The 140,948-nt window shown below is 53.9% G+C and overlaps 2 protein-coding genes, 2 long non-coding RNA genes and 1 other non-coding gene across 8 annotated transcripts in view; 3 read left to right on the top strand and 2 right to left on the bottom strand.

The window, feature by feature from the left end:
* The first annotated feature begins 2,472 nt into the window (after positions 1-2,472).
* On the top strand, positions 2,473-8,654 carry LOC124090386 (uncharacterized). The gene is made up of 2 exons (XR_006851082.2): positions 2,473-3,115; positions 7,706-8,654. It is a non-coding gene; the product is annotated as an uncharacterized LOC124090386 (long non-coding RNA).
* A 25,451-nt stretch (positions 8,655-34,105) lies between these two features.
* Syne3 (spectrin repeat containing nuclear envelope family member 3) lies at positions 34,106-123,610 on the bottom strand. 4 transcript variants are annotated; one of them, XM_058577866.1, is made up of 18 exons: positions 100,844-101,105; positions 88,937-89,094; positions 83,528-83,700; positions 81,980-82,289; positions 75,420-75,581; positions 74,130-74,480; positions 71,892-72,025; positions 70,139-70,313; positions 66,179-66,361; positions 64,981-65,124; positions 63,940-64,074; positions 61,369-61,530; positions 61,072-61,244; positions 60,483-60,612; positions 58,932-59,093; positions 55,851-56,000; positions 55,193-55,231; positions 34,106-35,493 (listed from the first exon to the last, which is right to left on the bottom strand). In XM_058577866.1, exons 2-18 carry the CDS (start codon positions 89,078-89,080, stop codon positions 35,422-35,424), a joined length of 2,799 nt encoding a protein of 932 aa, XP_058433849.1. In that variant the 5' UTR covers positions 89,081-89,094; positions 100,844-101,105; the 3' UTR covers positions 34,106-35,421. The 4 variants fall into 4 exon arrangements, with proteins under 4 accessions (XP_058433849.1, XP_046296488.1, XP_046296486.1 ...); XM_046440532.2 differs by lacking the exons at positions 34,106-35,493; positions 100,844-101,105 and adding exons at positions 36,361-43,553; positions 123,499-123,610; XM_046440530.2 differs by lacking the exon at positions 34,106-35,493 and adding an exon at positions 36,361-43,553 and having other exon boundaries at positions 100,844-101,106.
* Positions 90,961-94,145, top strand: LOC124090150 (uncharacterized). Its single transcript, XR_006850982.2, has 3 exons — positions 90,961-91,063; positions 91,365-91,496; positions 92,003-94,145. It is a non-coding gene; the product is annotated as an uncharacterized LOC124090150 (long non-coding RNA).
* Positions 123,611-138,372: 14,762 nt separating the features above from the next.
* On the bottom strand, positions 138,373-138,645 carry LOC124090489 (small Cajal body-specific RNA 13). The gene has a single exon (XR_006851100.1). It is a non-coding gene; the product is annotated as a small Cajal body-specific RNA 13 (non-coding RNA).
* Positions 138,646-139,846: 1,201 nt separating this feature from the next.
* The window catches only part of Glrx5 (glutaredoxin 5), a 10,712-nt gene continuing 9,610 nt past the window's right edge, over positions 139,847-140,948 (top strand). Inside the window, exon 1 of the mRNA XM_046440529.2 lies at positions 139,847-140,188. Coding sequence (XP_046296485.1) covers positions 139,900-140,188 — 289 coding nt within the window. The 5' untranslated portion in view covers positions 139,847-139,899. The remainder of the gene's footprint in view (positions 140,189-140,948) is intronic.

Raw genomic sequence — 140,948 nt, 5'->3', positions numbered from 1 at the left:
TCCTTTCCATGCAGCTTTGGGAAGATGGGTGGTGGGTCCCCTGCCATGGGGTAAGTGTGGCCACCAGCAAACCCAGCCATGTCCGGCTGCCATCCGCTGACCAGCTGGGACACGCAGCCAGGGAGCCACAGACCTCCAGCTCTGCCCAGAGCTGACTCTCCTGCCCCCGTCCCTCCCCCAGGCCTCCCCTGAAAACGTCCTAGAGAGTCAAGCAGGACCCAGGACCTGCTCCTGGATGGTTTCTGTTTGGCTTAAAACTGGTGTTGGTTCTGTTGCATTGACCCCAGGACCTTGGTGTGCTCTCCAGGCTCCAGGAGCCCTTGGCCCAGTGGGACAGACGGTAAACAAAGAATTGGGGTTCAGGGGCTCTGGTAGTGATCCTATGGGGATCTGGGAGCCCAGAGGAGGGGACTCAGTTAATTTCTTACACTTAGTTCTCTTTAACCAAAGAGCCTTGAAAGCCAGCCCAGGTGACCCCTCCCCACAGCTTTGAGCTTAAATTATTTTGGGGTGGGGGGTGGGTACTGGGGATTTAACTTGGGACAGTCAACTACTGAGCCATATCCTCAGCCCTATTTTTGTATTTTATTTAGAAATAGGGTTTCACTGAGTTACTGAGCACCTCATTGCTGAGGCTGGCTTTGAACTTGTGATCCTCCCTCCTCAGCCTCCTAAACCACTGGAATTATAAGGTGTGCGCCACCGCGCCCAGCAAGGCTTAAATGATTGAGACACCATTACCCCTTGTGGTTCTGTGACTTCCCTGGGCTCTGCCTTAGGTCTTACTTAGGGTCTCATGCTGTTGACAGTCAGATTTCAGTTGGGCTTGGAGGTATCCGAAGGCCTGACCACGCAGGGTGTCCCAGATGGCTCACTCGGTCCTGGGGCATCAATGGAGAACAGCCCAGGCCATCAGAGGGACAGCTCCTGATGCCTCCGCGTGGGACTTCTCACGGCACAGCGTCTGAGTTCAGAGTAGAACACTGTCATGTTCTGCAGGTGAAACCGGTCATCCGAGGCCAGCCCAGACTCCAGGGTGTGTGTGGAATTCGATTCCACATCCTGAAGGAGCATGAAGCAGGCATGCCACAGAAGAGCAGGTGGGACTGGAGACCCTGTGTGCTATATCTGTCTACCCAGGATTCCTCCTAGAACATTCCCTGGGCCACTAGCACGCCCCACATAGGTGGCAGATGACTAGTGTCGGATCCCACGTCTCTCCTAGATGTCAGTCGTGACTCATTACTTGGGAAATGCCAGTCCCCGGACTCTGCTGGCATCAGCAGGAAGCTCGGTCACCATGTCAGGCCAGAGCACCAAGCTTTAGTTCCCAGCCCCACTTTCCATCTTAGTTCTTCTAGTCTGGAAGAGCTGTGTGCCCTTGGTACATTACTTGGCTTCTCTGAACTTCAATTTCCTCTTCTATAAAATGACGGTGAGTTACAGCTACTCTGCTGAACTTCTGGGGTCAGTGTGAAAACCTAAGAAAACACTCAAGGGGGGTAGCTTCGTAAACGGGAAAGCCCAGGGCACATAGAACCCATGTGGGGATGACAGCTCCCTCTATGAAGGTGTCTCTGTGCCAGGCACCTTCTGTGCGTTACTTCCCCAGTGTCTCCGCTCGCAGGTGGCAGCAGGAGGGCGGGGAGGGGGGACAAATTCCAAAAAAAAAAAAAAATGCGATCCAACTTCTTATTCAAGTCACTTGCCATGAGATCTGAAGCCAGGTGGGCCCCTGAGCCAGCCTCCCTGGGGGATGCTTTCTGTTGCTATGGAAACTGGAAGTTCCCGGTGAGATCCACAGATTCCAGTTTAGGGCAAGGACTCCCCGAGGTTGGTGGAATGAAGGGGGTCAGATGAGTGAAGGGTCCCTTGATGACAAACCCCGCATTGCACTCGGGGACCATGCAGACCCTGGGAAACCCAAACCTCGCGTTACTTAATTTCCTTCAGCTCAAAACCAGGCAGTTGGGGCAGAGGAAATTCAGGTTCGTTTCAGATCTCGATTCCAGGGGAGGCAGCTGGCCTCCCTCTGTTTCTATACCACCGGCCACACTTCTTCCAGGGCAGTCCCCTGTCCCCAGGCCCTGTCCTGTCTCCTCCAGGGAATTCCCCCTGTGCGGACTGCACCAGGCCCACCGGCTCCAGGCGCTGCGTGCAGGTGGCCACCCCACCCCCGGGGTGACTCCCAGGCTGCCCCCACTTCTTTCTCCCCAGGACCCCCAGCGCCTTGAGCTGCGCCAGGCCCACGGGACGCTGGGCAGTGAGGGCTTACGGGTGAATAAACAAACCCACAAATGTTCCGAGTGAAGGGTTCTGGAAAACACCCAAGCCCTGTTCCATCCAGTTCAGTGACCAGCGAGCTTTTGGCTTCAGCTGGGACTTCATTCCCGGGGCTTCCGGGGGACCCAGTCCAGGGCCCTGCAGAGGAACGCGGGGCTCTGCTGAGCTGGGGGCCGCTCCCCCCCCCCCCCCCCCCCGAGAGCGCAGCCAGGGTGCCTGGTTCTTCTGCGAGTGCTCAGCATCGGGCACTGGGACAAGTGTCGCCCAGGCTGCGGCCGAGGCCCTCAGTGTGTCCTGCATGTGCCCCAACCTCAAGGGTGACCTTGATCCTAGACCTTGGCCCCGCCTTGGCCTGCAACCAGGCACAGCACTGGGCCCAGACGCTTTGACTGCGCAGGAGGCGGGGCTCAGCCAGGCTCTGAGGCCTCTTTGTTCAGGGGCTCCCCAGGGCCCAGCTCAGCCGCCCACACAAGCATGCAGGGGCCTCCCTGACCCTGGCCCTGGAAAAGGACCTGCCTCACCACCAACCAGCAGCCAGACCTGGGCTGCCAGGCCAGGAGGCCAGGCCTCTGATGGTGCCCCCCCAGGGCACCTGCCGGATCCCACTGCAAGTCTGCAGCCCTGCCCTGCAGTCCTCGAAGGGCCTATTTTCCGGTGAAGAGATGGAGACTCCGGGAGACCACAGGCTTGCAAGGGACGGCAAACCCGAGAACTGGAAGGCCCCCAATTCCCAGGAGCTCAAATGATACGCCTGAGAAAACCACGGGGATTATGGAAGGATACTTCCGTTTGTTTTGGAAGGCAAGGCTGCACGCTGGGAACTCTGCAGGAGGTGAGCCAGAATAATGGAAAGAATGTGGGTGTTGGAGCCCCACAGTTCCCAGCTCAAATTCTGGTTCTGTCTGGTATAGCTGTGTGACCTTGGGCAGGCTGTCTGACCTCTCTGTGCCTCTTCACGTAGCAGCACCCACTTCAGCTGTGAGAGAACACAGTCCAGCCCATACCCAGAGCCTGGCCCATATCAGGTATCAACAGAGGGTACCCACTGGCTTTCTCATTGTCCTCTCCCAGATCACACCAGGGCCCTCACCTAGGGGCCCTCAGAGCTGTGACACCAGTGGGCCTCAACACACTCAGGTCAGGATCTCTCACTCTGGACTCCTGGTCCCCTCTTGGTGAAGTGGCAGGAGGTGCCCAGTCAGGCCAGGTGGTTTTGCCGTGCAGGGCTGGGGGTGGACTTCCTGGGCTGGTAGGGTGTTCAGCAACCTGCAAGTCACCTGATGCAGCTGTCCCTCCCTGCCTGCTTGTGACCCTCAACACTGTGTCCAGACATTGCCAAATGTCCCCTGAGCAGGTGAGAAGTAGCACCTACTGTGTGCCTGGTGTGCTGTGGGCTCTGTGGGCGGCAGGACCCTGCCCACCAGGCCTCATCTCCCCCTCAGGGACATCTGACCAGCCTCCACACGGAAGCGACCAAGTTTAACGGGCACGCACACACCTGTCCCACACGCCAGACCCACGGGGTCTCTGCTGGGGCATCATCTGACCCTCCACGGAGAGGCGTTTGGTCTCCCAACAGCCTTGGGGATGAGTTTTAGGGACAGAGGCCCAGAGATGGTGAATGACCTGCCTGAGGTCAGGCTGCAACTTAGAACCAAGTACCTTCCCACTGGGGCAATTGAGAGGCGCCGTTTATAATGTTAGCTACACTAGCTAGCCAAGGCCACCCTGGATCCCAGGGGACAGGCAGCCTCTGGAAGGACAGGCTCTGAGGCTATGTGTGAGTGGAAGGATCCCCACGGACCTTAAGCTCTGATTCTTATCGACTGGCGGCCTCTGAGCCTTGCCTCGCATACCTGTAAAATGGGAATAACTGCAACTAACCCAGAGCGTGCCTGTGGAGTTTTGGTGAGTTCCTGACACATAGTAGGTGCTCAGTAAATGGCAGCCATAATGCTTGTTGCTGCTGTTATCTTGAAGAATACAGGAAGCCACCCCTCTGCCAGGTGGGCTGACCCCGAAGCCTGCCAATAGCCAGGCTCCCTAGGGCTGCTGTGGGGGCTCCACGGGGAGCCCCTGTGTAGCCCCACAAGGAGCAGGGGATGTCTGAGACTTGGGGGCAACAGTGCCCCCTACTGGACAGTTTGCAGAGGCGTGGGGGTGGGGGTGCTGGCCATGGGACTCACTGAGCTGGCTGGGCCTGGCTGGCACCTCCACCAGCCAGAGTGAGAGCCTGCTGGCCAAGGAGCAGCTCCCGAGGACCGTCCCGGGGCTGGCCCCCTTCCAGGTGTCCTTTTGTGGCACCCTCCCCACATCCTCCAGGGACGGCCTTTCTCGATTCGGCTGCTGGGTTCGTTCTCCCATTTCTCCGAGACTCAGCTGTGGCATCATCCCGGGGGGAACAGGCGCGGACGACCCTGCACAGACTAGCGGGTGGTTAGCGGGCACACGCCACTGCCCGTCTGGCTGGGGGAGCACAGGTGGCCCTTTGTTGCAGGTGACCCTCGGCCTCCGCGGCAACCTGCCTTCCCGGGGCGTGCAGAGGGGTCGGTGGTGTGAGCGGCTGCTCAGCTAATGCCCCGCCCCGGAAGTGGAGAAGCCTCCTCTCTGTCTGTCTCTCCAAGTTGCCAGAACCTTCTTCTCAGCCAGTACTTAGTAAGCTTGCCAGGGAGCAGAGGGCAGCCCCGTGCCAGAGCAGCCTGGAGAAGCCAGCTCTCAGGCGGGATCCCTGGGCTCATGGGAGGAGAGTCCCCTGGCACTTCTGCAGCAGGTGGGGGCAGAACCCCCTCCGGTGTGGGAGTGGCCAGCCGGGGGCTACCCGAATCCTCGTGCTTTTTAGTGACAAGCAACGTCCTTGCGCCAGGAGCTGGATTTTCCTCACCGGGAAGGGATAAAAATGCTGTAGATGGGCTTTCCCGATGCCAGTGTGTGAGGCTCATCTGTGAGATGCTGTCCTCGTCTGCTGTGAGGCCGAGGAGGTGGAGGGCAGGAGAGAGGGATCCAGGGGTCTCAGGTGACCTCTGCCCGGCCCGCGGTGTCTGCCATTGGGGCCTGTCGCTGGCATCTGGAGATCTCCCTCGGAGTCTCTCGGCACCCTCTGGCTCCCGTCTGTGCTTAATGAGAGGGGCTATCTGGTAGACCTGCGTGTAGGGCAGAGGGACAAGGGGCAGCTGGGTGACAGATTCCTACCTGTGCCTCCTGGCCATCGGCCTGTTGACAGACTGGGTTCCAGTTTCCATCAGCTGGTGACCTCAGGGGGTCCCCGTCACTGCTCTGGGCTCTGAGAGGGCGAGATAGTGGAGGCTCCAGACCCCCAGGGCCTGTGCTTGCTCCCTGCCCTCCCTTCCTGCTCCCCCGCCCACGGCCCTTGAGGGATTCCCCCGAGAGTCGGAGGAGGCCGGCTCCTGTCAAGGTGCGGCAGCGCGGTGCTCCTGGTCCACTCCTCCCTTCTCCCCTTGGGTCCTCTGTGTTGGCTTTCAGCTGGCCTCAGAGACCAAACTAAAATTGAATTCGATTTTCCCAGGGTTTTATCAGTCTTGAGCAGGTTACTTTCAGGCAGCAAGAATAATGACATAGGTTTCTCATCCTTCCTCTAAAAGAGTTCTTTTTTTTTAATAGAGTCTTCCCCCCCCCAAATTAGAGTCTTCCCCCAGAGACTAAGAACCATGCTCATTCAATCAAAAGCAGAGTGTTCTTGAACACTCCGGGGGACACTGCCCCCAGAAGACACTTGTGTTTGTCACAGCTGGGACACTGTGCTCTCCTCTAGCGAGTAGGTGACACCCTCAAGGCAGAGGACGGCCTTCCACAAATGGTTATCTGGCACCGATGCCAGTAGCTACAAACTGGTCTTAAACAGCAGACAGAGCAGAATGGCCATTACCGAGAATACAGGCACCAGTCCATGTTGGCGAGGCCGTGGGGAAGGCTCACTCGCACACGGCTGGTGGGACTGCAGCCACTCTGGAAAGAGGAAGGGAGATTCCTCAGAAATCTGGGAATGGAACCACCATTCAACCCAGTTATCCCTGTACCCAAGGGACTTAAAATCAGTATATTACAGTGACACAGCCACATGGATGTTTATAGCAGCTCAACTCACAGTAGCTAAGCTATGGAACCAACCCAGGTGCCCTTTGACAGACGAATGGATAAAGAAAATGTGGTACATATACACAATGGAGTATCACCCCGCCTTAAAGAAGAATGAGATTATGGCATTTGCTGGTAAATGGATGGAGGGGAGAATATCAGGCTAAGTGAAATAAGTCAATTCCAGAAAAACTAAAGGCCGGATGTTCTCTCTGATATGCGGATGCTCACACACAAGGGCTGAGAGGGAAGTGCAGAAGTTCACTGGATTAGACAAGAGGAATGAAGGGAAGGGAGAGGGAATGTTCTGGAATAGGTAGGACAATGGAATGAATCAGACAGAACTTTCCCATGTTCATATATGAATACACGACCAGTGAAACCCCACATCATGCACAACCACAAGGACGGGATCCTATTAGAATAAGCCATACTCCATGTGTGCGTAATACGTCAAAATGCACTCCACTGCCGTCGTACCTGAGAAGAACAAATTAAGAAAAATAGACAGGGCTGTGAGCATCTCCCCTGCAGGAGAGACAAGCACCCAGGCTTCAAACTGACCTTTTGCTAGAACAATCTGTGAGGAAAAAGTTTTAGGTGTATGGAGCCCAGGAAAAGGATCGGTGATGTGAGCCCTTTGTCTGTTAAACTGAATAATAGCTTTCAAATTCCAGAAGAATGTAACAGTCACAGAGGCAACACATTTTTTTATATCTATTTTTTGGTGTAGTTGGACACAACACAATGCATTTTATTTTTATGTGGTGCTGAGGATCAAACCCAGGTCCCGCCCGTGATAGGGGAGCGCTCCACCGCTGAGCCGCAATCACAGCCCCTGCAACACATTTTTAAACTTAGTTTTCTGGGAAAAATTGTGGAAGATTTTGAAATAGATAAAAGATTGCCAGAGATTCTACTAACAGAACCCCCCAATATCTTGCCTGGGTGTGTGTGCCCCTGACTTTGTATTTAATGTTTCTGCAAAGATGTCCACTCATGGAAAATGGGAGGTGATGCAATACTTGATGTCCCTGGTGATGCAAACCGTGCCCATCCAGTACCATGCAAATGAGTTTTGTCAGATAGAAAAGATAAACCTCTACAAGACAAATCCTCATTCGACCCCTTCAAGGGGATGTCAAACTCATTATAATTAATGCTATGATTAATGTTTCCAACTCATCATAATTAATGTTAGAGGAAACATTTGACTTGCATTCCCTTTATCTCTGCATAAGAGTTGTGGTTTTTTTCCTTCTTTTGTCTTTTTTTGAAAATTATCCTCTAACAATCTTCATTATTAACATTTTCTCCCTCGTTTCCTTAGGTCTCGACAATATCAACAACATGATAAACCAAGTTCTCATCTGTAGCATCTGCCAAAGTGCATAAGAGAAAAACTCTGAGAGATCCTGATTTAATTCAAGGGCTGGAGGAGGAGGTGGGGAGATGAGGACAGCTCCCGCATCCTGAACGTGACCCGAGGCTGGACGCAAATCCCAGGCGCTGAGTCCCCCCAGAGCTGAGGCCCCCCGGCACTGAGTCCCCCCAATACCGAGTCCCCCCAGCACCACGGCGTCCTGCTTACAGCACCAAGCAACCCAGAGGCGGCAAGAACGTCTTCTGGCCCTGCTCCTGTCCTGTGGGTCTCCGGCTCCACCTGCTCTGCCCTCTTCCTGGTTCTGTGTGCACGACTTACACGTTCCTGACCCACGTTTCCCTGGAAGGATGCTCCTGACTTATGGGCTGATTTCCAGCTACAATCTAGTCCTGCCGCTGCTAGTCTGGGGGACCGTCCCTTTTCTGACTGTCAGATGAGACCCTTCCTGTATGGGAAGGGCCCAGACTGGGCCACACACTCTCTACTCACCATCAGGCCTGGGCCTTCCCTTCTCCTGTGCTCCTGCCCCTCATGTCCACACCCAGGACCAGGCTAAGGAAGGGCCAGGAGAAGCGGCTGTTGTGGGGTGCTATGGTTTGATGTGGTCTGTTCTCACCGACTCATGGGCTCAGTTGCCCAATGTAACGCATTAAGAGCTCATAGAACCTTGAAGAGGAGGGGCCGAGTGAGACACAATTAGGTCACTGGGATCCATGCCCATTTTGGGTGTTCAGATTAGGGCTCCAGGAACTAGTTCAGTTCTCACCACTCTTCTGCTGTGTAGTACCATCTGCCATGTTATGATGCAGCACAAGGCCCTTGTCACATGTGGCCATACCATCTTAGAATTTTCACCTCCGGAACTCTGAGCTAAATAAAACTCTTCTCTTTATAAGCCTCGAATGTTTTGTTATAGTAACACAAAGTGGTGGGTATTTAATGATACCCATTAAGTGATCCTTGGGGGACCCTTGGTGTTTGGGAATTTTGCGAGCTCAGAGCATTTTAAAAGGGAAAACAGTCTCTGGGTCAAATATGCAGTTCCTTGGAGCCCAGAAGGTACAAATTGATTGTTTCCATCCCCTTCAGACAAATTTCTGTATCTGTGGGAAGCCCTAAATGAAGGAGCTGCCTTACATTTCAGAGTGACAGGGTAGGAGAGAAATGCATCTCTGCAAGCCCTAGGGAGGCCTGCAGCCAGTGTTCCCTTTGGTGGGTATCTGGGCCTGAGATGGCGGAGGGGGCACAGGCTCACTAGGTGAAGGGGAGGAGCTACCTCACACCACTCACAGGGGACCCTTCTCTGTGGAAGAATTTGCAAGTTAAATGCATTTAAGTTCACACAGAAGGCAAACAGTGTCCTCTCACAGACAGCAACTGGTCACTGTTAGGAGAACTTTTGAAACCATCACAGTGACACTTTATATATATATATTCATGTGAGGAAGCAAAGTGTGTGTGTGTGTGTGTGTGTATGTGCGCGCGCGCATGCGGGTGTGCTCTGCCTCCTTAGGAATTCTTTGTGACCTCAAATGCCACGTGCACTGTGCACTCCGCATTTTGGGGAGCCAAACACAGGACACCCACTTCCATTGGAATTTCAGATAAACAATGAATACTTCTGGGCAAAAGTACTTTCCATACGATATTTGGGACTATTTCTATGCTTTTTTGTCTAAATTCAAATTTAACTGGACATCCTATTTTTTTATTCTGATTTGTTATACATGATGGCAGAATGCAATTCATTTCATAACACACATGTAGAGCACAATTTTTGAAGTCACTGATTATACACAAAGTATTTTCACACCATTCAAGTCTTCATACATGAACTTAAGGTGATGATGTCCATCTCATTCCACCGTCATTCCTACCCCCGGCCCCCTCCCTGGCCCTCCCTCCCCTTTGCCCTATCTAGAGTTTCTCCATTCCTCCCAGGCTCCCCTCACCATCGCCATTATGGGTCAGCAGACATCCTATATTTTGATTGGCTGACCCGGGAACTGTGTGTACACACAAGCACATGTGTTTGTGCACGTGTCTCCATAAATCCATACTCACATATCTACAGTTTTCCTCTGGTGCCCCAGGAGGGTTGTTTCTAAACCCCCCCCTCCCCAGGTACCAAACCCCACAGATGCTCAGGTCTTTTACATAAAATGACACAATATTTGCATATCACCTATGCACACCTGCCATCTGCTTTAAATTCTATCTAGAGTCCCTGTAATAACGAGTACCATGTAAATGCCATGTAAATAGTTGTTCTACTGAACTGTTCATGGAATAATGGCATGAAAAAGAGTCCATACGTGTGCAACGCAACCCTCGTGGGCCTGACTACATATTTTTCCAAATATTTTTGATCTGTGGCTGAATCCACAGATGTGCAACCCACAGAACCCAAAGAGAATCACCTGCATGTGCAAACTTGGGCATGTGTCCACGTATGTTGGGGGCCCGGGGGTCAGAAGCAAACACAACCATGCACCAGACATTCCATCCTCCTCTGGGACCCAGCACAGTGGGTCCCCAAGGTGCCCGAGTGGCGCTCACAGCCCAGGGTCTGCGCTTGCTTCCTGAGTCTGGTTCCTCCCAGACTTCCTCAGGGCCCTGCTGTGGCTGGACGGTCATTACTCTTTCTTGAAGTTCCTGTGGATTTAACAGCTCGGGGCCTGGTTTTGGAGCGGGCCCTGCCTTTCCCTAATGGCGTCTCCGTTACCTTCTGGCCTGTGGGCTGCTGGCTGGTGGGGTTCTGGGGAGCAGGCCTCTTCCCAGGGCTCCCCAGCTGCTCGTAGCCCAGTTTACAGCCCGGGGCAGCGCCTACAGCCCTGCAGCCTGGATGCTCGGAGGTTTTTATTGGCAGCTCCATCAAGACGAGGGCCATGGGGGTCCTTGGGGCCTTCCGGAGCCACTTTATAGGGACTGGCCTTCCAGGCGCGGCGGGAACAGCCATTTCCAAGGGAATCTGGTTTCTCTGCTGGGCCTGCTCGCTGCCTCTGTGTTTGGCTTGGCAGCCCCGCGGCCTGGCCTGTTTGATCCTCACCTCGTGTCTGGGCGTTTGTGGCCTGTCAGTGGATGAGGTGGCGCAGGGTAGCCATTTCCCTGCAGCCGCAGGGACACAGACGGAGCTTTGTGTCAGGCCGAGAGCAGGTGGAATGGAAAGAGTTCAGGCCCCTCCAGGGCTCAGGGGAAACGCTCTGGAGTTTGAAGACGTTAAAATGCAAATAAAAACCACCCCAAGTCATCTACACCTTGGGAACCCAAGCTGGCTTGCGAGGGCTGAATGGCTGGGTCTCCATTAACGCCACCTCCCTTGGGATCCAGAAGAGGGCAGAGGCAGGAGGGGCTGGTGTTCTGCAAGGAGATTCAAATTTTAGAACCCCAGTGGGAGTGGGGTTCACGTCAGCTCTGAGCAGCCGATGGCCAGGGTGTCCTTGGCGGTGGAGGCAAGGAGAGACCTGCGTGGGGAGACGGTGCCTGACCCTCCTAGCCACAGAGGTCACTCTTTCTCCATTGGGTTGGTCCCCCAAATAAAATGACTAGCCCACCTATTTTAAATAAAAGACAAGGTTAGTGCTATGAACCATTGTGTCCCCCAATTCACATACTGAAGTCTCGACCCCAAACCTTGGAATATGGCTGTGTCGAGAGACGGTCTTCCAAGGTGTGATTAAGTTAAAAATGAGGTCATTAGGATGGCCCTAATGTACTACGGCAGGGTCCTTGTCCAAGGCCATGTGGACACAGGCAGGCACAGGGGAAGGCCTTGTGAAGACCCCAGGTGAAGACGCAGTCTCCAAGCCAGGAGAAAGGTCCGAGAAACCAGCCCTTGAGCTCAGGTCTCATTAAGGACATTACAGAGGGTACCAAGGGACAGCCAGTCAAAAGGATGTGCAGGGAGGTGGGGGAAGGGGTGTGGAGCTTCTGCACCCTCAGTGGGTGGGCCACCCTGCAGGACCTCCAGGTGTTCAGCTGTCCCGAAGCTCACCCGACTTTGGGGTGCAAGGGGCTCCATTGCACAGGCACAATCTGATGGCATCATCGACCACTGGTGATCAACTCAGCCTCCAGCCCCTCTCCCCTCGCCAGAGGTGGGGATTTGGGCTAAGTGCCCAGCCCTCTAATCCTGCCTAGGTCTTTCTGGTGACCAGCCCCCACCGTGAAGCTATCTAGTGGCCCCAGACAACAGTCATCTCACTAGCATCCAAATATGCTCGCAGCCTCCAGAGACCTCAGGGGTTGAAAGAGGTGTGTGACAGGAACGAATTACAGAGACCAAAGGGCAATTTTTTTTGGGGGATGGGTACCGGGGATTGAACTCAGAGGAACTCAACCCCTGAGCCACATCCCCAGCCCTATTTTTGCATTTCATTTTGAGACAGGATCTCACTGAGTTGCTTAGCACCTTGCCGATGCTGAGGCTGGCTTTGAACTTGAGATCCTCCTGCCTCCGTCTCCCAAGCCAAGCGAGCTGCTGGGAATTACAGGCATGTGTCACCACACCCCAGTGTTATTGTGTCACATCCTCATTAACCATTGGATCTGTTGACAGATCATTTCTCTAGAACTCCCCCTGTGCTCCCTGCTTGGACAGTAGTCTCTTTCATGCTGCCTCTGGGCCACCTTCACCTCACCCTCACTAGCTCTACCTGACCCCTGGTGTCTGCACTGGGGCTGTGAAGCTGTCCCAAGACTGGCTCCCCACTCCCTTCCCTCCTTCCCCTCCCTCCCTCCCTCCTAGCCACCTGCTCCTGCCAAGCTGCATGAGGAATGTGAGTGTCGCCCTTGAGGAGTTTGGGGTCTGAAGGTGAGAGCCAGCGGAGACCCATTTCCTTTGCAAACACACACATCTCAGCCAATCCTCTGTGCCCTCTGAATTTAAAGCCACAGGGTCCTTCCAGTGCCACTGGTCACCAGTGGTGCAGGGAGCCGGTGGAGCAGCATTCTGGCTTTCTTCCTTCAGTCAAAGCGAGGGCGTACAGATGTCCCAGGCACCTGATGTCCTGCCCAGAGCAGAAACCTAGACAGTGCTCCCTTGCTCCCTCCTCCCCATCCCTCTCCCTCCCGCCTCTCCAGGCAACTGCCTGCACCCAAACCCTTGCCTCCGGCTCTGCTGTGGGAGAATCCAAATTAAGAGCCTGATTCGTGCCCGGTGCTGGGGTGTGACAGGTGTGTGGCACAATCTGACTGCCTCTGCTTTGTCGGGGTTGGAGGGAAGAGTTAGGAAGCCCAGCTGTGATCACATGTTCTTTAATCCAGAAATTTCAGGTAAAAAAATAAAAATAAAAGAAAATCTCCATCTGCTTGATTGCTGGATCTACTTCTCAACTGTTTCTAAACACAGAAGAGGTGTGACTAATTAGGATTTCCTCAAACTCCAGTGTTTATACAAATGTATGCAGGACTATCTGGGTACTTGGCTATTTTGAATCAATTTTATTCAGTTATATTTTATGTATAGTAATGCACAGTTTGACGCATGTTGACAGATTATATACCTGAGTGACAACCACCTTGACCAACATAGAAAACAAGCTCCAAAAAGTTCCTCCGCACCTGCCTGCCCTGGGCTCTTAGAGGCGTGAGGCTTGTGGCTTTGATTTCTTACAGGGGTCACAGCTGGGACTTTGCCTCGAGTCTCAGGAAAGACTTGACTTGGAGTGGGAGCAATGTTGGAGCAGTGGACCGGGGAACTGCTGGAGACGGACTGGGTGAGTTCTGCATTGTGAGATGGACAGCAGCCTCTGGGGCCAGGGTGGAGAGCTGTAGTTTAGATCTTAAGAGTTCCTCACAGGCCCTGGTGTTGAAGACTTCTGCTCCAGGGTGGGATCACTAGGGGTGCTGGAAACGTTAAGAGATGGGGTGTGGGGGAGGGGATGGAGGGGGGATCGGGGATGGGGGAGATGGGGAGATGGGGGAGATGGGGGATGGGGGATATGGGGAGATGGGGGATGGGGGATGGGGAGATGGAGGATGGGGAGATGGAGGATGGGGGGATGGGGTGGGGGATGGAGGGATGGAGGGGCATCTTAGGTGGTTGGGAGTGGACCCTCCAAGGGGATTGTGGATCACTGGCCCCTTCCTCTGTCTTTCTTTGTTCTTGCTTCCCAGCCACCAGGAGATGGTGAGACAGCTCCCCCACACTTCCCGCCATGAGTGCTGTCCTGCCATAGCCCAACACCAATGGGCTAACCAACCATGACTGAAACGTCCAAAGCCGTGAATTCAAATAAGCCTCTGGCCCTTTCTCTCTCCCTCTTTACTTATTTATTTTTGCTTTTATTTATTTATCTATTTATTCATTCATTTTTTTTTTTTGCGGTACTGGGCAATAAATCCAGAGCCATCTACCACTGAAATACACCCCCAACCCTTTTTTTTTTTTTGGAGACAGATTCTATTTAACTTGCCCAAGCTGGCCTTGAACTTGGGATCTTCCTGCCTCAGCCTCCTCGGTAGCAGGGATTGTAAGCATATGCCACATGCCCAGCTGCCCTTTTTTCTTTTTCTTTTTCTGCCTTTTTTACCTCAGGTTTTTTGTTATAGTTATAGGAAGCTGACTCATATGCTCATCTTCCATTATTTGTGTGAGGCTCCACCTTTTTATTTCTCTTGGGCAAATACCTAGGAGTGGAACTGTGGAGGCACATGGTAGGTGTATGTTTATAAGAAATTTCTGGACTGTTTCCTAAAGGGGGCTGTCCTGTTACACATCTCCACCAGCAATCTAGGAGAGGCCCTGTCGCTCCACAGCCTTGTTTGTACTTCATATTTTCAGGATTTTTTCATTTTAGCTGTTTTAGTGGGTGTGCTGTGGTAGCTGATCTCTGTTGGTCCTTCATGTATCTTCCTTTGTGAAGGGTTTTCTCAGGTCCCTTGGCCCATTTTTAAAATTTTTGAAATTTATTTTAATTAGTTACACATGACAGTAGAATGCATTTATGCCCTTTGATATATCATACATAGACGGGATATAATTTCTCATTTTTCTGAGTGCACGTGTTATAGAATCACGTTGGTCATGCAGTCACATATATACATACAGTAATAATGTCTGTTTTGTTCTACTGTCCTTCCTGTCCCCACATCCCCTCTCCTGCCGTCCCCTCCCTCCACTTCCCTCCACCTGATCTAAGGTAACACTGTTCTTCTCTGGTGCCCCCTGCATTATCATGAACTAGCATCTGCATATTAGAGGTGGCCCATTCTTTTTAAAAATTTCTGGGTTTTAAATTATTCAGGGGTAGAACTTCTTTCCGTGTCTTGAGTAAGAGTGCTTTACCAGATTCCTAGGTTGGGAATGCCAGTCTGGGCCTTGGATTCTCAGTTCTTTACATTTCTTCAATTTAAAAAAAATTTCTAAACAATTTTAAAAACCCTTTTTTCTGGTATCTCTTTGTTCTTGTTTTAGAACTTTAGAAGTTTTATTGAGGCCTAATATACATTCCATAAAATTCACTTGTTCTAACTGCACATTAGTGGCACTTTTATTTTTAAACAGAATGTTGTTTTAATTTAATGAATTCCCATTGAACTTTTTTTCTTTGATGTCTGGTATCTTTTGTATCCTAAGACAGATTTTTTCTATTCCCCAAGGTTGCAATTTTTTTTTTTCTGCCTATGTTTTCTTCTGGAAGTTTCCTAGTGTTAGCTCTTCCATTGAAGCCTGTTGAGGGCCGCGAATCAAGTCAAGATGGCGCCTGGCAGTTTGCCAGGAGGAGAGGTTTGTGAGGCAATGCCACCGAGCCGTTAAGATGGTGGGGATTCCTTATTGCTGACTGCTGTATCTGGATGATGCTGATTGAGTCAAGCTGTGTGTAGTCAGTTAGGTATACACACCGCTGTTGTTCCACAATAAAGCAGTTCCCACTTCAACCTTCAAGTTGCTTGTCACCCATCCTCTTGCCCTGCCCTCAGGGGCAAGCAGTTTACCTTGTCACTGACCCCCGAGCTTCCTGGAGTTCCCCATAAGGGCCACCATTTGCCACAGTCTGGCTGGGCAAATAACCGGGAGGTGACAAGCAACGTGAAGGTTGAAGTGGGAACTGCTTTATTGTGGAACAACCTAACTGACTACACACAGCTTGACTCAATCAGCATCATCTAGATACAGTAGTCAGCAATAAGGAATCTCCACCATCTTAACGGCTCGGTGGCATTGCCTCACAAACTCTCCTCCTGGCAAACTGCCAGGCGCCATCTTGCCTTGGTTCATGGCCCTCAACAGAAGCCTGTCACTTGATGTTTGCATGGGTTTCTGGGTCTTTTCCATGGACAGAGTTAAGAGACCTATAACATGCAAAATAATTCCTCACTAGTGCATATCGATGTTTCTAATTCAAACCGGGACTGCAGATTTCTCCATCTTTTTTTGTTTTTAACTTAACCTTAGTCTTTTACATCGGTATCTACTCTCTTCTATACCAAGTGTCCTGATGTTCAAGGACACAGGAATGTCAGAATGGAGTCTTCCATAGTCACCTTTGGCCCCATCTCACCTGGCACTCACAGCAGTCATGGGAACATCAAAACCAGCCCACCCACCCACTGACCCCTGCCAGGCAGGCTCTTCCCTGGGGCCGTACTGCCCCCGAGGGCCGGCTCAGCTCCGCTTCCCAAGCGCCCCCTGTCCTCGGTTCCACACAGAAGGGCACAGTCCGTGTTAACACAGCCCATCTCTTGATGTGGCTTCATCCCTGTGGCCATGAGAGAGACCAAGCTGTGACCTACTATTAAAAAATCCTACAGTCAGTAAGGACGATGTAAAACACAAAGGAAAAAAACCATAAGTTAGAATTTCAAATGCTAAGAAAAAAGAAGAGAGAACTCAAGAATTAGAAGTAGAGGAAGAAAGTCATTTTAGAAATATAGACAAACCTAGAAGAAACACTGCAGCCCACGACACGACTGGAGATGCCTTGTAGGAAATCGATAATGAAAGGCAGAGAGGTGTTGTGTTGTTGTTGTTGTTGTTAATAAAAGAGAGGGACGCCTGGAAAGGATATTTTCCAGTTCCTTCCTGTGGATGACATATACCCTATACCCTCTAAAAACTGGTTTTCTTGGGTATAAATTCCTTGGCTTGCATTTTTCCGTCTGGTGTATCTTAACTAAGGCCTTCCAGTATCTGGTATAAATTGTTGCTCTTAAAAAAAAAATCTGACAGCAATACAATTTTCATTACCTTATAAACCACATGTTCTTTGTTCCCAAGCTCTCAAAAATCATTCCTTGAAGTCCACGGTCTCCATAGACTGCATTTTGGTGTTGGTTGGTTTGGGTCAGTGATCTCAGACATACAGGGAAAATTTTCAACAGATAGTTTTTAATGTTTTTTTTTTTTCAGAAAAGTATTCTCAAATGACTGTTTTGGTCTATATTTTCTGTTCTCTTGCTTTTGTTTTAGTTTTCAAGGTCTTCCATTATCCACAGGTTGGATCTTCTTTGCCTGTTTCCAATGCTTATGAAATCTTCTCAAGTCTTCGTCTCTTTGATTCATTCTTTTATTTTAAAAGTCTCTCTGATTCCTGGGAAAGCTGGGAATGGAACCACCATTTGACCCAGCTATTGCCCTTCTCGGACTATTCCCTAAAGACCTTAAAAGAGCGTACTGCAGGGATACTGCCACATCGATGTTCATAGCAGCACAATTCACAATAGCTAGACTGTGGAACCAACCCAGATGCCCTTCAATAGACGAATGGATAAAAAAATATGTGGCATTTATACACAGTGGAGTATTACGCAGCACTAAAAAATGACAAAATCATGGAATTTGCAGGGAAATGGATGGCATTAGAGCAGATTATGCTAAGTGAAGCTAGCCAATCCCTAAAAAAACAAATGCCAAATGTCTTCTTTGATATAATGAGAGCAACTAAGAACAGAGCAGGGAGGAAGAGCAGGAGGAAAAGATTAACATTAAACAGAGACATGAGGTGGGAGGGAAAGGGAGAGAGAAGGGAAATTGCATGGAAATGGAAGGAGACCCTCATTGTTATACAAAATTACATATAAGAGGTTGTGAGGGGAATGGGAAAAAAACAAGGAGAGAAATGAATTACAGTAGATGGGGTAGAGAGAGAAGATGGGAGGGGAGGGGAGGGGGGATAGTAGGGGATAGGAAAGGTAGCAGAATACAACAGACACTAGTATGGCAGTATGTAAAAATGTGGATGTGTAACCGATGTGATTCTGCAATCTGTATTTGGGGTAAAATTGGGAGTTCATAACCCACTTGAATCGAATGTATGAAAGATGATATGTCAAGAGCTCTGTAATGTTTTGAACAACCAATAAAAAAATAAAATAAAATAAAATAAAAGTCTCTCTTCTTCTCATCCTCTGTTTTCCTGAAAGCATTTTCAGCTCTATTATTTGGTATTGAGTTTCTCCTAGTTTTTTTTTCTTTATTTCTAAAGTGACTTTCTTCTTCTGATTCTTGAGTTCTGTCTTCCTTTCCTTTCTTGGCTCTTGGAACTCTGACTAACGCTTCCCGGGTGTCTTGTACTGTCCCCCTGACTGCAGGTCTTTTCGTTCTCTAGCAGGTCTCAGTTGGATCTCTTCCATGACAAGGCTCTCCGGTGGCTGACCTTGTCGGTTCGGCTGTGTTCTGTTCTTAGTCTCTTTTTCCTTATAGTAACTTGATGTAGGATTTCCTGGATGATTCCCTTTTGCTCATTTTCATGCTTAGTTTTCCTGAACTTTTCCAGGGAGTCCTGATTCATATGACTTCTCCAACTCTGGCTCCTTCCTCTGTGGTTTTCACGTGAGGTCACGAGTGTGGTGACCAGCAGTCCCCCCTTCCTGGCTTTGGTCTCCTCCCCACTTTCCCCTGGCCTTTCTCTTTCCTCTCTTGTTCCTTATCACTCAGCTGAGACTGCCTCCCAGCGGTTTTTCCCAGTGTGGGGCCCAGGCCTGGGCTCTTTTTAAAACACCACACTAGGCAGCTGGAGGTGTAGGAACATGGATTTGGATCCTTCCAAGGAATTCCACAGACATTTCTGTAGGTGAGAGGCCTGTGTGTGACTGACACAGAATAGACCAAAGACACTCCTCAAATCAGAAATGAGAAGAAGACCACTAACCCACAGTGGGGCAAGCATTCAGCTTAGTTATGAGGCTGGTCAGAGTTTGGTTTGGGATCTGATTGGAAATTGAGATGTCCAAGTATTTTCCTATCTGTTCTGAAACCTGGATTTATCAGACTGAAACCTTCAAGGCATATGATGTATTCTGTCTCTCTCCCCCACCCACAAATCCATAGGTTGGATTCCCCACTCCTAAGTGGATGGTATTAGAAACTTGTGTTAGTAAGTTTTCCATTATTGTAACAAACAGCTGAGATAAGTCAACTTATAAAGAGAAAAATTTTACTTTGGCTCACAGATTTGGAGGTTTCAGTACATGACAGTCGCCTGTTGCTTTGGGCCCATAGTTGCACACTGTGGGGGGAGTGCATGGTGGAAGAGGCCTATTGCCTCACAGCTGGGTGTGCAAGAAAGAAAGAAGAGGAGCTGGGGTCCTAATGCCCCCTTTAAGGGCACACTCCCAATGACTGGAAGACTCCTACTAGGCCCCATTTAAAGTTTCCACTGCCTTCCAATAGCGTCCAGCTGGGGATCAAGCCTTTGACACATGGCCTTTTGGGGGACATTTCAGATCCAAACGGTCCCAGAGGTGGAGTCTGTGGGAGGTGACCAGGCCATGGGGACCGAGTCCTCTTGACCTGGTGACTGCATTCTTCTTTTCTGCCACTGGAGGCGAGAGTGAGCAGACAGCTGTCTAGGAGAAAGCAGGCCCCTGGGACCTGAATCTGCTGCCCCTTGAACTTGGACTTCCAGCTTTCAGAACAAGAGAAGTAGATTTCTGCTTTTTATAAGCCACTGTCTGTGGTATTTTGTCATCATAGTAGCACCACTGGACTAGAACAGGGTGGGGTGCATTGTGACTCCAAAGTGTTTGCCAAACTGCTTATGGGGCTGTGATTCTGTTTGGGGTCATGGTTCCATCTGTTTATTAGACACATATTGGGTGATCATCTTTGGGGGGCCAGGCTTTGTGCTAGGGACAGGAACACAGTGGTGGTGAACAAGACAGATAGTCTCTGCTTCTAGAAATGCCGGTCTTCTTCTGTTCATAAAAACAGAAGCTTGATGCCCATCGGTAAAATATCCTCGACTCTGTGAGGTGACCACATCGCCACTGGGAACAATGGCTCGGTGAGAAGTTTCACCTTGCTAAAAGCAGAATCCTCACAGACAGCATCCACACCTCTTGCTTTTAAAATGCTCCCACACGTTAAAAAAAAGAAAACCAAACAAAATATGGTATTCGTGTCTCCATTTCTGGTTTTGATTTTCTCCTTTGGGGCCCAAATCAGATTTGCGTTTCTAAGGCGGTTTATCGGTGGCAGAGATGGAGGTGGGATTCTGTGCCATGGACTGTCCCCTTTGAAGCCCTCTCTGGAATGGGCATTATCTTCTGTCTTTAGGCAGATGTTTCTGTGATCTCCTGACTGGCCGTCACTGAGACCCAACTTTATCATGAAATGTGATAAGGGGGCCTTTATTGTTCAAGAGAGCTGCTAAAACTTCACAAGAGAAGCATTTATTACCTGATAACTCGTTGGCAGGATTTATAACCCCTGCGGTTCATCAAAGTTCAGAGTCATGATTTCTCTGCAATGAGGGAAGCAGAGTCTCCAAAATGGGATTAGTTTATCAGCCTCTGCTCTCTGGGTGGTTTGTGCACCAAGCATTCGTGGGCTACATCTGGGTGCCAGGCATCTATGGAGCCAGGAACCATCAGCTGATAAAAGCAGGCTGGGGGAGTGGGGGGGGGCCCTTCACATCCAGGTGTCACGTAGTCTTCCCGCAACCCCAGGGGATCACATGTGAGGGGCCCAAAGTGCAGCAGAGCTGGCCGAGGTCCAAGGAGAGAAGGCAGGACTTAGGCCTGGGTCTGCCCCGCCCACAGCTTCCGCCCAGGAGAGGTCCAGGCAGGTGGCGCAGAAGCCTCATCTCAAGCCTTGGCTGTCCACAAAAGCGCTCCAGACTTAAGATCTCAGAGAGATTGTTCGTCTCTGCCCTGGGGGAGTCTGAACAGGCTACTGTTTTTCATATGATTAAAATACATGCCTGTGCACTCACCTGTGTTCACAGATACACATACGTGTACAGAGGCACACATATGTTTCTTGATATTGCTATGTACGTTCTAGTATTTCCCACTGAGTGACTCAACCACCTGTGGGTCTCTGGAGTTGGCTAGAAGCACTGAGGCCACCAGCAAATACGACTTGTCCCCATTCTACTGTCTGTTCCATAAGCCATCAGGCACAGTGACATGAGCAAATACATAAGAAATTAACAATATGTAAATTAACAAATACATAAGAAGTCTCTTGGGTCAAGATGACGCATATCCAGTGGGTTCAGCTCTGGGGCCACCTCCTCTAAGAAGCCTGTTCTGACCTCCCACTCTCCAGACTGGGATGTGGCCAGCATGGGACTGGCTCAGCCCTGGGTCCCCTGTCACAGCCCTAGCATCCAACTCTTGGTCCCAGCCCCCTGGAGCCAGGAGGGAAATAGAAAGCAAAAAATAAGGATCTTGAGAACTTTGAAAAGGCAAAGCGCACTGTAATCGTCATTGCTTACAAGGGCAATGGCCAAGTCCTGGAGGGGCCATGGACAATGGGCAGTCTGTGGAGGGAGGGCCCATGGGGGGCTACTTTGTAGAGATGCTGGCCTGGGGAGGCTCCGGGCTTGGAGTCTGGGAGGGATGGGGCCCAGCGTGGCCCTGCCTAATGGTATGATGCTTAGGTGGTCTCCAGGGCTGTCATTCTTTTCCTGGAAGAGTGACCACCCTGTGGCACAACTCCTGAACACGGGTGGCTGTGGGGGGGAGGCGGCAGGAGGACTGGGAGCTCCTGCTCCGGTTTCCACCGTGAACTTGAAGGTCCTGGGGTCGAGCGAGGCCCAGTCAGGTTAGTAATCGTCCTCTGTCTCACACTGGCTGCGTGCGGGGCCCTGATTCGATTCTAGGCAGTCCAGTTCTGCACTCTTGACCACCCCGCCACTCAAATTTGAGGATATTCAACAAGAGCAGGGAGGACAGGGAAGAAATTGTCATTTGGTACCAAGCATCGCCTGCTCTTGACAGAAGGCAGAGGGAGCGCCTGTGCTTTCAAAGTACACAGGAAGGGGACCCGGCGTCCCTCCTGCTGAATGATGGTCGCTCCCTCCACCCGCCACCGGCCCCCAGTGGGCTCTCCAGAGCAGGGCTTCCTTTCCCCACCCTGTGCCTTGCACGGTTTCCTGGGTGCCGGCTCACCTGCCCTCCTCCCACAGTGGCCTGGGGACAGGAGTCTGCCCGCTGCCTTCTCCCCCTGCCCCTGGATGGAGCGCTGACTGCTGACCGGAGCTGCAGGCCCCTCTCGCTCACCCTGAGGGCAGCTGTTGCGCAGTCGAGGTCTGAGTCCATCTACAGACTTCTTACAGGGACCTCTTACCTCTTACCTGGTAGGCTCCCCTTCCTGCCCCTGCAAACCACACCCCCTAGCTACCAGAGGGGCCCTGTACAAGCACAAACCTGGTCACTCCACACCGTCCCTCCAAAGGCCCGGGCCCCGAGTGTGGAATAAATCTAATGCCTCTCTGTGACCAACGAGGCCTCGCGGCTTCTCCCCTGAGCCTCCTCCGGAGCAAACCCTGGAGGCCTGCTGTGTGCTCTGTGCTGTGGGAGGCCCTAGAACCTAGGAATCTTCCCAGTGCAGAGCTTGCAGTTTTCCTGGGGGCTTGCAATCCAGTGGGAAGGCAGTCAGCAGCCACTCACAAAGCCACCAGAGCACTCGAGCGCCCTTGGCCACATCCCCCTTCTCACTACCATACAGGAGCAAAAGGCTGACACGTGGCTTGGGGTAGACCAGTTGGCCCTGCTCCCCTGCGTTCCCCAAGTCTCCAGCGGCACCTGTGACTCAAGAACAGGAACCTTCTTGGAGTCCCTCTCTCCAGCGTCCCCACAGGCTGATGAGCAGTTGGTGCTCCCCACACCCTGTGGAATGACGAGGAGTTGCTAGCCCAAGCCAGAGAGCTCAGCTGCCCAGGCCTTCCAGCACACCCCGCCACCCCACCTGGCTCGTGTCAGCAGAGCCAGGAGCCCACACACCCCGCAGAGGAGGAAGAAGTATTGCCTGGTGTCGCCGTGGCAAGGAACACCAACCTCACCCACCTGGCTCAGGTGAGAGTGTCACTGAAGGACACACGTGAGGCAGGTTGCTGAGTCCCAGGGGAAAAGGAAAGGCAGCAACACACTTGTCCTCTGAGGCCACATGTGGCTCATCTGCCCCTCCCCGGTGGCTACATCCACCCTGCAACCCACCTGCCCCCGTCCCCTCCCAGATTCTGCCCCTGCCTGGGCTCCCCCTTGTCCAGGGCTGGCTCTGACCAGCTCCGTGTGTCTGCAGTCTCTCTGTCACTTGTTGAGATTCTCAAGGGAGGGAAAGATTCCCAAGGGGTCTAATAGGCGTTGGGTCACATGGTCCCTTTGGGGACCTAGGGAAGAAGATTCTAGATGGAATCCTCCGTGGCTGCTGAGTCACAGGCCAAGCTGGGTATGAGAGACAAATCGACATTTCTACTAAACATTAACTAAAGTGGTGAGTCGATGAGAGCGAGCCCAGGACGGGGCAGGTGACAGTCTGGGGCCTGATGTGTAGAATGCAAGTTGAAGTTCCCCTCGCTGGTGCCCTAACAGGCTTTTCTGGAGAGACCCCACCTTGGCAGCTACCGTAACCCCTCCAGGCTGGACAGTCCCTGGGCTGCCCTGGGGCTCAGAGTCCTTCTTTCTTTGCGCTCTCTTGGTCCCCAAGGCTTGTCTCTCCAGCCTTCACTCTGGTCCCCCACATCTGCCAACCGTCCTGGGTTAAACGGGACCTTCTCACTGTGGATGAGCACATCTTAACTGCAACCGGCCACAGCAAAAGAATGACTGACTCCTGCAGCTGGGGAGGCCACCCACGGAGCTGGCCTGGGGACCCTAATGATGCCATCAGGTCCCCTCCTCTCTCTTGTTCATGTGCACACACCCTCCTTCTGCTTCCCTGCGTGTGTGGCCCTCGTGTTTTGTACCACAGATGAGTTCCTCCGGGCTGTAGGGACACAGGGTCAGGACAGCAGAGACCAGGTGTATGTCACCCAGCTCAGCCACCTGGGAGTTGAGAGGTCTTTCTCCAGCCTCCATGGGTAGAGCCCCAGCTGGGGATGGTCAAATTGGGTCCCCTGTGTTTCTGTCACATCTCTGTTACCATGGCAACGGGAAACTCTGGTTGCCTGGCTCTGGGTCTTTGCCCACTCGTGTGGCCAGGGCTGACTGGCAGGTGCACTAGCCCACACTCATGGAGGAAGGGCCAGGCAAGGGGCGATCCGGTTTAAAGATGATGTGGGGAGGGACGCTGGACACATAAAGCCACCACTGGCCTCCGCGCTCCTCGCCCCATGTTGGCTGGCGGGACGCCTGTGCTGCTCAGAGGTGTCGGCTTCTCAGCCTCATCGTTTTATTGGGTGTCCACCTTCTTGGGCTGGCTCTCCTTCTGCGTCCTTGCCTGCTGAGTGTTCTAGAGCCTTGTCGTCTGCAGAAGCATCAAAGCAGACGTTGCTGATTGGATTTCTCACTTGGGATCTCAGGTGCCTCCGTAGGCTGAGCTGGGGATGGAGGGATCCCCTCCTCTGCGTTCCTTTTCCAGAAGGTGGCTGAGTTTCAGATCCATTACGGTTGATTCTCCTAGGGGCTGAATTAACCACTTTCACATCTATTATCTCCACGGTCCCCAGCCTGCAGTTGAAGAGCCCAAGGCAGGAACAGGGACGCACCCATCGTCTTAGTTTGCTGAGGCTGCTGTAACAAATCGCTGTGAAATTGAGTGGCTTACAGCACCAGGCAGGATTCCCCACAGGCCTGGAGGCTAGAAGTCCAAGCGGAGGTGTCATCAGAGCTGCATTTATCCAGGGCCTCGCATGAGAATCCATTCTGTGTCCCTTTCCAAGCTTCAGGTAGTGGCTGTCGATCCTTGGTCTTCCTTGGCTTGTGATGCAGGACTCAGAGTGTCACATGTTGCCTCCAGAGTCACATGTCACCTTCTCGTGAATCTTCATAGTGTCTGCTTATGTGACCATCAGGCACATTGGATCCAGAACCCAGATTATTCCAGGGAGATCCCATCTTTACTAATCACATCTGCAATGATCCTGTATCCAAATAAGGCCACATTCCAGGGAGCAGGGAGCAGGACTTCAGTATATATGTTGGGGTCAAAGTGCAACCCCTAAATCCATTAAGCAGAGAAGTCAGGCTTCCAATCCAGGTCTAACGTCAGAGGCCACCTTCTTTTTGCCTAAAGCTGAGGACAGCTGTCATTTCCAGGGAGCTATGGTGTACAGGTAATTCCCTGCAACACTGACATTTTAAAATCACAACAGCTCTACAAATAGACATGGAGGCCATTTCATAGATGAGAAAGTTAAGGCAGCGGGGGGGTGGGGGGAGCTAAATGCTCAAGGCCACAGAGTAACCCAGAAGCAGCGTTGGGATTTGAGCTGGTTCATCTGACTTCTCATCCCATGTCCTGTGACCCCACCTTGCTGAGTGCAAGGCACAATATAAGGCGGATGAAGTGCCCTCGGAGCCCTGGGCGGACAGCTGGCCGCTGCCTGCGATGGCTGGTTTAGGGTTGGAAGAGAGAGGAAGCCTGGGAATCCTGCTGCAGGAAGAGACATTTTAGTTGGGTCTAAAAGGACGGGTTAGATGGAGAGGACGGAAGCCAGACCTAAAGCCAGGAAGGAACTTGGGGGAACCAAGAAGATGCTGGGTCCCGCTAGTCCGTGGCCCTCATTTCATGTGCATGAAAAAGGGAGACGCTTGCTTTAACTGGGAACCCAAACCAAGAGTGGGCATCGACTTGCCCGCCCAGCAGAAACCCACTCACTCCAGAGCTGCCTTCTGTTTAGAGAGGACATCCCAGAAGCAGTGGAGTCCCAAACAACGAGGCCAGCCATTGCCCCTTTCCTTCCCACACACCCAGAGCCAACCCCGGCCCCAGCCCAGAAACCAGCGAGCTCAGCTGGGAAGCCCTTGGTCTCTGGAGGCGGCCAAATCCATTCTAAGCCACCCTGAAAGGCTTCCAGTGTTTACCCCGTTGCCATGGGCCCGCTTCCTGCGCCAGGCACTCCGTCTGTCAGACCCTGACAATTGAATAATATTTTTATTTTTAGGCCTGGGTCACAGAGCCTTTTTTCCCTACTGCCAGTTCCGCCCCCACACTGGGACTCCAGGGAATTGGGCCTCTGGATGCCTGGGAAGTGCACAGCTTCGGCAGGAAGTGGTGGGTGGTGCTCTGCCAGGGCAGGACGCGGTGTCCTGGAGTGAGGTGACCTCGTCCTACTGGGGGTCTCTTTTGCATCTTGGCAGAGCATCGTGAGTGCAGTTGGTGTCGGGAGGGCACTGCTGCAGGAGGTGGGAGGTTGTCCACCTGGCTGGTGGCATGTGATGATGGGGACAGGAAGCTGGTGACCACCCAGGCAAGTTGTCAGGATCAATAGGAGCCACGAGCTGCTGCCATCACACAGAGGCAGAAGTGAGCCCAGAAGGTTCAGATAAAAGGATTCAGAATCAGGGGCCAGCAAGGACAAGGCTGGACCCCAGCTCAGAGAGGAGTCCTTGACCACGGCGCTCCTGGCACTCAGGGCTGGAGAGCTCTTAGTCCTGGTGACCGTCCTGTGCCTTGGGGAACGTTTATCAGCATCTCCACCCACTAGAGGCCAGCAGAACCCGCTCCCTGGTCGTGACAACTAAATATGTCTCTGACCTTGGCCAAAGATGCCAAGACAGGGAAGCAAAACTGTCCCCTGATGAAGAAAGATCCCAAACTAACAGGCATTGCATTGAGGGAAGACTCAAGTGGCAGAGAGGAAACAATGGTCAATTAGTGAAAAGGGTGACCACTCCTTACTTACCCCTCCTCGCTTGGGTGGGCCTCGGTGGCCAGCAGAGGTCAGGTCTGGTGAAACTTCCAGAAGGACAGGAAGGACGTGGCAGGGACAAGGGGACAGTTTTCTAACAAGGGGCCGGAGGATCCAGCTTAGAAATGGCAGGAACGGAGAAGCCTCAGCTCTTCCGTCTGTGTAATGGGAGTAACAACAGTGCCGCCTCACGGGGCATCGTGGGCACCGAATGAGATCATTCTTGCCTGACCTGCAGCAAGCAGGATGTAAGAGGGAACTGGGTAGCTGTGACGGTCACTCCTCCGCTACTTCCCTGTCCTGATCTGGCGGTCCCTTTCCATCTCCGTGCCTCGTCACCGTCCCCCTGGTCACCCCCACAACCATCCTTACCGCCGCTGCGGCCTCTCCAAGGCTGAGCCAGTTCACATCGCGCCACCCACTCGAGACACTTCCTGGCATTTGTTTCAAGGTTCCGTTGATGTTGTCTTTAGAATATTTGGACAGAGCCTGTCACCTCCAAGTGGCAGGTCCCAGGAGTATTTCTCAGGGACGTGATGAAGTGTTAAACGCCCCAGGGCTTGTCCAAGGAGCCATTGGCTGCCTCCGGCCATTTGATGGGCAAGGGACCAGCTCACAGAGAAGAGGGTGAGGCTGGACCCCAGGTCAGTGACAGCATCACAGGGTGGGCAGCATGCAGTCCCCACATGGCATGCAGAAACGGGCGTGACACCACGGGGGCTGTTCCTGTCCTGCTTTGAGCTCAGAAGTGGGAGAAATCAAGGCAAAGGGGCTTGAAATGGGCAGAGGAGGTCGAGGGTCCCCGCAGCTTGCTGTTTATGGAGCAATGAGGCACAGCCGATGGCGAGAGGAAACGGTGCCACCATCACGCCTCTGAGACGCAGAGAGGTGCGACGCCACAGGCTGGGGCACCAGAGGTGCTACGGACTGGCACCGGCTGTCACCCCTGGAAGCCGAACCTCGGCCCAGCCGTCCTAGAGGGAGGGACAGGAGCGGCCAAGAAAGCAGGGCACCTGAGCCCAGGGGTGTTTACTTCATGGCGGCTTCTACTGGAGCTGGACTTGACGTTGCTATGCAGAGTAGTCTCCTCACCTGGGCAATTAAATATCCATCCTCTTATTTAACAGCAAGTTCCATTTTGGTAGAGAAAGCAAACCTCATTATCCCTGCCCCCTCTCACCTCTGCCTGGAGCACCCCAGCCTCAGGTGAGCCCAGGACAACACCCATGCTGGTCACCAGGGACAGCCCCTAGAACGTGAGGCAGAGTGACGGCAGTGGGAGCCAGCCCTTAACCACAGTGTGGCCAGTGACAGGGGGAGAAGCTCTTGTGTTTAAGTTCTGCCTCTGCCTCAGGCTAGTAAACTTCATTTCTCTGAGCCTGACCTTCCTTGTCTGTGAAATGGGCCTGAGGACCTCTGCCTTGTGGACGTGTTGTGCAGCTGAAATGAGCAAGCACTCCTGGCTGCCAGTCACATGGTGCCCAGGAACCAAGGGAGAGATTGCCAAAATGCCACTCCTCTGATTTTCCTGATTCAGTGTGACTAAGTGGGGGCTCTGGGATATTCTTACAAGCTTCTAGGTGATTCCCATCCGTGCATATCAGTAAGATACTCAGATGTTTTCAATGTTTATAGCAGCTCAATTCACAATAGCAAAGCTATGGAACCAACTTCAGTGCTCTTCAACAAGTGAATGCATAAAGAAAATGTGGTATGTATACACAATGGAATATTACTCAGCCACAAAGAAGAACGAAATTATGGCATTTACCAGTAAATGGATGGAACTATCATTCTAAGTGAAATAAGCCAATCCTAAAAAAAAACAAAGGATGAATGTTCTCTCTGAGGTGCAGATGCTAACATACAATAAGGGGTTAGGGAGGGAAGAATAGGAGTCCCTTGGATTAGACAAAGGGGGATGTAGGGAAAGGAGAGGGATGGGAATAAGAAAGACAGCAGATGAATCAGACTTGATTTTCCCATGCTCATATATGAATACACGACCCAAGAAACTCCACATCATGTACAACCACAAAAATGGGAAGTTATACTCCATGTATGTATTTTAAAAGTGAAATAAATTTCAACCTTTTTAAAAAAAGAAACAAAGATTTTTAAAGGGGTTTAGTGCCAAGCCCAGCACATCATAAGTCACTAGTCCATGTCACTGGTGGTTGTTATAATTATCATTCTAAAGACCACAATGAAATGGTATATGGCAAACTCGATGACTTAAGACAAAGAGTGTGTATTTTAGCTTATGACGTTCACTCAGTGATTTAGGCTGGTGAGTCTGGGCATGAGGTCATGGGGCAACCAGGGACAAGAGTTTTCAAGCCTCTGCTGGCTACTGCTGGGTTATGAGCATTGACCACGTACCAAGCACCATGCAAAATGCTTTTCATATTGTAGCTTATTCAATGGTCACTGTGAACCTATGTGGAGACAGGTTAGTTCCCTATCCCTGCTAGAGCACGTTACCACATGCTTTGTGGGTTAAATGACATGAATTTATTCATACAGTTCTGGAGAAGTCTGAAGATGGGGCTAACGTCAAGGCTGTCACTGTGGCATGTTCCTTGTGGAGGATCTAGGGGACAACCCACTCCTTGACTTCTTTAGCCTCTAAAGGCCATTTGCATCCCTTGGCTTCTGGCCCCCTTGCAGCAAAGGGATAAATGGATGGATGGATGGATGGATGGTTAGATGAATGGATGGATGGATGGATGGATGGATGGATGGTTGGATGGATGGATGGGTGGATGGATGGTTGGATGGATCAATGGATGGTTGGATGGATGGGTGGATGGGTGGATGGATGGTTGGTTGGTTGGATAGATGGGTGGATGGATGGTTGGTTGGTTGGATAGATGGATGGATGGATGGATGGTTAGATGAATGGATGGATGGATGGATGGATGGATGGTTAGATGAATGGATGGATGGATGGATGGATGGATGGATGGTTGGATGGATGGATGGGTGGATGGATGGATGGGTGGATGGATGGTTGGATGGATCAATGGATGGTTGGATGGATGGGTGGATGGGTGGATGGATGGTTGGTTGGTTGGATAAATGGATGGATGGATGGATGGATGGTTGGATGGATGAATGGATACATGAATGGGTGGATGGGTAGATATAATAAAGGGATAAATGGATGCACGGACACTCAGATAGTCTTCTGCCTTCTCTAGGTTCTCATCTCCATGGCTGAGACAACTGTGGTCGTCCTCTCTCCCACTCCAGCCCCAGAGCTATCATTTTTTCTACCTCCATCGCATGAAATGCTTCCCACTGGGCTCTGTGGGGGAGTCTCTTCTCTTTCCCAACCTCCCCACAGCGCCAGTCTGCTCCAGTTATGAGAAAACAGTATGCCACTTAATCACCAGTGATGTCAGTCAGGGAACCTTAAACAAAGAGATTAGTTCTGCTTTTCTTTGTTGGTACAATGGAGAGCATGAAGTATTCAACAGCACCCTGATGTGGAACAGATGGGAAAGATCCTGGCTTTCAGGGCCTCCCGTCTCTCCCACCTCCTACCAACAGCCCAAACCAGGCAGCCCTTTAGGACAATTTATGGGCTGGACAGCTGCCAAGGGACTGCTCACCCAGGGGCTGCAGGTACAGGCCCAGCCCCAAAGCCTGCTGGTCATTCATTGAAGAGGACTGAGTGGGCCCCTTTGGGAACACTGGAGATGCCGTGGGGGATCTTGACATAACGTTGGGGTCAAGTCCTCAAAAGTTTTGTGCATTTATTTTTGTTTTTTCTACTGAGGGATGATTATGTCATGGAATTTCTACCCACAAAACTGAAAACACTTTGAAAAAATCTCCCAGGATCAAATTTCAACTCGGGTATGTGCTGTGCAACCTTGCACAAGTCAATCATCTCTCTGAGCCTGTATTTTCAACTGCCAAAAAAAAAAAAAACCAACAACAAGCGGCAGAAAATCTGCTGTAAAGCTGAGTGAGATCACCGAGATCATGTACCTAAAAGCCTGATACACCCACGTCAGGTGCTCAGACCAACTCATGCTGTACGGGTCAGTGACCAAGTCCAGCACTGTGAGTCCACCGAGGAATGTCTCACACACACGAGGCCTATGGGTCTGCAACCCCACCGAATTTAGGAATTCTTAAACCAAAGCTTGTAAAGCAGTAGCCTCTGAGCCAGTGCGCACACACACACAGTTCACAGGCATGCTTTAAAAAAAAAAAGAAAAAAAAAACTATTTGAGTTTGTTGCTACTTTAAAAATGGGTGTTCTTTTTTTCTTTACTTTAAAATCTGAAATATTGAGTGATTGAAGAACAGTCACTCAGTCACCCAAAGCTCACCACCCAGCGGGCGGAGACCGGGCAGGCCCCACCTCCCGAGGGACGTTTCTTATGCTCTGACCAGAGGGCTCCTTTGGGCCTGCTGCTGGTTCTGTAAGCACTTGCGTTCGTGGGCTCAGACTGGGACAATCCTTCTGCTCAGAGACAAGGAAACGAAGACTAAACGAAGCTTCCCCCGTGGCCTGGGGACAGCTCTGTTCTCTGTCACAACCTCAGTGTCCCTCTTAACCCAGTGCTCCTGGCGGTCATTCAGGTAACTCCCAGGTCCTCGGGGCTAAGAGGTTCTGCCCAGGGTCCCCAGCTCTGTTCTCACCCTACCTTGCTGTTCCCTTGGCAACCAGTAGTTTGGGGTTGCAGATGGAAGGGGCCCACAGTGGGTTGGCTTCGTTGCCCGTGGCAGGATCTCGGTCTCACGGGGGTTGCAGGAGAGCAGGGCTGGGGGGCTGCCGGGCCTCTTTCTGGCTGCGACCTTGGGGTCTTGCTCCCACCGGTCTCAGCCCTGTTTTCCTCTCCAGTGGAACAGACAACTACCTCCTGCCTTCTGGAGTGGCTAGAGCTGGGGGGTAATTGGGTGGAGGCCCCCCCAGGCTGCACTCATCAGGTTTCTATTTACTAGGCCCAGTTGGCCTCACCCCTGAAGTGATCGGCAGTCCCACCGACAATGTGTAATAAATAAATTACTTATTATGGCCACATCTTCACCAGCATTTATTATCGTTTCCAATCTTGAGGGTTACCGTCCTAACTGGGGTGAGGTGAAAACTCCTGTAGTTTTGGTTTACATTTCCCCGATTGCTAAGGACATTGGACAGTGCTTCATCTACTCGTTGGCCAACCAGTCTGATTTACGGAACCCCAGACAGATAGACACGGATGGTCAGAGCTGGCAGAGGAGGGAGCTGAACAGGGAGCAAACACAGAGCCCTGGAGGGCCTTGGTGAGAAGGTGCGAGACCCGGGTCGCACTGGCCCTCAGAGATCGGGGGTCAGAGCCCCAGCTGTGTGAAGCTCAGTCACAGAGAGAGGGTGTGAGACCCCTCCCCGGGGGCACCAGGGTGAGTCAGTGGAGAGAAACCCCTGCGAGCAACGCTCAGGGGCAGGAGCCCTGAGGGTGCATACTCCCTCACCCTCCTCACGCTTGGTCACCCCACAGCCTCCCTGGAGGCCCCCGGTCAGCCTTTAGGAGTAAAGACGTGGAGCCCAGTGCACATGGCCCTGCAGGACCCCGTGGAACCAGCAGGAAGCACGTGCTCTGAGGCCTGGGGTGAAACACAGTGAGAAGGGACGTCCCCAGGGGCCAGCTCTGAGCTGCAATGCAGCAGTGTGTTCTCCCTGGAAAGAGGACCCCAGGGGCACAGCTTGGCCTGGGTCAGGGGCACAGCTTGGCCTGGGTCAGAGGCAGTGGCCAGCCCTGGGGTAGACTCCTTGGCGCAGGGTGCTTAGGGCTGTGCGCTGCTCACCTCTGTGTCCATCCCTGACACAGTAGGAGCTCTAATAGTCTTTTCTCCTTCGTCTTCTGCCGTGCTGGGGATGGAACCCAGGGCCTCACGTGGGCTAGGCAAGCGCTCTACCGCGGAGCCACATCCACAGCCTCTTCACTGAATTCTTTATTTTACTTGAGGATGGTCAGGGCTTGGAGAGGACAAGATGGGGGTGATAACAAGGAGGTTGGGGGAAAAGACACGTGGACAGCGAGGGCCTCGGGTGTGCAGTGTGTGTGCGCTGTGAAGGCGCACAGCCGTCCAGCCCTGGAGGGGGGGCTCTCGAGGAACAGGTGGACGAGACAGTTCATCCTGGACACGTCACTCAGTCTCTCTCCAGTGCCCCGGTGCTTGCTCATGAACAAAGCAGGGTGCCAGGGACAGTGGCTGGTAACCTCACAATTCAGCTTACAGACTTCAGGATGTCACTGAAGATCATGAATGACCCAGAGGGAAATGAACAGAGCACAGAAATGGATGTCGTGATGGAAGAGCTCGCCCCGCACACCCTCCCAGGGCTGTTCCTACTGCTGTTTCTGCGGAAGTTGGGACCTGGAAACAGGGATGTGCCTGGAATTTTAAAATCCAGACGTGTGGACCCACCGTGAGGGACGCCCTGGATTTGCTCACTCGCCACCCATGAAGCTCCATGCGAGGTGCTGCGTGTGAGGCAGAGAGAGGCAATGAAGTAGACGTTCCCTGACGGCCCTGCTGCCGGGGTCTGGATGCATCTCTCCAACATCCCTGCATGATGCTCGCACAGAGGAGAAGCACAGGAGGAGACAGCCGTGAGAGGCATCCTTTGCCCGCCGTGGCACAATGGAGAGAAGAGGAATCTCATCTAGCAGTTTCCTGCTAGACCATCATGTGCTCCCAGGGCTGGAGTCCTCCTGAAATTTTAGAGGTACCTACTCCCTCAAAGCTTTGTGAGCCACTTACTGCCCCATGATAAATCCTTTAAGCTAGTTAGAGTGGACTCTGTTGTCTGCAACCGAATCCTGACTGATTCTAGAAATTCCCTGCAACAACCACCCCGGGACACTCTCAAGCACACAAGGCAGATCCCAGACTCCTAGCATAAATGCAGGGCAGAACTTCAGGGTCCGACTGATGTAGAGAACTCCGGGCCCAGATGCCCGCCACACGGTGCTGCTTTAGAATCTGCTGGGTGCGGCTGAGGAGAAAGTTGGGATGGGGGTTGAACAGGAGGCTCCCAGTTCCTGGGCAAGCCTTCCCCAGGCTATCTGATGTAATCCTCACAACCACATCGCTCCGAGGTGAGTTTGCAGGAGGTTGGAATGACTTCCTCAAGGTCAAGTGCCTCGAAGACGTGGTTAATTGAGCCAAGTGCCAGGCTGACTCCAAACCTGTTCCTCGAACAGATCCACTGCCATTTTGAAGAGTGCAAGTGGGGAGCAAAAGAGAAGCCTTACATTTTTCTGAGGCCATAAACTCATACCAGGAGGCACTTGTCAAAAGCAAGGCAACAGTTACACCAGAACAGCCATATTAACTACCAACTCTGCACGTCACTGCATTTTACTTTAATATCCTTTACTGTTCCAAAATGCAACCCAAGATACAACATTACAATTTTTTTTTTTAACTTTTCTCCTTGAATCCTCATTCCAACAGAAAAGGGCTTGGATTATTTGCACATGCTCAAGGCCGGGAAATACACTTGCAATATGAGGCAGCCTATGTTGCAGGACGATTTAGAGCAATTTCCCCTCATGTCCATGTGGAGGAAACTGGCAGCAGAAGGCCACAGTGAAGAGCAAGTTGGAGCAGCATGCGGAGGGCAGGCCAGAGAGCAACTGCCACATGACACCCAGCCCCAGGTGCCCCAGGCAAGTGGGGGTCTCTCCCCTGAAAGCCTAATCGGGGGAAGCAGGCTGCCAAAGGTCACTGCTGTGGGAGACAGAGCTGGTGAGACGGTGACAGGACAGGCTGAGGCCAAATAGCTGGGTACAGTTCTCAGCAAGGGGCTTCCACTAGAAGATGATGAATCTCCCCAATTAAACATGCCACCTCTGGGTTTGGAAGGCCCAGGTGAAAACAGAGGCAGCATAATCGATTCCATGAGATTCCTGGTTGTGGGAAAAAAAAATCTCACAGTCATAAAAATGACTCAGCCCGCCAGGAATAGGAGAGGCTCCACAAAGATTGAGACGACATTTGTGTGTGTTTAGTGTGATTTCACAGCCAGCCGAGGGCCCGAGAGGTGCTAAATTAAAACGAGAGATGCTGAATCCAGTTTTCTAATGAAACAGTGTTTTAACACTGAAGTTCCTGCCCCAACTTCCGATTTTTCCACTGTAGGAAAACAAACACGTACACTGTTATGTCGTATATGAACAGACGCTGCTTAAATCAGCGTGGCAATGCCCTAACCAATTCTGTACAGGCCTAGAGGCAGGGGGCCCTGTGGGCAAAGCTGCATCTTTCTTCATAGAATGTTTTAATGTTTTGAACAAGTAATTAGAAGGTAAGGGGCCTCCTCTTCCAGGGCCATAAGACTCACAGAGGTTTCCGGAGGGTATTTGGTGCTACTCTAAGACTTCAGAGAGGGGAATCTGCAAACTCTGGGTGGAATCCCTTCTTTCACCTGCCGTATGAGCTGCAGTACAGATGACTTCACCACGTCACCTGCCCTTGCCCATGGCCGGCCTCGGAAAACCAGGCCCCTCCCCATCCTCTGCTGTCCCTCTGCAAGAACGTTGCACTGAGATGAGTGCTCAGGATGGACGTGTGTGGGTCTGACTCCAGGGTGCACACCACTTCAGCTCCTGTTGGATCTGGAAGGTTCAGTCTTCATCGCCTGCAGTTCAGGACCACGTGGATCAATGTGGAGATGAAATCTTGGCCTCTGCCTTTACCAGCCACCTAAGTGGAAGAGGTGACAGATGCCATGCTTTGCCCAGGGGACCCTTCTCTCTTTCTTCTCATGGGGCAAGAAGGGTTTTGAAGATAACAGATACCACAGGGAGAACCTTGGGGAAAGTATCATGTGCACCATTAAAATAATGGCAAATTAAAAAAGAAATCTCATGCTGGGGAACAAATGATACAAGTGGTAAAATTTTATTTTAATTCCTCACCCCTGAGCTTTTGTAAGCAGAAGATTCTGAGCACACGCCCTGTTTTCCTTGCTGGGCCAGGGCTGTCAGCCGTGGCCATCATCAGGAGACTTCATTAACGTGTGGCAGGGCCTGGGTTCACGGCCGGTCTCTCCATGAACTTGAGGACAGTGCCTCCCACCCTCCCGTCCTCTGACAATGTCCTTCCTCCTCTTATTTGCAGTTTATACTGCACTGTGGGCTGGGAAAACAAATTGTCAGACTGTTTGTTAAACAAATTGTCATGGTGGACATTGACCCCTGGGGTTGGGTGTGAAGCTGCTGGACAGGACCCGGCTTCCCCTCCCTAGTGACCGGGTCTATTCAGGGTCTTTCTACTCAGTGTGCATTTTGGAATTTTCCAAGTTCCCGGGGCCCACCCCTGGGGACCTTGACTGAGGAGGTCTAGGAGACACTGGGAATGTTTCTGAAGATACTCCCAGGGACTGGCGATGCTTATGTTGGCTAGAGGACCGCGGTCACCTTGAGTTCAGCCCTGCGCAGTGAGGCACTAATCCTGTCTGGAGGTGAGCGTGTCAAGATAAGCCACACACCCCCTTTCTCCTCATAGCCCTTGAGATAAACCCCTTTACTGCAGGACAAAAAAAAAAAAGAGTCTCCAAACCACACAATATTTCATAGAACAAAATAGAGATTTTTATTTCCAAACATAAAGCAGATATGTTTAAAAAAAAAAACATAAAACAATGGAAACGTCAAACTGTCTTTTAGAACACTGCACTTTCAAGCAGAGTACAGGAACTTCAGGGTGACCTTAAAATGCAGCTCTGAGAAGGAGCAAGAAGAGTTCCTGTGTCCCTCCCCACAAAGCCAGGAGGGTAGGGAAGGTCTCAGTTGGCTTTGGACTTGATGTGACCTGAGATAACACTCACGTTCCAAGACATTCATTTGGCTCCAATACTGCTTGCCGGTGTTCCCAGAGAGCTTAATTTATTGCAAATGCATGTTTTATAATCACAGATAACATGACAAGGGGATATGGTCCCTGTGCACACTATTTATATAATAAAACATTTAAACAATGAAATTCATTTGCTTTTGACACCAACACGACTCAGGCAGCATCTACACACACAGACACACACACATCTCCTCCTGGTTCACGCGGCATGACCCACACCATTCCAGCCACACAAGCTAGTCAGTATCAGGCTAGTGTGGCCAGGTCCCCAGGAGCAAAAAACTGGGGCAAGCCTGCTTATGCAGACTCAGCTCAGGGTAGAGTGAGCATGAAATTCTTTGCTGCCTTTGAGCTGGGTTCTGAGAGGCCCAGGGACACCCAGTTCTGCACCCTTCCTTGGGTGGGCCAAAGAAACTCACAAATCAGGTGGGAGGCTCTGGAGGGAGAGGGCTGGCCTTTTAGACTTGGAATGGAGGCCAAAAGTACTCATTGCCCCAAAGCTGGTGTTGGAGACTTGTGAGAGAGAGAGAGAGAGAGAGAGAGAGAGAGAGAGAGAAAGGGAGAGAGAGAGAGAGAGAGAGAGAGAGAGAGAGAGAGAAAGGGAGAGAGAGAGAGAGAAAGGGGGAGAGAGAGAGAGAGAAAGGGAGAGAGAGAGAGAGAGAGAGAGAGAAAGGGAGAGAGAGAGAGAGAGAGAGAGAGAGAAAGGGAGAGAGAGAGAGAGAGAGAGAGAAGGGAGAGAGAGAAAGAGAGAGGAGAGAAAGAGAAAGAGAGAGAGAGAAAGAGAGAAGAGAGAGAGAGAGAGAGAGAGAGAGGGAGAGAGAGAGAGAGAGAGAGAGAGGGAGAGAGAGAGAGACAGAGAGAGAAAGGGAGAGAGAGAGAGAGAGAAAGGGGGAGAGAGAGAGAGAGAAAGGGAGAGAGAGAGAGAGAGAGAGAGATAGAAAGGGAGAGAGAGAGAGAGAGAAAGGGGGAGAGAGAGAGAGAGAAAGGGAGAGAGAGAGAGAGAGAGAGATAGAAAGGGAGAGAGAGAGAGAGAGAGAGAGAAAGGGGGAGAGAGAGAGAGAGAAAGGGGGAGAGAGAGAGAGAGAGAGAGAAAGGGAGAGAGAGAGAGAGAGAGAGAGAGAAAGGGAGAGAGAGAGAGAGAGAGAGAGAGAAAGGGGGAGAGAGGGAGAGAGAAAGGGAGAGAGAGAGAGAGAGAGAGAGAAGGGAGAGAGAGAAAGAGAGAGGAGAGAAAGAGAGGGGAGAGAAAGAGAAAGAGAGAGAGAGAGAGAGAGAGAGAGAGAGAGAGAGAGAGAGAGAGAGAGAGAGAGAGAGAGAGAGAAGTAATCCCTCATTTACAAGCAAGTGTTTGCTTCCTGAGAAAAAGACAGCAGCCTCATTTCTAAGCCAGTCTGAGGAAACCTCTGGATAAGAGACCTAAGGGTCGGCCGCCTCGCCCTGGGGTGGACAATGTCAGGGAGGAGCACAGTTGCTTCCCGAAGAGCCACCAAGTGCTGGACCTCAGGGAACTGTCCTGGCCCAGTGCACTCTCCCTGGGATCCCACAGACCACGCTCCAGGGCTGTCCGTTGTCCTGAAGCCCTGGGCTGGGAGCTGGTCACCCAGCGGTGCCTCTGCGTGGGGAGAGAGTCACCAAACCTGAGTGCTGTCACCCTTGAGCTGAGGAGACGGCCAGCGACTGCCTCAGGTTTTTAGTGGCAGTGCTGGAGGTTCTGGGGCCAAGTTCCCTTTTTTCCCAAAAGGTGGGGGAGGTGGCGGGAACTGACCCAAGGCCACACAGCTTTTTCATAGCAGAGCCCCAACTCGACTCTGCCTGGCACTGGGCAGGGTCCCCCTAGGGGCAGAGGTCACCTCCACCTCCAGGACTAACTCCCTGAGCTCCTGGGGCAGCAGAAGCTGCTGGGTCTCTGTGCTCCACCCTGTCAAACGGGCACAGGGTTGTAACAGTCTATAAGGATCTCCCCTCTGACAGAACGAGGAACCCCAGGATGTTCTTCAACTGAGAATTTAGTGTTATCCACTGACCTTTGCCCAGAGGTAGCAAGACACCCTCACGCCATCCCTGGATTTCCCAGGCTCCTCCGCAGCTCCGCCAGCTGCTGCCAGGGAGGACTGGCCACCTCCAGGACGGCGTCAGGGGCAGCAGCCGGGGCCTGGTCTAGACAGACCCTGTCCTGGGTCTGTGAGATCCTTGAGGACAGGCCTAGACTTGGCTCATCCCGACTCTTCCCACTCAAAGCCTGGCACAGAGACAGATGCACATGGATGCCTGTCGCGTTGGGTAAGAATGAAGAGGCACAGAGACTTCTGCCCACCACAGCGGGGAGAGCCACAGACACAGGCGAGCGCAAAACTGGCCAGCGGAATGTGAGCCAGCGGGTGTCTGCTTCTTTCTCTGAAGCCTCAGGTGGAGGGCTCCCGGCTCTCCCTGCCCAGTGCCCCGACTCTGACCCCCACCTTGTCCTCCCCGCTTCTCTCCCCTCTGTCTGGGGGTCCTGCATGAGGCCTTGCTCCCCTCCTGCCATCTCTAGCAGGCTTCCCTACACTCAAGCACTGTGTATTCTTCCAGAAAGAACGTGGCACTGGGGAGACCAACACGGGGTGGGACACTTTCTACACACTGTCCACTCTGGACTCAGAAGACAGAAGATAAACCACAAAATAAGACACAGCAATCTCCGCTCATCCCTCATCTCCTAAAGGCCACCAAACATGACCTGCTTTAGGCAGGACACAATCTCAGGATGGAGGAGTGTCTCTGAGATGAAATCAAATCCTATGTAAAAAAAATTCAAGGCATCTGTCCTTAATTTTTTCATTTTGCTTTTGGTTAGTGAAACCTTTGCCACTGGTCCTTGTCCTTGGGTGAAAACTGGGAACTAGGAAGGTACAGTCTGACATTTTCTCTACTTTCCTTTCCTCCTCCTCCTCCTCCTCCTCCTCCTCCTCCTCCTCCTCCTTCTTCTTCTTCTCTCTCTCTCTCTCTCTCTCTCTCTCTCTCTCTCTCCTCAGCATCTTCACCACTTTGGGGCACAGTCAGCAGCACCAAACCCAACATCATTCCACGGCTGACTCCCTCTCTCCTACTTCTCGGTCGGTCTTCTCCAGCCAGACCAGCCAACTGCAGCCCCTCGAAGCCTCTGCCAAGCTTCTTTGCCTCCCCATCAGGCCCCAGCTCCAATCAAATGAGCAGAGGACCATCTGTGCCACCTCTCAGCAGGCAAGGGCTGCGATGCCCTCAGCATCTTCTGCTAGCGGCCCTACATCAGGGCCCTGTCATCGGCTCCCAGCTGCAGAGGACCCCAGCTTCCTTCTCCTGGAGCTATCCAGGGACAACTGTCTCCTAACACGCCCCCCCCCCGGCCCTCCTGGGGAGTCTGAGGCAAATAGGGGCTGAGAGAGAGAGCTGGGTCACTTCATCCAGCACCCACTTCCTCTGCACCCAGGAGACACACCGGCCTCTGGATTTTAATGTAGCTCATCAAACACGAGCTCTAGTTTCTTCCCCTGTCACTGGGGCTGCAGGGTTGGGTCACTCAGGACTGGGCCTCCTGGTAGGCTGAAGAGGGGCTCCCTGACCAGCTGGGTGGAAAGTCCCACCTCTCAAAGGGATGTGAAGATGATCGCAGGTGACCTGTGGGAGCAAAGGGCCAGTCTTCAGAAAACTGGCACAGAGGCCCGCTCTGGCCCATCCCAGCTGAGCTGGTAACAGAGGGCCACTCCCCGAGGCTGCAGCGCTGCACCTGGCAGGACCCGCCAGGGGCCCTCTCCCCCCAGCACGGGCTTCAGGATCAGACAGCCTGGTTCAAATCCCACTGCGGCATGCGCAAAAGTTTATCTTCACACTCTGCTTTCTCATCTCAAACCTAGAGGTAGAGTACTGTGGAACCTCTGGAGGGTGACAGAGCACAGTTGACAAGTGCCTACCAAGGGGCCAGGTGCCAAACCAAAGGTCACCTCCAGGTTACCTCCGGCCTCCCTGGCTGTCCTTGCCTGCCTGCCCACCCACTCACAGCCTTGCTTTAGAAACATCTGGATCCTGAACTTGCTGGATGAAGAAAAGAGCAGGGTTGGGGACAGATGAGGGGAGGAGCTAAGGGCATCGGCCTTGCCCACTTGTTACACACACACACACACACACACACACTCGCCTCCGGGCTGGGCCGTGATAGTCACATGTTACCATCCACTCTAGGAGCTCTCTCTTTGGGACAGAGGGACAAGACGCACACAGGTTCCATGCAACATTCTTCTCAAATGGCACCTGAGACTCCTGGTAGCTGTTGTTAAAGAGGCTAGAAAGTAACAGGAACATAACCACTGTCCACACCCCCTCTAAGCACAAGAGACGACATGTTAAAGCACCTGTATACATGGGCCGTTATATCATGCCTGTGTTTATATGAAAGTAAGGAAAATATCAATTCTCTCTTTAAAAATAAGAGTTGTGCAAACAAGTAAATTTTTATGGCATCGTTATCAAAGTTTAAAAATATAGGGAGACATTCCCGCCAGCCAGGCCTCATATTGCACTCCCTGTCCCCACCCCCAACATGGGGCACCTGAGACAAAATTATATTCACGGTAAACATTTTTTCTTTCCGGCAGTGCTGGGAATTGAAACAGGGCTCACATGTGCCAGGCAAATGCTCTACCCCTGAGCTGCAACCCAGCCTGGCTCTTTCTTTTTGAAGGTACCAATGTGGGGGGATTGTGTTATACTGAGCAGGGCACTGCCTGAGGACCATGGTGACTGGTTCAGCTTTGGCCCAGCCTCTTGCTGTGTGGCCATGGGTGAGTTACTTTCCCTCTCCAGGCCTCAGATTTCTTGCCTGTGAAGTGGGAGAGTTCAGACGGGAGCACTCAGGTCTTCTGCCACAGCTGTGGCCTAGGGCTGGACCAATTAACTGGTGAGCATCTGGGGCTGGAGCAGATGACTAGGGAGCACGTGTGCTTGGCTGCCAGGCCTGAGCCCTGAGTTCACCCAGCCCCTGACTTTCCAGAAAAGTGGCCGCCTACTGAGAGCAGCCTTTGTGACTCGTTCCCAAACATCTGGAGGGGAGTCAGTGCCTGCAGTGTCCCCAGCACAGTTTGCCTGCCCTGCAGATGCCCAGCTCCTCCTAGCCAGGGTCCCATGAGGACTGCTGCACCACGGCCAGGCCAATGCTGGGGGGAGGGGGCCAGCCTGTGTGCGACAGCAGTGGTCTGGGGCTCAGGGCTCTCTTGGGCCTCGGTTTCCCCTCTGCTTAAAGTTCCCCCGTGTCTACAATACTTCATGATTCCAAGTCTGATACCACTCCTGAAGAACCCCCGCTGGCCTCCTGCTAGCACTTGAGCAAATAGATAAAAATATTTATAAATAGATAAAATCTGTTTGTAAAGAGTGAACACTAAATATGTCCTTTAAAAAAGAAAATTTAGTGTCCATTTATGGAAATGTGATCTACTTTGAAGGCACTTAGGAACCATCCCAGAATCCCCCTGGGAGGAAGAGATATTTCTGACTCTGGGACCCAACATGGAGTCACCTTGGCCACATCCCAGGTAGTGCATGGAGCCCACGTGCCTAGACCTGATCTAAAGGCCAGGCTGGTGGCCTGGGCCCTGGGACCCCAGGGGGTGCAGGTGAGACATTCATGGTCCAGTGACCTGGCTGCCTCCAGTGCCCCTGTGGGAAGGGGAAGGAGCACCCTTCGGACAGGCTGCGCTCCGAGGCTGAGTCTTGTCTGCGTTGGACCCTCCGTCCCTACCTCAGTGTGGCCAGAGCTCCCCTTCAGCTCAGCTTCTAGGTGACAACACTCAGTCCCACGGCTGCAGACGTCACACAACTCTCCCTGCAGCTGCCGGGGCTGCTACCTGGGAGCATTTCACCCTCATGTCGAAATAAAAAGTAAAGCCTATCTCCTTCCCTTCTTCCTGAACAAGACACAGACAAAATCTAAGCCCATCCGGAACGCGCCGGGGACACCCGCTGTGGGTCTGTGCTCTCAGAACGCCGGCGCTTGGTGCCACCCTTGCTCAGTGCCCCCTTACGCTGTGCTCTCCTAGTTCTGTGTCTGCTCTTCAGGGTTCGTCCCCGCCTCCCTGAATGTCACTGCCTCTTCCACCTCCCACTACCCCCACGGTGCCCTCTCGCACCCTCACTCTCTCTACCTCTCTTCCAAGCTTTAAGACGAAGTCAGCGTGTTTGTTCTCACCCTGCGTAAAGCAAGAGCTCCTGAGCTCCCAGCGAGCGAGGGTCTGTTCTGCTCTCCTGTGCTCACAGCTCTGACACCTGGGTTGGGGACTGGCTTCTGGGTGAGAGTTTGTCATAACGTTGTGTGCAGCTATTCCTGCTTGTCAGGGCCGATGGCAGGCCAAGGCACAAATGCCGCAAAGTCCCCCTGGAGAAGGACACTGATAGGAACCTTGCTAACTAGAGAGACATCACATAGGAAGTTGGACATACTGAGCGTTTACATAGGTGTATATAAAAGTCCTAGACGTTGTCCCGAGTCATACACATACACATTTAGGTATAAACGGACGATGACCACTGTATAAAAAGCGAGTTTGTTCTGGAAACCCTGGCGCGGGATTTATGCCCAGGCAGCTCTGTGGTCTCTGGCCTGCCCGGTTCCAGTTTCCCCAGCAGGCAACCTCAGGAGGGGCCCTGGGACTGCTGGCGGTTGGGAAAGGACGTCACCTGCGTGCCCCAGTGGGCTAGGTGGGCGGAGGGCCACTATAGCGCAGCATGAGCGCGAAAGAGCGGGCGAAGTTGTTGGCCTGGGTGCAGCTGCGGTCCTCTTCCCCCACCGGGAGCAGGAGGAGGAAGAGCAGGAAGAGCAGGAATAGCATCTGCAGCGGGAGCGCCACGCAGCACGCCTTCCAGAGGAGCCCGCAACGCTGCCGCCGCCACCACCGCCGCGTCTGCAGACACCAGACAGAAGCACAAGGGACGTGAGCATCTGGGGACAGGGTGCGGGGTCGGGGGACGCCCAGGGTGGGGAGGACGCACTGGCTGACCTGTGACCCCTGGCATCTCAGTTGCTCACCTGTGATAAGGGACTGACACGGTGTGGACGTGAGGTGTCCCCCAAAAGCTCACACGTGAGACAACGCAAGGTTCAGAGGGGAAATGACTGGACTGTGAGAGTCAGTGAATGAATCCCTGGTGGGACTGACTGAGTGGTATCTAGAGGCGGTGGGGCGTGGCTGGAGGATGTGGTCATTTGGGGCCGTGGCTATGGGTTCCTATTTTGTATCTGGAGCTGGAGACCCTCTGCTTCCTGATCAGGGTGATGTCGCTGCCTCCCTCCACTACCCTCTCCCACCGTGATGTTCAGCCTCACCTCAGCCCTTCTATGGACTAAGACCTCTGAAACTGTCAGCCCTTGAACAAACCTTTCCTCCTCTACAACTGGTGCATTTCACCAGGGACAAAGATCTCAAACCATTCGCGGAGGGAAAGGAAGAAATGCAGTGTAACTACAGGCTTCACCGTGGTGGCATAAGCCCTGGCTTGGTGCACGGGTCCCCACCAGACAACAGTTTGACTTTTCAACGATTTTTCAACTTTGCAATGGTATGAAAGCAATGTCTGTTCAGCAGGAGCCACAGCTCGGTTTCTGGATTCGGCTCTGTTCCCAGGCTGGAGCACACAGCTCCACACTCCTGGGCAGCACAGCCGGTTAGCTGCAGCTCAGATGGCTGACACTCCTCAGTGTCAATACAGTTGCTTCAATGATTGAATGAGACAGAGCCTGGCGTGTGGAGGTCCTCCAAAGCCATAGCTGTCATTGTATATGTGGCTCCGACTGTTGGCATCTAAATACCGCCATCACCACCATCACCACTGTGACCACCATGGGCAGCCTCTCCCTCAGCCACAGGCTCCCCTTTCCCTTTCTTCTTCTTCTCTCTTTCTTCCTCTTCACCATCATTTCACCGTCAGTGTCACCTGAAGGTCAGTCTCACAAGTTCCAGTGCCTGAGGGATTTCTCTGTTAGATGTCCATGTCCATGAAAGGACCCACAGGACATTTCCTAAATCTACAGGGCCTGGCTGGGTTGTAGATTTGTGGATGTTTTCATGGCCTAGGAGTGTGGGGACGAGACTTGGTCACTCAAGACCATGAAGGCCCTCATGGTCAAGGTGTAGTATGGCACAGGGTCCAGCTCTGAGGGGCCTGGCAGAGTGGGTCCCAGTGTAGGCTCCACCACACCCTAGATATGTGATGTGGGCGGGTCAGTAACCTCTCTGGGTCTCTGTGTCCTTCTCTGTAAATCAGGGATAAAATGCCTCCCCCTTCTGCTGGGTTGTGGTGCAGACTCAAAGCCAAGCACATGGCTACGACTATTAAGAACTGAGCCAACTCACAAGAGCCGACTATAGAACCAACCCAGGTGCCCATCAACAGGACAAAGAAAATGTGGTATATGTGCACAATGAGGATTGCTCAGTCACGAAGAATGAAAGTGTGGAATTTGCTGGTAAATGGATAGAACTGGAGAATATCACGCTAAGTGAAATTAGCCAAACTCAGAGTCAAAGGTCGTATGTGTTCTCTGATAGGTGGAAGCTATTGTGAAATATGGGGTAGAATGGAGGGGGGAGGAGGGACGGGATAAGGGAAGAACAGTGGGATGGATCTGACCCAACTTCCCTGTGCACCAGGGAATATATGAATGCACCACAGTGAATCTCAGCCTCATGCACATCCCAAGACACTAACAAAAAACACAAACCTGTTAACTAAATAGCAGAAAGACCAGAGGAGCAGAAGGAAGGGAACAGGGAAGGGAGGAGGGGAGGGGAAGCGGAAGTAGTGGGGATTGGATTAGAGCAAATTATATCCCATGCTTTAATAATTATGTCAAATGAATCCTAATGTTATATATAACTAAAAAGAACTACTAAAAAGAAAAAAAAACAGTACCAGCTATTATTACTAGCACTGTTAGTACTGAGTTCTAGTACTATTAGTACTAGGACTTGTGCTTCTAGTTACTATTAATATTATTAGTAATAGCAGCCCTAGTCCTATTTTGTAGAATGTATCTGCTGGCTTCCTGAAGAATCAAGGGCCTGTCCTGTAGAGCACCAAGTCACTGCTGATCCCAGCAACCAGGGCGTGGTGGTGCTGGGGATAATGCTTACTGGTGATGATGATGATGATGGTAGTGATGGAGCCAGTGTTGGTGGGGTTGATGGTAGTGAGAGTAAGAGTGATGGAGGTGAGGATGGTAGTGGTAGTGATAATGACGATGATAGTGATGGTGGTGGTGGTGGTGATGGTAATGGTGATGATGGTGGTGGTGGAGGTGATGATGGTGATGATAGTGGTGGTGGCGGTGATGATGATAATGATGATGATGGTGATGGTGGTGGTGGTGGTGATAAAGATTATGATTGTGATGATGACAACAATGTTAGTGATGGTGATGATTGTGATGTTGTTGGCAATGGTGGTGATGGTGATAGTAATGGTAGTGGTGGTGGTGGTGATGGTGATCGTGATGATGATAACAGTGATGTTATGATGGTAATGGTGATGGTGGTGGTGATAAAGATGGTAATGGTAATGATGATAGTAATGTCAGTAGTGATGGTGATGGTAGTGATGGTGATGGTGGCAATGGTGGTGATGGTGATGATTGATGGTGATGATGGTGATGGTGATGGTGATGATGATAGCAATGTCAGTGGTGATGGTGATGGTGGTGGTAATGATGGTGATGGTGATGATGATGATGGTGGTGATGGATGGTGATGGTGATGGTGATGGTGATGGTGATGATGATAGCAATGTTAGTGGTGATGGTGATGGTGGTGATGGTGATGGTGGTGATGGTGGTGATGGTGATGACAGTGATGAAGACACATTGCTAAATGCAGATATTTCTGGCAGCTTCTGACCTGGACTCTTCTGTCTCTTTACCTCTCACATCTGAGCCGTCTCTCCCACTGTCCTGCTCCAGCTGTCTCTTCCAAATGATAGCACCCCACCCTTTTCCTCCAGCCTCAAATGTTTTCACTCACCAAAGCCCACAGACACTGATTCTGTGCAAACAGACTGCTTGTAGCCCACATGATGAGTAAGCCCTCGTGGCTGTGTTGATTCAGCAGTGACTTTGGGGGTGGCAGAGGGGGAGGCGTCACGCTGTGTAGCAGCTGAGCAAGCAGGAGTTCACAGAGGAGGCCTCCCCTCCAGCAGTGGGGCTGGGTGGGACCTGCAGGCACACGCCCTGCTTCCTCCTGGGGTCCGGCTGGGCGGCCTCAGCCTGGGGAGGCCCTGACTGGACTCCTGCACATTTCATGACGACTTTGCCTGATTCAAAACTCTGACCCATCTGGGGGGAGACCACAGTCTGCAGGCTGCCCGCCTGGTGGACGCCACCCCCTGAAACCTGCCATCAGTGGTTCCCAAAGGGAGGTCTGATTAGTTTTCCTTTCCTGTTTGCTCCTCATGCAGACCGACCCTTTGCCTATTCAGGTGGGCAGCGGTGCTCAGCTGTGCTCTATGGGGGATGCCTTTGAGGTCCAGAGTGGGTCTGTATTTATAGGTGCTGGCCGGGGTGGTCTGCTCCAAGGCTGCCTGCTGCCTGCCAGCCCTGTTCACCTCGAGCTCATCTCTTCCCTCCAACAGCCCCAGATTCCAAAATGCTCTTTAAGATAAAAATTTTAAATGATCTTTAAAATGAAAGACACATTTTAATGATTCTCAAATGCTTCGAAGGAACACACACACACATGCGTGCGCATGCGCTCCCAAACTACCTTCCAAGAAGCCAACAAGGAAATGGACAGTCTCAGCTCTTCCCAGCTCAAAGAGCTTCTCTGTGCCTCAGTTTCCCCACAGAAAGCCCTACCTGTCCTCTCCTTGGAACTCCCTGAAGAGAGGAGGGGAGAAGTGATGAGCTCCCACCTTTCAGGGCATGGACGCAGTGTGGCGGGGCGAGGCGCAGGGAACCAGATGTGTCAGAGCAGCTCTGACCAAGAGTCCCCCCCACCTCCCCGGCCTCACATGTGCCTGGACTCCACAATGCTGAGGAGCTCAGGCAGGATGAGACTCACAGTGCACGTGACCTCATCTGCCACCCATGACACAGGACGGGGGACGGAAGAAAAGGCCAGGTCCTGGCTCTTCTTAGCCGTCTGACCTCCACCAGGCCACTTGGCTACTCGGCCTCAGTTTCCTCATTTGTCGAGGAAAGGAAGAATGACACCCGTCCATCGAACACGCACGGATGTGGGAGGCAAGGCCTGCGGAGCTCAGCACGCACAGCTGGGCTCAGCAAAGTTTCTGCTCTTTTCCCCCCTGACTCGGGGGCTGGACACATGGGCCCACAGGCTTCCGCCACAACAGGGGTGCAGGATCGGGCACCGTGGACCTCCCCAGTCCATCGGAGGGGGAATCAGTGTCCTCCTTAAATGCCACCTCTTGGCTCCTTGGAGGCCCTCTTGTCCCCGGGCCGGGTGCCTTTTCTGGCCGGACCCTTCCGTCTGGTGCACATGCCAACCTCCTCCTCTGATCCACTGACCACTCTGATCTCAGCTTGAGTCCCCTCCTCAAGGGGCTCTCCTCTGGCCTCTGGTCCATCAAGCAGCCTCGTGGCACGCTGGCTTTCCTTTGGGCCACTGCTGGAGGCCCGTGCTGCCTGGACTCCCGGAGGCGCAGTCCACTCTGGTTTGCTCCCAGCGGTGCCTCAGTAGCACTCGACGAGTATTTGGTGAGTGACTGGGACAGAGAACATGAGGCCCTCCCTCCTGTGCTCCGGCCATCTGCTCCTCCCTCAGTGCCCTGGGTGCCACAGACTCTCGCTGACCACTGTCCGAGAACCGTTCTCACTGTAGCAATGGTTCACCCAGAAATCCGGACTCCATCAAGGCCCTCCAAAGTGTTAGTCAGGCTCCCTTCAACTGCTCTGTGAGGCTGGCCTTCCTGTGCCCACTTTACAGGGAGGACATTGAGGCTGCAGGAGAGTAGCCAGCCGAGGCCACAGGGACAGGCTCGACTACCCGGCACCACTGCAAAGCCCAGGGTCACTCCGCCATCCCATGGGGCGTCTCTCATGAGACACAGCCACTAAAGCCTTAGCACAAGTCACCTCGGCTCAGTGGTTCAACCTGCATCGGGAGGTGGGTCCCATGCTGACCAGAGCCTGGAGTGTGTGAGTCGAGCCACGTCCCCAACAAGGCTCTGGGTCCTTCCCAGCACCTGGTTGGGCCTCACTGTCTACCACTGAGATGCTTCCAGGCCAGCAGCAGGAGCCTGGGGTGAAGGGCCGGCCTGGCAGAGCCAGTGGGTCCCCGCCAATCCAGCTGGCCCCGCCCCCACCCCCTCTAACCTCTCAGCGCTGGTTTGTCCCTGAAGGTCCCCTGAAGGCTGCAGAGCTATGTGCCACCTGCTTCCTCTCCTGGCCATTCCTCAGCAGGCCCAGGCAGGGGATGCGCCAGGCCTGCTCTGTTCCCAGGCTACGCGAGCAAGTCTTAGGGTGCCCTTAGGCACCCAGGTGGGGCCCTGCCCCTTCCGACTTGGACACTCTTCATCACATTCTGGTACTGGACGCACTGAACTGCAGCCACAGTCACTTCAGAGGGCCTAGAGGCTGCGCCCCTGCCCCATGCGGACAGGCCGGCAGTGGCCGGATGGGGCGGGGTTCACGCTCTCTCCTCGGGGGCTCTGCACAGGGCAGTCGGGCCGCAGGCTGTGTTTTTCCCGTCCTGTGTTGGTCTGGGGGTCGGGGAATGAGCCTATCTGAGCTGGCCTTTCCAAGGCGGTTTACCTCACTGGGGGGCGGTGCCCGTGGTTGATCCAACGAGGGGTGCTGGCCACACCACGCAGGGACAGGGCCCTGGGAGATGCGCGGGCACACGGCCCTCCTTCCTCTGCCTCGCCCCTTCCTTCTCTCATCTCTTCTCATCTGAGATCCGTCCCCGACCAGGCCCTGAGCCCAGGACTGGAACCAAGACCAGCGAGGGTCTGGGGTGGCCCAGGGCCCCCCAGCTTGGAAACCGGATGGTCAAGACACTTTGGGGATGAATTTGGTTGGGCACAGGAACACGATGAGCTTTGCTTTAGCTGTGCTGAGTCCGAGGGTCCAGCAGGCCCCTGGGCTTGGGACTGACGCCTGAGGAGGGACCTGGCTGAAGGAGCTGCCAGGGAGAGGGGCCCCCAGGGGTAGAGAGCCCCAGGGGACCGAGGATGCCCCCAGAGAAGAACGTGCCTCCAGCGCCTGACAGGTGACCATTACAAAAGAAGTGATAACTTCATGGGAGTCCACCACCTGAGCCAAGTGATCCAGCTGCATGGCCAAGGCTGGGCATGCGGCCATCTCACGTCCCCTGATAAGACACCTGAGGAAGACCTCAGCATGGCTCCTGAGACACTCCTGCCAAGAACGCATAACCAGACCCACCACGGGCAACAAGGGAAAGCCAAACAGAGGACCTTCCAGCCTATCTGGCCCCGGCCTGAAAAGGTCAAGGTCAAGGTCAATGAAAATTAAGAAAACCAGGGAACATCTCCAGACCAGAGGAGACCCATGAGACGAGACAATCGAAGGCAGTGTGCGGTTCTGGACTGGATCCCGGACTGAGTAGGACAGCCATGAAAGACCAAGAGGTGGGTTCAGACGAGGGCAAGCCAATGTGCAAACCGTGGGCGTTAGCTAATCAAGGGCATTGATACGGCTTCAATCATAACAGTGGTTCACGCTCATCGCGACATTACTAAATGGGGGGAGAGGGAGGGGGGCTGGGATGAGAGGAAGCAAACGGGAAGCCCGTGCCTTCTACTGGATTTCCTATGAACCTGAAACTGCCAAGACAGTCTAATGATTCAAAAAAGACTACTGAGGCAGCTTAAGAATTTTTAAAATGGGCAATGAGATGATGGTTCAATGAGATGACAGTTCATCAACATTGAGTTCATCAACACGTTTGGGTGAATTTAAAAAGTTAAAACAGAGAGAGGGGCCAGGGTAGAGCCAAGAGGAGCAGGTGGAGGGATGTGCTGTCACCTAGTGCTGCCCAGAGGCCAGGGGAGTTGGGGACAGAGATACATCCACTGGGTTGAGTGATGAGGTAGCTCCTGTCACCTTGCTGGGGTGAAATTCAGAGGAGGGGAGGGGCAGAAGGCAGATGGGGCAATGGAAGGAGGAAGGAACAGGAAGAACAAGTGAAGATGATACCCTGGGTCTCAGTGGTCAAAGACAAGTTTCTGCACCAATTCGTTCCCAAATCAGAGAAGCCCCGTTGCTTCCGGGCTCTGAAGGTAGATGGAGAGATGGCCCTGGGATAACACAGTGTGTGGTTTTAGGCCTGTCCCTGGCTCTCCTCTTTTGAAGGACAGAAATAGCATGGCCTAGTACAGCCCAGCACTTTGGCTGTGACCAGGGAAAAACCAGATTTGAGCTGTCTGCAGAGTTACAAGGTGAATCTCTGAGGCCCAAAGTCAGACTGTCTTGCTGTTGCCCAGCCCCGACCTGGCCCTGTGCAAGCCACACATGAGAAGAGGCCAAGAGGCCACTTCCTCCCCCTGAAGAAGGCGGTCATGATCGTTATGGACCAGGTATGTGAGTGTCTATCACAGTGCCCAGCACATAGTAGGGACTTTAAAAATCACAGTTGTGAGAAAAAGCTTATCTATCACAGAAAGCTCACTAATGCTTCGTGAGATTTGATATCACAGAATTAGAATTTCATCCCTCTAAGACACCAAGGGAAAGGTGTCACAAGGTAAGAAAATAAAAACCTCCACCAAGACGGAGCATTTGACCGAAAAGCCTGTGTCCAGCAGGGGCACTAGGGGCTGCACCTTCGCTGTCCGGGGAGAGAGAATAAACAAAGACAAGGACATCCAGTGTCTCATCTTGGCAGAGATTAAAGGAGGGGGACAAAAACTCATTTCTAAGAGTCCAGACAGCAAGCTTGCGCTCCCCAAAACTGATGGTCTCACTTTGCACAATCAGTGTGACCCGAAGAGAAGCACACACGGCCCACAAACAGGTGTCACAGCCATGGCAGGAGGGAGGTTGGCCTGGGTGGAGGAGGGAAGCAAACCCCACACCTCCCTGGAAGAACTAGATTCCAACACGGCACCCAGACCCTAGAGCTGTGAAAAATGAAGTCTCAAAAATCTATGAAATATGGTCGAGTAAATGAACTGTGGCTCTCTGGGGCCTGAGTCATTGGTTTATGGCGAGAGCCCGTGCTGGGCTCCAGGTGGGAGGTGGCAGCTCTCTGCTCCTGCAATCCTGGTTTGCCCTGGTGAATGGCATGTGCGCCAGTCTGTTCCTCAGGTAAGAGTGTGTCTGGGAGGGCGACAGCACCTCCCCAGGACAAGGCAGGACTTCGGTTAACTCACAGCCCACTGCAACCCTAAACGCCATTACGCTTTGTGGCTCTGAGGGCTGCGGGCAGACATCCAGTGGCACTGAGCTGGCCAGGGCAGAGGCGGCTGCAGATTAATACATCTTAATTATTCTGTTTATACAAACAAGCAGGATGAAGGCCCCACCGTAGCTGGAACTTTCAATGACTTGGGGCCCAGAGAGAGAAAAAAGTGTAGAGAACCAACTGCTTGATAATTAGCTTGGGAGCAGACTTTTGGTTTTTCTTCCCTTTGGACTAAAAATAACATATGGGATGTTTTTACATTGGCAAGATTACAACCTCTGCAGATGGTGCTTATTTTCTACCTGTCAGGCCTGTGTGTGCGAGTGTGTGCAGAGTCACACACAGGCTGTGCAACCCAGCACAAACCACAAGGATGCTATAGTTGGGATGGGGAGTGTCCCCAAGAGCCCAGGTCCTGAAGGCTTGGTCCTCAGGGTGGCGCTGGGAGATGGTGGTACCTTTAAGAGGTGGGGCCTGGGGAGAGGTCCTGTTGTTGGGGGCGTGTCCTAGGAGACTGGGGAGCCCTGCTCCCTTCCTGGACAGGCAGATGGTGGTTCTGCTGTGCCTCATGCTCTCTGCTGGGATGTGCCACCTTGTCACAGGTCCGAAGCAACAAAGCCAGCCGACCATTGACTAGAAACTCCAAAACTGAGCCAAAGTAAGCCTTTCTCTTTATAAATTAATGATCTTGAGTATTTTGTTATAAATTATATAAGCTAACACAGGAAGACCAGAAGGAAAAAAAAAGATCAAACCCCACGGAGGATTTCCCCTTTTGAAAGCCACCACTCCTGCTCGCTCTGTCCTCAGGCACAGAAGCAGGGCCCTGTCTGCAGAGGTCTCAGGTCCTCGTTTCCACAGCAACCCAGAGCCCACTACGCGCCAGTTGTTGCTGAGGACTTTGCCTTCCACTAGCTCAGCGGAATCCCTTGTATTCACAGGAAGACCACGGGTGGGGGACTAGCAAAAGGTCACACGTGCTAATGGTGGGGTCAGGATTCGAATCCAGAACATAAAGCAGTGGTTCTCCAAGTGCTTCTCAGGCCCACAGGATCAGCACTGCCCTGTTAGAAACGCAGATTCCTGGGCCACTCCAGTCCTAATGGCTCAGAAACCCTAGGACTGGGCACAGCAATCTGTGACATGGCTGCTATATATCAGCCCATAGGTTGCTTACTTCCTCCCAGGAGACTGAGGTCTCATCTCAAAAGCTGGCCAGCACCAAAGTAAAAAATGTATACCTCCACTTATTAAACACAGCCCCGCTCCGCCTTCCTGCTTGCCTACCCCGAGTTTTATACAAAATGGCACCCAACATCTGCTAGGAGGAAATGAGATAAACCTCGGGATGCAAAGACCCCTGTGGCTGCTGCCCTGCAGAGCTCTCTGCCCCAGAGACGCCCCCTGTGCTGCCAGCAATCCCAGCCGGATGTGAAGCACCCTCCGCCCGCTCCTTCCGCCCGCCAGGTGTAGGAGGGCAGCGGCTCTTTCCTTCGCTGACGTGGTCTCAGTGCTCAACAGAGCTCAGCCCAGTCGGCCCTCAGGGAACACGGGAGAAGGAAGGGGTGAGTGAAGGAGGAGCGGCAGGGCCACCACGGTGGGGAGGACCCACACTGACACATTAAGCACAGGCCACAGGGAACCTGAGCCTGCACTGGAGGGCTGGGGTCAGCCAACCAAGTGGCACGTACCCAAAAGCCTTCAGCAAGCAATTCCTATGTGCTGGGCACCATGGCCAGGCCCCTGGGGACCCACACATGACTCCTGCAGGGACCTGCCCTGGAGGCTGCATAGATGGGGCTTAAAGTGCAGGAGTTAGAGGCAGCCAGGACACCTGGCCCCGTGTCCCCGTATCCCACCAGAAGCCACTAGGTGGGGCTGTGTGGGTCACCTGCCCTTTTCGGATGTTCTTTCCTGTTTCATGAGGAGGCTGGTGTGGTTCTGAACTTGGGGAAACCAGGGCTTAGGCACTAAGAAGCCTATCTTCCACACATAACAGCTCACACGACCGTCAACACTGATTCATTAAGTAAGTAAAGTTGGCATTAACGTTATAGAGATGGGCAAAGTGCACCCCAAACCAAAGCGACTTGCTGAAGGCCCCAGAGCTGCTTGGTGCTGGGCCCAGAGCACACCTTGGTCTCATAACAGCCCTGCCCAGCCCAGGGTCACCCGCACCCTGCAGATGCTGGAGCCCAGCTGGAGCCCAGGAAGGAGTCCTGGTGTGCCGGGCACCTGGACAATGTGTGTTCCAGGGAGGGAGAGGTCCCAAGTGCCTTGGGGCTCTGTGAGCCCGGCCTGCTGGGGCCTGTGTCACCCCAGGCCCTTGCTTGGCCAGAAAACAAGAGTATGCCTCTGGAAACGGCAGCCCTGGGGACAACAGTTACACTTGGCTTTTCCAGGAGTGGAGAGACCCTCCAGAGCCCAGCGAGACGTCCCCCTCAGGCATCACACAGAAGGTCGAACCTGGGTGTTGGAGCCAGAGACCAGTCAGGAGTGTGGTGCCTCCTGAGCAAGGCAGCTCATTCACCCGTTCTGATTCCCCAGGCTTAAAGCAGAGGCAAGGAACCACTTGGGGGTCAACAGAGGGTGAAATGAGATGCCCTGGCTAAGTGGGTACAGGTCCAGGCCCCACAGTGGATGGCCAGTGGGCACCATGTAGGGCAGTAAGACTGCTGCTTCCTCCCGTTAGAACCCCGTTCTGCCATCGCCTGGGCCCGGAAACACCATGGGAGTGACTCTGAGCACGTCTCAGTGGGCCCCAGAGGAGAACCTGCCTGGTGGAGCTGGAAGGCCCCGCTGTCCCTTCCTCCTGAGTCCTCCTGAGCCCCACCCGCCCCTCTACCACCAAGGTGGGCACCCGGGCCAGGTTCCTGGGACTACCCCGGTTTACACCTGCGATCACAGTCATCATTAGGAGCACCCTTGTCACCCCCCAGTGTGCCCTGGTCCTGGATGGCAAGCTCCAGGGTCCCTTCTCCACCAGGTGTCTGTCATGGCAAAGTGCCCTTCACACCCTTGCCAGCCACTCCCCGGGCCTGGAGCTTCTGGAAAGCAGAGACCCCACAGAGCCTTCCAGAAAGCCCAGGGGTCCTGCCCCATCCGCCCAGGCCCCCAGCCCCCCAGATGCCTGCTCTGCAGCCCCAGAGCAGATGGCAGACACGTACCTTTTGGAATCCGGTGGGGTCCCCGGGAGAACTCAGCGTCTGTTGTTTTAGGAAGGAGAGGAGAGGGGGAATCAGGTGAGGTGAGCGAAACACAAGTCCCAACAGGGCTGTGCTCGGCTATCTGGGGGGGGGGAGATTGGGGGTAGTGGGGGGCTTCCCTAAGGCGCTGGTCGCCTGCTCGGCCCTGCCACGGGGGATTCTGTTTAATGAGCTTTTTACACACTTGGGCCTGGCCTGCGGGCATGGTCTGGGGAGGCCCTGCCTGGCTGGCCGGGACACTGGCACGTGGCTGGGGCTGGGCTGACACCTAGTGGCAGAAACACCTGCAGAGCAAGGTTTTAGCTTCTAGGGGCCTCAGCTCCCCTCTGGATGCGGACAGGGTCACTCTGGCAGCCATGGCTGTTGCTGAATGGGGTGACGCAGACAAAGCTCCCAGCATGGTAGGCAACCATGAGGCCATTGCCATGGTTACTGGGAGGCCAGCCTCATGGCAAAGGAGGATGGCCAAATGAGATGACCTAAGTCAAGTGTCCCTCCCCGACCCCAGCTGGGACGAGGATGTGCAGGACAGAACACATGCAGGCTATTGGCCCAGTGAGGCTGGGCCCAGCTGCGGTCCCTCCCTGGGTCCCGTCACCTGAGCATCCTCAGCACCTACCAGCAGGTGGCTGGAGTCCTTGAGCTTGGACTTGTACAGCATCCAGCGGTAACGCAGATCCTCCAGCTCGTCCGAGGTGCCCCTTGCTGGCCCAAGACGAAGAAGATTCTCAAATAGATGCTGACCTGTCGGCACTCGAGCCTCTAGCTCCTAGGGGAGAGGGCAGCATCACGGTGAGGCTTCTAATGGCCCAGACAGCCCACCCCCCTGGTAAGGGCAGGCTGATTGAGTTGCCCTCGACAGAGTGGCCCCCGGGGAGGGGAGCACAGAACCAGTAACGTGGGACCCTCACGTGCAAGTGCAAGTCCAGGCCCGGCAACTGCTCTCTGGAATGTTACAGAAAGACCTCCTGTGTGGAAGGGCAGCTGGACTGCCAGCCACTGTGGTCACTTGGCCTGCCATCCTAGGACCAGGTCCTAAAAGGGCTTGTCAGAGGAGTCGCCATCGTTACAAAGGTCACCCCGTCAAACGTGCCTTCCCATCGGCATGATTTCGTTTGGCAGTTGGTGATGGAGGGAGCCAGTTTTTCTATCAAAATTGAGTGCCGAGGACAAACCTCTTCACTCTCAGGACTCCTGAGAGGCCGTGTGATGTGGGGGAGAGACTGGGGCAGGAGCCTGGGTTTAAATCCTGGTTCTGGACCCCGATTGTGCCCCATCTTGTTAGCTATGTATGCGACCATTTGCATCGTTGCTCAGAGCCTGCTAGAATGTGAGTTAGACAAGAGCAAAAGGGTCTCGGGGTGGAACTAAGAGCCATTTCTGATATGGTTGGAGTTGGGGGCGGGGGTGGGAAGTGAGGAGTGGCCAAATCTGAGGTAGGAGGGAAGGGCTTCCTGGTGATGGTCAACTGGATAATTGGGAACAAACCTGCACCGAGGACATGATATTAAAGACATTTTTTTAAACCATCAAAGGCTTAACGAAAGAGTGAGGCACATCAGGTCAAAACTCAGGCAAGGAGGACTGGGGGTGCAGCTCAGGGGTAGAGCCCTGACCCAGCACATTCGAGGCCCCGGGATCAATCCCTAGCACCGCAAGAAACCAGAAACCCAAAACAACACGAAAGAAACTTCAGAGAAGCAAGCCTGTGTGAGGCCTGTGTTCACCCTTAGGATATCCTCCAATCTGGAAGAAACGGCTGTGAAGCAGGTCTGTGGTGTGGCAACCTCCTCACGGGGTAGGGAGGCGGAGGTCAGACTCTGGGCTGCGTGGAGGTGGACAGAACAACTCCCCCTCTAGCTGAGACGCCTACGGGCTTCACCCTCAGGGCAAAGGTGAGCCAGCAGTAAATCTGGGCCTGGTGTAGACTGGACGCCCAGCTCCAGGTCATCTTGTAATCCAGGGACCTGCAAGCCTTGGACTTGGGTTCAGTGGTCCCAGAATGACTCAGCCTCCTTCTCAGCAGGAACGACCACAGAAAAGCCCTCTCTGGAGGAAGAGGGTATCCTAAATCTCAAATTACTCTATCACATATTTTGTCCACCACGACATTCAGCACAGAATACACACAGCCTCACACAGATACAAGGCACTAAGGAGAAGAAGCAGCAGAAGTAAGACACATCAGAACCATTCCTAAGATGCCTTGGGATATTGATGTTATTAGACATATTATAAAACAGCTATGTTTACTGTGTTCAAAGAATTAAAAGACTAGTGTAAACAATTGAGCAAGGATCTGGAAGCTAGCTAGGAAATATGACCCAGCAAATTGTTGAAAGAACCAAAGAGAAGTTCTAGAGTTGATCATTAAAATAACAAAAGTTACACTCAATGGACATGTGTAATAGCTAAAGAGAGAATTAGTAAACTGGAAGACAGGTCAGAAAAAAATATTCAGAATGCAACATGAAGAGACAAAAAGACGGAAAATACACAAGAGAAGCCAAGAGACATGAAGCACAGAGTGAGAAGAAATAATATACGTGTAAATGACATAAGAGAAGGAGAGAAAAAACGCTCCCAAGCAGAGACAATGTTTTAAGAGACAGTGTCAGAGAATATTCCAGAAAGATCTTAAATCATAGAGTCAGGTGTTCAGGTGAATCCTATAAAGGATTAGAAAATAACAAACGTCAGACTCCGGCATGTCATAGTGAGATTTCATAAAAACAAGGAAGAGAAGAGGCAAGCTGGGGTCTGGTGAGAAAGGCCCAGCATGATGACCTTGGGGTCTGAACTTGTTCTGAAATGTTTCCATTAAGTGGACAAGGTCACTCTTGTCCCTGTGGTTCTGGAGGGTCATTCTGGCTGCAGAATGAGCCTTGACCTGGGTAGGGTCCCAACAGGGAGAAGGGAGACCATCTGGGAAGTTAGTTCTACAATCAAGGTGAAAATTACTGCCTAAACCGAGGCACTCGCAGTGGAAACAGAGCCTTCCAAGGAGGCAGACCAAAGAGGATTTGGTAACTGCTAGGGTCTGAATTCTTGTCCCTCCCCAAATTCATGTTGAAACTTAACTGCCAAAGTATCAAGAGAACTGAGAGGTGACTAGGCCATGAGGGGGAGTTAACATCACCCCACTTCCTAGCCTAGGCCTCCGAGGGCATGGCCTGCTCCCACTGTCCCCTCCGACCTGCCTCTGCCATGGGAAGCCCGGGCTGCCCCACGGGAGGATAAGATGTGTGGTCCATGTCACTCTCTTCCCCACCAGCCTGCTGACCTCCAGAATTAGAGGCACTTGGTTGACCTTCATCTGACAGCAGACAGGCAAGGGAGCCCAGCCCTTGGCCTTCTGAATGGGCAGGAGCCAGGCTGAGCTCAGGGTCCGGATATGAGTTAAATACACAGCTGCTGTTTTCAACTGCAAACTGTTGGGGTTGTATGTTACACAGCAGTTACTAACTGATACAGGCGCCTAGAGACAAGGCTGATATTTCCCAAGTAAGGAATAAGAAAAGGAGGCTGAGTGAATGAAAGCAAGGAAAAGCTCTAAAATATTTGAATCCAAAAAGTTTAAGAAGCGTTAGTTCTACACAAGTGAGAACAGCTCACAAATGACTGTCAGTGCTCCCTGTTAGAGCAAACACATCTATGGGAGCAAAGCCCGCGGGCAAGGGGTGGCTTCTTGGGCACAAACCTGCAGCTTCGTCTCTCTGGTCTTCAAGTCCTTGGCGGTGCTGGTTCTCATTGCAATGGTTCGTATGAGCTTGGCGTTTTCTACCTGTAGCCACTGCTCAAAGTTCCTCAGGAGCTGGGGGAAATCTTCATGGCTGCCTCCTTCTTCCTCCAGCAGATGGGCCTGCAGGAACACACAGGGCCAGAGCTGTCGGGGTGAAAGAGGCCCACTGGCCACATGTCCTGGACGCGACTGAGGCAGCGGTGGGGGATGAGGACAGGGAGAGGCCTGAGGGGAGGATCTCTACCCAACATGGCCACATCTAGGTCAGGAGCATGCCTCAGTGTCACCTCTTCGTTCCTAGTGCAAGTCACCGTCACCTCTTACCAGGACAGCTATCCAGCAGTCACCCTTCTACCACTCGTGTACCCTGTGGCTGTGACCTGAGTGATCTGTCTAAAGCACGAGACACTTTCCATATGTGGTGTCGCCTCGTGGCCTGATGTGGCCTGAGAGCCTCGGGCTCTGGCTATTGTGGCCTCCGAAGGTCAAGCTGCTGCTCCTCTCTGAGCCGGAGCCTGCAGGCATGTCTTAGCCCCTGAACCTGGGCTGCCTCCTCTGGGTCTGCGCATGCACGGTGCCCCCTGCCTGGGGTGCCTCTCTCCCTCCTCTCTCACTCCCACTCAGCCTCCAGGGCCCATGCACCCAGGAGGGCTCTCCTGCCCCAGGTCTGGGTCAGGTCCACTCCACCACAAACTCATGGCCCCTCTGCCCATGTCTGCACAGTTTTGTAAGCTCATTTAACTGCCCATGGACCCGTCTTGCTCCTCAAACTGCACTAGAAAGCAGCATGGAGCCTGCTAGAGATGCAGACCGTGGGCCCCAACCAGGCTGCTGGATTAGACCTGCATTATAATCAGGTGCACGTCACAGTCACAAAAACTCTGAGTTGCTTTCTAAGCCAATCCTCGGAACACGGTGGCACTCAATAAATGTGTTTTGGGAGGATGAAGGAAGGAGTGGGAGAACGAATAATTGGATTTTCTTTTTCTTTTTTGGATGGGGTCTCACTGTGTCGGTCTTGCACTCCTGGGCTCAGGGAGTCCCCTACTTCCGCCTCTACCTAGCTGGAGCAGGTGTGATCACTGCACTGGGCTTTGACGGATTGTTCTTGAAAAACAAGGAATAACGTTCTTTTCCACATGGCTCAGTTGTGTAAAGGCAGAAAGAGAAAGTGCTGGTGATACCATGTTACTTCTTTTCAAAAATATACAGCCAGGGCACAAAGATACCCCCTTCTCCTGTGATCTCAGGTCTAAATCCAAGGCCAGAAGGAAGTCTGTGACCTTGTCACTGTCCTCTCTGCCGGGGAACCATCTAGGGATTCAGAGAGGGAAGGACCAGTCCGGCCCAGGGTTGCCCGCCACCTACCTGAGGCCCTCTCTACAGTGGGCACCCCTGCTCTTGGGGCCACACAGGGACAAGTGAGATGGGGCATGACCAAGGCCTGGGAGCTGGGACCAAAGCCACCCCACCCAGCACTTGGCCCTTCTCCCTGCTAGACACACTCACCCCACGACGATGCCTGGGAACAGGGTCCGTGGGGTTGATGAGATACCCAGACTTCGGGATGTTGTTGCTGAAGACCAGCTTCTTCCCAGTGTCCACCTCTGTACTCTGCAGCTGCTGGCTTCTGATGAGGCTGGGAAGACAAACAACCCCTCAAGGTGGTGACGTGATGGGGACCCATCGGGGCACTGGAGAAGTAACAGCCCTGGGCCTCAAGGGTGGCAGGACACTTCTGGGTTTCCCATCAACGATGAGCCAGCAGCCATCCTTCAGGTGTGGCAGATGCTCCTGAGTCTCCCACGTGTCCCGTCTCTTAGTTGCAACCCCCCCTCCCCGGTCACACAGGTGCACATGCTCAGGACACAGATAGGAAACTGAGGCTCACACCAGAGCGGGCTGGAGGCCGACCCCCAGCCAGGGACATCTCAGCTCCCCTGCCCCTGCCAGAATCACCAGGGGTCCCAGGTGTGGGGGGGTGGGCAGGTCCCTGGCATGATGCCTGGCTCAGAGCCCAGGCATCTGCTCGGAGCTCTTCCTGGTGGCAAGGGGGCACTGTCCCAGACAAGGCTCAGAGCCAGCGAGGGCCTCTCACCTCAGTAGGTGCTCCTCCAGCAGCCTCAGGGCCCGCCAAGCCTCCGCCAGCTCCCGCAGCTCCACCTGGACCAAGGCCGCCCCCTCAGGAGAAGACTTCTCCATCACCAGCTGGCCGTGCGCCTCCACCAGGGGCAGCTGGGCCTCCTTCTCAGGAAGGTCAGCCAGCAGCCTCTGGAGGACACGGGGGACACACACACAGTGAGGTCCTTCTTGGGGAGGTCTCTGCTTCCCACTGTGGGGGCTTCAGCCAGAGAGGCTGCCTTTGGGGACGCAGGTGAGGAAGTCACCCCCTTACCTCCACCTCGGCCTCTCGGGACGCAGCATCCCACGGGCCCACGTCCCGCTGATGTGACTCCAGCAGCTGTGTGACCACAGTGACCCACTGCCGCAGCTCCTGCAGCTGGTGGCTGAAGGTGCAGTGCTCCCGCACGCTCTGCCGACACCTGTCCACAAGGTCCTGCAGCACAGCCGGAGGCCAGGGCACTGAGCGCTGGGCCAGGCAGAGACCAGGCACACCCCAACCCTGCAGGACCCCAGACCGCCTGGGCCCTGGCTCCTCCCACAGCCAGACAGACACCACAGGCTGGTCCTCCCTCGGCACAGCACAAGGACCCCCAAAGATCAAGTCTGGTTCAAAACGCCTCCCGGCCTGTCTCCTATAGAAACAGCCAAGGGCAGGTGGGGCTGGTGTGAATGGGCACAAGCACTTTTGCTCAAAGGAGTGTTCTGGAGCAGCAAGAATGGGCACGCTGCACCAGGGCAACCTTACGGATGAACCTACAACCACGCTGTCGGGGGGCTAGCACACACACAGTATGAGCATCTGTGTGGTTCCGTCAGGCAAGCCTAACTGACGCTGGGTCCAGTCTGAGGTCAGGAGCTGGCAGTGACTGGCGGGCGTGAGGGAGGCTGGCGTTGCTCTGGGTTCTTTCTGGGTGCTGCTGAATCAGGTCCGTTTAATTTAAGATTCCGCCGAGGTGCCCCGTAAGACATTCACTTTTCTGGATAGGACTGAACTTCAACAACAGGTTTTCAAACAGTCTTGCTTTTTTCTCCTTCCTGAGGCCTGTTTCCTGGGAAACTCAGGCCTCGGTGGCTGGAACCTTGTTCTTCTCTGTCTCCAGGAAAGATGGCACTGAACACAGAAGGATGGCCATTTTCCATGCTCCTGGTCACCCTGCCTGGGACCCTTTGAGCACCTTCTTCATCTCACTATGAGCCAGTCAGACTCCGGGGCCTACTGTCCCCTTTCCTGCTGTGTCTCCCAGCTTAGGGTCTCATTACGTTGGGCCACCAAAGGCCCTGCCTTCCTGCGTTCCACAAACGCGGGCTGGCCCTGCAGGGTTCCAGGACCATGCCAGGGGATGGGGACCCAGAGAGGGGCTGGGCATTCCGTGGGCCTCCAGGGGGTGTGGAGCCTCTGTCCTTGAGGTCCATCAGCAAGGGCGAAATGTTACCTAAAACCCCACTTCTCCTAGTTCTCACCACCAAATGCCTTCAATGGCTCCCTACTGCATAGAGCTGGGACCTACCCCTGGGAGACGGGAAGATCACTGTCTGTGGGGGGAGGCCACTTTAAAACTCACTAGACTTAACAAGCACTGAACATCCAAATAACAGGAGGGGCGGTTTCCCCTTAAATGACTATGTAAACTGTAAATAAAGAAACTCGGTGGAATTGGACTGTCGCAGTCTGCAGTCCCTAGCTCCTGACTTCTGATCAACCTCGCTCACCGACTGGATGTGGGTACCGGAGCTGACTTCGGCTGCGGGATGGTTTCCTGTCTCTCGACGCCCCCTCCCTTGACCTTGAGACCACAAGCTGCTCCTGGGTTAGGCAGATTCCATGCGTCACCTGCACCGTGGGTCTCTATAGGTGGTGCTGTGCTCCCTGGAGACCCCTGGAGTGTCTGGCTCAATGCAGATGCCGACCTCTCCAGGGACATGTCCCTGGTGTAAAAGGATGGGACACTGCACTTTGGCTTGACCACGTTTTATCACATTCCAGAAAACCGCATCACAGGAGGCCGAGCAGGCACCACCACGGATGGGGCACCTGTGGCCGTGACCTGGAGGGAGCGTTTACGGACCATCTCCCCGTGTCTTGATGTAGCCACCTGGGAGCATTTAAGCATCAAAGGACACTATTTGATTATAACTATATTAAAAAAGATCTCTCTTATATTCTAGAAAGTTCTAAATTGTCTGTGAGGGGAACTCACATTATCTATGGGCTGGAGGTTGTAAAGAGGGCATTGAGCAGGGTGGGGTGGACAGGAGAACCTGCCTCACACTGTTTTCTTGAGATGTGGCTGTCGGACACCAGCTCGCGGCCTTGGGACTCGACACAAAGGCAGACCCAGGCCTCCACCTGAAGGAATCAGCGCCCAAGTGGGGCTGGAGTCTGAGTTTCCACTTGTCCATTGGGGCCAGTTTGGAAGGAGTCTCGCCTGCGCCACACACGCAAGTGTCCAGGCGGCCACTAGAGGGCACTGCAGACAAGGTTCTGCGGCCCCCCGGGCTCAGGGCTCCCTTTGCAAAGGCCTCTGCGCGCAGGCTGCTGGGGTCGCAGCAGCTCTTCCCCCTCGTGGCCCTTGGCTCAATACCGAGTGGAGCCTTTACTTGCTTCTTGCTGATTCATCTGCATCTACCCAATTAGAACGACTAGAACGTCATCCCCAAGGGAGACGATGCCTTGGCCCTCTCCTTCGGGCTGCTGCATTCGCAGGCCTAGTGCAGCGCCCCCGTGCGGAGGCCTCAGTACTCACCTGTCCCAGGAAGCAGGGAGGACGGAAGGAAAGAGGGAGAAAGGCCCCCAAGAGCCCAGGATTCTTGGTTGCCACTCAGCCTCCTCTGACGGCCTTACCTCCAGGGGCCTCTGCAGGGCCTGGTGGTCAGAAGTAAGCTGGTCCATCTTGTGCTGGTGGTTGGGATTCCCCTGGACAAGAGGCTGCATGGCTTCCATCTGCAGGCCTAGCTCCAGCCCCTCTTCCTGCAGCCCCTGCCGTGGAGAAGCCGGGGCTGAGCCTCCTCCCTGCCCCTCACTGTTGAGGCTGATCAGGGCGGAGGTGGGGGTCAGCTCGGAGGGAGGGAGGGCCTGGGGTGGGGGCTGTCCAGGATACAGGGCTCCCCACACCAGCAGATGCACCACGTCAGGTCTGGTCTCATAGGCCCAGCTCAGGGCTGATGAAAGATTTAAATGACCAAAACATTCTGGGACATCATGAAAATAAACTCAGTAAAAGACCAGAGGACATCATGGGGGACAAGATCACTTGGACTTTCACTTGATGGCCACCTCTCCTTACGAAGAACCACACCCCGATTTCAGGTTTCGAGACTCAAACGCACCGTGCGTAATATCTTGCAGAGAACTCTCACTCTATATATGAGCTGTCCTTGGGTTCTAAAGATGATCTTTGGATCACATGCATTTTCAAAACCAGCAAGCTCCTTATCCAGCCAACCAACCGTTATCAACGATCAGCGTGTGGGTTAGAATGCATACTCTCAATCTCAGGATTGTGTTAGTTAACTGAAGGCCTCTGGACCCATTAGGGATAGTTAGCAATGCAAATTTAAAAACAAATACCAATGTTAGGCTTTGGAACTGAGAGATAAATAATTATGATTTTGTTAGGCTTCAGAATCTGCAGTTTGAAGGTGCTAAAGGCCCTGCTGAGGCCAGGAACCATCAGATAAATAAAAGGCCCTATTGAGGCCAGGAACCATCAGATAAAGAAGCAGAAATTAATTCCATTAAGACAAAAAGTCAGATCTCAAGTAAGGTGTAAATCTCTGGCTCAAGCTGGCTCTGGCTTTGCTGGTTACTAGAAGAGGAGGAACTGCTTTTATGCACAAAAAAGTCAACCCTGTGAGGGTTGACTTGGCCCTACAGACCCCTTACCTGCAACCTCAAGAGCTGGGCCTGTTTTCCAGGAAGGTCCCGTTGAAGCCCTTTCTCGGCTTGGATTCTAACTTGGAGGTCTAAGAGCTTCCTCTGTAGGGGTTCAAAAGCAGCCCCAAAGTCCTTGTGCTGATCAAGCAAACTCTGCAGAGACAGAATGGGCAGCTGCGAATTAAGAGCTTTCCTCAGGGGCACCTTGTTATAGACCTGGCACCCAAAGAAGGCCTGGCTCCTCCTCAGCACATTCTTGCTCCAGAAAACCTTCTTGGAGCCTTGCTGGGGTTGGGTGCCTCTTCTTAGGGTCCCCGTGATGTCCTTGCATAACACTTTGGCCACGTCCCTCTAGAACAGGGGCTGGGAAACCCCTCCCCAAATCCCACCAGAGGCTGTTTACGTCGGCAAAGTGCTGCTGGACACAGCCGCATCCCTTTATTTACCACTGAGGCCCCGGGAAGCCCACCCTGCATATGCTGACCAGGTCGCCACTGGCTCACAGACAGCCTTTGGACAGACATCTCCTGGGGATCGTCCATTTGTTGGTTTCCATCACCAAGTTGTGAATGTTTGGGGATGAACTCTCGGCTTCCTTTCTTTGTCTCCCCAGCTCCTAAAACCCTGCCTGGCCCTACTAATGGAGGCAGAGAACACAGGAGGTGAGATAGCAGGCCTGGGGTCAGGCCGCGTGGGGTATGTCCTGGCCCTGCCACCCTGGCCAAGAGCCACCACTGAGTTTCCTCATCGGTAAAACAGGGGGAAGAACAGCAGGTCCTCGTGGGTACCGTGGGTTAGATAAGATCAGGGGGTGACGCTCTGAGCAGGTGCCCGGCCACAGACACTGCCCCGCGCCTCGGAGCTGCTTTCGTCCTGTAGAAGGGGACAGTCAGCGTGTCACTAGTGACACCAGCCTCCAGCGCCATGGTGGCTTAACGTTTCCAAGTGCTCTCACCTGCGCTGGTCCCGCCACCAGCTCTCTGTGGTATAAGATAGTTCACTCTGATTGCAGTGTAGGGAGGGGACAGACAGGTGGCTAGGGAACCAGTTAGAGGGATCCTGGGAGAATCCTACCCCGTTTATGCAGGAGGAGCCTGAGAGGGAGAGGGACAGAAGGATTCACCCAGGCCACAGCGGCGAGCTTGGAACACCGTGAGGGCCACTCCCGCCTGGCCAGGCCCAGTGCCGAGACGCCGCCGGCCCTCACCTGCAGCTTGCTCTTCCTCTGCAGGAGGCTGTTATGCAGCAGGTCCCTGTCCCTCACGGAACTCGCCACCTGCTCCAGGAGGGCGCTGGCTCGCTCTGGGCCAAAGATGCTGCTCAGCAGGTCCGTCTTCAGCTGCAGCATCGCCAGCTGCTCTTTGAGGCGGGAGCTTTCCGCCAGGGCCGCCTGCGAGTGACAGGACCCCCGTGAAGCTCAGCAGAGGGTCAGGAGCACCCGGTCCTGGCGCTGCCCAGAAGGAAGGGGCGCCTCTGTGCAGGTGTCCCGGAGGCAGAGACCCAAACAGAAGGCAGAACTTCAGGGTCAAGTCCGAGTCTTCTCCCAACCACCCCACACCACCCACCTGTCACCAAAGCCGAGTGATAGTTCCTCCTTCTCCCCATCTCAGAAATCTGCCACCGAGGGCCGCACACCTGGACCATGTGGCTCCCACCTGCCTGTGGCCTCCCAGTGGGCGCCGGGACTTCCCCGAACCAGCCTGACCTCTAGACAGAGGGCCTCCCCCAGCAGTGTTGTGAGGGGCCATGACATGGGAAGGCAGGAGGCTGTCCGGGGGGGTCGCTCCTCGGTGGACTTCTGATGTGCAGGGGACCAGGCAGAGAGGGGACCTGAGGGGACTTGGAAGCCACCTCAGAGGATGGCAGCTGGCCTCCAGGACACCTGCACCCTGCACGGCCAGGCCCTGCCTGCTCCAGGAGGCCTGCCCTGACCATGCGCCCGGGAGTTCTGGAAGCCAGAGGTCCCCGTGTTATACCTGGTGATGTTACTGACACCCCCTCCCGGACCTGAGACCTTGAGCGAGGTGTGGGGTTGGGGCTGGACCAAGCCCTCAGGCCAGATTGGCAGGTGCAATTCCAAGGTGGAAGCGCTGGGGTGGTCAGTGCTGGCTGGGGACATCAGAGAGGGCTCCTTGGAGGAGCAGGTGCTGATGTCAGCCCCAAAGGCAGCAGGCTGGCAAGAGAAGAGGGACTCAGCCACGCTGGCACGACCTGCAGATGAGGGCACCTGGCCTGTGGCAAGCCTCACAAGGCTGCCCAGCAACACAGCCACGCCCCTGTGTTCACTGCGTCCAGAGGCTGCGTGGCAGGTGTTAAGGGCACCTGAGTTTGCCCACTGGGAGGCTGTGGGCAGTTCTGAGCCTCCCTTTGCTCTTTTGTAGAACCTGCAGGGACGCGCCCCGTCCTGGGGCTGGGACGGGGCTGGAAGGAGCCTTTGGGTGCCCCACACGCAGAGCACACAGAAGCTCAGCTCTCCCCGGCTCCCGTCACTGACCAGCTGGGATGCGCCCCGTTGTGTCTCCCCAAAAAAGATGCAGTAAAGTCTGAGTGTTCCCCTCAGTCCCTCGGAATGTGATCTCAGCTTAAAATGGGGTCTGTACAGAGTTAAGATAAGGTCCTTAGGGTGGGCTGTCACCCAGGGTGGCCAGGGTCTCGTACCAAGGGGAGCTTTGAACGTGGACATTCGCAGAAGGAAGGTGGGGAGGGGGTGGCCGTGTGTCAGTGGGCGGAGATCGGGAGACTGTCTCTACCAGCCAAAGGACGTCAGGGATCTCAGGCAGGGAAGGAGCCTCCTCAGAGGCTTCAGGGGGAGCAAGGCCCAGCCTACCCTTGTTCTGGGTCTGGTGCTTCATGACAGTCCTCAGGAAGCCACTTCACCAGCCAGAAACCCGCAGATGCGCAGGACACTCTCAGGCTAAAGCCAGAAGCTGAACCAGGACAGCTGAAGCTGGCCACTCAAGCCACACCTGCTAAAGGAACCCCTCCCTCCAGGGGGTGGCACGGGGGGTGGGGGCACATGGAAGGCACCAAACAGAACTCCCGAGCTCCTGGCTCCCCCTGCTCCCACCAGTGGACCTGGGCTGGGAGTCCTGGGTCACCCTGGAGAGACTCCACTTGTGCCCCCTGCCTGGCAGAGGCCCTGTTTGCTTTCTACCCTGGTGGAAGGAGGAGGTGGAGACGGGATCCTGGCAGAGCAGGAGAGCGCTGGGCAGAGTCGGCAGCCTGAGGCGGGGCCTGGCCCTGTCCAGTGAGTGTCTGAGACCTTGAGCAAGGGGCTGCCCTCTCCGGGACCTGGCTCCCCTAAACAGCCCAGCAACAATAATACAATCAGTTCTTCCACCTCACAGAGATGTTTCTAGAACCTGGGTGAAAACAGACGAGGACATCAGACAGGAGCCCCGTGCCCACTGCTCCCGCCCAGCCCGGCCTCCCTGGAGAGGCCTGACCTTGGCCTCCACGGAGCAGCCTGACGGGAACAGCTCTCTAACCTCTCCCTGGCTCCAGCCAATCTCTCCTCTGCAAAATGAGATGCATAATGGTAAAAATAGAAACACATTTTATACGTGAATATCCAACACATACTAATTATGACAACGAGGCTTTGGGAGCAGCCTAACTCTCTAATGGTGGATGTGTAAAAATCACGAGTATTTCCAAAGTGGAAAGTCTCACGGCTGCTGCAGAAGATCACTTTTATTTGAACTGTTTTAAATGTTGCTGAGAAAAAAAAACGAATGTGTGCAGTGAGAATACCAGAGACACGGGCCCAACTACACAAAAATTGTAATTAATTAGTTAAACTTTCTGCCTATCGGGGATCATGTCCCATGGAAAAATCTAGATGGATCCCACCAGATTTACCCAGCACCAAGGTTTATGGTGCACAAGAAATTCACTGACGAGTATCTCAGAAAGATGACCACGGAGCCCTTGGAAGGAAGGGCCGTGCTCTGTACTCAAAAACTAGGGAGACAGAAAACAGAGTTGTGTGGCAACAGGAGCCCCAAATGGAAAGTCCTCTGGAGCTCCACGACGTGGGCCGTGGTCTAGGGTCAAGAAACGCCCTCCAGGGCGGATACCTAGAGGGACGGGAAAAGTGCTAGAGATAGTGTCCCCACAGGTCAACGGTGGCGCTGCGGCCTGTGGCCTCCTGTTCTCTGGCAGGTAGGCCTTCTACAGTCAGAAGGAACAGAGTGTAAAAAGGAGGCCGACACCCGCCACATCTTTGTGTCCCTTTCCAGTCTACCGGTCTACGACTGGGGACAAAAGCATTCCGTGGACTTCAGAGCTCAGTGACGGCAGAGAGCAGTGTTGACAGGTGACCCTCTGTCTCTGGTGGACAGCACTGACCGTGGCAGCCGCTGCCGGCTGCTCACCCCACGGCCTTTCCTCCTCCCTCACCCAGGAGCCGGCATGTTGGCTGGGTGACCAAGTGCCCACCTGGATGCCCGGGTTATTGGGACCATGGCCACAGGCCAGTCCCAGGGATCCCATCATCCTCAGCCAGTGATTGGTCCAGGGATGGTCATGTGACTTTGAGGGACCAGTGAGATGTGAGAGAAGCTGCTGGAGCTCCTGGGATGGGCCTCCCTGTAGATAGTGAAGTGGTGACGGAAGGAGCCCTGGGCCCCCACAGTTCCCTCCTGCAACAGGTGTTGCTTGTGGGGGATGCGTGTTGGGGTGGTGGCAGCCATTTTGGAGCCAGAAGGAGAAACACGACCAGGAGCTAGGTAGAGCCTGGGTCCTTGATGACACTCAGTCCTAAAATCAGCCTGTGTTTTAACTGCCACTGGGCAGGTTTTGTCACTTGTAGCCACAGTGAAGGCAATGGCCTGACAACGCTGCTTTCTCACAGAACGGCTAATGTTCCACAGAGGATGGCCTATGGAGGGGTCCAGAAGGAAAGGGGAGCTACCTCTGGGTGGGAGAGGGTCAGTGGGGCATCCTGGGGTCATCCCAGGCTTCGCCTCCTACCCAAGTTTGAGGATGACCTGAATCACAGATGACAACATGACAGTCCCTGTGCACTAGGTCTTGCCCAAGCAGTGAGCTGGAGCCCGTGTCTGTGGGGCCAGGGACACACCCGTCCCCAGGACGGTGGCTGACGCGCCCCACGCTCAGCCAGCAGCCTCCCAGCCACAGAAGCCGGCCCTCCTGGCGCAGTTACCTCGATCTGGGGCAGGAAGGTGTGGATGGAGGGCAGGTCTGGCAGGCTGGCGGTGACCCCCAGGAGCCGCTGGGCCAGGGCCCTCCACAGCTGCAGGCCCTGCAGGGGACGCTGGAAGCCCTGCCACAGCTCCACCCCCGTGGCGTTGCGGAGCTTGGTGCTCTTCCCCTTCATGCTGCGAGGACCAAGAAAGAGAAAGCGGGGTCAGCTCCGGGTGAGGCCCCGCCGGACCCCCAGGAAGCCCAGGAGCACTGGCTCAGGGTGGGCCCTCTCCCTCCCGCGGGCTGCAGGGAGCGTCTGCAGCAATGGGCACGAGGTACAGGGGAAGGGACTCTGGGTAACGTGGAAAGGCCTCAGCCATGTGCTCAGGTCTTCCTGGGCACAGACCCCAGGGCTCCCGGGGCCTCGGCAATTGTATATAAATAAGGCGTGTGAGCGTCCTCCGAGTCCAGAGGAGGGGTGGACGACCGGGAGTCTCAGGTCTGGCAGACGAGTCTGCGATCTAGTTGGCTCATCCTTGAGCCTCAGTTTCTTCACCTGACAAATGGGGAACACGGTGCCCCCAAAACACTTGTGAGTGCTAACTGAGATGATACAGAGACGTCTCCTGGGAAGAGAGGCCTGGCCCTCCCACTGAGGATAAACCAATAACAGCAAAAGCTTGGTCTAGTTTTAAAAATGAGCAAAAAACAGGAATGGGGGTTTAGCGTCCAGGGCTCCTTTGACCCCGAGGGCTTTGCCCATCTGTAATAAAATGGCTGCAAAATTGAGCTGGGCTTTTGACACTCCCCCAAAGAGTGGGGAGTAAAGTCCACCAAGGGCGGCAGGTTCTGAAAACCTCACCCACCCTAGAGCTGGGCCTCAAGGTCCACGCTGTCAGGACAAGAGGGCACAGCAGGCAAGCCAGCAGCCAACCTCCTGGCCAGGGGACTGCAAGCCGAAAGGTAAACCGTGAAGACCTGAGACGGGCACTGGCCCAGCAGAGGCAATCAGAACCCTCTGTTAACAGTCCAGCACCCCAGGCCCAGCTCATTTCTGGGAGCACGTTTTCAAATCCAAGGTCCAGCTCCCAGACAGAGAGGTGCAGCCCTGGAAAGCTCAAGGACAGAAAGCAGACGCAGAGGAAGTCCCTCGGCCACTCTGACCCTCGGCATAAACCCACCCCCCCACCCTGGAGCACCTCACAGAGGACCCAGGCCGTGATCTTGATTCTAGAGAGGGGGACCTGAGCACAGCTGTGGGAGGAGAGACACCGCAAGCTGGACCCCTGCTCTGCCTCTGAGGGAGCCCGTACCCAGCAGAGGTGTGCGGCCGCTGTGCTGTGTTAGCACGTCTCGGGGGAAAAGAGGGCCACATCCCACATTTCCACGCTGCTTCAGGCCTCAGAGGGAAGCCATTTCCACTCCAGGCTCTGCCCACCGGCTAAGGGGACAGGCAGAGGCTGGTCTGAAGATGCTCTTGAGGTCCCAGAGGGGCCAGAGGCAGGGGACTGCTGTTGACCTATTGAGTAGCCCTCCCTTGGGCCACTGCGTGGTGAACCCTTCCCGATGTTAACTGGCGTGAAGAGACTTGACGGAATGGGCGCCTGGGCTGCCCACCAAGGACAGAAACAAAGTCCAGGCCTCTTTTAGGAGCGAAACCCAGAACAGACCTAGAGGGCCCAGCGCCTGAGCTGAGGGAGGACCCGCAGCAGCTGGTCACTCAGTGGGAGGCAGGTGCACCACAGCCCTGCCACCCTGGGCTCCCCGGGTACCTCTGGTACTCCTGGATGGCGGCCACCACGCTGTCGGAGAGCGGCTGCAGGTCGGGGAAGGCCACGAGGTCCTTCAGCTGGGCCTGTAGCCAGGCCACCCGGGGCTCCTCGGAGGCCAGCGCTGCCCGTGTTGCCTGCAGGACAGGATGACACCCCAGGGTGGATGAGGCTCCTCAAGGGGATGGCCACAGGTCGCAGGGGGCTGAGCACAGGCCAGTGAGTGGTGCCAGATTGGAGGAGCCTGTCACCGAGGGCAGGGGCTGGGGCCTGTCAGCTCATTCCTAGGGCTGGCCTTTCCTCTCTGAGCTGCAGTTCTTACTGTCACCTGCCTCTGAACATTGTGGTGGCAGTGCCAGCTCCTCATGCACAAACACCCAGGGCAGAGGGCACGCCGTCCCCTGCAGAGCGCCCCAGGTGCCCCATCCACCCAAGCCTCACCACCAGCCTGGAGAGAGGCTGTCCCATGTTCTACACAAGGACACTCGGGCTTAGCGGTTTGGACGGTTGTGAAACCTGCAAACTGTGTGCCTAATGGCTGGGCCACTTCATCAGCACAAAATGGAGCGTGCACCACAGGGTGCTCTGTGAATCTCTACTTCTATGGACGGACCACCTGAAAGTGCGTGTGGTGACCACGCTCAAATCGCTTCACCTCACTGTGATCAGCCCCTCCAGAGGCTGCCTTTTCCTGCTGGCTGGGGACACTGGAATTTGACCTTGACCTACAGAACTCAAGCCCCTCTGGGCTCCTGCTCAGGAGGAGGCAGGGTGGGGTGGTAGAGAGCACTTTGGGGCTCGGGAGCAACTCAGGGCAGGCCTGAAAACTGTCCCATAGGATACAAGGGGCATGCTCCCACCAGCCACAGGGGACAGTGGTACTGACCAGGCAGGCACTCAGGGCAAATCAGGGGCCCAGGGCGGCTGCCACCCAGGCTCCCAGAGGCAGCCCTGTGCTTCTGCCCTCCTGAGCTGACCTCAGAACCTCCTTGCACAGGGATGGACCCACGGGCAGCCCCAGTTAGGCTTAGTCACAGGGAATCCTCGGGAACAGGATCAAAGGAAGGAAGCTCTGGGAGGGATTCTAGGAGACGCTCGGGTGATATGGGCCACTAGTGGGCAGCGGGGCTAGTGGGGAGCCTGCCTTTGTGGCAGATGCAATTCCAAAGGCTCTGTCATTTCCCCCAGTTCACAGGCAACCGAGGCTAAAGCAATTCTCCCAAAGCCATCCCAAAAGCGAGGGGAGGAAGCAGGGCTGATCCCAGGAGGTCTGGCCCCAGAGTCTCCCGGCCCTAACCCTGGGCCACAGCACCTTCTGCTCACGCGGAGGGGAAACAGTTCCCTTGCAGGAAGATGATCGCTGCAGTGTCCTGGTCTGCCACAGGACTGAATCTCAAGAAAACCGAAAGAGTGCATGCCCTTGGTCACTGCCTGCTACTACCTCCAAAAATATTTTTGTCTATGGGCAAAGATTAGAAGGAGAGGAGGCCGATGCATTTGGAAGATGCTGTGGATCTTGAGGAGATGAGACCAGGAAATCCCTAGGTCCTTGGGGGAAGCGGCGTGCCCTTGGGGAGGACTCTGGGGCCCCAGTCTCTTCCTCTTCCTGACTCATGAGATGAGCTCTTGGTATGAGCCAGGGGTTCACAGAAATGGGGCCACTAGATCATGGACTGGAGCCTTCAGAACCATGAACCAAAGCAAACCTTTTTATAAGTGAATTGCCTCAGGTATTCTGTGATATGACAGGATGGTGACTAACACATCTCCTGAGTGTATAGGAGCAGGGTGTCCTCTGATTGGGTCTGGAGTCCACCCCACCATCCTCCATTTGGCCTCCCCAGACTCCCCCACTGCTGTGTCTGTCACTCGTCATGTCTCCATTACAAGCTTTTCTTTCTGTTGTAACAGCCTGTTCTCTACTGAGATGTCCACCCCAAGCCCACCAAGGGAGGGCTCTGAGGCCCTGTCTACCTCTGGTGTTTACTCTCTAGCTCACCATGTGACCTTGGGAATGGTGGGGAGGGGTGGATTCTCTCTGGGCTTCAGTTTCCTCATCTGGAAAATGGGGGTGAACACCCATTTGTCCTCTACCCCTCCAGGAAGGTACCAGAGACCCAGGAAGCCAAAGGGAGTGTGCGTAAGGCTTGGTGGCTTTTCTGTCCCACGGAGGAGCTCCGAGTGGCGACCCCCAGGCTCACACACCTGGACCGCTCCAGGGCTTGGCCAAACACCACTCACCGAGTACAGCCTCCAGCGGGCCACCAGCTCGTCCTCGGTCCCTGCCTCCTTCCCCGCAGGCTCCAGGCCCTCCTGGGCCAGCCTCTGAAGTCCCTTCTTGAACTCTCCAAGCTCGGCCTCCAGCAGCCCAATCTGCCGCTCACAGGCCCCCCTGGACGAGAGCAGTCCCTGCAGCCGCTCCTCCTCCTCCTCCCAGAGGCCGCGCAGCTTCTCCAGGACCTTCCGCATCTCCTCCAGTTCTTCCAAGATCTTCTCCGCACCCAGAGGAGAGGTGTTCTGAATGACGCCCTCGGACTGCTCCTGCAGCCTCCTCAGAGACTCCTCGCCCCGGGGGAAATCCTTGGCGATGTCCTGAAGCGGGAAGGGCAGGGGGAAAGCAGACCTGGGATGCCACGCGGGCACTCATCCCTGGATTCCTGGGTTCGGGCTGCCCAGGTGGACTCTGCCCCAGGATGGGCGGCAGGGTGAGGACCTGATTCCCTCCCAAGCCCTTCTCAAGCCTTTGATTAGGTCAAGGAGAAAGTCGGTTGGGTGGGTGCTTCTCTGACTTAGCACTTTGGGGCACTGGTCCATCTTTTTAAGGCACAGAGCCATTGACAGACAGCACTGTGGGGACAGAGAGAACCACTCATTTTCACTGTGTTGATATAATGAATGGTGCTGGGTTTCCATTTATGACAATGTGTTTTTTTTTCTGAATAACTTTCATCAACATTTTAAAAGGTGAGTCCATTAAATACAAATACAAATACGAAACACACCCATCAGGTGCCACATGGCTCTTGAATTATTGAGGATGACCTGCCCACTCACTTAGCAGAGGGAGCCGGGGTCTCTCCAGGGACATGCAGTCACAAAGGCCAGCGTCTCTGGACTGAGGGACCAAGGTCCACCCAGGGCTCTTCACCTGGGCACTACTGACATGAGTGGCTGGGTCATCCCCTGCTGCAGAGCTGTCCTGGTCATTGGAGGGTGTTTAGCAGCATCCCTGATCTCAGCTCACCCACCCCCAGTTGTGACAAATAAAAATGTGTCTGGACATTGCCACATGCCTGCCTTCAAACCCACGGGTCTAGACCACGCTGCTGTGGTCCTGCGTGTCCAAAAATGGCCCCTGGCTCCCGGACTTCTGTGAAGCAGCCAGACCCCCAGCGTTTTGCGCTGGATGCCTTGCTCCCACTCAGGGCAGGCAGGCTCTGTGCCCAGGCGCTGCCCTGTTAACTGTAACTCAGAACCTGCCGCCGGGGGGCGCTCCCTCCGAGGCGTCCGGGGCCTCGGGCTGGGACGTACCTGCAGCGCTGAGAGGCGGAGCGTGGTCGGCAACGCGCAGCCCCGCCCCATGCAGCCGTGCACCTTCTCCACCACGGCCCTCAGCCACAGCTGGAACTCCTCCACGGTCGCCTGGTACTGCTGGTGCTCCTGGGCCACCCGCTCCAGCACGTGCACCCGGTCCTGCGGGAGGGGGGAACCTGCTGTGAGGGGCCCCCGTCTGGCTGTCCCTGCCTTTAACTCTAGTGCTGGTGTTCTTTGCTGCTGTGTCCTAGGAATGGCACTCAACACCTGGGGCTTGGTGACAACAAGGACAACACTCCCCTGGAACACTGTCCCTTCCAGGGCTCAGCACCATGGTGACCCGCTAAGAGCTTCACATACTCAAGCTCCTTGAACTCTCCTGGCGTCACCATGGTGCTCAGCACTGGAAGGGACAGTGTTCCGGGGGAGTGATGTCCTTGTGATTATTCAGCACTGGAAGGGACAGTGTTCCGGGGGAGTGATGTCCTTGTGATTATTAAGCACTGGAAGGGACAGTGTTCCCGGGGAGTGATGTCCTTGTGATCATTCAGGTTTGACAGATGAGGACATTGAGCCTCAGAGAGGTGAAAGGACTTGCCCAAGGTCGCCAGGCTCAGACAGTGGGAAGGCAAACCTGGTGGCAACACAGGGCCAACAGGCAGTTCTAGCCCAATACACCATGTCTTCAGGGTATGCCACAAATGCAGGCTGCCCCCTTCTCCATGGGCTAGAATCTGACCTTCAGCCAGTCCCACTGAAGGTCTAACGCCCCAGAGGCAGGATAGTTGATACTTGGGGAAATGACAGTATCCCTGCTGTGAGACCTACTGTGCTCTTAGAGACTGTTCTTTAGACATTCCCTGATCACAGTGCTGTCTCCTTAAGCCCCTCGATGGCTCTCTACTGTCCCAGGCTTAAATGCAAGTTATAAATTCTGGCATCCCAAGACAGGTCCTTGGCATGAGGCTCTGTGGTCCAGTGGTCAAGGCCCTGGGCCAGGGAGCCCACTGCCTGTGGCTGGAACCTTGGCATGTAATGGACTGCTCTCTGCCCAAGTCTCTTCCTTCCTAACAACCCTATTGGGGTGCAGGGAGATGAAATGAGCCAGGGCTTGTGCCACTCTAAGGACAGTGCCCATCAGCGAGGAAGCACTTGGTAACCATGAGTCATAGTTTACTATCCCCTGCTTCCCAGGGCTTCTTCTGGCACAGTACACAGCACCACCTGGCAGAGCTGACCCCAGGGCCCTGCCTTCTTTCTCTGAAGCTCTGCCCACTACCCTGGGAGCCCGGGGTATTTCCAAAACACGAGGATGCAACTCTAGCCCAGCACCCCTCCATCAGGTTCTACCTTCAGGGGGACCAGGAGATCACTACAGACAACGCTGCCCCACTATGTCATCTAGCTCAGGGCCGGCTCTAGGTGTGCCTCCTGACAGGAAGAGCAGACCCTGGGTGTCAGCCATCAAAGGGACTTTCCAGGGACCGTCAAGAGAAGGGAAAAGACAGCGGCTCGTTTCACAGTGTGACTGGAACTTACGCATTATCTTCTTTAACATGATGCCACAAAACCTCTCTCCTGCCACTGTCCAAACTAGAGTCGGGAGGTCACGCAACTCTTGACAGAATCAAGATTCAAGCCTCAAGTGTCAGACCCCAAATCACTGCTCGCGTGAGGCCTGGCAGACTTTCTATCAAGGGCTGCACGGCATGGGGTCTAGCTTTGCCCTCCGCCTGATTTCTGTTGCAATCCGCCAGCCACATAACGGCCACTTCTGTTGTAGGACAAGAGCACTCTTAGCCAGCGTGTCAAGGATGACATGTTCCAACACAGCTTTCATTTTGGATAGTAAAGTTGGGATTTCATGCCATTTTGCCATCATGAAACATTCAGCTTTTAACTTCTCCCAACCATTTAAAAATGTGGAAATCCCCGCCAGCTGCCAGGGCAGACACAAGCAGGGGCGGGGCTGGATTTGGCACAAGGACTGAAGTTTGCTGACCTGGGCTTTTCATCCTGGAGAGAGGCCACGTCCAGGGAGTCCCTGCTTGCCATGAGGCTAAGTCAGAAGCTCTCAACTGGGAAGAGAAACAGACAAGTGGACCGGAAAAACGTCCCCAGCGGCTTGTGTAAGCTCCCTCTCCTTTGAGAGGCTTCTCACCAAACCTAGAAACACCGATCCATTTAACCCTCTGTGACAACCATCACGAGGGGAGAAAACCCCCCATTTTAGAGACGGAGACTCCCAGGCTTCAGACCAAGCTTCTCAGGGAAGAACTGAGCGGTTCTCTCAAAACAAGTGCCTGTATCCCAAAGTGGACCCTTGGCAGGAACCGTCCCCTGCAGCCGTGGGGAGGGTGCTAGAACCTGGCCGGTTCCCCAAGCCCCGAGGGACTGTTGGCATCCATCAGAATCCCCGCCCAGCTCCCCAATTCCCAGGGAAGGTTCATCTGTAAACACCGTGGGTCGTGGGTCGGGAGCAGCCAGCGGAGGCTGTTGGCCCATGGATGCTGATGGTGACGGATGTGGGAGGGAAGTGAATTCCTCTCCCCACGTCCCCAGGAAGGGCCCACGGGAGGTGCCCAGTGTGTGAGTGATGAGGTGCTGGCACCCACCGCGTCCAGAGTAAATAAAAGTCTCGGTGATGGGAAGCAGGCGCTCGCGAGGAGTAGCGGGCAGGGCCAGGATCCAGACGAGATCCGTGCCAGGCGCAGCCCTCACGGCAGGGTCCAGCATGGCCGTGGGAAGATGTCAGGGGTGACACATGGGAGAGAGCTCCGCCTTCTCGTTAGACCCAACAATCAAGCCGTCTGTGGCCCAGCGGAGCCATCAGGGATGTCACAGCCCAGCCAGTGAGCAAGGGCAGTGTGGATCTGCGTCTCTGACCAGTGGCCGAGGTACCAGACAAACACCCCTTCTCTGAGGCCCACGGGGGGAGGGGGGAGGCCGGAAGAAAGAGGACGCTGCTATTCATCTTGTGCTTTGGCAAACGGAAGTAGTGGATTAAACACAAACAAGCAGGACACTCTGGGCAACAGGCCACCGGCCTGAGTTTCCCTCCGCCTGCTTTGGGCCAGCCTGTGCCTCTGCTCAGCTCGGCTCAGCCTGTTGTCCAACCCAGAATCTCACCGTCCAGAGGCCACGCTGGTCCCCTCCCCACCAACATCGGACCCTCCCCACCCCAAGGTCAGGCCTGGACCCAGAGGAAGTTCCCAGGACCGACCCTCACAGGCCCTGGTGCAGTCACTGGGGTGCCCTGAGGGAGCCTTTCATGCAAAGTGAGGTCGGCAATCAAACACGCAGAGCAGGTGACCAGGGGACTCTGGACCACCAAGGATCTTTGGGGCCACTGGATCTGCATTTCCTGCTTGGGACGAAGCCCGAGCATTTTCCTTGTGTCCAGGGTTGGCAGGCCAGGGTGAGCCCTGGAGGTTGGTTCCCTGGGGCCAGATCCCACTGTGCTGACGAGGACCTTGGGCCACAGCCCTCTTGGTAGCCTGTCAGTGTTCCAAGGTTGTGGCACCCTCTGGGAACCTGGTGGAAACTCTGGCTCCTCAACCTGGAAAGATTCATTGAGTGGACCTGCAGAGGACCCGGAGGGCCCGCCTGGCCCTGCCCTCTGTCCACCTCGGTCTTCCCTCAGTCAGCTCTGGGGAAGATGAGGAAGGCCTCACCGAGAGCCACATCCCTCCCCATCCAAAACTGAATGGGTTCCCTCGGAGTAGGGAGTGTTGCCGAACCTCTGGGGCCAGGAAGAGAAAATCCAGGGTCCAGGGACTTCAGCCAACAGCTGAAAACGCCAAATGGATTCACTTCTGGAATCAGGATCCAGTCACTCCCACACACCCGCACCCACTGCCACATCAGAGTCACACTGACCAGCTCTTCTGGCAACTCTGGGGGCCTTCCACCAGGGCAGCTGCCCCCACATTGCTATTGTCTCAGTGGAGGACCCACACCCTGGCCCCCCAGCCCGCCCCAAGCCTTATAGAAACCTGGCAGGACGCGCACCCTCCTTCAGGGGTCCCGAGCACCCCCACCTCTGCTGCTTGTCACTTCCCAGCCCGCAGAAGCACTGAGGGAAGATGCGCCCAGGCGTGTTGATGCGCCCAGGACCTGAGGCCCAGCTGCAGGTAGAGCACCTAGGGAGCCACCCAGAACTTCTGTCTCTATCCAGTGGCCAGGGTTGTCAGACCCTTGTATTTTTTTTTTTATATGAAAACTGAGCCCAATAACATCTTCTTTGTCTACTTCATAAGAAGGCTGCAGGAATCGAGTGAGGCCAGAGACAGGAAGAGGCTTGTAAAAAGTAGTGCTTCCTGATAAGAGTTGCCATTTCTACAGGTTTTTGGCCCATGTGAGGGGGAAGTCCCCTGGAATGACAGTGAGACTCTCCGAGGTGACCATTCCTGCATTGGGGCCAGAATTAGTGCTCAGCCAGCACCCTGGCATCCGCCCACCCCGTGGACACCAGCGGCTTCCGTTTCCTCTCCTCTGCACCCTGCACTAGGGGCTCTGCTGATTGGCACAGGCACCTGTTTTCTGTAAAGTCAGGATGAGGGGCCAGCACTGTGCCCTTTACAGGCCCAAGGGGAGACCTGGAGAGAGAACTGCTGTTGAGCCTGCCCTGGCCACTTGGGATTTGGCTTGCTGCACGAGATCAGCTGCTACACCTGCAAGAACAAACCTGATACCCGCCTTGCCCTTCCAGTTCCTGACCCCTGAGCAGCTGTCCTAGGACCTCTGCCACTGCCCACTGGGGCCCTGCGGGTTGCTCCCCTTCCTGCTGCAGGGGTGGGGTCTTGTGCATCCAGCAAACAGCCCTGAGCACCTGCTGCACGCCTAACATGGGTGCTGTTGCTATTTATTCTCACCCACCTGGTGCAGAGGCTGTCCTCCACGCTGGGAAAACACTGCTGATTTTAAAGAGCTCACAGGTGTCTCATGCAGCCCTGGCAACCTGGCAGAGCAGGGGAGCGGCCCCCAGGCCACACAGCTGGGAAGCAGCAGCCTGACCCTGACTGATCCCCGATCAGTCCCTTCACTCAGGGACCACCTTGCTCCCCACCAATTCCCTGTCTCTGCTTATTATGGGGCTTGTTTCCCCTGAGCTGAACGGGAGGAGCCCAGGAGACTTCCAGCCCCGGGCTGTCCTCCTGCCAGCCAGCGGGATTGTGGGGAAGAGAGAGCAAGCCCTGTCCCCCAGCCACACCTGGCACAGTGGGAAGGAACAGTCCCCAGACCAGGAGGGAAGCTGCGGAGAACTCCCCATGACGCGAACTGGGCTTGGTTTCTAGAAGCTGGGGCTGAGCGCTCAGGCTGGACTCTGCGTGAACTTTGGCCACAGAGGAAGCAGAGACCCCCTACAAGGGAGCCCTAGGTGGGCTTCCTGCCCATACCAGCCAAGGGCAACTAGAAACACATACGTCCATAAAGCCAGCGTGAGACAGAAACCCGTGTTTTAGACTAGGCCTAACAGACAGAACCAGTCACCTTCGGAATACAGAGCCAGGGGCCTGTCCCACAGTTTGGGTGTGGGGTTCAGTTTAGAGAACCCACTTAATTCGGGAATCCCCAGGGGGACTATGAAGGTAAATTCCCAGGGGAGTTTTGCAGGTCGGGCATGTTCCACCCCTGAGGACACACAGAGAAAGCCTGCTTGGGGTGACTCACAGCTCCCACTCCCAGAGCCCCCCGGGAAACAGTCCCCCCAACAGGAGACACATGAGCAGTAGCACCAGACCCTGGGGCTTTAGCTGCCTGAACAGCCCCGTGGGGACCGAGAAGTGCACATGCTCAGAATACAATCTGCATCCAGGAGGAACAGGAGACTTCAGGAAAAAAGGACATTTGATAAAGAAAGAATAAGTGGACATAATAAAGAACCAAACAGAACTTCATCACATGAACTCAGTAACCCAATGAGTCAAGGCAAGGTGGGCAAGGGACAGGCAGAGGGCGGGGGTAGGCGAGGGACAGGAGGGGGAGGAGGGAGGGATGAGAGAGAAGGGTGCTGCTCGGGTGGAGAAGAACAGCACAGTGACCAGCCACTGGTCACCACCTGTGGACTCAGACCCAGGCACATCAAGCCCTGAGCGACTCTGGGCGTGTGGGCAATGGTGAGTGGTGGGTGGCACAGCAGATGGACGGGTAGGTAGAAGGTGACGGATAGGTGCCTGGTGGGTGGTGGATCAGTGGATGGGGACAGTAGATAAGGGCAGGTGAGTGAGGGGTGGATGGGGAGAGAGATGGGTGAATGTGGGTGACGAGGTGGGTGGGCTGAGGGGCAGGTACATGATGGGTGGGTGATCACCAGGTTGAGCACATGAACAGGTTAGGCTGGGGGGGAGATGGGGAGGTAGAGGGCTGCCTGGCTGGGTCAGTGGACAGGGTGGGGGCCAGACAGGTGTGGTAGCAGTGGGAGGCAGGTGGTGAGGAGGGAGAAGGTGGCCAGGAGGGTGCTGAAGGGAGGTTGGGGGCATGGGTGCTGGGCGGCTGGACAGTGAACGGTGGATGGATGGCCGGGAGGTGGCTGGATAGGGCCCGGCTGGCCTCACCTGGGCTTTGGCCCTCACGGCGTCGTACTCGGCCTTCATCCTCTTCTGGGCCTCTTCGTCCACGCTGGGGTCCCCGATCCTGTTGAACAGGGAGCCCGCCTCCTCCAGCAGCCGGTCCAGGAGCACGGCCTGGTTGTCCACGTTGTGCAGCAGCACCTCGGCGTGGCCCAGCTGCCACTGCTTCTCCTTCAGGCCCAGCTGCAGCTCCACCTGGGGCTCCAGAGTGACCGTCATCTTCTGAAACCAGCGGTAGAACTCGTCCCGGGCCAGCAGGTACTCGCTCCAGTGCAGCCACACCCACTCGATGCGGCTGTGGGCACAGAGCACGAGGCCATGAGGAGGTGCCGCCTGGCTCCTGGGCAGGGGCCATGCCACTGTCCCCGCCCCAGCACCAGGGACCATGGAGACAGGGTCCCTGGACAGCTGGTGGACACTCCAGATTCTAGACCTCGCTCGGTCCTCCAGGAAGAGACCCTCCTGTCCTGCTAATAAGCTCCCAGTGAGGCTGCGGCTCAGCATCAGGTATGTCCTGAGAACACCAGCCAGTGACGCGGCTCAGGCAGCAGTAAGCCAGCAGCACCCCAGTTGCACGATCAGCACAGCAATCCCTCCAAAATCTCCCTGCCACAGGGACTCTGAATACATGGCCTGGGGCCCTGCCACGTGCTGTCCTCAGTCAGGAAGGACAAGGTCACCCGGGACTGTGCCATCAACGTGCAGACACAGTGGTGTCTCTGGTTTGCTAGTTACTATCCAGTGGGGGACTGCGGCCTGCATGTGGGTTCCAGGGGCACGTGAACTCTCAGTGTGACCACGCCTCTCCACCGGCCTCAGGGGCCCCTGAGCCACATGCAGAACCCTCCCATCTGTAAGGTGGACCTGGCCCTCTCGCTCCAGCCAGCAAACCTCAAGCCACCTTGTTGGGAATTTTGAGTGGGAGGGTTTGGAAGACAGCACTGAGCCTTGCCCTTGCAAGGTCATCCCTCCATCCCCCTAACCTTCAGGACCACTTGGCGGCCCCCGTGACTGGAGGAAGTGCCTGTGGCTCAGAGGCTGGGGATGTGGCTCAGTGGTCAATCGCATGCCTGGCATTTATGAGGCCCTGGGTTCAATCCCAGCACCAAAAAAAAAGGTGGTCAGGTAACTTTCCCAAGACCACACAGCAAGTACCGGGCTCCAGTGGAGGCCAGGTCTGTCTAGTCTCCGTCTCTCCTCTCCAACCCCTCCCCCACAAGCTGGGCTCCCTGGTGCAGGCAGAGCATGGGGCCAAAGCTGGCAGGCCAGGTCTTCTTCTCGGGGGCTATCCTGGAGGGCGTACGCATGAGCAGTCTACCAGGACTCGTTAGCAGACCTGGGGCTCCCCGTATCTACTACCATCATTAAGCTGGATACTAATGAGGAAGAGGCAGGCAGGCCGGGGCCGAACCCCCAAAGAACATCCTGTTCCAGGAATCCCAAGACTGAGAAATGCCCAGGTTCCAGGCCAGTGTGGTGGTGGCCAAGGAGGGTCGGCAGCCCTGGTGGGGTCCCCTGTCCTGGCTGCCCTACCTGTGACAGTGAGTCATATAGGTGACGGTCTCCTCCCACTGGGCCTTGATGTCCTTCAGCCGGGCCAGGATCTCCGGCTTCTGGTCCTCGGGGCAGCACGCCAGGAGCGCTTCGGCCGCCCGCAACACCACATCCACCTTCACGCGCCCCTCGGGCTCCAGCTGACAGATTTTCTGTGGGCACAAAAGCCAGTTTCCCAGGGTTGGGCACACACAGACAGGCCCAGGCTCAAGAAGACAGTGGCTTGGAGCTGACAGCCCGGACCCTGGGGCTGGAGAGCGGGGCTCAGACCCCCGCCCTGCACCCCTCCTCCGTGACCATGGGTGACCCACTCCTGGCTCCCAGGGAGGAGAAGAGGGGGAGCCCGGCACTGCTGGCCTGTCCCTGGGAGTACGCAGGCCCACTGGGCCTGGTCTGTCCAACACCTCTCAGTCCGCCCTGAGCTCCGTGATCTCATTTGTGAAATGGAGGTTTCTCACTCTGAGGTGGAATGACCACCGTCTGCCTCTCCGATTGTTTTTTCAGGATGAAAAGACAAAACACATGCAGTCATGTCACAGACGGTCCTCTCAGGTCTGTTATGGGGGGCCAGCGTGGCCCAGGGGCCCAGTGCAGCCTCTGGAATCAGCAACCCTGTTTCCCACCAGGGCCATGGTCCCACAGCCACTCCCACAGGTGACCAGTTGTGGCAGGGACACATGGCAGGTCTATATCTAGGAGACACAGGGGTCCCTGATGGGCCACTTTAACTCAGAGACACCTGGTCTTGCCAAGTGCCCTGAGATCCCCAGAGGCCTGAGCTGCTCCCACCAGCCCCCCTTGCTCCCCTGGCCTTGGGACCTGTCCTGCCTCCCAGCCTCCCAGCTCCTCCCTGCCTGTCACCTCTCCTGGGTGTGTCCCCTGCCTGGCTAACCTTATCTTGCATCAACTTCTTGGTGGCAGGAGGAACCAAAGGAACGTGCAAGGTCTGGCAAGGAGTGAGCCTCTGATTATCAACATTATTATTCTGATGCTCCGGGGCTGGCAAGTGTTGGTCCCTGGGTCAGACCAACACTGCGTTCCCACTCCACCCCCTGCTACTGTGTGACCCCTGTCACAGGACTTACGTCCTCTAGCCCACAGAGCGGGAGGTCACGGATAGGCCACCAGGGTGGCAGTGTGTCAGGAGCTAGAGGACCTCTGTCACCTGCTGTCACCACCTGCTGCTCGGTGGCTTTGTGCTTCCTGGAGTTGCTCATTTGCCTAACGCTCAGGTGCGCAGGCTCAGCTCCCAGCGGTCTCCCTGGGGCCAGCTGTCGGTTTCCCAGGCTGAGGTCCTGGAGCCTGGCTTCTCGGACCCTGTTCTGTGGCTGGAGTGTCGGTGCTGCCCCGCTGAGGGCTGTGGCCAAGGCAGGCCATCCGGCCCCTTGGGCCTCCCTTCCTGTCCCAGGGCAGCACTAAGGACCCCTGCTTTGCCCACCTCATGTAGTAATTTAAAAGTCACAGCAAAGAAAGCAAACTGTTGAGCAAAGGGCACTGGCCCCTACCCCTCTTGATCCTCCTCAGGATGGTGACCGTGTAAAGGACGTCCCCACCCATGACACTAACCGAGCTGCTCCTGCAGGTCGCCTTTGTGTGCACAGGGGAGTGGGGTGGGGCACAGGTAGAGAGAAGCTGAGCAGGTGTCCCCAGAGGAAAGAGGTCTTATTTGGGATGTGGCAGGTCCCACAGGGCAGGGCTGCCGCAAGCAACCAGTATGGTCCCCTGCAACTGCTCAGTAGCAGGCAGCCATGTGGGGACGAAGAGGCCGGAGTGGCCAGTGCCTGATTGAAACCCCAGGGCTCCAGCCTCTTAACCCACTCCCCAGGTAGGCCGTTGCACATCACTCAGGAACAGGATTCCACAACAAGGCCAAGGACAAATGTCCTGCCATCTAGAGAGAGATTTGACTGGTTATTAATAAACCTCCTCCAAGGACGTGGTGACTCCAACTCCCAGAATTTTCAGAGGGACCCCACATCCCCAGGCTTGCAAGACGGGCACGTTGGCAATCCCAGTCTTACAAATGAGGGCGCCCAGGCGGGCACAGGGGTGCATGACTGTAGTCCCAGCCACCGGGAGGGGGAGGCCAGGGATGGCGGAGGCCAGGAATTCCAGACGTGGGAGACCGAGATGCTCCTCCCTCTGCAGGCGAGTCCTCTGTGGCTCCCTGCAACAGGAGAGGAGCTGGCGGTCCCCATGCAGAACACCAAGCCCCCCTGGCTTGAAGCAGAGACACTGCCCCGAAAAGTCAACACTTGGGGTGTTCCTGAGGGCCTGGGGCTGGGAGAAGCCCCGGGCTGTGGCTGAGCTGGGGACCAGATTTCCCACAGTCCACCCTGCCCTCCTCCGCTGCCCCATGGTATGCTCCTCCCCTGGTCCATCACCAGCAGAGGGTGGCCAGGAGCGCCCGGCCAGGGGTGCGCAGCCACCTGGGAAGGAGCCCTTGAGCCGCAGCCAGTGTGGGCAAGGGGGGTGACGTGGGGATTGGAGTGGGGTTAACCAGGGTTTGAACCCAGCAAAGACCAGCTGAGCAGTGGGGCGCTGTGCTGGACAGTGGGGTCCCGCATGAACAAGATGAAGCCGGCACTTCCAGGCTGCAAACAAGAGCTCAAGTGACTGTGAAAAAGAACCATGAGGAAGCTCAAGGAGAGACCTGGGAAATCCCCGAGGGCTTCCTGGAGGAGGCAGCATGGCTGCCAAGTCTTAGAGACAGGGTAGACCACTAGAGGGGGTCTGAGCAAGATATATTTAGGGATGGGTGCATTTGGCTTTTGAAAGCCAAGTCCCAGGAAATGCTGGAATGTCCCTGACGAGAAAGGGGCCTAGAAGCCAGAGAGGGAGTCAAGGCCAGGAGTCCTGAAGTCCAGCAGGGTCTGGAGGCTGGGAGCCAGGAAGGAAGAGGACAAGACAGGGGGACGCTGGGAGGCGAGTTGGGAGCCCCAGGACTAGCTCGGCAAGGCTGGGCGGGGTGTGAACTGCACGAGGGCAAGGCCTGGAGCCAGCTGCCTCCACAGAGCAGCCAGAGAGGCCTTTGTCCTTGGCCTTCACCCTCCCTCCCTCCTGTAAGGCAGGGACTGTCACTGTCCCCAGGAGCAGGACAAAGCTCCTAGAGCTCGGGACACTCCCCAGGTGCCAGCCAGGGTAGGAGCTGGAGCCCAGGTGCAGGCCCAGATCCCAGGCCTCAGCCGCTGTGGGCAGCCCCTGTCCCCCCCCACCGCCCCCCAGGCGCCAGGGACAGGGGGCGTTTCCTGTGTTCTCCCTGCCTCCTGCAGCGCAGGGCTGCGACCAGGCCTTGCTCTTGCTGGGCAGCCTCGGCCCCCAGCCCTAAGGGGGTCTCATTTCCTGCAGCCTCTGGCAGCACAAGGCCAGCTGTCCCCTGCTCTACCTTGGGAAGACGAGGTTCCAGAAGGACCCCTCCTGGCCACACAGCTACCACGGGTCAGAGGATTGGGACCCACGTGCAGGGCCCTGGTGCTCACAGAGGTCGGGAGGCAGGAGAGGGAGATTGGCCAGGAAAGACTGAGGGACAGGCACTCACTTCACTGCCCACTCAGACCAAGCCAAAGGGCACCGCCAGCAGAGGACCCCCAGGAGGCTACGGGAGGCAGCTGAGGTGGGTGAGCAGGGTCGTGTGGCAGGGGAGGCTTTGGATCCCAGGTGAAGATTGTTTGGTCTTTGCTGGGCAATGGGGAGCCATGGGAGGTTGCAGAGGAGGAGGGTACATCATGGGACCCGACTTCGGGAGGATCCCCACACGGGCTGTGTGGTCGCCCTGACGTTTGGTACCATTCCCTTAGGCCACGGACTCTGGACAATAGGGTGTGTCTCAGCCACCTCCACGCCCCAGGCCAGGGATGGCAGAAAGGGGCGGGGCTCTCAAGGGCTCTGTCAGGGAGGCTTTCCCCTGAATGATGATGAGAACAGAGAGCGAGACCAAGTGAAAGGGCTCTCCAGAGGCGCTTGGAGACTGGGCCCCCAGTTGCAGGATGCAGAAGGTGGCTCCTCCCTCTGCCACCTAAGCCAGACCTGGACTCTGAAAGGTGATGCAAATTCTTCATCTTTACTGTCCTCATCCAAAAAGGGCGACAATGTTGCAAATGAGGTATTTGCAACAAATGCACAGAATAAGAGGGAACCCATACAGAAACCCACAGGATGGGGGTGGGGACTGCCAAAGCTAAGTGGGAGGTACAGGGTTTTGCCACAGGAAAAGGCAGGCCCTCCCCTTAATCAGAACCACTGTCCGGGTGCAGCGGCAGCTACTGGGAATCCCAGTGCCTCGGAAGGCCCAGGCAGGAGGATTGCAAGTTAGAGGCCAGCCTGGGCAAATTAGTTAGAACCTGTCTCAAAATAGAAAAAGTTTAAATAGGGCTGAGGGTGTAGCTGAGTGGTAGTGGGCCTCTGGCTTTCCTCTCCAGTACCAACAGCAAAAGAAACAAAAAAACAAACAAACAAAAAAATGTTAGGCCAAGTGCACTGGCTCATGCCTATCATCCCAGCTACTTGGGAGACTGAGGCAGGAGGATCACAAGTTCAAAGCCAGGCTCAGCAAAAGCGAGGTGCTAAGCAACTCAGTGAGACCCTGATTCTAAATAGAATACAAAATAGGGCTGGGGATGTGGCTCAGTGGTAAATTAGAATTATGATATTTCCAAATGACATGACCCCAGAGGTGTTTAAGTCAACTACTTCACTTAAAGAAAGGAAAACTGAGGCCCAGAGAGGGATAGGGACTTTGCAGACGCCACACAGCAGTCTAACATCATCATAGAAATTACAATTCCAGTCTCTGAATCTTGGTTTGATGTTCTTTGCTCTTGTCCCTTGGGTAGCCCACCCTCAGACCAGGGCACCAGGATGCCAGTTCAGGCACTGGCACCAACACTTCTGCTTAGTTCTCTGTGGACCCAGGCCCTCCTGTGCCCCAGTTGTGGTGGACAGAGCCCAGCGCTGGAGAGATCAGGTCATCGTTTCTGTCACTGGACAGAGCTCCCTCCCCATCCTGCTAAAGGCAGACCTGGCCCACCCAGACCCTCCTCACAGAGGCTGGGAAGAGGCAAGGGCCAGCGGAGTGGGGTCCACCTAGCTGCTCAGCTAGGACCACAGGAAAAGAGGGCAGGCTCCAGTCCCTTACTACCAACATGTGCCCAAAGAGCAGCAGCAACGTCTACCATGGGACTCGTCAGAAATAGACTCTCAGCCCTGCGCCCGCCCCCGGCCAGAGTCTGCATTGCAACCCAATGTCACGCAGGCCAGAGTGTGACAACGCAGGCCAGAGCGTGACAGCACAGACTGGCCTCCCCTGCCACCTAACAGGCCAGAAGCCTGATGTCTACAGGGAGGGACACGCCAAGGCCGCAGAGCCACCGGGGCCAGCACTCCACGTACCTCGGTCTCCTGCAGCCTGGCCTCCAGGGCGGCGCGGGGCCCGCGGGTGTCGTCGTTGACCCGCAGCTGCTCCTGCACGGCCGCCATCCAGGCCTCGGCGTCCTCCACGCTGCGGTCGAAGCCCTCCTGGGGCTGCTGAGTCATGGCACCTTCGGGGGCTGAGGAAGGACAGAGGAGGTCAGGAAGGTACAGGGGCCGCGTCCCGCCACCGGCACCCCAGAGCCCCTTGCTGCTCCCATTGGGCCACGCAGCCCCGCGGGGCCAGCCCGTCAAGCAGGCGCTGGGGCCGCAGGGTCCGGGCTGGCAAGGCCCCACTGGCCTCGGCCCCCGCTGCCCTCTCGGCCAGCTCTGACTCAAGCGGCTCTCTCCTATGGCTCGAGGGCGGGGACCCTCCAAGAGGGGGTCCTGAAGCTCACCATCTAGACGCCTGAGCCCCAGATCTTGATTGAGTGGGTCAAAGAGCCCTCGGCCTCGGAGTCGCAAGGCTTCCCCCTCCATGAACAGCCCAGGCTGGGGACAGCCGGGGGCTGTGTGTAGTCCCTACTTCTCACCACCAGGGTCCCCGGCCGTCACTGATTTCCACCCCGACCCCTGTTGGCACACCTGGCAGCGACGGCAACCTGCTGACCGGAGACGCAGCCGTGAGCTCCTCTGCCTTAGGTGGCACCTGCCCGCTGGCCCAGGCCACCCATCCAAACTACCCCCTTGCCAGACTGACACTCCTGGCCTGGCCTGAGCTGCAGAGGCAAAGTCTCAGGTTTTCTCACAGGGATTTCTTAAAACCCTGGGAAGCCCCAAACTCTTCTCCGACATCACGGTCTTCGTTTTCTGTTGATGGTTCGTCTAACCTGCTTTGGATTAAAGCTATTTATATCTGCATTGTAGGATTATGTCTGGCTTACCCTCCAGCCTCCCATGATGCCTTGCACGGAGTGAGCCCTAAGTTGTTAGATAGAGAAACACAGAATGGGTATCGAGCGTAACACAGCAAAACCCTCACCACGCCATTATCTACCGTGGCAAGGCAGGACAGAGCCAGGAACAGCCCACGTGCCCAGTGACTGAGGATGAGTTCATTACATGGTGGTCTATCTGTACTTGACAATATTATGTAACCACCCAAACCTACGCTCACAGTGAACTTGCAGAAGAGAATGTAGAGGCTGTCACAATACCAGAACATGAGGCAAGGTTAAATATTTGGTAGTTACAACTCTACACCTTCTAAGGCAAAATGAAACATTAACTGGGTGCAATGGCACACATCTATAATTCCAGTGACTTGAGAGGTTGAGGCAGGAGGATTGCAAGGTTGAGGCTAGCCTCGGCAACTTAGGGAGACCCTGTCTCGAAATAAAAATAAAAAAGGGCAGGGGATGTAGGTCAGTGGTAAAGCGCCCCTGGGCTCAGTCCCCAGGATTAAGAGAGAAAGAAAGAAAGTGTGTGTGCTTTGGGGGGCGAGGATCAGCAACCACTTCTACCCAAAGGAAAACATGGGGACATCTCCGTGTCAGAGGGTCCCTGTGACTGAATGGGAGCCGGGGTAGGGGCAGAGGTGGCCCACCACCCCAGGCCTGGCCCTGGCCGTCTCCAGGATTTTCTCCCCTGGCATGGGAACAGCACTGTGGCCTCAGAGGCCACGTGGTTGGGACACCTGTCTGCGGTCGGTGGGACCACCGCTGAAGTACTTTCCCTCATTTTCCCTCTCAGGCCCTTTGTGAATTTTCCAGAAGGGCCGTGGTCACCCAGTTTTCTGAAGAACCTGGCTGAGTGCCGTGGCCTTCTCCTCTGAGGGGGTTGGTTGCTCAACCAGCCCTTGCTGGGCGCCAGCCCCAGGCTGCGAGGGTGGAGAGCTTCAAGGAGGACATTGTAGGACAAAGGCAGCCGGGGAGGGGTGCGGGGGCGAGGCAGGGCGGGCTGCAGTGGGCTGCGCTCTGGGAACTGGGCCCGTGTGTTGTTTTTGTTTTTCTTCCAGAGCCGGTCTTGATTTGATTTTTTTTTTTCAAACAATTTAAGGCGCCCAGCGCCACGCCCAGGCTTTGCCTCTTTTGAAAAGCACATCAGACAGTGAGGACAACTCATGGTCCCAAACCGTGGTCTAGGGGGCGTCTTGCCTGGCTTCCAAAGGTTCGCTTTTGTTTTTTATAAAGCAAGGGACAGAAAGGCATCTCTGGGCTCTCAGAGGCCAGGGTGGGGGAGCGCGTCTAATCATCTCAAGGAGGAGGGGTTGGGTGACTCCCCGGCTGGAAGTGCCCAGGGCCCGTGTGGCTTGGTAGTGTGGAGACAGGGGGTGCATCAAATGGGGCACAGGGGCCTGATGCTGGGCTCTGTTGAGCCTCGGACGGAACCAGCGCTGGGCTGGGGAGCTGCAGGTGGTGCTGGGAGACCCGGGCCTGTTGGGCGCGTCTGCCAAGCCATTTTGTTTCAGCTCAGTTCAACACTAGAAATGTGACAGCTCGGAGCCGCACCAGAGGCCAGGACCACAGCGGCAAATAGGCATGACCCGTCCCGGCTGCAAGGGAGCTCTCGGGTGGCCGCAGGTGGAAGAGCCACCAGGCGGGTAAGGACGCTCCTGACCTTTCCTCCTCAGAAAAACCGGTTTTAAATGCCAAAAATAAAAGACAAAGAATTAGAGAACCAATTGTATCAAAACCTAGTCACCAAATATTAAAAATCAAATCCACGAGATGCACGCACAGCGGCGCCCCTTTCTGGATGCACTAAGTCACAAGATCTAACCGAGGGCCTCTAAGTTATAACTGTGCAATAGCATTGAGCACCAATGACACTTGGAGATCCCTGCAGCAACCACAACGCAACCTAAAAATACATGTGCCCAGTTCCAGGCGCTGTGACTCCCAGGGCCGCGGCTTGGCTCTGCCTCCTGCAGCTGCAGGAACACCGTCAGTTGGGTGTGGCAGGAGGTTGTTGGCTCCTGTCCAGGTTCACGGGACCCGAGATTCTAGCCAGGGGAGGGTCTTTTGTTGGTTGTTGTTGTTGCTGGGGTTGGAACCCAAGGCCTCCTGTGTGCCAGGCAAGCGCTCTGCCCCACCCCACCCCACCCAGGAGTCCTGCTCTCAGCTCCCCATCACCAACCGAGAGGAGCAACCGCACTAGGATGTATGGACAAACAGCTCCACGAAAGCCCATCTGGAGAGACGCTCCCCACACTAGGACCCCTGGAAGCTCACCAGGGAGCCCCCCGCGCTGGTCATTTGTGGAAGCCAAGGTCGGCGATAGAGGCCTCTGGGTGGAGGCCTGTGACGAAACCAAGTGGGGAGGCCCTGAAGAGCCCTGTGCCTAGTGGGGGGGCCACGAGCACATCCTCTGACAGAGGACGGAGAGCTGACCTCAGTGAACCCAAGCGCACTCCTGGCCTCATCCTGCGCTCCCGGGGACAGCCCTAGGAGCGTCCAATACAGCCCTCTGCAGCTGGGCCACCAGCATCTGAGCCACCTGGTCTTCCACTGCCCCCACCAGCCCTCAGCCAGCCTGTTACTGGCCCTGCCCCATCTCTTGTCCTCCTCCCTGACCCCACGGAGACCCCTGCCCTCGATGACCCCGTCCTCAATGATATTGCTGGGGTGGGGGGAGAGGGTCCTGCTCAATGCCCAGGAAGAATTGAGATGGGGCAAGCAGGGGGCTTTGGATTTGGAGTCTGGATAGTTCCCTGAGCAAGCGCCTGTCCCTCTGGGCCTCAGTGTCCCCATCTGTATGCGGTGAGTGTCGAATTGTGCTAAGGTTTGCATGTGACTTGTCCCCAGTGAAATTCATGTTGGCATTGATTCCCACTATAAGGGGGTTGTGGGGTGGTGGCAACTCTAAGGGGTGATCAGGTTGTTACGAGGGACTAACCCCCTGCTGCGGCACTCGGCTGCTTCTCTTGGGAGTGAGTTCTCGCTCTCTGGGGCGAGGCTAGTTACCATGGGAGTGGGTGGTACACGGCGAGGCTGCCCCTTGCGTTTCTCTTCTGCACACACCTGCTTGCCCTTTCGCTTCCCACCATGAATTAAAGCAGCACGAGGTCCTCACTGCTGCCATGTTCTTGGACTTTCAGCCTCCACAACCCTCAGCCCAAATAGACCTCTATTCTTCATAAGTCTGCCGGTCTCAGGTATTCTGTTATAGCAACAAAGAAATGGACCAGGAGTCCCTGAGGGATCTCTGAGGTTGTGACCGAGGCCCCTGTGAGCCAGGACAAGCCCAGCCACACAACAGGCCTGGGGACCAACCACTGCCCTCAGACTGTCAGTCACTTTTGTCCTTTGCTCCCTTTGTCTGCTCACGAGACCCTCCTCAGCCAGCCCACAGAACTGCTTCTGCCTCACTGCACCCCACAAAGCAGCTGAGGAAAGCCCGCCTCCCACAGCTCCCATTTCTCGCAGCCCCTGGGCATTCCTTGAATCACATCCAAGGTAGAATGGCCAGGGGACATTTTCCATGCAGGGGACGCACTTCCATGGCATCTGTGGCTGTGGATGGCTGCATGGGCCTCACGCATGCTCTGCTGAATATTGGTTCCCTGGCTCTGTGAAAAATGTGAGAGCCATCCTTGGCCTGCTGAGTGGACCAGAGCCGGCCACCAGCTGGGCCAGGACCACGGGCTGTAGCTACCAACTCCTGTGCAGATGGCCCAAGGCGCCAACCCACAACTTCAGGACACCACTGCTCCCCCAAGCTGGCGGCATGTGGTCTGGGGTAGGGCAGGCCTCACAGGTGGAAGGACCGGATGGTCCGTGGCCCAGGCCTCATGGTTCACTGGCTGCAGGACATCTAGCCACTCGACCCCTCTGGATATCCATCTCCTCACCTGGAAAATGAGTAACACCTACTGTGATCCAGGAAACCACCCCGTGGGCGGCTCCCAGAGCACCCTCCACAGGCGGACGCTGCTCCTTCCTCCCTGAACACCACGAGTGTTGGGTAGAGGGTCTCCCCTCTCAGGACTGGCAGCCAGACAGCAGCCCTTGACCACCCGGGGGCTCTAGGACAGCAAGGGGCCCGCCGGCCGCTAGACTAGTGGACTGCAGCCACACAGCGTGCCAGGGGCTGCGAGTGGAGACACAGGTGTGTGGCCTCACAGGACCACCTGTTCACTAAGGGACACGGACGTGTGGTCAGGTGGTCAGAGCACAGGCTGAGGCGGGCCTTGAGAGACAGGCCTGGGGACCACAAAGGGGGGGCTACTGGGGGCTCAGGAAGCAGCTGAGGGGCGGGGTGCTGCCTATGAGGCAAAGGAGAGGGGCTCGCAGCTCCCTGGGGGGGCGAGAGAGGAGGGGCGATGGCGAAAGCCGGGATGGGGGCGTGAGGGCCAGGTCAGAGTCTCTCAGCAGCTGCATCCAGGAGCTGGACTTGACCCTCAGGGCAACGGGAACCAGCAGGAGTTTTGGTATGGGGACAACAGCTTCAGGCGATGGCCAGGGTTCACGGGGATGGACACACGGGGCTGGCTGAGCCTGGGAACAGTGCAGATGGCCGCTGCGCAGGGCCAGGACAAGGGAAGGCCACGGAGCATGACCCTGTCTCTCTGCGGGGGCGGGGGGACTCTCATCTTTAAGTTGGTTAAGGAGATGGCATTTTAAAAGGGACCCCGTTCACAGCAGCCATGAAGAACTCGGGGAGGGGAGCTCGAACCGAAGGAAAGGACAGGGACAGGGCAGGTGCTGGTTACCCCAGGGGACCGCACACCTCGGATCCAAGGCTCCCTGTCCTGAAGCAGCAGCTGTGCCCCATAGACAGGCAGCTACTGCGAGCTAATTAAAAAGAAGACGTCCAACTAATCAGTAATGCCTTTGAAGAATCTGGTTGATTCCAAATCTGTTTTAAACAAGTTACATTTGTAGAAATTTTTCAAAATCATGTAGAATCTTCTCCCTCTAGTTTCTGACTACTCTTTTTTTATGCATCTGTAGATGCCCTTTAAACAGTCTTCTCACAGGCTATTCAAGATTTTCGCATAGGTTTCAGTTCTTGACACATCGGACAAATATTTCCTTACCTTGTTTTATTACATAAAGAAATGTTTAACAGTCACAATCACATTCGTGTGTGGATATATTTGTTCCCACATTATGTTAATCATTTTGTGGTATTATTTTTTAATGTTTAGTACTCTAATCCACCTAGAATTAATTTTGTTGCACTTAATAAGAAAAGAAAGTAACCTCAAAAGTAAAAATAATGATAATAATAAAGAACTATGCATTTTGTAAGCATTTCTAAGCAGCATTTCAGCAAGAAAAAGTGCTTGGGTGAAAATGAATGAATAAAGCTGCCTCTATTTCTAGGCCCCTGGAAGGGGAAGGTCTCCGGAAAGGGGCAGCAAGGGGTGGGCTCTGGGTGTGTCTCTCAGCTGTCTGTCGGGGCAGCAAGGGGGCCTCCGAGAGGACACTGACCACTGTGGTCCAGGCAAGTGCAGCCTGTGGAAGAGACAGAGAGGGAACAGCCTTGGGTCTCAGTGGCCACGTGGCCATCACCAATGGCATCCAGAAGAGGAGTATTTTTTTTTTCTCTTTTTTTCTTGAGGTAGAAGACTCAGGTTGGGGCAGGTGACAGGGCAGACCAGAAACAGATTAAGGACTTAAAACCTGGGCCAGAGCCGTTGGCTGGGAAGGCGGAGCAGCCCGTAGGAAGGTGGCCAAGGCCCTGGGCACAGCTGGAGACAGCCTGTCCGGAACGCTGCAACGGTGCATTGTGGGAGAGGTCAGGAAGCTTCCAGAAGCTGAGCGCCAGGCCTGAGCCATCTCCTCTGAACCCACTGAGAGCTGCCACGCAGTGCAGGGAGCCCGGGGCAGACAGCTCTGCAGGCCTTCAGTAAGATCCAAGTTCAGAAAGGGACCCTCGGGGATTGGAGGAGCTAGAGTGGAGGACAAATAGGCGAGCCCCCGCTGCCAGGCAGCATCCGCCTTACCGCCTGGCCACGCCTGCCCTGTGCCAACCCAGCAACCTTCTGACATTTTGTTCTTGAACCCAGGAAGTACTGGGATGTGGCTCTAGACAACCAGGCTCTGCAGCGGCCCTGAGAGTGTACAGACAGGGGTTCCCGCCGGGTGAACCCAGCCAGGAGCCGCCAACCAAAAACCCACCCAGAGTCCCGGTGGGCTGTGACTCACCAGCACTGTGACTCAGTCCTGCCCTGTCACATGGAGTTCCCACCCTTCCACCCTCCTTCCCACTGCCCTCCTATACTCAGATGGAATTTCAGGAACTGAGACACAGCTGGGTTCAACCGCAGAGTGTATTCCAACGGACTCCAGGAAAGCAATCCGCCCAGAGATCGCAGAGGATGCTGAGGAGAGGCCACAGCCCAGGACACCGACAGATGGGCCTCCGTGAGCCTCTCCTGCACTGGCTGAACAGAAGGCGGTTTTAAGAGCAAAGTGTGTACAAAGGAGGGTCAGGGGGCTCCCATGGAGGACAAACCAGCCTCAGACCAGACACTGTAGTGCTATCTTGTATATATTCTTCCGGCTCTCCAAGGCAGCTGAATCTAGATTTGGGAACCATCCCTGGGTTTTATCCCACCATAGAGGTAGCCACACAGAGGCTTGGACAGGGACTGCATGGAAGCCACACAGGCTCCAGGGGCCTCAACCTCCTTCTGACCATTGGCTACATGGCTGGCCAAACCACAGATCAAAAACATTTTTAGGCAGGCTGTATTGGCACACACCTGTAATCCCAGCAGCTTGGGAGGCTGAGGTAGAAGGACCCAAGTTCAAAGCCGCCTCAGAAACTTCATGAGGCCCTAGGCAACTTAATGAGACCCTGTCTCAAAAAATAAAAAGAGCTGGGGATATGGCTTAGTGGTTAAGCACCCTGGGTTCAATCTCTGGTATATATTAAAAAAAAAAGTTTTTTTTTTTTTAAACTTGCATTTTTATTAAACCTGTACAGACTTCTTTGTTCCTTGTCATCAGTCCCTAAGAAATACAGTTTAACAACTATTTACATTATATTGTTATAAGTAATCCAGAGATGACAGTCTATAGGAGGGTGTCTGTAGGTCCTATGCAAATACTGTGCCGTTTTATGTAACAGACTTGAGCGTTTGCAGATTTGGGTATTTGTGGGGGGTTCTGGAACCAAGCCCTGGTGGATACTGAGGCACGACTGCAAAGGTCATACAACAAACCCCACTTTGTGGGGGGTTGTGAGGTCCACTTTACAGTCCCAGTCACAAGAGCACAAGCCAGCAACTGCTTCCAAGGCAAGAGCGCTGAGAGTGACTTTAAATCAGCCCGCCATCCTAGATAAATGGTGCTTGGCACTGAAACCAGCGGCTCGCTGGCCCACCTCCTAACCCAGATAGGCCAGCAATAAAACAGCACCTCACATAGCTCCTAAATTAACTCCCAAGCTCTCCATCAACAGGCACGGCTGGAGGGTGCCAGGATTTCTCCCTGGGAAACACTGGCCTTGGCAGCCTGCAGTCAAAACCTAAGTGGCCCAGTGAACAGAGGTCGGAGAACAACCTAGGGAGGACCCTAGAGCAGGTGGTGGGTCCTCCTAGGGGCTTCCCAGGGGCGGGGCAGTAGCTCCAAAGGGTGGAGCCTTAGCTTTTCCTGGCCAGTTGTGATTGGCTCAGGCTCCAGGAGGGCAGCCAATCAGAGGATGCGGGAGTTCACCGCCCCTCTCAGGACCTACTGGGTCCCAGGAGCTGCTGGCAGAGTGGGTGAGCAGAGCGGGTCAGAGGGCAGGAGGTAGGGGACGGGTCTTCTGCTGAGGCCCACAGCGCTGGGCAGGGTGTCAGGGACTGTCTGAGGCTGGCTGGGATGCTGAGTGTCTTGTCCCAGGCTGATGTGGGCAGGCCCATTAGTGTCGCCAGTCTGACCCCAGGCATTATTGCGAAGCTGCAGTTTTATCACACTGGGGTCATGACCTCTCCATGGGTTGTGAAATTAATTCGGGGATCTTGATCCAAAGTGCAACATGTAGAATGGATGTGTGTTATCAAGTGTTGTCATGGATTTCTTACTAAGTGTCGTAACACACACACAACACAACACCCCTTTGAAGAGTGCTGGGGGCCAGCACTTCCGCACACACCCACCCCTCACCTGGAGGGCTTCTTAAAGCAGATTGCTGGCCCCACCCCAGTTTCTAAATCGTGGAGGGTGGGACCCGGGAGTAGTCGTTTCTAACTAGTTTCTAGATAATGTTTCCGAGCCACCAGTTTAGGGGATGTCTAAGGTCACCGAGGATGGAGCTTACTCCAGCTATGAAGGGGATCTGTCTGTGTGAATTTGTTGGTGGCGGGATTTGGCGCTGTGATCAGGCTTGGGTCAAGTGGGCCAAAATTAGAAATCTAAAAGGCAGGGATCTCCCTTGCTTGTCCCTACCCACCAGGGGCTTCATTTCCAGAGCAGCTGCGTGTGCTGGTGTTTGATTAATAGACCTGAGGGTGGCCACCCCTGTCCCCAGACCCTGGGCCTCCCAGAATGCCAGACAGAACACAGGTATTTGTTTCCTCTGCTCCCACCAGGCTGTCTCCCCTTCCTCCCTTGGCCCCCTCCTCTCTGGGCCCTGCCTCCCCATGGAGCTCAGGGCCTTCTCTGAGTCCACAGGAAGGAGTGGAACTTCTCCCACTACCCCCCCAGCACCAGCCATGTTCATATGGGACCAGGGGCCAGGGGAGGGGGCAGGAACAGGCATCCTCTCAGTGTGGGGAACAGGGCAAGAGAGCCGAGGAGGAGCGCTGCCCAGCCCCTGCCTCAGCAGGAACCCATCACCTGCAGTCCCACGCCCCTGGAGATGGACTCTCCAAAGCCCTGGGCCGAGGACAGCTCTCCACTGGCCTGGGGCGAGGCCCAACCCATGCCACAGCCCTCCCTGAGATCTGTCCCAGTGGGGTGGAGCCAGCAGGAACTCACTCCAAGTCCCTATACTTGTCCTCACCCTGCCAGCATCTCTGGGGCGTGGCACTGACCCACAACCCCCATGCTACCCTCTCCAGCCCCCTCCCTGATCTTGTTGGCCTTGGGAGTCAGAGGTGTGTGCCAACCAGGTCTGACCCAGTCCCCCCAGCTCCTCCTCTCCTCAGACACAGTCTCCCCTACAGAGGGAACATTTCTGCACCCACCAGACCTGCCTGGCTGGCTGGCCCCGCCTCCCCAAGCATCTCCCACAGAAACCAGTGTCTGCTCGCTGGACTGTCACCACAGTGACCACTGATGCCTCACTGCATGCCTCCCGCTGCCTCAAACCCAGATCACACACGAACAGGCCCTTTAGAGGAAAATGGGCAGCACAGCACAGTGTCCTCGCTTACTGACAACTCACCAATGCGACATCAGACACAGCAGAAAGCAGGGGCTCGATGCAGGGTGCACGATATTTTGTGTTTCTTACACAAAATTTTTAAGACTTCCCCTAGAACTCATATCTCTAGAGCAGACCCTCATGGAAGGGGCTCCCACCTCGCCCTAACTTGCCAGGGTGCTCTGGTCCCTGCAGGCCATGTTTCTAGAACCTTTGGGCCTGGGCATTGCCCCCCAAGCTAGTTCTGCCTGGGAAGTCCTTGCTGAGGCCAGGCCGGCCCCTTCGCGCCTCCTGCTTCCAGGCCTTCCCTGTTCTGCTTTAGACATCCAGCCAGGGCCACTCAGGGGCAGCTTCCTCGACCTTGGCAGGAAGGACCTCTCCCCTGCTTGGGTCTCCTGGGGCCCCGTGTCCTTTGTCCTCCAGCAGCCCTGGGAGTGGTCCCACTGCTCAGTGAGAGGACTGAGGCTCAGGTGGCAGAGGGAGAGCAGGGACAGGAAACCCCCCCTGCGTGTTGTTTGTATCTTGTTGCTCCTGTCTGGTGGCACAGACGGGCGGTCCCTGAAGGAACAGGTAGGATTCATCTTACAGATGGCTGGCTGGAGATTTTACTTTTAACACTTTTGTGGGGCGCATCACTGACAAGCAAGAAACTTCTCATAGTTAAAGTGCACAATTTGGTAAGTTTTGACACAGACAAGTCACTTAGGAAGCTACCAGCCCATCCAGACAATGAACCCATCCTTGAGTTCCCGATCCTCTTTATAATTCCCAGGCAGGCACGGAACTCTTCACTGTCACTAATGATTAGCTCCATTTTTCTAGAGTTTAGTGCACAAATGGAATGGAGAGATACAGCAGGAACCCTTTTATATATATATATTATTTTTTTTTGAGAGGTCTGGCTTCTCCCATTCACCATGACCACTAGGAGATCCATCCCCCCACCTCCTGCTGCCAGTATCGATGATTCCTTCCTTTTTATTACTAAGCTATATTCCAGAGCAGGACCTTCCATGGGTTGGTCATTCCTTGGCCCACTGGTGGCTGGCATTGGCTGTCACAGGTAGGCTGCTATAGCACCCAGGTGTGGATAGAAGACTTTGTTTCCCTGGTATATAAATGCCAATGAGTGCCGGATCACAGAATGGCACCTGGGCACTGTTTTATGAAGCTGCCAAACTGTGCTCCCAGGTGGCTGAGAGGCTTGGTATTTCCACCAGCGTCTGTGAGAGCGCCGGTTCCCGCACACCCCGGCCTGCACTTCACATGGTTAATCTTTTTAATCTCAGCTCTTCTAACTGGTGTGTAGTGATAGCATGTGGTGGCTTTCACTCACAGCACAAATGGCAAAACGTCTTGTTGATTTTGCACTTGTAGTCCAGGAAGCCCTTGCTAGGCGGTGACTCTGTACCAAGCACTGCCCAGGCCTCTCTCCCTATAGAGCTCCCCAGGGTGCTCAGCACCAGGCCAGCTGGCAGAGGCCGAGGGCGTGAGGAGCTGAGTGACCGGGAGAGACTCAGCCAAGAGCGACCTGCTCCAATTCCAAGGGTGCTGCCAGCCAGCTCCTTGAACGGGTGACTCTTGGGACAAAACCAGGCACCTAGAACCAACAGCCAGGAGGATGTAAAAGCAGAAAAATAGACTCACCAAATGTGCACAGGCTCTCTCAACTCCCACAGAGCACTTCCGTGGGGCCTCTATTCCACCACCCTGGGGCCCCTTTGTATCCTCCTGAAGGTCCCAAACTGGACCTGGATTCCTGCACAGCATGTGCGTCAGCCCTGGAACCTCCTAGCATCAGCGTTGAAGATCAACGACCTTTGATTTATAGGAAGCGACCACAGTCCAGCTGCTCCGAACTCAGCTTGCTTTCGCTTCAGATAAACAGCACGTGAGCCCTTGCCTATTTTAATTCCAGTACTGGGGACAGATACTGACATACAGCTGGTGCATACAAATACTGTTAATGGAGAGATAAATCTGGAAAATGCAAATAAGAGCACCTATCCCCGTTGGTACTTATTATGTATTCAAAATATGTTCAGGGTTTTTTTTCCCCTCTCTTTTTAATTAAAGAAGAGAGCTGCTCAGCATGGTGGCACACTCCTATAATCCCAGTTGTTTTGGGAGGCTGAGACAGGAGTTCAAAGCCAGCCTTAACACCTTAGCAAGGTCCTAAGCAACTCACTGAGACCCTGTCTCAAAATAAAATATTTAAAAGGACTGGGGATGTGGCTCAGTGGTAAAGCACCTCTGGGTTCAATCCCCAGTAACCGCCCTCCACCCCGCCCCACATACACTCAAAGAAAGAGGAAAAAGAAAAGTAAAAGAAAGAAAAAAGCATGGAACCAGGATGTGCCTCCCTCTGCCAGCATCAGTTCTTGAAATATATTCATGTTGCTGGTTCAGTGAAACCTGAGAAAGGCAAGCTCTAAGGGCAACAGTGGACGTCAGCATGGGGTGGAGCCAGCCGAGAAGTGGGTTTAGGGGACATGGGTTCCAGTGAGGGCTCTGCCACCCACCAGCTCCATGACTGCAGTCTCCTTATTGCTAAAACAGGAGCAGTTGTCGCCACCTGACTTCCATGCCTCTGAGATTGGGTTAGCTTTAGTGCAGAGGGTGTGGTGAAAGGGCCACATGGGTTTCACCTCCAGACTTATTTGAACAGAATCATTGTAAATAAGGGAAGTCCAGGCTTCTGAGCAGCCCTGATCACTCCAAGTGTAAAGGGCTTTAATTATCTTCTGCTCGAACAATCAAGAGGCTAATCGTACCATGTTACCATGTTACAACGTGTCTTGGCCGTGGGCTATAAGAACCAATTGTGGATTGAACATAACATGTTGGAGTGAATGCTGCATTTTTTTTCAAGCTACAATTTCAACCTGTAAGAGCTGTGCCATGCCATTTAATAAAGCACTTTATCAAGCTTTAGAAACAAATATTCCAACAAGCATAAATATGTACCCATGGTATAAATAAGGGAACAAAACACAAAGATGTTAAATAACCTTCTCAGGAGCATGCAGAGCCAGGATTGGAACTCAAGAATTCTAGCTCCAGAGTTTACTCCCTAACCAGGATACTGTACTTGTAGACCTGTGCTCAGCACCTACTTGGTGTGTTGTACTGGTTAGAGCCCAAAGTGTGAGTGAGGTAATAGTTGCCGCTGCTGGGGGGCAGGTACAGAGCATGGTGGCCTTACTGCACAGCTCCACCCTTCAGATATGGCCTAAAGCAAATGTTCACCCTGTGGACCAGGCCTGGGCTCTATCAGCAAAGTCATGTGTTGCCATCCATTGCCCGTACCTGCTGCCTACAGTACCAAGGGCCAGCCAGCATGTCCACTCCACTCAGGATTGCTTGCTGATAAGTCTGTCTTCCACTGGACACTCAGCCTGGATCCCAGCTGGCACCGAGCGGGAGAGCAGCGTGGCTTACTAAATGAATGTGCACAGCAATAATATTGCTGGAACTGCCCCCTGATTTAGGACAGGCTGCAGGGGTGGGCCTCATGGGATGGCGAGACACTCCAAGAAGCAGAGGAAAGAAAGGATACATGCAAACCTTCCCGAGTGCCCTCATGTCACAACTGAGCCAATGCTCAGAAACCCTCTTACCTAGCTGTGCTGTGTTTTAGACAGAGAGACTGAGATTTAGTGAAGGAAACAGACTCACCCAGGATCTTCCAGCAGCTCAGCCACAGAGCTATGGCCAGGACTTATCTTTGTATAAAGACATCCTGCGCTTCTGAAGGGGAGCATTCCATTTCTTCGAAAAACCCACAGATAAAGAAAGGGTCAATCCTCATATTTATAGGCAATTCTCAACAAGAGCATCAAACCAATTAAATGAGGAAAGGATAATCTTTTTGACAGACAGTGCTGGAACAACCAGATATCCACAAGGAAAGCATGAAGTTGGACCCCTACCTCCCACCAAGTGCAGAGTTAACTCGGTAGGTCAAAGGTCCAGATGTAAGAGCCCAAACTATGAAACTCTAGAAGAGAACAGAGGCATAGACCCCTGGCCTTGGATTAGACAGTGGTTTCTTAGACGTGATGCCAAAATCACAAGCAAAAAGAAAAAATAGAGAAATTGGACACCATCAGAATTAAAATCTTTTGTGCTTCAAAGGCCCCCACCATTAAATAAGGGAAGATGGTGGGAGAAAGATTTAGTAAGTTATGTAACTGACAGAGGACTTGTATCTAAATATTCAAGGAACATTTACAATTCAATAATAAAAACACGAATGATCCATTTATAAAATAGGCAAAGGATCTGAGCAGACATTTCTTGAAATAAGATGTTCCTACAAGTGGCGAATAAGTACACGGGAAAACAGAAGTCCCAGAAGAGGAGTCCAAACCATTAGCCATGAGGGAAATGGAACGAGAAGCTACTGCCTATCTACCAGCCTGGCTGTGATCTCAAAGACGGGAAACAGCAGTGTTGGTAAACAGGGAGAGAAGTCGCAGCCTTCCCATGATAGGTGACCTCCAAGATGGCCCTCCCCCTCGGGCGCTCTGCAGCTCTGAAAGTTGCTATCCTCTGTTTCAGAGATAAGGAACCTGGGCCTCTGAAAGGTGGAGAAAACCTCTGCTCACTGTAATTGCCCGAGAGGCAGAGCTGGGATTTGGACCTGGGACTGTCAGATTCTGAGGCTGCTGCTGACCCAGGTCGCCTCAGGGGCTTGATGCCATTCCCTGTGTCTAAACTGTTCTTATGGGCATTACAGAAATGACAGGATTGTTTTTCTTTATGGTGCCAGGGATGCAACCCAGGGCCTCCTGCATGATAAACACCTGCTCTGAACTGCACCCTCATCCCCAACCTGAAATTTTAAAATCCAACAATGGAACCGATGGAAAGCAGAAGTGCCTCCCTCAGGAGATGCAGCAGGTGGGCAGGCAGAGCACTGGCCTGAGCAGGACACCTCTGGGACAGCCTGGTCACCCGAAGCCTGCTGGCCCCTGGCAGGCTCAGGAGAAAGGAAGCTGGTGAAGCCCTTATTCACAGCCTCCAGTGGCAGGGCTCTCAGCCCAAGGGGGCGTCACTATGCTTAGAATTCCCGAAAGCCACAAACCCATCTATTATGAGAAGCCACTCAGTCCAGCAGCATCTGATGAGTTCATAGTAAAAATGTGTTTTTGTGCTTGAGTGACAGGTCTTAACATTCATCCCTATTTTACAGACGAGGACACCAAGGCTGAGAGAAGATCCAGGGCCTACGCAAAGTCTCGAAGTAGTAGTTGGGAGATGTGGGGTCAAATCCAAGATCACTTGGCTCCCACACCCAGATGCATGGGGTGCGGGGTCACGCAGGCCCACAGGTGCACAGCCCGTGGTCTCCATGACCACAGGTTCCAAATGGTGTTACATGGAGAGATGCACCAGGAGCTCTGGAGGACCAAGCACCCAGGGAGGGGCTCACCCAGGAGGGGACACCTGGCTTGGTCGGAGGGATGAGAAGTGGGGACAGGTGTAAGGAGCAGGTAGAGGGGCAGGAGCAGGGCTGGGGGTGGGAAAGTGCAGGCTGAGGAGGGGGTGGAATTGTTAGCAAAGGGAGGCATCAGAGAGCCATGCCGGGGAGGGGTCTGGCGCCCAGGTGACGAGGATTCCAAGGAGTGTGTGGGTTTTACTCAGTGCAGTAGGGAGCCAGGATGGGTGGCTCTGAGCAAAGGAGTGGCATCCAGGGTGGGTGGCAGGTCTCACAGCAGTCGAGGCAACACAAGACCGTCTATCTGGAGACAGTGTCGGTCCCGCGGGGTCCTTGCTACGTGGCACCTGAGGTCGCATGCTAGAAAACGCCTTGGGAGTCGGTAGACCCTAAGGCAGGCTTTTTACTTAAACCTGCTCTTCAAAAAAAGGCCAAGAGTTCCAGCAGAAGCATCTTCTCCAGAAGGGACTGGACTTGCACACGGCTGGGGAGCTGCGGGGAGCAGTCCCTCCGCCCACCGCACCTGCACCCTGCACCTGACGTCCGTCCTCAGAACCCCTCTCTAGTAAACCTGGGCCACGCCCCTGAGCTGCCAACGCCTCCTCCAAGCTCATCTGTGCCCCTGTGAAGGCCCTGGATGAGTGTCAAAGTCATCTCGGATGCAAAGAGGCTCCTGAGGGTGGGATAAAATGTCACCAAATGCCAGTTAGGACAGCCAGGGGTCCCCTGGGCGAGGCCCACCCAGTGATGGCCCGGTGTTTGTTTCTGTATCGAAGGGTCCCTCAACTACCAGGGCAGGGGGGCCGTGCCACCTTCTAGACGGAGAAACTGAGGCTCGGAGTGGCCAGCTCTCCTGCCCGGGTCAGGCAGCTACTAAGACCCGGAGCTGGGAACAGCCCAGGCCTGTCTGCCCTAGTGCCCGTGCTATGCGCAGAAGCTCACCAACAGAGGAAGTGAGTCAGGAGGCCAACAGGGGGTTCCTTTTTGAGTCAGGACGGACTTCCCATCACACGCCCAGCTGACTACAGAGCCAGGCAGGGTGGAGGCTGAACCCCACTGCTGGGCCCCTGAGGCGTCCACCCCAGGAGCCCTCCGCGCGAGGACACGCGGAGAGGCATGCGCGGCCAGGGCTGCCGCTGACCGGCCTGCTGGGCCTCCCGTAGACGTGGCCGGGGTATGACCTAAAGTGAATCAGGCAGAGCTGTCCAGGCAAAGACACCTGGACTGGCAAGGACGCCACAGGGCCTGGGCCTGGGGTTCAGGAGCTGCTGGCTCTCACTGCCCCAGAGGGGCCTGAGCAGACGACAGATGATGGCGGGGCCTGCGAAGCACCCAGCGAACAGGCAGAGTCGGCTGGGCTCAGCTCATCTTCCAGCGGGGACCCCACCAGGGTCACCTTCTCTCCCCGGCAGAGCTTGGGACACACAGAATCACCTGATGACAAAGCGCCTCCCAACACCTACTCTAGGCTGTGGTCAGCGCTGAGGATCACAGATGGGCAAACAGAACCGGCACCTGAGGGCGCCTGCCCCTGACCACGCCTGCGCTCTCGGGGACCCGACAGCTCCCTCCTTGCCATCTGGAAACAGGACACTCTTGAGTATGCCCCACATCTGCTCCTCCCTGTCCCTGGACTCCCCCAGCGGGGATCTGCCAGTTCACAATACCTTTTCCAAAAGTCTCCGTGGACCTGGATTTTTACCTGCCTGCTGGGACAATGGGCCAATAGTCGCTGCAAACGGCCTGAATGCCCCTGGAGAAGATGGCACCGACTTTAACCTTCCCTTCCTGCTGGACAGTTATAGTGCATCTTTGCTGAGTTTTTTCTTTTCTTTCTTTTTTTTTTTTTCTTTTCAAATTTCTCAGTTGTTTAGCCCTGGGCACAACCCCCCCCCACACACACACACACACACAGCAGAGCCCCAGCTGAGTTTGCCCCATTTCTGCTGTGTTCTGACACCTGGTGACATTTTTCTGATCAGGAGCCATTGGTTCTTTGGTCTCTGCGCTTGCTCTTTTGCCTGAATGGTTGGCCTTCTTTTCAGGGACATTTTAAACAAAGAAACAAAATGTGTGATCCCGTGGCTGGATCGGCCTGGCTGTGGAAGACCAGAGGAGGCCCAATCTGGGAGATGTGAGCTGGATGGGAGGGAGGGTGGGGCCCGCTCTTGGTGAGTCACTGCCAGAGCCCGACCCCAATCAGGCTGCACAAAGCCTGGGTTTCCTGGGACTCCTCCTAAGAGCTGTTGAGAGTGGGCACTCAGGAGACAGGCTGACTCCATTCAGACCTGGCCTGTGGCTGAGAAGCTCCGCAGCCTTAGTACATTGGCCTCCTCTAACTTGACCTCCTCATCTGAACACAAGGATAATCACAGTACGAACTTCTGCTGTCCACAGTGGTGCACGCCTGTGATTCCAGCAACTCTGGAGGCTGAGGCAGAAGGATGGCAAGTTAGAGGCCAGCCTGGGCAACTTAGTGAGGCCCTATCTTAAGATAAAAAACAAAAAGGGCTGGGGATGTGGCTCCATGGGAGAGCATCCCTGGGCTCAATTCCCAGTACAAAAAAAAAAGGAAAAAGTACAAATTTCTTATGGCTGCTCTGAACACTGGATGGTGGTTAGTTTTGATTTTGTTTGTTGCAGTGCTGGGGATCGAACCCAAAGCCTCACACATGCTAAGCAAGTGCTCTCCCCATAGTCCCAGCCCAGCCGAGTGAGTGCTGAGGACGTAACTGAGTCTCCCCAACGCATTTGCAACTGTGATCGTCCCACTGAGGCTAAGCAAAGACGGCTCAGGAAGGTCTGTGACATCCGTTCCATGGAATGTTCTGGGCCATGTGCAGGGAGACCTGGATCCACCCCTGGAACGAAGCTGGGGCTGCAGAGGAAACCTGGGGTACCAGCCCAGGCGGCAGCGATAGCGAGCTCTTCCTGGAAAGAGGCAGGCAATACAGCCGCATAGTCTCCGTCACAGCTCTTCAAACTTGTCACCGCGGTGTGAAAACAGCCATGGATGAGACACAAATGAGCGTGGCCCTGTGCCAACAGAACTGGATTTACAGAAACAGGCAGCATGTGGCCGACGGGCCACTGTTTGCCAAGCTTTGTTGTGAAAATAATGTAAAAATGTCAAAAAAAAAAAAAAAAATGGAGGTGAATGGGCTGTCTGCTTCTTCATTATCAGTGCAGTTTTAAATTTTCAATTTCCTTAAGGTGGGAGTAAAAGGATTTTTTTTTTTTTGATGACAGCTCCTTAAAGTGACTTTCTAGTAATAAATTAAAAGATTTCCTAGTTCTATTAGACTCAGAATAAATTACAAGGAGTAATGAGTCTAACATTCACATACTGCTACACAGAAAAGATGCAGATATTGAAGTAGGGCCAGTCCGAAACTGGTTTGGGCTTCTCTCTTAGCTGTGTGACCTAAGGCAAGACTGTTAACCTCTCTGTTCCTCAGTTTCCTCAAGCATCAAAGGGAGCAGCAGGAGCACAGTGGACTAGAAAGCCCTCACTCTTCATTTCCAATGGAGGAGGACAACCTCTGCAATCTTCCAGGAGCAGTTTACGTAATGACACAGAGACACCTGGACTTATGTAAGAAGGGCCACCCCAGCCTGGGAGGCACATCCCCGGGAAGCATGAATGGCCTTGGATTCCTTTCTCAGGAAAGCTCCCTGTTTGACAGGAGGCAGAGGGACCAGCCTGTTCTCTCAGAAGAGAGGAGTCTCTGTGGACTCAGGGTCAAGGGCCCTCCAGGGCTCACAGCCCTGCCCCAGAAAGCCCAAGATGCTCAGCAGGCAAGTCCCCGCCTCCACCTGTGGCCCCACTCCCCCCTCCACCTGTGTCCCCACTCCCCGCCCCTCTGCTGGCAGCAGGGTCACCCGGCTCCGTTTCTCCTTTCTCCCCTTGTTGCTTGGGCCGTCTCTCTGCCTTTTCCTGCCTGCTACATTCGCCCAGCAGCTCTGGGTCTCTGCCCCCAGGAAGCCTTCCAGGACTTCTGGGGTGGAGGGTAGAGACCTGGGAACTGTCATTGCTAAATACCTACCAGGCCCTGAGCACCGTGTAGGTGCTGCCACACATCCTCCTGTTCTCCCACACACTGTTATCATAGGTTCATAGTGGTTAAGTAACCTGGCCAAGGTCACACAGCAAGTTCCCCTGCTGCCTTAGTCTCCCCAGTAGCTCCTCAGCAGAGCCCAAGGGGTTTGAAATTGTCCCAGTTTTGCTGGGGCTGCAAGATGATTTCCCCTGAGCCACCTAGGAGAGTCTACATGTGGCTCACTATTGCCTACCTGATAGCTGAGACCCTCCAAAGCACCCAGAGACTTTCTCCTGGAAGCCTTCACCTCGGAGAGTTTAAGGACGATCATTAGCAGGCTGGGCAGATTATAATTAGCACATGCCTGCTCCTGCCAGGGCTTCCAGACGCCAGGTTTACGATGTGTCTGTGCCAGCCGGGGGCGCCCGCCTGGGGACTGACTTTCATTTGTCTGTTTGAAGGGGTGATCCACAGGGGGTGGCTCCCCTGGAGACTTGGGGATGCCCTCTGAACCCTAGGCCTCAGCACCACGCCAGGCGGCAGGGGAGGGGCAGACGGGTCCCTCGGGAGCAGCTTGCTTCGGGGTGCAGACTGCGGTGGCCCTGCTGGCTCTGTGGGGCTGCCCCCTCGCTCCTGGAGGGGCCTGCTTCTGGGGCTGAGCTCCCCATCAGCCCTGAGGACAGTGCCCACTGCTGGGGCCAGCGCCTGGGAGCTGACCAAGCCCAGTTATCCCCAGTCCTCTCCCTGCCAACCACTGCGCACCAGCCCCCAGGGAGCCTGAGGCCTGTCCCCTGGGTGCTCCCTGAAGCCCCTGTCACAGCCCTTGGGTGCTTCTCAGCTGCGACTGCAGAGGCACCCACCCAGCTGCAGTAGAGGGACAGTCAGCACCTGAGCCCCATTCTCTGTACTCCTGGTGTGTGACACACAGAGGCGTGCACACAGTGTCACACACGCACACATGTGGCTTCCCACACCAGGCACCAAGCCCATCTGGCTTCCTAAAACACCACCCTCCTCACAGACAATGCTGGCTTTGATGGTTTCCTTGGAGGGACCTACGGCCCAGAGGCTTTGCACACAAGGCAAATGCCAACGTCCCCAAGTGGACCACGCTAAGAGTAGGACTGCCACCACCCAGGGGAGGGTGCATTCTTTCAGCCTCCAGAAAAGGGCACCGCATGTGCCGAGCCTGAGTCACCTCCCCTCCAAGGAGCCAGAGGCTCGGCCCCCGCCCGCCAGGGGTTGGCAGGGGCCTGACTGCTGGCCTCCTCCTCTGTGTCTTCAGGGCACACAGGACCTTCTGACACGGCCTGTTTACTTGCTTGTTAGGGACGATTCCTGTTCCTCCTAGAATAAAAGTTCCCTCAGAGCCACCACTGTTGCCATCTTATCCATGACTCCTGTCCCACTGCCTAGAACCGTGTCTGTCACACAGGAGGCCTTCAGAGAGGGAAGATGACAGGTTGAGAGAGGGAATCTCTGCTCTAGGTGTCCGACTCCCTTTGTTCCTTCAAGACCCCTTTATGGGGCCTCCAGGTGCCCCACAGAGCAAATATGAAAAGCCCAGGCCCTTCCCGCAGGGCTCAGGTGCTCGGGCGAGCAAGGCTGGAGGAGCCCAGGCGGGGGCCAGGGAGGCCAGTGCAGAGGGACGAGGGAGGGGCTGTGCGTGGGGAGGGATGGCCAAGGGGGGGCGGGTGGGGCCTCAAGCCGGGAAGTGGAGGAGGTGGCCCAGGAGAGGAGGGCTTGCCTATAGGAGGGACAGGCTTGCAGAGGGCAGATGTATTGGCACCAGAGTCACTTGCCCCCAGTGAGGAGGAAGGGAAGGAGCCATCCTCCGCCTCATTCACTAACAGTACTTACTGAACACTCTGTGGCCAGGACAGGCAGGGGTTGACCCAGGATAAGGGTGGCTTCTGCCTTGGGGACACAGAGGGGTCCTGGGAGCAAGGGGCGGGCAATCTGAGGGAGCACTGAGGCTCAGCCCAGGCCCTCTCACCATGCCCCCTGACCTCACCCCACCATCACTGACCTTGGGGTCACCCACTGGTCCTGGCCTGTTCAATACTATTCAGGTCTTAGTCCCCAAAGTCCTGAGCCCTAGGAAATCCCTCTACCCTGGGCAACCCAGGGACAGTTGGCCAGTCACCTCCACCACCCACCTTCACGTCCCCTCCCAAGATGCCTGATGCTCCTCCCCACCCCGGGCTCTCAGCCAGTCATGGTTCCAGCTCGGAGCTCCTCAGCGTCAGGCCGCCTCTTCCTGGGGAACCACGGAGACCTGCCCAGGTTGAACGGGACCCGAGCGCCCCCTGCTCTAAGTAGCAGCCTTCAGAGGAGGCCGAGCAGAGGAAACGCTCAGCCCATCTGCCCCACAGCTCCCAGGGGCAGGTGCCTCGGCCTCTGACCAGCCACGCTTTGTCTCTGTCCTCTGAGCCTTATCTCCAGAGGCTTCCACAATCCAAGGACAGCTTCTTCCCGGCCTTCCTTTGTGCATTCAGTGCCCACTGTAGGTGCCAAAAAAGCAACTAACGAGGACATTTCCACCTCCATTTCACAGAAAGGAAAATCAAGGTCTGACCCTGCTCAGCAACTTTCCTCCTGTATTTATATCATAAGACCCTGAGGATTCCTCCTTCAAAGCACTAGCCCAGAATCCTGCCTTCCAGAACCTTCCCCAGACCCATGTTTCCAGGCTGGGCCTCTAAACTAGAGCTCAACTTAGGGCAGACGCTTCCCTCAAAGAGGTCTACAGAAACCCCCAGCGTGGCACCAACCCCAGCTGCTGGAGGTCTGTGAGGCCCCTAAACTGCGCTGCTCTTCCCAAGAGTGTGCGGCCCTCAAGGACTGCCAGGAGAAGAGTTGCTAAAGATTAAAGCCATCCCGTCAGCAAGCTTCCAGGGAAAGCAGACGTCTCCTCCGGCAGGTCCCTGCAAGGGCATGGTGTGGAAAGAGCTGGGTCTTGCAAACCAGGTACCTGGTGCTGCCACATATCACCAGCTGTGACCTTAGGCTCCTCAGCCCTCCTGGGCCTTCTTTTTAAAGTGTCTTCTCTATTGCACACAGTTTTGGGCGTCCACTTTTGCACACTGCTCTTGAACTCTGTGCAGAGGTGAGGGAGCAAGAGCGAGCCCTCTCTGGGAGCAGGCCATGTGTCTGGGCTGCGCTGAGTCCTACAGGGAGCATGTCTCTGTCACCGCAGGTTTTACTATGGCCTCTTTAAAGAACTGATGCTCAGAGAGGCTAAGCCATCTGCCCAGGGTTCTGCAGCCGGTACATGACAAGACTCCCCTGCTCTTAACCATGAACATTTGGTGAATTGTAGGTTCGGCTTTCATCAGCAGACACAAAGTGGAGATCTGCTACAGCACTACATTTTTAATAACTGAAATTATTAGTACAGTGATCAGTTCAGACCTGCGAGGCCCCTCTCCACTGCAGAGAGGGAGCTTGGAACTAGGAGCTGCAAACCGCTGCCCACTGTCTTGAGCCAAGATTCATTTTTACATTTTTTTAAATGCTGAACAAAATCAGAAGGAGACACCTAAAAGTCATATGAAATTCAGCTCCCGGTGCCCATAAAGGAAGTTTTACTGGAATACGGCGGGGGCCCTCCCATTCACACACCACGTGGCTGCATCCTTGCAGGAGAAACGCAAAGATCTTTCCTCTCTGGAAACCTTCCCAGAGCAGCTTGTGAGCCCCTGCCCTAGAAACTCCAGAGGCCCGAGCTCCTTATCAGCTTGGGGAGCCTCCTCTCCCTCAGCCCTGCCACCAGCATGACCCTCCTCGAGGACTGGATCCTAGAAGATTCTACACTGCTTTCCTCAGCAAACCCTGGCGCAATGCCTGATTGCTTCAGAGCAGATGGAGAGGCCACGTTTCCCAACGCTGAGAGTCGCGTCCTCACCAGGGAATGTCCCCTTCTTACAGCTGCTGGGGGCATTTATCATCAAGGTCCCCACACTGTCAGGGCTGTTCTGCTGGGTGCACCCTCCTGTGCCTTCCATCCTGGACCCAAGGATCAGATTGGCTTCCACCCTCGTGGGCTGCAGTGTAAATCCACACATGGGTCAAGAGGCAGCAGGAGCCCACAGTCATTCACAACAGAGAGGCCAGTGACCCTGACCCTCCAGTGACCCTCCAGTGGTAGATACCACCAGACATGGCAGGAAAAGTGAGAAGGGGGCCAGGCAAGGGCTGTCCCCACTGAGCTGTCTGGTTCCCTTGTGGAGAGGTTAGGCACTTCCCCATCTGAGAAGTCCAGGCTTGGGGGCCAGCAGGGTGGGCCTTCCCTAAGACTTGGGGCTTCTCACTGCCCTTCATGACCTTTCACGCCTGTTCGGATGATGGAGCTGGATGCCCATGGACACTGACGTCCACAGGCTTACACGGCAAGTGTCTCCAGGAAAGAACCTGGGAGAGGAACAGGAGCCTTCGGGCTGCCTGTGGTCCACGCAAGGCGGAGCAGGGGGCAGATGCAGCCTAAGTGGGGGAGAATCCAGCTGTGCTGTTCCTGCGGCCAGCCCCAGCCCAGTAGACTCAGAGGGGGACCTTTGTTGTGCCCCAGCCACACCCCCTGCTCCCCATGGCTCTCTGCCAGGGCTGACAGTCCTGGGGCATTTGGTGATCCTATGAGGCAGGAAGCCCAAGGGCAGTGTCCCTCTGATTGGTCAGGGTGTTGCACCTGAAAGCCCTTAGATGTCATCTAGCTCTGTCAAATTTGGGCCACTTGTCTATCATGGTCATGATTTTGGCCACATCCACACGATTTTTTTCTGATTAGTTTTTAAAATTAGAACCCATCTAAATTTATTTTTAAAGGAGATTTAAAAAAAACTCTACCTTTAATAGAAAACCAGGGCCAGTATCAATTGCTGTATACAGAACATCATAAGAAATACATATGAATATAAGCAATGCTTATTTGACTGTATCTGGATACCATTGCAGGTTTGTACCCAGGCCTGCTCTTTTGTACAGAGCCAGAGATGGGCAAATGTTCCGATTGTTAAAAACAGGTTGGCACCTCACTGAGACGTTCTCCTAGGCCGGATCCCGTGGTTCTCAATTATCCCTGTGCATCTGAATCACCTGGGGAGCTTTTAATAGATAGAGGTAAGTGGCCCCACTGCCCAAGACTTCTAACTCAATTGGTCCCCAGGGGAGCCCAGGTGATGATGAGAACATCCTACAATCAGAGGGATCAAAAGAAAAAGGTAAAAGGAGCAGGGAGATGCCACAGTCTGGCTGGGCACACAATCACGAGCCACCACACAGCTTGTAGATTCAAACAGCAACTCTTTATTCCCGAACTCACACCAGCCGTCTACAATCACGTTCTGGGGAAATCCACTTTCTCTGCCCAAAATCCACCTCCACTGGGCTTCTGTCTCCCAAAAAATACTGTCTGAATCCAGTGAGAACTCAAGGGGAACTCAGGCAGCAGGATACGCCCTATTCCCAGGAGGAATAATCTTAAACCTGGAACGCCCTAAACCCAATTATCCTAAACCGGGAACACCCTAATCCGCCCTGGTCCTTGAGCAAGGTCACCTATATTCAATGTCACTGCAAAATGTCCTATTTCCACGAGTCCTTCCACTAAGCAACATGGGGTACGCTGGCAAGGAAATTGTCATACCTACTTGGCTAATGGCTCCCAGCAGGGAGATATAAGAGGGTGACGGTCATTTTGTCATTCTGTGCCCTGAGTTTATGCCACTAAATTCACCATGTCAGTCATTATTGGCCCCGGTCCCACACTGTCAGAATTCTGGCCAGACCTAAGCCCTACACAGTATGGAGGAGGACCCTGAAGCTCAGGGCTGGGAATTCGACAGCAGTTACGAGTATGCTGATATTGCCCCCTGACCACCACGGCCACCAAAGTTAATTTTATAAAAGAAAAAGTTGCTTTGGCCTTTTGGGGTGGCTGGTGCCCTGGGAAGCAATGAGAGAGAGTGGTATGTGGTCCACACGCGTACCCCTCAGGGGGTGCTGTCTGTCCACATGGGTAAGCGCTTGGCTAAGACTTGGGGCTTCAGAGCAGACGGAGAGGCCACATTTGGCTGGGTCAACTCCTGCCCATCGTGCCCCCCTGACTGCCAGGGCACCAGCCTGGAGGCCAAGAGCACTGGAATCCAGGGCTGATTCACCAGCAGCTACTCCAGATCCAACTGGCTACAGGCGCTGGGGCAGGAGCAGGAAGAAGTGCTGGGCACCCTCCAAGTGACCCAGATTACCCACAGTCACCTCCCGAGCTCAGGAGCACCCAGAGGAGTGTCCTGAGAGGCGCCACTGGGGATTTCAGACCTGTTATCTTATTTGGTGTGGCCAGCCTGCTGACAGGTAGTTAGCCAGGCCCAGGGAGGATATGTGACAGCCAGGATCACACTGTGGAACCAGGGTCCCTGCCCAGGTCTGCTGATTCCACCTGAGGCCGGGAAGCAGAAGGAAACAGACAAAGTACAAAGTCTAGCTGACCTTCGCCTGGGAAGGGGGTGGGGCAAGCGACGCCTTGCTCTGCTGGGTCCCCTGACAGCTAGGCCGAGCCGAGCCTCCAAGGTGGTACAGTCCACAGCACGCCCAACAGACCCCACAGGTGACAGGTGGAGCCCCAACCCTCCCCCACTCCACAGAGACAGGAGTTGAGGCCTGCAGAACTGTGTCCTTGAGCAGAGTTAAAGGTCTTTCCAGGCTGGGGACAGTGGCATGCACCTACAGACACAGCTATTCGAGAGAGCGAGGCAGGAGGATCACTTGAGCCTCTGGGTGATATAGTCCGAGCACATCTCAAAAATGAAAAGTGTTAAAGGAACTTTCCTGATGCCCTGCCAACCCTCTGAGTGTCCCTCTGTGCAGGCCATTGGCAACTCTGAGGGGACTGTTTAAAGCACCCCTCACCCCCAGACTCCTCCCACAGGGCAGGGACCTGTCCTGGCATCTTCCTCACTGCGTCCCTCTTGGCCAGCATCAGCCCACTGAAGGAACCCACTGGCCAGGACATGTGGGTTATAGGGCGGAAGGGCCAGATCCCAGCCCAAACTCGTGCCTTTCTGGCTCCCAAACCGAATCTGGCTCCAGCGATGGGCAGCATGACTAACCCTCTGCTTCCTGTAGGGGACAAACACCGGAACTCATGGGCCATCCCCTCACCTCCTCAGAGGAGCAGAGCCGAGCCCGAGTGCCTGGCCTGGACCCCCACCTCCCGGCGGTTTAACCAACAGGAAAGCAGGGACAGGAGGAACCACAAGACGGATCTTTCAAAAAAGCCGTTTTCTAAAATTACTTCTGAGCAAAATTGAATTCAAAACTCACAAACAGAGAAATAGGCGAATTCTGTGAGCCAGGCCGGCTGGCCACCCAGGGCTGGAGGAGGGGCGGTTTAACCTGGCAAGCCCCGCTGGTCCACGTGCCACCTACAACCGCAGCCTGTGGTCATCGTTGCTGTGCAGTTAGATGGAGTCCCCTGGGAGAAGAGGGTGTGGCAGAGGAGACAGGGCGGGGTGCCCAGGGGGCCCTGGCTCTGGCATTCCCAGGCCCCAGCGACAGGGCCATGCAGAAAGGGTTTCCTTGGAGGCAGGGCCTGGCAATGTAGAGCCACGGGGGAGGCTGAGTCCTAGGTCTGCTCGCCAGCTCCGCCCTGGCACGGGCAGCCAAGGGGTCTGGGGGCCACCTGCCCAATTCAACGCCCAGCTGCACGGCTCCCTGAGGGCACTGGGCTCCAGGATCAATGCCAGAGAATCAGGGGAGGAATCTTGGATGCACCAGCCCATCCCCTCCCTCATTCAATCCGTAAACACAGTGGGCGCCCTTCCCCCCCTCCCCCGCACCCCCAGGTTCTGCGTCCACGGGTTCAATCAGATGCACACAGAAAACATTCAGGGGGGAAATACTGCATCTGTCCTGAATGCGTACAGACTTCTAAAAAAAAATCACTATTCTTTAAACAATATGTTCTAACACTATTTACATAGCACTTTATTGTACTGGGTATTATAAATAATCGGACAGTGATTTAAAGTATACAGGCAGATGTGTGTAGGTCACATGACATCATATTTGACATTAGGGATTTGAGAAGCATGGATTGCGTATCCATGAGGGTGTGTTGGTGGTGGTGGTGGTGGTGGGGGGTGTTCCTAGTACCAATCCCTGGAGGGACAACTGAATGGTTGAGTAGCTGCACTGGCTGGGGTTGAGACAGACCAAGTCCCTGCCCTAAGGCATGAGTGTTGTAGTAGAAGAGATAAATGACAAGCTCAACTGCAAATCAGTAACTTGCATAATTTCCAATAGTGGCAAGTGCTAGGGACACAAACAACAACCAACAAATGAAACACCAAAAAACCGGGGAGACCGGATGGCAGCCACAAGGGTGGGACACGTGCCACTGTGTGGGCAGAAAGGTCCCTCTCCAGCAGGGCAGTGCGCTCAGATCTCAAGGGAGAGGGGAGCGGCCACAGGGCCCAAGGGAGGCCCTCCTCAGGCAGAGAGGACGGCTGCGGGGAAGATGAGTGAGTGCAGGACAGATTCAGGGGACAGGGCCAGCCCCCAGAGCCCAGGAAGCCAGCAAGCTCCCCAGGAGGACTCCCTGACAAGGACCACACAGGGAGATGACAGGTCTTGACTCCAGGGCTCCCTTTCTTCCTCTGTGTCCTGAGCCTGTCTTGGGTCTGCCTCCTCCTATGGAGCTGAGAGCATCTGCTCCAAGAGTTTTTCAGGTCCCAGTTAAAGGGGAAAGTCTGATGATTTAATATTAATAGTCGTCATAACTGCTTCCGATTGGGCTGTGAGGACAAATGGGCGGACACAGGCCAGCGGGGAATCAGATTTGAAAACCGTTGGTTAATGGCCACGGTAAAGTGCAAAACAGGAACCAAAAAAAGAAAACTGCCAATCCTGTGGAAGCTTCTAGGGGGAGGCGCTGTCTAGCCCAGTGTTAATGGGGAGGAGCGAGGGAAGGACATTGGTGGAGACACGGGCTTGTGCACAGGCTGAGGTGAGAAAGGTTAGGATGAGGTTGGGGTTTCAGGGGACCCAGAGGTAGCCCAGGGACTTGAGACCGCATCTTCAGGGCAAGGTAGATATTCAGAATTGCCCACATAATCTGGCCCCTCCTGGGGTGGGTGGACAGATGGCAGGGGCCAGACTCAGGTCCCCAGCACCTACTTCCGGGCTATAAAGTGAGAAAACAGCTGGATTTGAAGGAGCCTTGGAGACCTAACTTCAGCCTTCCAATTTCTAGAGCAGGAACTTGAGACCGGCCCAGGTGAAGGTCAGGTGCCTCTCCTCCCATCAGGAAAGAGTCCACCCAGTGAGTCAAGCTGCTGCGTTACTGCAGCAAGTGTCACTTGGGAGGGGCTCAGCCCTTTCCACATCTCAACTAAAACTCTCAGCTTCATTAGAGTCCGGCCACCCTCGGCTTGGTGATGACCAAGTGGCCTGAGCCAAAACCAGCCTCCACTTTCAGTACCAGCCAGGATGTCACACCAACACTTACAAAAGGGACCAGGGGAAGGCATAAGGGGAAGAGCGCTGGCCTGGGAGTCACAGGGTCTCGTCTGCACCCTGAGGCACTGGCAAGACACCCCGTGGGTCAGGTCTGCTGCGGAGACTGTAGAGGTGTAGACTCGGACAAGGTCTCTCTGAGGGCCATTGTCACTCTCCACTGCAGTGTCCACCTTTAGATGCAGGCTGAGCATGCCTAATCTGAAAATCTGTAATCTTCCAAAATCCAAAATTTTATGAGCACTGATGCTATGCTACAAATGAAAAATTCCACACCTGAACCTCTGTGATGGTTGCAGCCAGGACGGACACACAGAAAGCGTTGCATAAAATTACTTGCAGCCTCTGTGTACAAGGTGTCTAGGAAACACAGTGACTTTCCTGTTTAGGCTCAGGTCCCGTCCTCAACTACCTCACTACTGCATGCATCCTACTCCCCAACTGAAAAAAACCCAAATCCAAAACACTTCTGGTCCCAAGCATTTTGGATATGGGATACTCAACCTGTCCTTGAACACCCACACACCATCACTCTGGGCTCATAAATTAAAGATTTGTTTCCAAGTCTCCAAAAGCTACCTCACCCTTACCTTTGATTACAGGTGGAACGCACCTGTAATCCCAGTGACTCAGGAGACTTAGGCAAGAGGATGGCAAGTTCAAAGCCAGCCTCTGCAACTTAGGGAGGTCCTAAACAACTTAGTGAGACCCTGTCTCAAAAGGAAAAACATTGCACACACCCTGTAGCTCTTCTCTGATTTTTTAAAATTAAAATGATGAAATTAACCAAGCCTGGTGGTGCACACCTATAATCCCAGCAGCTTCGAAGTCTCAGACAGAAGGATAGCAAGTTTGAAGCCAGCCTCAGCAATTTAGGGAGGCCCTCAACAACTTATGAGACTGGGTCTCAAAATAAAAAACTAAATTAAATTAAAAAGCTGGGGGTGTGGCTCGTGGTAAAATATCCCTGGGTTCAATGCCAGTACCAAAAAAAAAAAAAAAAGATGCAATCAGTTTAACCTCAGATATGCCACCCATCTCTGTCCGCCTGCCCTTGGGAGGAGCCTTGTGACCCAGGAATCACACTGGTGTAGTAGGTGGTGTCTGCATGAGAGTCATCCACAGGTGTGGCCAACCAGAGCGACTGTCCTCCCTACTGATATGCCCCTGTTGACCTTGGCCGGAACACTACTCTTGGTTGTTAAACCAGCAGCCTGGTCCATGTGACCTGGGACTCCTCCCAGCTCAAACATTACAGTGTTTTATGATTCAGAAGAATAAATCATTAGGCCAGGACTTTAAAAAACATCCTGCTGATGATCGGAGGTCCTGAGCTGTGGGTGTCATCCTCTTGAGTGGCTTCTGAATGGGGAGATGATGCTCCCGGTGAAGGGAACACGTGTCATCCAACACATAGATGTGTATTTTCAAAATCCAGCCAGATTAACATTTGAGTATAATGAACGAGCTTGATTTTCTATGAGATTTTTTGAAAATGTCCCATCTTTCAATTTTACATGTTTTATGTGACATTTGAGATGCATAATGGAATATGTGTGTGCATCTCCTGATTGTGATTGATGAAGCCCAGAACTACTTAACAATAACCTTGATGAATCCTGCACTGGACGAAGAACAGGTCTCACCGAGCTCACCACAGGTGTCCCTATCCTTCACCAGGACAGACACGGTCCTTCACCAGGACAGACACGCTGATTTTACATTAACATTCCTTCACCTTTTGCATTTATAAACTGCTTACATTTGTAAAACAGAATCTCTGTTGGAATGATATATGCACTTAACAAATGATACAAAAGTGACTTCCCTGGTCACAGCCACCACCTTCCCAATCCTCTCATTCCTCCCCTCACCCCCTGGTGATATTTGACTTTTATTTAAGGTAATCTCGGTTTTGCTTTTTGTCATCCCTTACTTCTCATTGTGATGAGTCATAGGAGAGGTACAGAGGGCATGTGTGTGGTGTGACTACACGCTTGTGGAACGCACATGAACAGAAATACCACCAAAGAGCCGGGTGTGGTGGCTCACACCTGTAATTCCAGCAGCTCGGGAGGAGGCTGAGGCAGGAGGATCGAGAGTTCAAAGCCAGCCTCAGCAACTTAGTGAGCCCTAAGCAACTCAGTGAGACCCTGTCTCTGAATAAAATACAAAAAAGGGCTGGGGATGGGGCTCAGTGGGTAAGCACCCCTGAGTTCAACCTGGTACTGAAAAAAAAATCACCAAAGGAATCTACAAGCAGAGCTTAGAGACTTCTTTACTTACAAGTCTTCTTGAGAGAGTTGCTCTTACAGAGCGTGCTTGATAGTCACCCAGATAACTCAGTGCCATGGGTATGGCCACTCCAGGTTTTCAATCTCTGCTGGGACTTTCAAAGCCTTTAAGGGTTCTCTATGCCGAAGCCACAGCCAGGAAATCAGGCATGGTGTGATCCAGGCTGTTACCATTACCGTGGGAGGGTTGGTTGTACTAGAAGCCATAGCTTCTATTCTGGGTCTGCCCCACCATGCAGGGCACTCTGCTGCCTGTTGTCTCATCATCCTCTTAGCAATCCTCAGAGTGTGTTGTCACTACTTTAGAGAGGACAACAGCAAGGACTTGTCTCCATCTGCTACCTGGCTGCTCAGACGCAGGCGTCGTCACTGAGTCCAGAGGCTGAGGTTCCTTGGGGTGGGAAAGTGGGAGGCTGGGAGACACCCCCCAGACTTTTGCTGTAGTTGTGTTCTGGTGATTATCCCTACTAATGAGTTATGTCCCCAGTCCTCTTTATTTTTATTTATTTATTTATTTTGACGGGGTCTCTCTATGTTGCCCAGGCTGCCCTCAAACTTGCCATCCTCCTGCCTCAGCCCCCTGAGTGTGCCATCAGAGGTGTGGGCCACCATACTTGGGCTACTTTCCTGACGTCTGTCTTTTTCTCCTGACATCCTGTCTTGGTTCCCCAAAAACTTACAGATGTTTCAGGTGGGGGGAAATGACTTGGGGTCCTGCCTGGTTAGTACCTACTGTCCCAGTGATTCACATTCAACAATGTCCTCACATTATCTAAGAGAGGCTTGAGATAGGATGAAGAGTATCAAGTCAAAGGCCCTGAGTTCAAATCCTGGCCCCGCCACACGGTGCCACTGAATATTCTCTAACAATGGGCCAGGGGTGGCATCCTGGTCTACTTCCAGGACCACAGGACATGGGGGATGAGAAATGCTTCCTGAGACCCACAGACACATCCAAATCCCTCTGGAGTCCCCTCTCCAGTCTCTCTTCCTCTGGAGACCAGCTTTCAATGTTGGAGGACCCTGAGGGAGGGGACCCAGGACCACCCCCATTTAACAGACAAGGAGAAATCCATCAGAGCAGAGGGGAGCCCAGATATCCTGACCAGAGCCCAACACCCTCCCTGTGACAGCCGTTGCCTGTGCTGGGTCTGCCTGGCACCCCGACGTAGGTTCGAGGCTGTGCTGTATGTGGGGGAGGACACTGAGCTCTGAAAGTTGGAACAGTGTTCCAAGGTCACCTAGCTGGGAAATGGTCAAGGCAGGACTGGCCCTGATAATCTGACTGGGCTGTCTCATTCCCAGCAGCTGGAAACACAGCCCTGACTGCCCTCTGGGCTCCCAGGCTCCTGGGGTCCTTCAGAGGTCATGCTGGGCCTCGCAGAGCAGCCAGGATCCCCCACTGCCCCAGCCCCAGGTTTCTGCATCATAAGGCAAAGGTGGCCCCAGGCATGGCCAGGTCCACAGCTGCCTGAGACAGGGAGAGCGGTCAGGCTGGAGGCTAGTTCTCATGGAGACAGAGGAAACGCAAACACACCCTGGGGGTCCCTGCAGCACCAGGTGCCAGCTGGCTCCAGAGGCAGACCCCAAGCCTGGATTCTCATGGCTCCCTTCAGTGCCACCAGCCAATCCTCAGGATGCCCAGCAAGCCATGAGTTCCAGAAATAAGGCTCCCAGCCCACTGCCTGATCGCCACCCCCAGAGGGGCCTCTCTGGTAGAAAACAAGGGCTGAGGCCAGCAGGCCTGGCACAGCTGTGACTGTCGGCAGGCCCAGTGTCCTGCCTGAGGAATGCGAAAGCCCACATGTGCTGGAGTGTCCCGCTAGGGCACAGTTAACAGGAAACGGAGCAAAACAGCCTGATGGCACAGATGCACCGCTCCTGACTCCCCGCTCGCTCCTAACTCCTGTGAGCTCTTGGCTGCCCCAGCTGTGCAGGAGGCAAGGCCCAGCCTTTCAAGACGGCCAGGTCCTATCCCAGGCTGTGTGGCTTCCAGTAAATCACTCTCCTTCTCTGGGCCTGTTTCCTCTTGGTGGATGAAGGAGGCTGTCAGCCAAGCTCAAGTCACTTTCCCCACCACCTCACTCACGTGGGATGGGACATGCCCCCTCAACATATAGCAGCCCTCAGCTAAAGGAGACTCCCCATTTCTAAAAGGACCTTAACTTTGCGGAATTGAAAGAAAACACCAAGGATCTGGGAAAGGGTCCCAGGCCTGCCTTAGGTCACAGCTTCAGGACTACTGCGATAAAATGACAATAGCCATTATCACCCACCCCAAACTGGATGCCCCTGGCTTCCGGTTTTAAGGCAGAGGTCAGGTGGGCCACCAAGAATGCTGCTCTGGGTTGACGACCAGGCCAAATCAACTGTCAGGGGTCCAGATCTGAGGGCCCCAAGGGAAATCAACATCCACCTGGAGCTCCCTCAAGTCCTGCCAGCGGTCTTTGGCCTTGCTACCCTTCCCTTAGAGAGATGGGAAGGAGGCTCAGGAAGGCTGAGCCACTTGCCTAAGGCTTCACAGCAAAGAGGTGTGTGAAGGAAAACCAGCCCGCGGGTGGGACTCCCCCTCCGCACCGCCCCCTTGGCTTTCAGGCTCTACCGGGCGGCGAGCTCCAGGTCGCCAGAAGCGGGTATCCCAGCTCGTGTTTACTGCCAATGCCAGGGACGCGCCGCCTGAGCCGCGGTGACAGGTCCGCTGGCCCTAGGAGTGGCAGAGCGGAGACACGAGGAGGCGCCGGGCCCTGGGGACGCGCGGCCCGGGGCGTCAGGGCTTCTTGGGGCCGAACCCCAGGAGTGGAGACGGAGGCAGGGGATTTCGCCGCCGGCCGGGACCGCACGGTTTAACTAGAAACCCCGCCCGCCCGCAGCTGTCACCGCGGGCCTCCGCCCCCGCGCCGGCGCGCCTCCCCGGGTCCCCGACTTCGGCGACGCGATCCCTGGAGCCGCGCCAGGGACCGGCTGCGGGCTGAGCCCGACCCTCCCCGCCCGGCCTCCCGGCCCCGCGCCACTTACCGGGCTGGAGCGAGCAGGAGCGGCGCGGCGGGCAGCTGGGCCACCTCCTCCCTGCAGCCTGCGTCCCGGGCGGCTGCGGGGCGGGGCGGGGCGGGGCCGGGACACCGCGACCGCCCCGCCCGCCGGGACCCGCCACCCGCGAGCCCAGGGGACACTCCCAGCGCGGCGCGCACTCTGCGCCCAGCCCAGTCGGCCAGCTCGCCGTCCCTGTCGCAGACCCAGGGCAGGGAACACTGTCCACGTGGACCTAGAGTGGCGCCCAGGTCCCGGGTCCCCCCCCCCCGCCGGGGCTCATTCTAGGGTGTGGGGCGGGGCCGCCTTCCCGGGGAAAGTGGGTCCTGGGGAGGGGGTTCCTGGCGGCCAGACCTGGGGAGGAATTCGGGGGCGGCAGGTTTTGCTGTCACTGAGCCCAGCCCGGGGTCGGTCAGGGGCATCCCGCCCAGAGGCGCGAAATTCAAGGAGGAAGTGACACCGTCCTCCAGTCTGACGCGGGAGGGGGCAACGCCCCTCGTCCCACCCCGCAGTCCCCGAGCCACAGGAATGTGAATCCCACCCACCGTGCGAACCTCCCCCAGATCCGAGGTCAAGAATGAGCCTCCCTCTCCCTCGTCCCCTCCTCCGCCCGCCCCAGCTCGGCGGGCAGACGCCGCCTCCAGCCTTTTCCCGGCTCTAGCGACTGGGTCCCTCAACTGGGCATCCGAACGCGGAAACCTTCCTGCGTCGGCCTCGCCGCGCGACAGGAGTTTGGCCCCGGACCTGGCCCCCGCCCCGCCCCGCCTCCGCCGCTGTCCCCGACGCTCCCGCCCAGCCAACCGCACTTTGAACAGACCGGGGACTCCAGCCCTCATCTTCTGCCAAGAAATCACAGATTTGCGAGATGGGTCCCGCCTCCTCTGGACGGGATGAGAGCGTCAGTCGGTGGCTGGCCCACTCCAGAGATGAGGAGGAGGCCGAGGAGTTGACTGGCCCCAGTCCAATGCTTCCAGGAGGTGTTTGTTTTAAGCAGCGCTGGCAGAATAAATCAATGTAAAAGTTAGCGTTCTACAAGATTAAATTGTCAGACCGGCCCGGATAGTAATGAAGCATGTGTCTTTTCTGGATTAAGGGAGAGGTAGAGGAATTAGCCAAAACCCGGTTTTAACACCTCGGTGGACCCAGCCTGAACTGGAATGCAAGGCGTCAGGTGCGCCTGGAGCCGGATCCCACTTATTATTAAGCCATAATTATTTTAAGCATCAGGTGAAGATGCGAACAAAGGGCCTCTCCTGCTCTGTGTCCGACTGGTTCCCAATTATCACTCTGACTCCATCAGAGGTGATGGCCCAGGCCCTGCGGTTACCACAACCTACTGAAGGCGTGGGCAGTAATGAGCGAGTCTTGCAATCCTTGCATTTGGGTAATGCTCTTTGCTAGTTGGAAAGCTTTTAATGTAGTGTGTATGTTCAGATATGTAACAACAGATTCTACTATTACCTATCATTATAATGTACTAATAAAAATAGAGAGGGCTTTGAATGCATCTCCTTGTTAAATCCCTGCAAAGAACCTCCAGGTAGTTAGGCAAAGTTTAATTGGTTTTATCTTAGAGGGAAACCGAGGCACGGAGAGGTCAGGTGACTTGCACAAGGACAGAGCTGGCCCTGCCAATGCCTCTGGAGGGTGGAGAATCCACTAGGGAAGTCATTGTCCGGCAGTTAGAGCTCAGAGTCTGTACCAAATTGCCCCAATTTGCAATGTTGGCTGATTACTCATCCTTGGTTTCCTCTTCTGTAAAAAGGATCTAAAACAAGAACCTATCTGGTATGGTTTTGTGTCTGCTGTGTGAGCACCTGCCTCGTGGGCGCTGTGGCATCATGGTTCTGGGCAGGTCTGATCACTACAGTCTCTGCATACAGCCATTTAGTCTTTCTTCAGGTGTCTCCTGGGGTTGACTCTGTGCCAGTCTCTGGGGATTCAGAGAGGAATGAGACATAGATTACTATTCCCAGGGAAGTCAATGTGCAAAAGTGCTGTGTCCCAGACAGAGTGGCAGGGTACACAGTGCCAACAGTCCCTTTCACAGCTAAGGTGACAGGGAACACCCGATTCAGAGCAGTGGGGAGACTCAGATTTCAGGCCCAGCTTTTGCTGTTGCTTAATTGAGTGAATCTTGGCGAGCCGTGCAAGCTCTTGGATCACTGGGTTTATTATCTGTTAGAGGGGATAGCAGTACTATTTCAGAGGTGAAAAAAAAATATATGTGATAAAATATTTTACAAACTACAAAATACTCTGCAGATGTCAGTGGTGTGATTGTTGTTGGAGTTGATGTAATCTTTGCAGGGCTGGATGTTTTTCAGAACCCTCTCCTGTTGCTTTTCATAAGCCTGATATAAACATTGAAAACTGGGCTTGCTTTCTTCCCCCACCCCACTCCTGGAGATTGAATACAGGGGTGCTCTACCTCTGAGCCACACCCCCAGACCTTTTTTAACTTTTTATTTGGAGACAGGATCTCTTTAAATTGCCAAGATTAGCCCCAAACTTGCAATCCTCCTGCCTCAGCCTCCCATATCACTGGAATTACAGGAGTGTGCCATCATACCTGCTGTGGCTCAATTATTATCATTTTTGTGGTGCTGAGGATGGAACCCTGGACCTAAGCATGCTAAGCACGTGTTTCTACCATTGAGCTGCACCCCCAGCCCACGATCTTATTTTTTATTCAGTGGTGGATTTTTTTTTCCATTTTAAAGTGAATCATATAGAGGGAACAAAAATTGAGTAAGCAACACAAGAGCAGAGGGACATGGCGGCTGCTAGGAGGCTGCGATGCGTCCTTCATCTTCAGCATTTACTGCCGCAGCAGGAAGGAGTGAAAATAGAAACCTATTTGGAAAGAAAATTCTGGCAAAGGCCCTGGGGGAGAGCCCCTCTGTCATCTCTGGAATTGAGCACAGGAAACCCCGCCCGCCCGCGGCCTCCCTTTCAGAGGCAGCCTGGAGAGGGAACCACAAGAAGCACGTTAAAATTATGCCTTTCGGAAATTCTGACTCACTTGGCAGCGGGGGCTGTTTGTGCAACGTACAAAAAGTGAGGTTTTCGCGGCTGCGCAGCCCACATCTCCACCACTTGCAGGGCAGCTGGACCCGTTTAATAAGCTGGGGGAGTACCTGGGCCTGTGTCACCCTGGCAGTTGGTTACCCGGATTCACCAGCACTCAGTACAGTTCTCTTTTTGTAAGTGTGGTATTTAGTTGTGTATGTGTTCAGTCTCCGCAGAAAGATTGGGAGAAGAGCTGGACTGGGTTTTCTAAATTAGTGAGAAAACCCAGGGGTGAGGAGTGTTCTCAGCACCAAGCTTGGGAGATGGAGCAACTACGGATGTACCTCTAGCTACGGGGATTGTGTTGCTTTTATAAACCCCCTCATGGCATGGATGAGTCAACCAAGGCCAGAGGGCAGGCAGGAGGGGCACTGTCAGGGTCCCAGATGGCAACTGGTATTCTGGACATTGGTGATCCCTTCTCTCTTCCAACTTCCTGTTCTTGGTAGATTAAATACTGGCTCTTAGCTAAACACCGGTGGAGAGCCCATATTGGGATGCTCATTTCTGGGGCACCCATCAGAGAAGTCCTGCCTGGGTGTGGAAAGGGTCCTCTCTCAGCTCTGGTCTCAGATCCTTCTTTTCTTTCTTTCCAGTTTGCCAGCTCTCTAATGTCAGTCTGTCCCTTCCCACTGGGGTCCTGCCTGGTGCTTCTCAGGGGAAGATCCACCCCCTGGTTGTCTTTCCCATGGGCGATGGAGGGGGGCACCCCTGCGGGGAGTGAGGAGTGGTCTCAGCACCACCAAGCTTGGGGGCTGGAGCAGCTGGGGATGTTCCTGCAGCTACACGGAACTGTGCTGCTATAAAATAAAAACATGACATAGGAAGCCTGGGCTGGATTGTAGGATGTCTGGCTTCTAGCCCTTATTAGTGCAGTTAATGAGCTGTGTCATCTCAGGTCACTTCTGAGTTTCCGAATCTGTGAAATGAAAGATATGGAAAAGACCATCTCGAAGTTGTTCATCCAACTTAAAAAATATGAGAATTCCCTTTCTTTATCTTTTCGTTTCTCTTCTTTTTTTTCTTTTGTGGTAGTGATATTGAACCCAGGGCACTCTACCACCAAGCCAGTCCCCAGCCCTTTTTGGTTTTTATTCTGAGACACAGTCTCTCTAAGTTGTCCAGTCTGGCCTCAAACTTGTGATTCTCCTGCCTTAGCCTCCCAAGTTGCTGGGATTACAGGCATGTGTCACTATACCAGGAAAGAATCTTGACTGTATTAGATGTTAAATGTCATTTAACAGAACTAAACATTCTATCAGCATGCTCCAAGGGATAAGTACCAATAGAAACAATTATAGTACAATTGATAAACTTTTTTTCTGAAAAAAATGAAATCCTTCTAGAAGAGGCCGGTTATGCCTCTCCCATCAGTGGGCAACCCTCTCCACTCCTGCTGCGTCTGTGGGGACTATTTTAAGGGTGTGTGTTTTAAATTAAAGGTTTCATTTTGAGATAATTATAAATTCACATTTGGTTACAAGAAGTGACACAGTTTCCCTCATGGCAGAGTCGTGTTCCAATGTCATATTAGGAAACTGACCCCCGCACCATGAAGGCATAAGCTGTGTCCACCACCATGGGAGCCCCTGTGCCTAGTCCCTCCTTAATCCTGGGCCAACACTAGTGTGTTTTCATTTCTATAATTTGGTCATTTAAAGACTGTTACGTATATGGAACCATATGGAACGTGACCTTTGGGGATTGGCTCTTTTCACTTGGCGTGGTTCTCTGAGGTCCATACAGGTGCTGGCTGTGCTAAGAGGTCACCCCTCTTGCTTGCTGAGTCCAGTTCCCAGGTGAGGGTTTTGCACAACTTCTGCAACCATTGCCTCATTGAAGGATGTCCTGGTTTCCAGTTTGGGGATATTCTGTTTAAAGCTGCTGTGAGCATTTTGTACACAGTCTTCTCACATTAGGTTATTAGTTATCCCCATGTGCAATCCCACACCACCTGAGTTTCTCTACTTATTCTTAGGAGGACACACTCCAAGGATGTTTGAGTGTCAGTAACTGCCCGTGACTAGGCTGTTTGTTGTGCAAATCCAACCAAAGTAAATTGCATGGTTCCTGCCATCGAGGATTTAGGGTCCTTGGGGATGCTACATTCAGACACAGAGAATATTGACATAACAGCATTGTATGTCATCCTATGCTAGACTGCATAGTACAGAGTCAACTTGTAGAAGGATCCAGAGACAGTAGAACATCGAAGGCTTGAGTATTTGGGGAAGGCCTTCTGGAGACGATGGGTTGTGAGCTACTTTTGAATGATGGAGAATAATAAGCTATAACATAAAAGGCTTGCCATACCGGCACTGTTTTAAGACTTTACACATTTAGTCTTCATTACTACCCTTCCTGGTAGCTACTATTATCATCCTGATTTACAAACCAAAGAATAGAGAAAGTGATCACTTGCCCAAGCTCACACAGTGACCACATGACTCATTTGAAGTACACTCCAATTCTGTCCATCTGATAGCAATAGGGGAGGATTATATTCTGGTTGTGACTAAATTCCAGTCTGTTTCTTAGGCTCTATGTTCACACAAAACTCTGTTGTACCCAAAATGTTAATCAGTTTGTTTCAGGTCAAGGTTATGGATGAGAAGTTAAAGTAACTTTGCTCAGAAGCAGCACCAGTTTTGGCGATTGGGGGGTAGTCTCTGTGTGAGGTATCAGTTGCCCAAGGGAGAGCACCAGTCTGGGTGCGTGTGTGTGCGCGCCCCAGGGACTGCAGCCTCTATCATGCTGATTATCTGCACATGCAGCCAGGAAACAGCGTTGGCAGCTGTTGGCATAGAACACACTGGGCTCTAAGCCCGTTTCAGAGAAGGAGTGTGGTTTTGAATTCTCAGAATCACAGCATCCCGGGGAGTCGCCTCCAAGCTCAGCTCTTTCTTGGTTGCTAAACACACAGGACTGCGACTTCTCTACAGTTAGTATTGGGGGCTGCTGGCCCTTGGCGCCTCACCCTCTGGTTTAAATAATGGCCGGCCCTGAAGCTGGTTTGCTTGTCAGTTTTTGTTCTGAAATCAAAATGTCGGTGTTTGCATCCTGGAGTGGTTGGCAGAGCCAAAAGCACCTTTCCTCAAAGTCTCTCTGCTTGATCCCCAGGCAGCAGAGTGGCTCTGAGCCACCTTGCCCCAGTCCATAGAGGGGAGCCAGTTCTCTGCCTCCCCTGTGGGAGTCACATAGGATACCAACAGCCAAAACATGCTGCGCACTTGAAGGTCTGTGCCCGCGTGTGCTGACAAAACTCCACGGCAGAGACCAGCTCAGGGTGAGGCTGAGTGAGAGGACTTCCCCTGCAGAGAAAGGGGACTCTTGCATTATCTTGTTCCCTGGAGACTTGTTTTTGAAAGTTGCTGACGCTGTCTCTCCTGGCTTCTGATGGGCGTGGCTGTTCTGAGCTAGTGATAATCCTAGAAGCTGTGTGATAGGCAGGCGCCCAGGAAGCTGGGGGAGGCTTCTGAGCCAGGCCTGGCAGGCATGAAGGGGTGGTAGGAGCCATGCAGGCGTTTGTGCCACCCCCACTGTCCCCAGACAAGCAGGCAGTGCTCTGCTCCTACACTGCGGCCCAGCTTGCCCCTTAAGCCAAGATGCAGGGGCTTGTAAATGCCACACTGGGCCAGGTGTCTGTATGAAACCTGTTGCTCTTGACGACAATTGTTGGTGGGCCAGGAGACTTTCCTAAAAGAGAAGGCAGAGTGTCACTGCCGCAGCATGATTCCATAAAGCCTTCGAATTTTGCTGAAGATGGCTGACAATTAACATGTAGAGAAATGCTTTCCAAATGGGTCACCGCAAATCCCCCAAATGCAATAGCCACAGCCCTGGCCCAAGATTTTAAAGAACATTAATCTGAAATTTCCTCTTTGTGGGTGTAGAGTTGGTGTACAGAGCAAAAGAGCAAGTGTTACTAAAGGCACGTCCTGGATCCCCAACTACCTATATTCAGCAGACAGAAGCACCCCCACAACTAGGCAGAAGAGAGCTGGGCAATCTCCTTCTGGTGTCCCGGGGCACTGCCAAGGTCTCTGCCAGCACCATGTCCTTGGGTCCAGGTCCCGAGCTGTGGCACTCAAGGCAATGTCATCAGTCGACTGGGAATGTTGGCTTCTTTGTCACTGAGTGGTCTTGGGTAAAATGACTGGGCCCACTCCCCTCAGTTTGCAAACTAAACAATGGTGAACACAAGGGTCCACAGCCAGACACAACTCGGTCAGAAGACACTTGGCAAATTCTCTGGCCAACTCCTTTATATTCCAGAGTCCCTCAGTGAAGGGCCTGAGGTCAGGACACATCCAACAGCTATAGCCCACAGCCCTGTGTGCCTCATGGCCAGATCCAGGCGGCCTGGGTGTCCCCACCTAGCCCATCTGTGGCTCTGATGTCACTCCCTCTTTCCACAAAGCACTTCCTCCTCCTGTTCCTCTGCCTGGCTCCTTGTCAGAGTGGGTGACCTGTCCTTCCCCATCTGCATATGCCCCTGGGCTTCTTCTGTCTCCTTGTATCTCTCCTTTCCCACCCAAATCTCTCTTATCAATAGATCCCACCTGTAGAGCCAATCTTCAGAATCATCTCCATTTTTCAGAGATAACCAGAGGGCTTAGGTGTCCCTGGGACCATGAGTGGGCGTGTCCAGAAGCAACCTGAGATCTTACTTTCACTATGCTCAGCTTTCCCTCCTCCTCCGCAAGGAGAGTCACCAGGGACTGAGCAGATACCAGTCCCCCTCCCCACAATCAGCCAAACACTGTCAATCCTGCCTTTGGAGGTCAGCTCTGTTAGCATTGGTGCCTTCTCCACCACCAAGACCTGGATGGTTCAGTTTTACAAGCCTCCCGGCTGGCCTTCCTCTATGGGTTCAGCCACCTCCGGTCACCTTAACATTCCTGCCAGCTGGTCTCCCAGCTCGGCAGCCCCTAGGCTTTCTGGGCTTCTCTCACTCAAAAGAAGAGATCCCGAGGCCCTCACCATCTGAGCTCACCTCTTTCTAAAGGAACCACTTAGTGTTCCCCTGGAGTACACCGTGACCTCTGCCTCCTTTTCCTGATTGCTTCCTCTTCCTGGAACACGCTCCCCTCTACAGGGAAGCTCTCTACCCACTTCCAAGACTCAGTCCAAGTGCCACCCACTCTCCTGAGTTGTGTCCAGCTCCCGAGGCACTGACTGGCTGTACTCAGAGCCTGCCCCTGCACCTCCTTTCCATCCCTAGTGATCTTGGATCTGCCCCCACCACAAGTCTGTGAGGTCCTGGGGATTTGGAGTTTTCTCATTCCACTCTGGCTAGCATGGTAGCACTCATGGAGCTGCTTCTTTGTTTATATATTTATTTTTTGGTGCAGTGGTTTGAACCCAGGATCTTGTACATGCTAAGCATATACTTTATTACTGAGCTACTAACCCATGCATTTCTTCTCATTCCATGTCATCTGGGGTCAACACACTAGATCAGCATTTTTGTTTTCCATAGTTTTAGTCACTTATAGTCAACCAAGTCCCAAAATGATTACATGGGAATTTCCAGAAATAAATTCATAAATTTTAAATTGAACTCCAATCTTAGCCATGTGTTGAGATCTCATGCCACTGCACTCTGACCTGCCTGGAAAGTGAATCCTCATTTCCAGTGTGTCCACGCTGTATGTGCTACTTGTCCATTAGTCACTTAATAGCCTTCTCAGTTATCAGAGCTTCTGCTGTGGTATCTCAATGCTTATGTTCAGTTCACCTTCATCTGACTTCATAATGGCCTCAAAGCACAAGAGTGACACTGGCAGTTCAGATACATTGAAGAGAAGTGGTAAAGTGTTTCCTTTAAGTGAAAAGGTAAGAGTACAGTAAGATATTTTGAGAGGCTGCATTCACATAACTTTTATTACAGTATATTATTATAATCGTTCTATTTCATTATTATTTTTATTAATCTCTTATTATCGCTAACTTATAAACTTTATCATATGTCTGTATATTTAGGAGAGAATAGCATATGTAGGGTTCAGTACTATCTCTAATTGCCAGAAATTGCAGATCTTAGAAGATATCTCCCGAAGATGTATGAGTTTCATGCAACTTGGGACTTGCTGAGACACTGTCCTGTATTGCTGTCCTTGTCCCATGTTCTTCATTCAAGAATTGTGGATTGAGGGTGCCAGGGAAAATGCTGAAGCAGGGGTTGCAAAAATGAATCCTGCAAGTCTAGAAGTGGACTTCTAGACTTCTAGTAGTCTAGTGGGCAGGGCATAATAAATAAATAAAACTATGACACATACACTCCCTTAAGGAATTTTGGTACCTAACATCAGTGAAGTAGGACCAAGCAGTAGGCCCAGTGAAGTGGTCATATTCTTTCATGTCTCTGTGCTTCCTGGCATGAACAGTGTAACACTCAAAGTGCAACTTAATGGGTACCATATTCCCAAGGCCCAGTGTGAGCTGAGCTCTCATGGAACCAGATGTTTGGTTCATAATCAGAAAAACTCAACTTCATGCCAATATCATTCAGTCTCTTACCACCTAAATGATACAGTACATATATCATTCATACACACACACACACACATACACACACATATGTATGTATATATGTGTGTGTATGTGTGTATATATATATATTTGGTACTAGGGATTGAGCCCAGGGTGCTCTTCTACTGAGCCATATCGCCTCTTCTTTTATTTTTGTATTTTTATTTGACATAGGGTCTTGCTAAGTTCCTGAGGCTGGCCTCCAACTTGCAATCTTCTGCCTCAGCCTCCCTGTCACTGGATTACAAGTGTGCACCACCTCACCCAGCCCACGTGTGATTTCTGTTGGCAATCCTACATATATTGCACATTTCCTGGGACTCTTATCCAGGAACATAATTTCCTTTTCTATGTAAACTTGGAAGTATACAGGGCTCTAATGCAAAAGGAACAGTGGATGAGAAGGTTGTTTGACCCCTTCAGACATAGAATGCTTGTTTTTTTCCCCTTCCAGTATTGAGGGGGTCAAACCCAGAGCCTCATGCGTGCTAGGGAAGTGCTTTATCATCAGGCTATAGCCCAGCCCTAGAATGCTGCTTTTAAAAGTCCTAGGATGTCTGCTACTTATTTTGAAAATCTCCTGTTGGCCTGGTAGTCTTTGCTTCCTTCTGCTTTTAGTGACAGCCTTTTAAAATTTTCTGCTTGTAATCTGCTATAGCTACAGTATGAGAAACTCAGAAAATTATCTATCCATTTCGGATGTGAGAACAAGCCTGGGGTGAGAGTGACTCTTCCTAGAATCAGCAAATGGGTGAATTTCAACTTGTATTTAATGACAGGGACAACCCTTAGTGGCCAGTGGCTGCTCCTGCTTCCTAAGGATGAGGGAGTAGTGCCCCCTACCTGCCTTGCAGGGTAAAGCAGAGACTCGTTAAAAAAATACAAGTTTCTTAAAAAACTTTAAAGACGACATGGGTAATTTTTAATGCAAACAAAAATTTCTTCAAGTGAGAAGATATTATTGCCCTGTCCCCAGACTTTGTGGGACTTATCACAGGGCTGCAGTTGCGTGGTATGTAGAGGTGAACTGATGGGGACAGCACAGTTGGATTTGCGCACACTTAGAGCTGCCCCTGTAAAGCTGATATCTTACACTGGGTACAGTGGTGCACACCTGTAATTCCTGCTACTCAGGAGGCTGAGTCATGAGAATCCCAAGTTTGAGCCCAACTTCACCAACTAGTGAGATCCTGTCTCAACACACACACACACACACACACACACACACACAAAGGACTGGTGATGTAGTTCCATGTTAGAGCCTGGGTTCCATCCCCACTATCTCCAAAAAAAGGGTATGAATTGTCGAAGAAGATACACATCACAGATTATCACAAGACTTAATTTTAAAGACATGAAATTATTAAGGCTCAAAGGTGGAAGTACAAAATGAAATTCCAACTCATTATGAAGAGTGTTTAAGACCTGGACAATACACTGCAATGATCAAAAGAAAACAAACTTCATGAGCACTCCTGGGGCTGCAGGCTCGGTGGTTACGGAGGCCTTGAAGGCTTCTGCTGACAGACTCATCTTCCCAGCACAATGGCTTCTCCTACTGTGGTCTAGGCACCTTGTCAGAAATCTTTGGAATATGAGTCACAGAACTATCTGCTGGTAAAAAGGAAAGAAAAAAAAAAGCAGCACATAATGCAAAGCATTAGCACTGCTCCTTCCACAGGAAGGGAGGAAAAGCCGGTTCTTTTATCACATTTAATTAAAAGGCCTAAGGAGTGTTATGCTTCCCGTTTAATTCTTAATACAACCTTACAGAAGGTCTGATTTGAGCTCTTTCCCTTGGAATAAAACAAGGTTCTCAGCAGAACCACCACCAACAGATGCGTGTTGGCAAAGGGCAAGAGCAAGTAGTTTGGTCCTTGGTAAGAAAAAGGGAACACTACTTTCAGAGGTGGAGAATTAAGGGTTAGCTTTATTAACTGCACTGAAATTATCATCACTGTAATTTTACAAAGCACAAATCATCCAGTACATATATATGCAGTGTGTGTGTGTGTGTGTGTATATATATATATCAATCCATAGTCAGTTTTCTGTAGGACTTGCTGGTGATTCTGATTCAGCACAAAAATGCAAATTCCATGTAGCCAGGTTTGTGGCACACATCTGGAATCACAGCTACCTGGGAGGCTGAGGCAGGGGGATAGCAAGTTCAAGGCCAGCCTCAGCAACTTGGCAAGGGTGTCTCAAATAAAAAGGGCCGACAGTGCAGCTCAGTGGTAGAGCAGGCTTGAGTTCAATCCACAGTATGGGGGTGGGGAGACTGCATGTGAAAACAAAATGTACAGAGGAGCACAGTGGCAGAGTCTATCAACAAGATGTTATAAATACATATTAAAAAGAGAACAGAATCTAGAGACTAAAATGCCTAAGAATCATTATCCTAGGTTTGATGTAAGGTTCAAGTGGATTAATGTACACAAAAGCTGTTTTAAAAATAAAAATTAGAACATATACACAAGATAATATCAAGTTGAGGGAAGCATTTAGGAACACAGCGCAATAGAGGCCTTAAAACTCTGCTGCCTTAGATAAAGAAATCTTGAAATATGTATAATCTTCAACAGATGTCATAAGTACATTTTTTCAAAACTCCAGGAAGGTGAAATGGGAGGTGTTGAAAAATCCAAGGAAAATCAGAACTTCTGAGTATTTAATGATGTTAGGGATTGGAACCCAGCGCCACATCCCACACTCCAAATCCCAGGGCAGGATCAGGTCCTACTATGGCACTCAGGATTTTCTAAATGCGCCCCATTTCTTCAGCACTAGTCTGCACTGACCTAAGCCCATCTGCGGCACATCTTCTCTCCTTAGAGGGCAGAAGAGGTGGGGTGAGTAGGACCTGTGAGCCACCGTGCAAGCTGGCCCTAATGAAGCCTGCCTTCCTGGCTGTAGGCTGGGTGCCCAGAGTGTGGGCAACAGGGATTAGTAAATTGGAGTCCATTCCCACGGCCAGAGAGTATTTATGAACCAGCTGCCTTGTCAGATGGATGTAGTCAAAACCAAAAGGCATCTCTAGATCTGCAGTGGGAATTAGAAAAATTCTCTGGGCAGTCTGGCTTTGCACTCGTCTCTCACATATATATGTTTGGTTCAGGGAATCAAGTGAATTCCAGGGATGCAGCGCGTGATGTTCTAAAATTACTGGATAATAGCTCCACAGAAAGGTTTCAGGTTCCAGCTCAGAACCACAAACTCTGGGTCGTAAATGCTATTTTAGCTCAGGAATGTGTGGTGTCGCCACCCCTTGTGTAACCCAAGCAGCCACTTTTCTCTTAGAAGGATTCTGGCAGGAAGGTCTGGCCAGCTAGGAGAGCACTTCTGTGTACCATTTTCTTATGAAACTCACCTCCTTCTCCTCTAAAAGCTGGTCATTGTTGAGGAATCAAGAACACAGCACTGGCTCCAAGAGCAAGGGAAGGGAAAGAGCTACCTGCTAAATGTTCAGACAACATGTCACCTGTCACCTTGCAAGCTCAGCAACCCCAACTCTAGCTCTTCATCAAGGGCTGGGAGAGCAAAAGGGGCTATAGGTTTCCACTATGGTTTCAGTGGTGAAGCTGCTTTTGGAAAGGCAGATGCAAATGAGGATATTCACCACATACATGCAGTCATATCTGTTTGAAAGGATAGGGAGAAACATTTTTGGGGTGTCAGAGTCAGCATGTTTACAAGGTGTGGGGAACTTGGGGTTTAATCCTAGGATTCTCCTCACTGCTCATTAATGCCCACTGGGTGTGGGGAAATTTAGAAATTCATGAGAACCTTAGGATCTGGGTGACAGCTTGCCTAGCATGGATGAGGCCCTGGTTCCACAAAACAAACTAAACCCACGGGGAGAGAACACAAACTGGCAGACACAGGTGACTTACTTGTTCAAAACGCTCAACAACACAGCAGCAAATTTCTAATAAAATTTCTAAAGAAAAATCTCAAAATCAAAATAGTGAATCATGTATAAAAGTTTAAATGTTCTTTTTGGTTTTTGGTGCTAATACTCCAAAGGAATTAAGTCACAAACAGAACCAGCTAACAGATGCCATACTTCACTGTATTTTAGGTTGTATTTTACTAAAAGTTTCAATGTATCTTTATTATTGCCTTTTGTGGCACTGAGGATAAAACTTGCACATGCTAGGAAAGTGTTCTTCCACTGAGCCATATCCTCAAACCCTTAAGGACTTAAATTTAGATATACTGTTTCAATTTTTTTTTTTTTTGTTTAGAGATTTAAATTGCTTTCTTGCCCTTGGTCACTCTATCAAAGGAACCCGTCCCAGCTCCTGAAAGAACACCCATAGATCCTCGGCATGTCACGTGTCTTCCTATCTATAAGACACTACATATCCACTATAATGTTGAAAAACATAGACTTTGTACTCTTCCTGCTCAAGAATTACTTTTAATTTTTAATGAGAGCTGCATTCTCAACTTAGTAACATCTGACAATTGAAAAGGACAAATGTTCTTCAGAAGACAACATTACACACTAGTTTAGGGATAGGATAATGTTTATATAAAATATATCAATATATGAAAACACAGAGTGTGTGCGGTCTACACATATGTTCCCATTACTACTCCGTCTCAGATCCTCAGAACACAGTTTGTGAATTCTCCATCTCTAAGTCAACACAAAAACAGAATTAAGACAGTTTAAATAAAAAACAAAGTAGGTTTTCAGGAACAAATTATCAATTTTTTTTAAGTAACAAACTTACTCCAATATACATATGAATAAAAGATGATTTTGGAAGGAAATTAATATATTCTGTATTGTTAAGGACACCTTCTGACTTTGAAAAACAGTCACCTCAGCGTTAACAGCATTTTCTATATATTTCTTCCCATGATGCTCCTTCCTCTGACTTATCTGGAATTAATGGATCTGTAAAACAAAGAAAAATTATTTCTTTTCTTTTCTTTTTCAGTGCTGGGGATTGAACCCAGGGTCAAGCATGAGCTACACCTCAGCCCAAAACAAAGATTCTAATTTTGGATCCCACATTAGAAAATTAGTAAGTATCAATAATATCGATGGGGTTATAAGATGACAATAAAGAGCACTTCCCGGTAGTGTCCTAAGTTTATTAATAAGTTTCATGCTGGATGGTTATCTCGAAGACTCACAAGCTGACATGTGCTGATTTTCCGGTTTTAAACTTGAGCATTCCCCCAAAATAAACAAATCACCTCCAGCATTACTTAAAAAATAATTCAAAGGTTAAAAAAATAATTTGTAGCAGTACTTAGTGTCCAACAGAAACCACTCTGTCTGCCAAACAATATCTCGACTGCAAAGCTTCTCTTACTGTTGGTGGATAGATAATGACATGGAGGTCATTATCACCGTGGCAACAGTATTCAGGAACTATCAGAGGAAAATTGCACATGGAACCGCTGGCTCTGGAGCAGGCATGCCTCAGCTTCCTCCGGAGTATGCTTTTTCTGCAAGTCTGGTGAGCTCTTGGGTACCACCAACCCAGCGCGGTCCCAAGACTGCAGACCATACAGCATTCCACCGAGTCCTGCTTTTTGGATTCATGCTTTTACCAGTAAGAGCACCTACCACGTTCCAGCCCTTGTTCTGGTTAGTAAACACAGGCCAAGCAATGGCACATATGCGCAGTGGCCTGAGGAAGCCTTTTCTCTCCTGGGTACCCCCACAGGGCTTTATTTCCGCTTCTCATTTCTCATGCTAACTACAAGCTTCGGGGACACCGGGTGTCCTGGGATAGTCGGTGTTGGCACCGCGTCGAGCACCCCGAAGCTGCTGGGGAGATGGCTGTGGGAAGAACCCATTCATTTATTACTCCTACTTACTTTTTCTTTTCCGGACCGGATCACTCTAGGCGGCCAAGCCTGGTCTTGAATTCGCAGGTTCACGTGATCGCCCGCGGGAGCTTCCGAGCGCCGGACCGCGGGCGCCTGGCAGCTCCTCCCTTTTTGAGTTCTCCATTCAGCAACCCATGCCCAGCCCAGGCACGAGCGCTGATTCAGCTGGGCTGGAGGACCGGCGAGGCCCGAAGTCCAGCGACCGCGCAGGCGACAGCACCTGACACATTTTTAAAGCAAAAGTTGTTCCAGAGAAAAAATCGCGCGCGGGGCGGGGCCTGGGCCGCTGCCCACGTGCGCGGCGGGGCCAGGGAGGGAACCCGCAGGCCTGAGGCCGGAGCCCCGCCCAGCTCCCCGTCGTGTCGGCTCCTCGGGCGCCCGCGAGGCTCACCCGGGCTGGAGAAGCGGGGGCCCGCCTGCCCTAGTGCTTCCGACTCTCGGGATTCGGCCATAGCCGGATCGACTGCCCGCCGCGTCGCCATGGCAACCCCCGGCCGCCGACTTCGGAACCGGAACCTTCGTCTAGAAGTGACCCCTTCCCGGCGTTCCGCAGAACAGACGAAACCCCGCCCAGCGCCTTTCCTCGCCATCCCTGGGCATCCCTGCTGGCCCCCTGGCGACTCTCCGGAAGAAAGTCGCTTTCCCCCAGTTTTGTTTCCCGTAGTCCCTCAGCGTGACTCTGATGGGCATCCACTCTGTCCAATCAACTGGAAAAGCTATTGCCGACAGCCAATAGGAAGGCGGTGAGGTGCCGACGTAAGGCCCACCTCCCACCTGCGCGGGCTGGTATTGTCCAATCGTGAAGAGCAGTTAGGATCCTGTCCAATGAGGGCCTCTGGGGGGCGGGCCGGGCCGCCGCGGGCCTAGGGAAGACTCAGTGGCCGCTGAGGTTCGGGGGCCGTAGAAGGCTCCGGAGGGCGGGAGGGGATGAGCGCGTCCCTGGGCCGGGCGGCGGCGGCTCTACTCCGCTGGGGACGGGCCGCGGGCGGCGGCGGCTTCCGGAGTACCGGCGTGCGGGCGGCAGGCTCGGGCGGCGGCGGCCGGGCGGAACAGCTGGACACGATGGTGAAGAAAGACAAGGTGGTGGTCTTCCTCAAGGGGACGCCGGAGCAGCCCCAGTGCGGCTTCAGCAACGCCGTGGTGCAGATCCTGCGGCTGCACGGCGTCCGCGACTACGCGGCCTATAACGTGCTGGACGACCCCGAGCTCCGACAAGGTCAGGCCCGCGGCCGCGGGGTCGGGTGACCCGCGGAGGCTTCGGAGCGCGCGGGTCGGAGGGTCGTGCTGGGGCCTCGGCACCTGAGAGCCCGAGGGCAGCGGGGCGAGGTCGAAGTGCCATCGTGCGGGGCGGGGTCTCGATCGCGCCACCGCTGGGCTGGGGTCTCTGCAGTTTCTACCGGCGTTAGGGCGCGGAGTACTGTCCTGGATAGAGAGTTAGGTAGGGGTGTAATTACTCGCGCAGATCTTGAGGGTCTGGGGCTCTGGAGCTGTTGCCAGTTTGGACAGTGGTGTAAGTCCTAGGAGCCCATGCTCACTTTGAGGGGAATGGGCACTTCCAGGCGAGCAGTCTCTGGCAGGCTCCCAGAAGGGGGGGTCGGCATCAGGACTCCCCGCCCCACTGGCCTGGGGAAGTGAGGCAAAGAGGGGAGCTCATAACGAGTGTCCACTAGGAGGTAGGCGCTTTAAGGAACACTTTGAGGGGCTTGGAAGCCTTTGGTCTGCCTTGCGGATAGGGACTGGTGCTGTGCACGGGGGAAGAGGGCCACATTGCCCTTGTCTGAGGTTAGTGGGGTCAGAGGCTGGCCTTTCATGGTTCAAGGCTCAGGGTGTCAGCGACCATTCTCTGTGGTTGCTACAAGGAGAGGGCTAGCACTACAGTCTGGGCTTCTGCACTCCAAACTAACTCATTGCCTCAACTTGGGAGTCCAAAAGGACAGGGACCAGAGCATCAGGGCTGGGGGTTTTTTGTTTCCTAC

Source organism: Marmota monax, unplaced genomic scaffold, assembly GCF_021218885.2.
Source record: "Marmota monax isolate L192 unplaced genomic scaffold, Marmota_monax_Labrador192_F-V1.1 WCK01_AAM20220418_F8-fsc00017, whole genome shotgun sequence".
In the NCBI taxonomy this organism is placed as follows: Eukaryota; Metazoa; Chordata; class Mammalia; order Rodentia; family Sciuridae; genus Marmota; species Marmota monax.
This window is presented reverse-complemented; position numbering and strand designations above follow the sequence as displayed.

Coding starts and splice junctions, on each gene's coding strand:
- Syne3 (XM_046440532.2), bottom strand. CDS start 89,080: ATGACTCAGCAGCCCCAGGAGGGCTTCGACCGCAGCGTGGAGGACGCC. Junction 72,026..74,129: donor CCCGCTGGAGGCTGTACTCG/GTGAGTGGTGTT, acceptor CCTGTCCTGCAG/GCAACACGGGCAGCGCTGGC. Junction 43,554..55,192: donor ACCCCACCGGATTCCAAAAG/GTACGTGTCTGC, acceptor TGGTGTCTGCAG/ACGCGGCGGTGGTGGCGGCG.